At 44.1% G+C, this 135620-nt stretch overlaps 2 protein-coding genes across 4 annotated transcripts; both read right to left on the bottom strand.

The window, feature by feature from the left end:
* Positions 1-12651: 12651 nt before the first annotated feature.
* B3gnt6 (UDP-GlcNAc:betaGal beta-1,3-N-acetylglucosaminyltransferase 6) lies at positions 12652-13956 on the bottom strand. Its single transcript, XM_075952419.1, has one exon. The coding sequence runs from the start codon at positions 13954-13956 to the stop codon at positions 12793-12795; it is 1164 nt and encodes a 387-aa protein (XP_075808534.1). The 3' UTR covers positions 12652-12792.
* A 25054-nt stretch (positions 13957-39010) lies between these two features.
* Positions 39011-105953, bottom strand: Acer3 (alkaline ceramidase 3). 3 transcript variants are annotated; one of them, XM_075952392.1, is made up of 11 exons: positions 105769-105953; positions 78459-78569; positions 72611-72663; positions 70391-70443; positions 66927-67008; positions 61791-61826; positions 56347-56405; positions 47480-47581; positions 45261-45365; positions 42956-43001; positions 39011-42326 (listed from the first exon to the last, which is right to left on the bottom strand). In XM_075952392.1, exons 1-11 carry the CDS (start codon positions 105869-105871, stop codon positions 42273-42275), a joined length of 804 nt encoding a protein of 267 aa, XP_075808507.1. In that variant the 5' UTR covers positions 105872-105953; the 3' UTR covers positions 39011-42272. The 3 variants fall into 3 exon arrangements, with proteins under 3 accessions (XP_075808507.1, XP_075808508.1, XP_075808509.1); XM_075952393.1 differs by lacking the exon at positions 61791-61826; XM_075952394.1 differs by lacking the exons at positions 70391-70443; positions 105769-105953 and having other exon boundaries at positions 78459-78555.
* Between the last annotated feature and the right edge of the window lie 29667 nt (positions 105954-135620).

Here is a 135620-nt window from a genome sequence, read left to right on the forward strand (position 1 = left end):
CCACGTGCACATTCACACACGGAGTTCCCAGTCAGCCACACTGGAGTGATGTGGGAGTGTCATATGTCAATCTGTTGATTTCATTGGCTAAGCAATAAAGAAACTGCTAGGCCCATTGGATAGGCCCACCCTTAGGTGGGTGGAGTAAACAGAACAGAACGCTGGGAGGAAGAGGAAGTGAGGTCAGACTCCGCAGCTCTCCTCTCCGGAGCAGACACCTCAGAGAGACGCCATGCTACCTGCTCCAGGGAAGACGCACGCTATGAAGCTCAGACCCAGGATGGACATAGGCTAGAATCTTCCCGGTAAGACCGGTGCTCACAGATTGTTAGAGATGGGTTGATTGGGATATCAGAATTAGCCAGTAAGGGCCAGAGCTAAGGGCCAAGCAGTGATGAAAAGAATACAGTGTCTGTGTAATTATTTCAGGGCATAAACTAGCCGGGCAGGGCAGGCGGCTGGGGTTTTGGGGATGTAGCCCCGCCGCCGCTCATATTACTACAAATGACGCCCAGACGTGTGGCTAACTAAACCTACTTAAAAAACCTGAGAAGGCTTAAAAATAAGGAAGAGAGCGTTTAACACAGATTTTTGCTGTTTGTTGGTTGCGTGCTGTAGAGAGATTTCCTGATTCAGCGACAGCAGCAGAAAAAAAGCTGCGTTATTTTAAAGCGCGGCTTCCTGGGGCTTTGCTGCCAGTGCAAACTCTGGCTTTATGTTTGTGTTCCCGCTTGGGATCGGAAGGAGAGTGCTCTGAGACGGTGCGATGACTCAGAGCTCCCCGCCTGCTCCTGGGCAGAAGGCAGAATCAGGCTTAGGCAGGCGGAAGAGCATGGTGGATTCCTGCTGCCATACAGAGACGTGTTTTCAGACTGCGTAGTGCTCTGCATGTCAGATTTGGATGTAACTTGGATGAAAAGAATTTCTGTGCTGCACGCTCAGTCTCAGAATTAAAGTGCTGAGTGCCGCTCCTACCTGGTGGCCCCAGAGCTAGCCCAAAATGGTATGTCCTCCATTTTGAAATTTTCCTGACTCAGCAGCAGGAACAAACCTGTGTTGTTTAAAAATGCCAGCTTTCTGGGCTGTCCTGCCAGGGCAAACTCTGACTGTTTGAGGCAGGAGGGCTGGCTACGGAGAGAGGACTTGAGTGTTGTCTGTTGTAGCTCGCTGGCTGGCAGGGACCTTGAAATGCCAGTTATGGCAGTAAACATGGCTGCAGCCTGTAATCAGCCATGAGGCTGGAAAGCTAAGGAATGGGCTGGATCCAGCCGGCAAAGCCACGCCTTTAGTCCTACTGAGATTACTTGGTAAATTAAAGATTCATGTGGTCAGAAAAAGAGAGATATACAGTAAAGAGAGATTCAAAGACAGAGAAAATTACTGAATGGTTTACTGTGTGTTAAAAATATATGCAGACTAAAAGTTAAAATTCTTAAAGTAAACCTCTGTGACTTCAAGGTGTGGTAGCACACGCCTTTAATCCCAGTGCCTAAAAGGCAGAGACAAACAGATGTCTGTGAGTTCAAGTAGTAGCAAACGCCTTTAATCCCAATGCCTGGGAGGCAGAGACAGGCGAATCTCTGAGAGTTCAAAGACAGCCTGGTCTACAGGGTTATTCCAGGTCAAAGATATATGCTCAAAAAGCAAAAAGTTAACCTAGGAATGTCACAGCTTAGATTCTTAAGCGCCTAGTGATTTAAAGGCGCAAATCAAAAGTGCTCCTGGATAGTAAAAAATTGCAGATTCACAATAGGACAGATTCAGACCGCTAAATGAGTCACACTGTTGGATGAATGTACGTAGGCTTGAGGGAGAGAGAAGAAAAGGAATATAGAGAATAAAGTTAATGGTTTAAAAAGAAAAAAGTAAAAGTAAAGTCTTTAAAGAGACAGAGTACAGATAGTTATAGATATAAATAAAAATAAGCCGCGTAAAGATGGAAAATTCACAGAGAGTCTGGATTATGTACATTGTGTTTTCTTTAAAATTTTTTGACTGTGAAGGAGCTAAGTACAGAGAGATATTTCATTACATGGGCTGCCAAGCTAAACCAGAATGGATATAAGGGTATTATGATTACAGAATTTGGGTCTAAGGATATGATGCTTTGGAGAGAGTCTTCTTTTGTTTTCACAGAGGATGAGACTCTGTTCATTTCTTCTATTCCAATTTGGTATGATGGACCACGTCCTCCTGAAGGGTTGCTGTGAACATCTTCAGAAAATTGCTTTGCTCAACTGCCAACTGAGATGACCCTGGCACACAGGTTATACCATGGAAGACCTCATTAACGACGCCCCCATTCAGCAGGAAGCAGTTTGGAGAGAAAAAACTGCGCCCATGTTCCCAAATATGGTTTATAAGTTCTTTTACATTTAAAGGGGGAAATGATATAGATATGAATAATTTGCATTAGTATAGATTTTGCTTTATTGATAGAGATTTAAGGTCAATTTTGTTATATGTATATGCATATTTCTGCTATTGATTAAGATATTCTGATTGTGTAGTTCATTTAAAAATGTAATGTATAATTAAGAAATATAGATTAGTGGATAATCATCAGTAATAGTCAAGCTTGTAGTCATGTTAGATTTTCTAGATATATAGAGATATATTTAGATAGACATTCTTCATGCCTTTCAACGAATACAGAATAGGACATTTAATGTTTTAATATCTGAGGACTTTTCATGACAATGAGACACTCTGCTCCTGGCAGCACCAATCTACTTCAAGAGGAAGATGGGCATCGAAGAGGCACCTTATGGAGTTTGATAGCCATTTGGACAAGAAACTGCTCTTGCCTGGACTATTGCATAAACTGGACACAGAGAACCCGCAGAGAGAGGACTACTGAACTTGCCTAAGGTGAGATGATCTTTCGGGGTTCCTGATTCATGAAAGAGTCTGTGAGACATTCTGCAGGACACAACAGATAGTGACTGAACTGACTTTGAATTTTCCTGCTTTATGGAAATGTCTCTGGATACCATGGGCCTGAAGGCTGAAGATGGATGCCCCAACGGTACAGAGGAACTTTGGGTGACTGTCCAGGCAGCGAGATGTCTCTGTCATTTCTAGAGTTTTAAAAGTTGCTTTTTTTCTTGTTTGCTTAGGTAGTAATGTATCTTTTTGGAGTCTTTGATGGAGTTAAAAATAGTTAGTTATAGTTATAGTTTTCCTTAGTTATGATAAAGATTATTGTAACTTTTACTTGATAACTGTTTTGTTATATGTAATTTTGCTATGTTAAGGTTAAAGCCTTCCTTTTTTTTTGTTTAAACAGAAAAAGGGGAAGTGATGTGGGAGTGTCATATGTCAATCTGTTGATTTCATTGGCTAAGCAATAAAGAAACTGCTAGGCCCATTGGATAGGCCCACCCTTAGGTGGGTGGAGTAAACAGAACAGAACGCTGGGAGGAAGAGGAAGTGAGGTCAGACTCCGCAGCTCTCCTCTCCGGAGCAGACACCTCAGAGAGACGCCATGCTACCTGCTCCAGGGAAGACGCACGCTATGAAGCTCAGACCCAGGATGGACATAGGCTAGAATCTTCCCGGTAAGACCGGTGCTCACAGATTGTTAGAGATGGGTTGATTGGGATATCAGAATTAGCCAGTAAGGGCCAGAGCTAAGGGCCAAGCAGTGATGAAAAGAATACAGTGTCTGTGTAATTATTTCAGGGCATAAACTAGCCGGGCAGGGCAGGCGGCTGGGGTTTTGGGGATGTAGCCCCGCCGCCGCTCTTATTACTACACTGGAGCACACACGGAGACTCTGTTTCAGAAACAATTGGCTTCTATTTGGGAATCGCTGCTAATGGCACTCCACAGAAGAGGAAAACTCAGCTTGCACTCCATGGAGTCAGATGCCGTGCAAAAGCCAGTGCAGAAGACAAAATGGCCTTTGGGTTGCCCTTAATTCTTTCCTTTTCTGAAATACTGTTTATATTGTGTATGGATATCATCTGGATATTGGAAGCTAGCTGAGACCAGAGATGGGACTCAGTGGTACAGAACTTGCTTGGCATACACAGGCCTTAACTTCTAGTCCTAGGGAAAAAAAGGCTAAAAATAAGATGTCTAAGATAGGTGTCTCAGTTACGTTTCTACCGCCGTGAAGAGACTCTATGACCAAGGCAACTTAGAGAGTTTATTGGAGGCTTACAGTTTCAGAGGGTTAGGGCCCCTGACCATCATGGTGGGGAGTGTGGGAGGGAGCAGTAGCTGAGAATTTACGTGCTTATGCACAAGTAGGAGGGAGGGGGAGTGGGTGGAAGAGAGAGAGAGAGAGAGAGAGAGAGAGAGAGAGAGAGAGAGAGAGAGAGAGAGAGAGAGAGAGACTGACTGCAGGTACTGAGAAGACTTTGGAAACCTCACCCCCCAGTGACCCACCTCCCTCAACAAAGCCACGCCTCCTGCAGCAAAGCCACGCCCCCTAATCCTTCCAAACAGCTCTGGCAGCCAAGGACCAGATATTCAAATCCGTGAATCTCTGAGGTCTGTTCTCATTGCAAACATCACAGTGATATGGTGGTGCTTTCCCTATCATCCCAGCTGAGGCAGGAGAATCACATCAAGTTTAAGTCCAGCCTGAGATATGCTGTGAAACTCTGGCTCAAAAAAGTCAATAAATAAAAAGCCCTGCCTTTTATGCCTAAAAACAATGTGGCTCGCCTGTGCTGAGGAAGTCAGGACAGACAGCTGCAAACAAAGATTGATTGATTCCCTTCCGGCAGGTGGAGAAGTGTGCGCCACCAACACCCAGCAATAATTCTTTAAAGTATAAAACTCAGTGGTTTAATATCCTTAAATTGACAGCCGTCACTGTTAGTGAACCTCAGGACATGTTCATCAGCCCAAGAGTGTAGTAATAGGGGCGATGGGCTATTTTCCCGGCACCCGGCCACCTGCCCTGCCCGGCTAGCTTTACCCGAAATAATTACACAGACACTGTATTCTTTTAAACACTGCTTGGCCCTTAGCTCTAGCCCTTACTGGCTAATTGTCACATATTAATTTAGCCCATTTCTAATCATCTGTGTAGCGCCCCTAGGTGCGCTTACCGGGAGGATTCTAGCCTAAGTCCATCCTGGGTTGGAGCTTCATAGCGTGCGTCTTCCCTGGAGCAGGTAGCATGGCGTCTCTCTTGCGTCTGCTCCGGAGAGCGGAGCTGTGGAGTCTGACCTCACTTCCTCTTCCTCCCAGCCTTCCCTTCTGTTTACTCCACCCACCTAAGGGTGGGCCTATCAAATGGGCCTAGCAGTTTCTTTATTGCTTAAACAATGAAATCAACAGATTGATATATGACACTCCCACATCACTTCCCCTTTTTCTGTTTAAACAAAAAAAGGAAGGCTTTAACCTTAACATAGCAAAATTACATATAACAAAACAGTTATCAAGTAAAAGTTACATCAGAAACATTTATACATATAACAAAATTGACCGTAAATCTCTATCAATAAAGCAAAATCTATACTAATGCAAATTATTCATGTCTATATCATATCCCCCTTTAAATGTAAAAGAACATTTATAAACTATATTTGGGAACATGGGCGCAGTTTTTTCTCTCCAAACTGCTTCCTGCTGAATGGGGGCGTCGTTAATTAGGTCTTTCATGGTATAACCTGTGTGCCAGGGTCAGGTTGGCAGTTGAGTGAAGTAATTTTCTGAAGATGTTCACAGCAACCCTTCAGGAGGACGTGGTCCATCATACCAAATCGGAATAGAAGAAATGAACAGGGTCTCATCCTCTGTGAAAACAAAACAAGAAACTCCTTTCCAAAGCATCATGTCCTTAGATCCAAATTTCGAAATCGTAATACCCTTATATCCATTCTGGTTTAGCTTGGCAGCCCATATAATGAAATGTCTCTCTGTACTTAGCTCCTTCACAGTCAAAATTTTTAAAGAAAACACAATAATACAAAGAATCCAGACTCTCTGTGAATTTTTCATCTTTACGCGGCTTATTTTTATTTATATCTATAACTATCTGTACTCTGTCTCTTTAAAGACTTTACTTTTACTTTTTTCTTTTTAAACCATTAACTTTATTCTCTGTATTCCTTTTCTTCTCTCTCTCTCAAGCCTACGTACATTCATCCAACAGTGTGACTCGTTTAGCGGTCTGAATCTGTCCTATTGTGAATCTGCAATTTTTTACTATCCAGGAGCACTTTTGATTTGCGCCTTTAAATCACTAGGCGCTTAAGAATCTAAGCTGTGACATTTCTAGGTTAACTTTTTGCTTTTTGAGCGTATATCTTTGACCTGGAATAACCCTGTAGACCAGGCTGTCTTTGAACTCTCAGAGATCCGCCTGTCTCTGCCTCCCAGGCATTGGGATTAAAGGCGTGTGCTACCACACCTTGAACTCACAGAGATCTGTTCGTCTCTGCCTTCTAGGCACTGGGATTAAAGGCGTGTGCTACCACACCTTGAAGTCACAGAGGTTTACTTTAAGAATTTTAACTTTTAGTCTTTATATATTTTTAACAACTTTAAACCATTTAGAAATTTTCTTTGTCTTTGAATCTCTCTTTTTACTGTATCTCTCTCTCTTTTTCTGACCACATGAGGCTTTAATTTACCAAGCAATATCAGTAGGACTAAAGGCGTGGCTTTGACGGCTGGATCCAGCCCATTCCTTAGCTTTCCAGCCTCATGGCTGAGGTACTGGCTGCAAGGTCCCTGCCAGCTAGCAAGCTACAACAGACAACACTCAAGTCCTCTCTCAGTAGCCGGCCCTCCTGCCTCAAACAGTCAGAGTTTGCCCTGGCAGGATGGCCCAAAAGCTGGCATTTTTAAACGGCACAGCTTTTTTCCTGCTATGGCTTAAAACCGAAAAGCATGCGTTCAGCTTTTCGTCAACACCGTTTAAGTGTTTCGTGGCAGGACCTCTTAATGAGCTGCAGGCTTTGCAGCTAAAGCTGAGTCAGGAAGCCTCTTGGGGCTACCAGGTAGGAGCGGCACTCAGCACTTTAATTCTGAGACTGAGCGTGCAGCACAGAAATTCTTTTCATCCAAGTTACGTCCAAATCTGACACACAGACGTCTCTGTATGGCGGCAGGAATCCGCCATGCTCTTCCGCCTGCCTAAGTCTGATTCTGCCTTCTGCCCAGGAGCAGGCGGGGAGCTCTGAGTCATCGTCAAGGTCTCAGAGCACTCTCCTTCGGATCCCAAGCGGGAACACAAACATAAAGCCAGAGTTTGCACTGGCGGCACAGCCCCAGGAAGCCATGCTTTGAAATGACACAGCGTTTTTTCTGTTGCTGTTGCCGAATCAGGAAATCTCTCTACAGCACGCCACCAACAAACAGCAAAAATCTGTGTTAAATGCTCTCTCCCTTATTTTTAAGCCTTCTCAGGTTTTTTAAGTGGGTTTAGTTAGCCACACGTCTGGGCGTCATTTGTAGTAATAGGGGCGATGGGCTATTTTCCCGGCACCCGGCCACCTGCCCTGCCCGGCTAGCTTTACCCGAAATAATTACACAGACACTGTATTCTTTTAAACACTGCTTGGCCCTTAGCTCTAGCCCTTACTGGCTAATTGTCACATATTAATTTAGCCCATTTCTAATCATCTGTGTAGCGCCCCTAGGTGCGCTTACCGGGAGGATTCTAGCCTAAGTCCATCCTGGGTTGGAGCTTCATAGCGTGCGTCTTCCCTGGAGCAGGTAGCATGGCGTCTCTCTTGCGTCTGCTCCGGAGAGCGGAGCTGTGGAGTCTGACCTCACTTCCTCTTCCTCCCAGCCTTCCCTTCTGTTTACTCCACCCACCTAAGGGTGGGCCTATCAAATGGGCCTAGCAGTTTCTTTATTGCTTAAACAATGAAATCAACAGATTGATATATGACACTCCCACATCACAAGAGAACCTTAGTGCTCACCCTCAGCCATGTCCCATCCCTCCTGGAGTTGCCCTGGGCAACAGCTAATCCACTCTGTCTCTTTGGGCTTGATAGATGTTTCCTATAATGGAATCATGTGTGTGGCCTTTCGTTTCTGCAGTCTTTCACCAAGCATACTGTTGTGGTGTTGCAGCATGAATCAGGGCTTTTTTCCTGTTTATGGCTGGATAACAGTTCATGTACAGATATGCAGATTTTATTTATCCTTTCATCCGTCAGTGGGCATCTTGGCCTCACTCATTCTTTTTGGCTGCTGCAAGGAATGATGCCATGAGAGTTTTCAGCTCTCACAGGAACGTCTAGGCAGGATTGTGATTCTGGAGTAACTCCTGGGGGTTTGCCTGTCCGTGTTTGTTTGGTGTTTGAAGTGGGACTCTGGATCTCTAGCCTGGCCAGCACACACTCTCACACGGACTGCACATGCTCTCACATGGACTGCACACGCTCTCACATGGACTACAACGCTCTCACATGGACTGCACACGCTCTCACATGGACTGCACACACTCTCACATGGACTACACACGCTCTCACACGGACTGCACACGCTCTCACATGGACTGCACACGCTCTCACATGGACTGCACATGCTCTCACATGGACTGCACACACTCTCACATGGACTGCACACGCTCTCACATGGACTACACACGCTCTCACATGGACTGCACACGCTCTCACACGGACTGCACATGCTCTCACATGGACTGCACACGCTCTCACATGGACTGCACACGCTCTCACACGGACTACACACGCTCTCACATGGACTGCACACGCTCTCACATGGACTGCACACGCTCTCACACGGACTGCACATGCTCTCACATGGACTACACACGCTCTCACATGGACTGCACATGCTTTCACATGGACTGCACACACTCTCACACGGACTGCACACGCTCTCACACAGACTAACACACGCTCTCACATGGACTGCACACGCTCTCACATGGACTGCACATGCTCTCACATGGACTGCACACGCTCTCACATGGACTACACATGCTCTTACATGGACTGCACACGCTCTCACATGGACTGCACAAGCTCTCACATGGACTGCACATGCTCTCACATGGACTACAACGCTCTCACATGGACTGCACACGCTCTCACATGGACTGCACATGCTCTCACATGGACTGCACACGCTCTCACATGGACTGCACACGCTCTCACATGGACTGCACACGCTCTCACATGGACTGCACACGCTCTCACATGGACTGCACACACTCTCACACGGACTGCACATGCTCTCACACGGACTGCAGCCCCACGGTGCAGTTTGACTTTCACTTTTATTCATCTGTTTTTATTATTACCTTATGTGCATGGGTGTTTTGCCCACACGTGTATGTCTGCAAACAGGCATGCCTTGTGCCTTTGGAGGCCAGGAGAGGGCGTTGGAGCCCCTGGGGTTACAGATGGCTTTGAGTCACCAAGTGGGTGCTGATAATGGAACCCAAGTCTCTGGAAGAGCAGGCAGTGCTCTTGATGGCTGAGCCAGGTTAGTCTCGCCTTAAATAGAGTAGCTGAGGGTGACCTTGAACTTCTGATCCCTCGGATTTCAGGCTCGCCCTGCCACACCTGCTAGGATTTTATTTGTTGTTGTTTTAAGGGTAGGCGTGGCACAGTCTGACGACCTTGAAGTCTGTCTCCTGCCTCCTCCTCAAGTGTGGGCCCAGCAGGTTTGTGGGCACACAGGTGTGTACCAGGTCAGTACCACCACACCCTGGTAACGACGCTAACTTCTGAAGGGCTGCCATACTGCTTTTCAAAGCACTGCACAGCTACACTAGGGTGGGGACACCCATCCGTGCCCCTGTCTTTGGCAGGTAGAAGTGTCCACAGTTCTCTCTCCAGCCTGGGCTCTGACTCTGCTCTGTGTGAGTGGCTCAGGAAGGACGAGGTAAGTGGCTGCGTAGGGTGTCGAGGGGATCTGAGCCCCACGGAAGCTTCTAGAGTGTCCCAGAACCCCTCACTGTCCAACACAGGTGTTCGACATTCTCTAAGCTCTAACTCATAGGCCCTGCTTGCTGGATCCCACATCCTTAGTCATAACCCCCAAAGCCTAGCCAGCCAGCCTTTGTCTCTGGCCTGTCAACACCTGCTCACTGTACCCCCACTCCACCCTGTCCCCCCCCCCCCAGGATTCAACCTCACCTACTTGAAACCCAAGGACCCTTCCGCCCCATTCATCCTGACCAGACCCCAGGTCCCTTCCAATTCTGTCATGTTCTTCTTCCCTCAGGTGGGGCTCCCTGGTCACCTCTCCCCACTACTGTCCCCTGTCCTTCCGTCTACTGCTCAGTCTGCTCAGCCCCCTGCCCCAGCAGCCAAGGCCCACACAGGCCATGCATGAATCTCAACTCAGTCTTTACCCTGTGTCGAACTGTTGAGGAGGAGAATAAAGAACAAGGGTGGCATTTTAAAAGTGTGTCTGTGTTCTTCTCAGCGGTGGGGTTAATCTGCCCTCGTGCTGAGGGAACACTGAGGGAGGTTCTCAGGCAGGTGCAGGCTGGGGGTGGGGGTGGGGAGGAGCTTCCGGCGCCTACCAGGATTAGTCTGAAGTGACCTTCCCGGTTGGAGAGGACCTTTCTCTCAGAAGACATTGTTAGGATGTTGATTTAATGCCGAGAGGTTGGCAGTTCTCCCAGCACTATAACACAAAGGCAGGGCCAGGCCAGTAGCAGTTCAGACCCTATAAAGACAACAGATAACCAAATTGCTGTCTGCTTCCTCTCTGAAGCTCCCGGCTGGACTCTGCTCTCGGCAGCAGCTCTCAGCTCAGGGGGTGTCTGGCAGACAGCAAGTATGGGAGCTGGGGGGTTGGTTAGAGCCCAGGAACAGGCAGGAAGCAGGTACTTAGTCCCTAGTGCCCTGTAGACCCTTGTAATCTTGAAGAAGTCTCCTCCCTACCTGGGCGTCGGTCCTCACCTCTGCCTCTCTGGAACTGGAAGCAGAGATGCACCGTGTGGCAGGCGCGCCCCCTGGCGGCACACTGACCTGGAGGACGCACGCGGCTCGCCTGATCCTCCAGGTGACTTGGGTGGTGCCCCGGGCCCGAGCACAGGCCTTTCCTGTTCTTGGATAGCAGAGCAAGCAAACCTCAGCAATGTGTAGTCAGGCCCCAGGGTCACACAGTGGATCCAGATCTGCGACTTCCCCACCTTTCTAAGCTAAGAAATGCCAGAATCTTAAAAAAAAAAAACTTTTTAAAAATTTTAAGTAATTTTATGTGCATTTGTTTTAATAATTTATTTTACGTGCATTGGTGTTTTGCCTGCATGTATGTCTGTGTGAGAGTATCAGATCTTGGAGTATCAGATAGTTGTTAGCTGCCACATGGATGCTGGGAATCAAACTCTCAGTGGTTTTCGAGACAGGTAGTTTTCTCTGTAGGCTTTTTTTTTTTTTTTTTTTTTTGCCTGTCCTGGAACTAGCTCTTGTAGACTAGTCTGGCCTCGAACTCACAGAGATACACCTGCCTCTGCCTCTGCCTCTGCCTCCCAAGTGCTGGAATTAAAGGTGTGAGCCACCACCGCCCAGCGAACTCAGTGCTCTTAACAGCTGAGCTATTTCTCTAGTCCTATAATGCCAGAATCTTAATATCCTCACCCCAAAAATGGAGACAACTTTCTTCCCGGGAACTGAGAACATGGCTCCAGAGCAGGAACTTTGGGATTGGTGATGCCCCGTTGTCCACCGTGAGAGTGGGCATTGGGACCGTTTGTTGAGAAGAAGCACATCTGTCCTGTGTTCATTTCCTTCTTTTATTATTAAATAGCATCGTGGTAGACAGAGCCGCTGGTCCTCCAAGGATGTCCACACCCTAATCCCTGGAATCTGTGACTAAAATAGGTTACGTGTGAACAAGATGAACTATGGAATTGCTGGTGAGCTGGCTTTAAAACATGAAGATATTACCTGGGTGTGGAGACAAACCTGTAATCCACCCTGAATTAAAGCTCATGCTTGACCTACCTCATGACAAGTTTCGGGGCAGCCTGGGAGTTTGTCTTAAGCAAATAGACACAAGCTAAGCCTGGGTTAGCCCGGTGAACCCGGGTTTTAGCTCCAGGGAAGGAGAGCAGAGAAAGACTAGTCAGAGAGAAGTTTGGCTGTAGAGAAATGTAACATGGTTGGTTTTGAAGATGGAGGGCCTCTTCTAGAAGCGAGGGAATATAGTGGGGTATGTGGATACCCAGGAAGGAAGGAGGTTTTACCAACACCTTGGCTTTAACCTAATGAGAAGGGCCTGTGTTGTCGGAGAACTACAGGATAAGTGGGCTTGTTCCTAGGCTTGGAGCCTTGGTGAGAATTTGTTAGAGCAGCAACAGAAAACCAAGACAGGGTTCTCACAGATAACGCTCCACACCATTGGGACAGATAGCATTTCCAAAAGCGTTGGAGAAGCAAATCGGACGCTACTAGGAGTTCACAGTCAGGGCTGCACAAAGGTGGCTGCGACGCTGACTCCTCCAGGAGCTGCCCTCCAGGAGCTTCGCTTTGACCTCCAAGATTCCTGGAGCGTCGCGGAAGCAAGGCTGCCAGACACGGCTTCGTTCCGAGTGTAAACTGCCTTCTGGGAGCTCCCCTCAGCTAACATTGATCTTGGCAGTCATGCCTCTCTTGCTGCCCACAATGAATGGATACAGGTTCTCTGGGAAGGCTGGTATGTGAGGATAAACAGGTATTCCCAGCCCAGTTTAAAATAAGAAAAACACACCTACGCATCTGAAGACCAATAGGGTCAGAATCCCTGACGTGGAGGCCAGGAACACAGGCTAGGATATAGTGATTTCCAGATCTACCCTCAGGGTGATATCAGTGTGCATCGGGGTTCAGATCGGAAGACGCACTCTCAGCTCCCCAGCTTTCTGTTCTCGGGAGGCCCTGCCTGGTGCCTGCGGCTGCAGTGCAACTGCGGGTTGTGCAGCGCCTTCCACATGAGCAACATCTCATAGGGCGCAAAACGGTGCACCAGCAACAGCTCGCGGTACACGCAGGGGTCGAAGGATGAGCGCTCCGCGCCCGGCATCCGCACGCCGAAGGGCCGGATGCCCTCATGGGGGCTGGGCGCCAGGCCGGCCTGCTTCAGACACATGCCCATGTAAGCGTCGTCGATGGGAAAAAGCGGGACCTGGCGCGCCGCACTGAGCAGGTCGCGGGCTGTGCGGCTGGACAGGAGGAAGCCGCCGCCGCTGCAGTACACTGGATAGGCCTTGCCTGGGAAGAGCTGCGGGGGCACGAAGTACTTGCTCCAGCTTTCGCGGATAGGCACAGAACCGTCCATGAGCTGCCCGGTAAAGAGGTGGCTCTCGGGCGACTGCACCTCCAGGAAATGCACCACGTTGGCCGTGTGCACGAAGACGTCGTCGTCGCAGCTGAGCAGGAAGCTCGCACTCGGGCAGCGCTCGGCTGTCCACTCCAGCAGGTGCACGTGCTTGAGCGAGAGGTTGAGGAAGGTGTCCGCGAAGTCCCACTGCAGCACGTCGCCATGCTCGCGCGCCTCCAGGTCCAGCAGGCTGGCCAGCTGAGGCTCGCGCGCCGCCTCGTCGGGAGGGGAGGTCCCCAGCAGGAAGAGGCGACGCACCTGCCGCCCGCCGTAGCTGCGCTCCTGGCCCCACGTGCGCCGGATCAGTTCCCGCCGCTCGTAATGCGCGGGCGAAGACTTCACGGCCAGCAGCAGGAAGACGCCGCGATGGCCCGCGCACTTGTGGGGCGCGTCCAACAGCTGCGGGAAGCGGCGGCAGTGGCGGTAGCGTAGGAAGTCTTGGATCCGGGCAGGCAGCTCCTGGAAGCCTTCCGTGAGGTTCACAGAGGCGTTGGCCACGCAAGGGGGCGCCTGGAGGTGTGGCGACAGCTGCACCGCAGCCTCGGAAGACCAGGGAGCAGCGGTGGGGACTTCAGTGTACTTCTGCGTGGGCTCCTGGAGAAACCACTGGTGCAGTACCACGAAAGTCATACCCACTAGAAGGAAAGCCAGTGTCTTGGGGTTCTTGGACCTGCGGCCGGGCAAAGCCATCTAGGGAAGGGGGAGGGGCAAGTCACAGATGAGCCAGGAATTTTTGGTACCAGTGGGATGCCTCTCTATCCACATCGGATCTCTCCCAGAATCCGGCTCAGCCCTTTCTCAACTCTGCTAAGAGGTTAAAGGAAGCCGGGGGCCGTCATGGTGCGTGCCTTTAGTCTCCCAGCATAGAGTAGGAGGAGCAGGAGGATCCAGAGATGAGGTCATCCTCAGCTACAGAATGAGTTAAGGCCAAGCTGGGCTCTGTGAGACCTTGTTTCAAAAATCAAAACAACCAACTAACCAATTCAAACAAACAAACACCAAAAGGGCCCCATGCAGTTGGTACAACGAACGTTGTCTAGCATGAAGGAGGTCCTGGTTTGGGTAGCCAACTCTACATAAACCGGGTATGGTGGCTCACACCTGTAATTTTGGCATTCAGAGAGGCTAAGGCAGGAGAATCACTGAATTGAGACCAGACAAGGCACACAGGTGGGCTGAGGCCCAAATCCCTGCACTGTAGGTCTCCTGTAGTCAAGAGTGAACTCATCGTCACAGCTGTGTTTATCATGGTCGATGCACACTCCTGGATGCCACCCAGGATGGCAGACACATGTTCAAAGTCAGCCTCCGTCTTGCTCTGAGTTGCCATCCAGCCCTTTCTCTGCCAGTGGTACCCCATCCACCCATTTGCTCAACCAGAGGCTCCACATCTCTCCCCTGCCCTCCTCAGGGTGTGTCTCCTCCCCGCACTCCTCTGATTCTGCATTCTGCATTTCTCTCGGGTTGATCCCTTCCTCTCCATCTCTGCCCAGCTGGATCCCGCACTGGCTAGAACAACACAGTGGAGTAAATACCACTTGCTTGGGCTTACATTCAGCTTCTGTTAAGCAAGCTCAGGGCAGCTGATCAAAGGGGCACGAGGCCAGGGCACGAATGTTTGTTGGTCACTGCTAGGAAGTGCACCTCAAGCAAGCCAGTCAGATCTCTGGCCCTAGAGAGAACTCGGTAACGTCGGATTATATTACATTCTCCACGAGCGTGGTGAGAATTAAGGATCCTGTGGCCACTGAATGCTATCCGATTAGGACTTTGGCGTCCTTCATGCTTCTGTCTCTGCCTGTTGGTATTTGTTATCAAGATCAGGCCCTTTCTTGCATGGAGCCTGCTCATGTATATGTCCTCCAGCACTGCAAGGAAAATTCCACATCTTTAACCTTTCCCCTGCTTAACTGTGCACGCTGGCACCGGCACACAACACTGTCATTGTGTGTGTGTATTTCTTTGTATACAAGGATCTTTTTTTTGTTTTTTTGTTTTTCGAGACAGGGTTTCTCTGTGGCTTTGGAGCCTGTCCTGGAACTAGCTCTGTAGACCAGGCTGGTCTCCAACTCACAGAGATCCGCCTGCCTCTGCCTCCCGAGTGCTGGGATTAAAGGCGTGCGCCACCATCGTCTGGCTTTGTATACAAGGATCTTATATAGACCGTGGTAGCTTCAAACTCCATATGCAGTCAAGGATGACGACCTTTAACTTCTGATTCTCTTCTGTCCTGGCTAGTTTTATGTCAACTTGACACAAGCTAGAGTCATCTGAGAAGAGGGAGCCTCGACTGAGAAAAAGCCTCCATAGGATCAGCTGCAAGACATTTTCTTAGTAATCAATGGGGGAGGGCCCAGCCCGTTGATGGTGGGGCCATCCCTGGGCTGGTGGTCCTGAGTTCTATAAGAAAGCAGACTGAGCAAGCCACAAGGAACAAGCCAGTATAAGCAGCACTCTTCATGGCTTCTGCATCAGCTCCTGTCTCCAGGATCTTGCCCTTTAAGTTCCTGCCTTGGCCTTCCTCAGAAAGCCATGAAGGATATGGAAATCAAACAAACCCTTTCCTCCCCAAGTTGCTTTGGTTATGGTGTTTAATCAAAGCAATAATAACGCCAGCTAAGACATCTTCTTTCACCTTTTACAGGAATGGCCAGCTGCCCTTTACCCGGAGTAAACTTTAAACAGCGAGCGTACACACATCATTCCGCTCGCTCTCTCTCACCAGTCACCTGGCCTGGCCATCTGCTATGCCTCTTTCTGCCCTGAAATTTTGTCCTGTGCCAATTGCTAACTGCACAAATCTCGCCTACCTTAGTCATCCATCATCATGTGGTACATTTGAAGCTGTAGAACCGTTGAGAAGGCCTCAGTGGAGGCCAAAGGAGAGCAGGCACACTGCCGGTCATGCCCCTATACCTCCCTCCTGCTAGCCCATCAGCACCTCTGGGGCAGGGATGGAATCTTTGTTCCTCACCATTGTAGGATGAGGGAATGGCATGCTGTGGCTAATGCTGCTTACCAGGGTTCAAATCCTGTTTCTGCTACTTTCTGGTTGCATGGTTAAGCAAGCAGACATGGGTTTGTCTCACACCTAGCCCTCAAACATTCGTTTGTTAATTTTTGTTTGAGACATGGTCTCACTCCGTAGTCTATGCTAGTTTCAAACTCTGGATCTTCTTGCCTCAGCCTTCTAAGTTTTGAAATTATGGGTATACGCTACCACACCTTGTTTTTTCTTTTCTTTTTTGGGGTGTCCGGTGTTGGGGAGTCAACGTGAAGGCCTTGTGAGCAAGTGCAATGCCACCGAGTTATGGACCTGGTCCTCTCAGTGACAAGGAAGGAGCTATGTGTATAAAGAATTCAGTACAGAAGCCAGGGAAGGGAGTTCACACCTATCAGACCAGACTCGGGGAGCTAACAGGGTGATCACGAGCTCAGAGGCAGCCTGGGCTATAGAGAGAGGCTCCCTGGAATCCGCATGATGGAAAGAGAGAAATGACTCCCAGAGACTGCCCACTGACCTCAACACCCCTGCATGTACATCACAAATAACCTTATACAATAATGATGGGAATAAATGGCTTTTGAAAGCCAAAGGGAAAGCAATAACTTGGTTCAGTACTTATATTTGCAAATGGTAAGTGTTAGGTAAATGTTAGCTGGTATGATTGCCAAGTGCGAAAGGCTGCTTTAGAACACACGCTCACCGCGTGTTCTCAGGCAGTAGCTTGCGATGCGAGGTGTTTGTTGTGGAACAATCGTTTTGTACACTGTGAAGATGTGTCGCTCGGATTGGCTTCATAAAAACCTGAATGGCCGATAGCTAGCTAGGCAGGATTTTCCGGGCCCAGAGGATTCTAGGAAGAAGGACAGAGCCGCTAGCCAGATGGAGAGGAAACACGGCGTGTAGGAGATGCGGTAACAAGCCATGAGCAGTGTGGAAGCGCGTCCATTAGTATAAATGGGTTCACGTAAGCTGTAAGAACTAGTTAGAGACACGCCCAAGCTATCAGCTGAGCATCATGATTGATAATAAGTCTCCGTGTGGTGATTTGGGAGAAAGACTCGCGACAGGTGTCACTGGAACGGCCCTGCTCCAGCACTTAGGTATCACAGACCATCCAGTGTCTAGCTCGGAGAGAACACAGAGCAGGTGCTCAGGGCAGAGGGGAGCTGTCAGCTAGGTGCAAGCATAGAACAGTGCACACACAAACGGCACTGCTGGGCACGGTTAGGAAGGCCAGCTGTAGATTTCCGCTGTTTTGCTCACGGCCCTGCCTCGGTGCGGGCACACCCGAGGAGGGATGGCGACAAGCTGTGCCCATGTGACTGTCAGTGCATACTCTATGTCTGGAGAATTTGAGTCAGTGATTTTCTCTTTCTCCCTTTCTCTCCCCACCCTTCTTCCTCCCCGCCCTCCTTTTCTTCTGACAAGGTCTTATATGCTCCAGTCCCGCCTTCCAACCCATTTATGCGTCCAAGGATAATCTTGAACTTCTGGTCCCTCTTGCCTCTTATCTCACCTTCAAAGGCTGGAATTACAGGCGTGTGCCACAATGCCCAGAGAATGTGGTACTGGGAATGGAGCCCACAGCTTCATACAGGCTGGGCAAGTGCTCTACCAACTGAACTACACCTTTGCCCTACCGACTGGCTGTAAGGACTTTTTTCCATGAACAAAGGAATGAGATAGGAATGAACACAGGCTTTGGAGTCTAAATAACTGGGCGTGAGTCTCAGCCCTTTCTCTGGGTTAACCTTCAAGGTTTGAGTTTCCTCCCTGAAAAATTAATCGTATCTCTCAGTGAAATAAAATAATCATATACATGCTAAAATGCCTTACAAATGCTAAACTAATGGGTGGTGGTGGTGCACGCCTTTAATCCCAACACTCGGGAGGCAGAGACAAGTGGATCTCTGTGAGTTCGAGGCCAGCTTGGTCTACAGAGCAAGTTTCAGGACAACCAGGGCTATTACACAGAGAAACCTTGTCTTGAAACCCCCCCCAAAAGTTAAACTGTTATATTTTACATTTACTTTTATTTTTTGAGACTTGCTGGCCTGAAACTCCCTATGTAGATGAAGCTGGCCTTAAACTCACAAAGACTGGGAATTTAAGGCATGCACTGGCAGGCTCAGGCTGGTATTTTTGAGAGAAGGTTTTACATGGCTTAGGCTAGCTTTGAAGTTCTGATCTCCCTGTCTTCATCTCCCTGGTACTGGGGTTACAGGCATTTGCTACCATTCTCTCCTTAAAACATAATTTAAAAACATTTCATGCCTATAACCCAGCATTCAGAAGACTGAGATAGTCTGGGCTATACATAGCAAGACTGGTTCTTGGGTGGGTTTTTTTTTTTTCATGTTTTCACCTCTTTGCGTTGAGTCATTTCTAGAAAGAAAAAAATTCTCAGTCTTAATGCATCAGTGAATCTGGTTACAAAAAAAGAGTGTAATTTCCTCTGCTAAGTCCAAAGGACTTGGAGTGTAGCATTCACGGTAAAGAGGGACAACGGTGTGCCTGGAAGGGCAGGCCCTTTCTGAGGGCGGAGCTGGCTTTGTGCTGGGATATACAGTCTCTGACTTGGCTCTGACTAGACACCAAGTGTCCTCTCTTTAGGTCCTTTTAGCTGGACCTCCCTTTCTCAAGCTGCTCCTCCAGTGCTGGGAACCTCTCCACCTAAAGCTCAACTGGTCCCCACCTACCCTGCTCCCTGCCTCAGCTTGGACTCAGCTCCAGTACCAGCTCCTCGAGGTCACTTTCTGGTAAGCCCAGGTCAACAGATCTGTCTCCTTGGTGCTGTGGCTACTGAGCTTGCCTGAAAGGATGATCTCTCTCTTGAGCCGTATCTGTGGGATTGGGCAGGTTGTCTCGGTAGCCCATGCTATGGGTTGATGCCACGGTAACCTTAGCGTCACTAGGGGCACCCTCATGGAGCCAGGCTAGCCACCCTGGCATTTTGTGGTCCTCTGGCCACAGCTCACTGCTTTCTGTTCTACACTTGTAATAAGGTCCTCTCTGCTAGGAATCCACCCTTTTCTTTCCCAAGAACGAGTTAGGCTATTTCCTGCCCAGATGTCAGGGTCACCATCCAGTCCCCCAGAGGCACTCTGGGAGGGGGTATCTGAACAGAAGACATGGCAAGCAAAGGGACTTCTGCTATCTCTGGCCCTCCCCAGTACCCATGAAGACCTAACCCCTTGGGACTGCATGGGCTGTACAGTTTTCTTATCTAAGAAGGAAGAGATAAGGGTGCAGTTAATTCCCAAAAATAATGACTCCAAGGTTGGGCAAGATGGGTCAGGAGATGGTCCTGCTGCGAAGCTTGACAACCAAAGTTTGATCCATACATGGTAGGAGAGAACAAACTCTTCAAGCTGTCCTCTGATTCCATGTGAATGTTCTCTCTCACTCTCTCCCCCCTCGCTCTCCACCTCTCTCTCCCCCTCTTCTACCCCTCTCTCTCCCTCCTCTCTCCCCCTCCTCTCTTGCTCTCCCCCTCTCTCCCCCCTCCTCTTCCCCTCTCTCCCTTTCTCTCCCTCCCTCCCTCTCTCCCTCCCTCCCTTTCTCTCTCTTCCTCCCCCTCCCTCTCTCTGTCTCACACAAATGCAAATAATAAATAAATACACTCCTTCTCAATGAGAGGATCCCACCCCACCCCATCTTACCTTGTGTGTTTGAGCGAGGAGAATCAGTCCTGTGCCACCCCAGACTGAGACACCTTTGCTGCACACTGGGTTCCACCCCTCATCCCCACCCCATGACGATGGTTTAGTTTAGTCTTCTTGCATCCAACCAATCCAGGCCCTCACTCCTCCTACTCAGGGGTAGGGTGAAGGTCGCCACAAGGTTCTTTAGGCCCTGCAGCCATCTGCTTACTCTTTCAGGTCAAGCTTGGATGTTGCCTCCTTTTAGGAGACTCTTCTTTGAGTCCTCTACCCAACCTTTTCTGTATATTCTTTGAGGGATTACAGAGAGGCTGAACAACCATCGCAATCCAGGTTTCCTGCTAGATTAGAACCACTCCAGGTATGGGACCTGCTGTTAACAGAATATTCTTTAAAATCTTTATTGGAGAATTTTCTTGGGGTTTGGGAGATAGGTAAAGTGCTTGCCAATGTACACATGCATACACACACATTAAACTGTTCATATATATGCTTTTAAACATACAAAGGACATTAGAGTATACTGATTTTGAGAGTATGAGAATTGGAACCCAGGGCCTCTGCATACCAAAATTGTGGTAAACCACTGAGTTACCACCTTCTCCTTTTCCCCCTGGGGTTTTAACTTAATCTTTGAAAAGTTTCACCCAGCCTCCAAGTACTCTGAACTTGCCAGGTGGTCAAGAGTCCATCTCATGACTTCTGAGAGCGCTCAGGACAGAGCTGAAAGTGTGTAGACATACCCTCAGCCCTTAAGGAACTAACTCATCATGTCTTATGAGACAGAAGCTATCTAGAAAAGGAAAAGGAAATTATAAGACGTGAGCAGAAAGGCAGAGAAAGCTCGGGGAGAGCACTGGAGTGAGCCCAGCAGGCGTCACATTTGAGCTGCTTTCTGACTTAACGCAGACTCCGTGAAGAACCTACCTGATGCAGACAGCCACAGCAAGTACGCCTCAATGCTCTGCGGTTGGTTTGACTCAAGTTTCTTATGCGTGGCCCACCAGTCTCTTCCTGCGGCCATCTGTATTCAGTGAGTGGTAAGCCAAGGGCTGGCTCAGCTGGGACTGCTGAATTTCATGACACGGTGGCCTCAGGGCTCTGGAACTTGCATGAAGTCGATCCAAGTAGCTTATTGATCAGAGTCATAAGAGTGCCCCAGATGAACGGGGGTCGAGAGTTCCGGAAACTGATGGTGATATTTAACCAGTCCCATTGAGGGCTGAAGATGGTCAGGGGTTCCCACAGCAGGCAAGGAGGGGTGTAGAAGGGGAGGAGGCACTGGGAAGGGGATCATGCCTGTGAGGCACTCAAGATATACTGTGGAGAGAGGAGCGTTAGGCCTGAAGACACAAAGGAAGTAGGGAGGGCTGGGGAGAAGGTTTTTTTTTTTTTCTCGTTTTTTCGAGACAGAGTTTCTCTGTGGTTTTGGAGCCTGTCCTGGAACTAGCTCTGTAGACCAGGCTGGTCTCGAACTCACAGAGATCCGCCTGCCTCTGCCTCCTGAGTGCTGGGATTAAAGGCATGCGCCACCATCGCCCAGCTGAGAAGGGTCTTGAATATCATCTTTCTCCCGATTATTGGAAAATTTTCACAAGTTGTTATTCATGCTCATGAGTCTACTATATCAGCCTACTCTGGAAGCAAGGTTAACAGAGGGAAGATAATCCCGAAGGAGGAGTAGTGCCTAGGGCTGAGGCCTAAGTAGGTAGGGGCTCTCAGGGTAGAGGGGTGAGCATCTTCATGGCTTGGGTACTTACCTGAGGGTCTGCATGAGACGAGTGAGGGGCGGGAGCTGGGGGAGTGGAGGAAGGTAGTCATGGATGAGAGAGAGCAAAGGTTTCTAACGGGCTGTGTCTGGAAGAGCAGGGCAGTCTACAGACTCACCAGAAACTCCACGGAAGGGCAGGTTCTGAAGGAGCGGCTTGAGCACTGGTCAGATCTGGGCAGGAGCAGTCCCAGGAAGGGATTCTACCACATTTCTCTCCAGGCCTGGGGCCCACCATTTTTGAGGTGATTACTGGTTGGCTGACTGGATTTAAACCTGTTTTCTTTAAGCCCCCCTAAAACCTCTCCTTCACAGAAATGTCTTCTGTAAAATTTGAGAGTAAGTTGAGGTGGAGAGAAGGATTCCTGGGGGTAAGGTTATTAGAATAAAATGAGGACTTGAAGACAAACATTTATGGCCTCTGTAGGGAGTCTCTGGAGTGACCAAAACTGATATAGGCAAGGATGTGGGGGAAATGGCTTTGAAAACATATGCTCAATTCAGAGGGGGAATTAAAGCAAGCCTAACCCAGTTCTTTCTTTATCTTCTCCCTTATAGCAGGTGGTGTAAAAAGTCTTGGTCGGCCGACTGTTCTGCCACACCTTTAGTATGAAAGACAGGTGTGTAATAAGAGCTTTGCTTCTTACCACTTCCAACACAAACAGGTGTTGTGGGCACAGGCCAGCCCCTGATGTTTGTTCTAGGCAACGCGGATCAGTGAGAGGGATTTGGGACAGGAGTTGACTCTGTCTGCCCAGAAGTTATGAGGTCCTCAACAGTCTTGGGCCAGGTAATCTATGACAGGGACACACGGAAGTCACTCAACAGTCCCAGGCCAGGTAATCTATGACAGGGACACACGGAAGCCACCAGTTGGATTTAGGCTACAAAGTGCCAATTCTACATTTCACAAATACAGAATCTAAATATTAGTTAAGTAACTTGGCCACAGTTACACAGCTCTTTGGTGGAGGTCCAGGATCCTAGTCCAGGTTTTCACGTGCACGGCAGGGAAATGATGTATCTAAAGAGGATAACTCAAAAGGATTCACGTCTGTGGCTCCAGCCGTGTGCTGAGCCCCTCTTCATGTCAACCCTGTAGTTAGCTCTGCTGACAGCCGCTGGGCCTCTCCAGGCTTTCCTCTAAGTGGCTGGTGTCTCTTAAAATTGAGGGTCTGTTACCTTCACAGACTTAGGCAGGACCTGAAAGAACAGGCTGACTACAGTCTAACTAATGCTGTATATAGGCTCGCTTAAGCGTTGTTTTGTTTTTATACAGGAAGGTAACAAAGAAAGCAATGATCCAAGGAAGGTTGTTTGAATTCATAAATACGTGATCAGAAAAACATGTAAATAAATACCATCAAGCACCTGCTAAATATTAGCCAAGAGAGCAACCCTTCCCCAGAACTTTCTCAGGACAGACCACTTTAGATGCAGTTGCCTGTCACGAACTATACATCACATCTGGGAAAGCACCAAAGCAAGGCAGAAGGCCATATGCAGATTCAGAGGAGAGAGGATGGCCCTCAGCATATCTTTTCACATTTGGGGTTGGATTCTGTAGCTATGCTTCGATATCCAATAAGAATAAATGCATCTAATAAATTGTTGTAGGGAGGCTGCTAGTTTGTCTCCCGGCCACCCAGCAGCTCAGACCCCGAATAATCACACAGAAACCATATTAAATCACTGCTTGGCCCATTAACTCTAATTTCTTATTGACTAACTCTAACATTTTAATTTAACCAATTTCTAGTAATCTGTGTATCACCACATGGCAGTGGCTTACCAGGTAAAGTTCCCAGTGTTGTCTCTGGTGGGGCTATATGGCTTCTCTCTAACTCCTCCTCCTTTCTCCCAGCATTCAGTTTAATTTTCCCTGCCTAGCTCTGTTTCCTGTGCAGGCCCAAGACAATTTCTTTATTAACCAATGGTATTCACAGCATACAGAGGAAACTCCCACATCACCTCCCCTTTTCTGTTTAAAAAAAAAAGGAAAGTTTTAACTTTACCACAGTAAAATTACATATGACAAAACAGTTATCAAGAAAAAATTACAGTTACAATACTTATATCTACTTCATCTTCTATCATAACTAAGGAAAACTATAACTAGAACTATCTACTCTTCAACTCCATCAAAGACTCCAGAAGGTTATAATATTTCCTAAGTAAACAGGAAGTGCATTGTAAGCAACTTCTAAAACTCTATAAATAACAGAGACATCTCTCTGCCTGGACAATCACCCAAAGTTCTTCTGTACCACTGGGGCACCTATCTTCAGTCTACTGGCTCATAGTATCTGGCAGACTTTTCCATGAAGCAGGAAATTTCAAAGACAGTTCCACCTATATTGGCAGTTTGTCAGTCACGTTCTTCTGTGTCCTGCAGAATGTTTAGCAGACTCTTTCATGAAGCAGGAACCCTGAAGGATCATCTCACCCTTAGGCAGGTTCAGCAGTCATTTCTCTGTGGGTCCTACATGTCCAGTTCATCAAGAAGTTCAGGCAAGAGCAGTTTCTTGCCCAAATGGCTAACCAACTCTATAAGGGGCCTCTTTGATGCTCATCATCCTCTTGAAGTAATTGGTGCTGCCAGGAGCAGATGTGTCTCATTGTCATGAAAAGTCCTAAGTTCTTAAACATTTTAAATGCCATACTCTGTAGTCTTTGAAAAGTTTGAAGAATGCCTATCCATCTGAAATATATCTCTGTACATCTAGAAAATCTAACATGGCTATAAGCTTGACTATTACACATGATTATCTATTAACCTATATTTCTTAATTATGCATTACATTTTTAAATAAACTTGACAAACACAATACCTTAATCAAGATCAGAAATGCATATACATAGTATAACAAAACTGACCTTAAAATTGTATCAATAAACCAAGATCCATACCAATGCAAATCTCTATAGCATATCCCCTGTCAGATGTAAACAAACATTTACAAACAATATTTGGGAATTTGGGCATAGTTCTCTCCAAATTACTTCTTGCTGTTTATTGGGTGAAGTAATTTTTTGAGGGGTGTTCAAGGCAACATTTTAGGGGATCTTGGTCCATCAAATCACATTAGTCTGGAAGGATTCCATCCTTTGTGGAAACAAATGAAGAACATCTTTTCCAAAGTAGCATATCCTTAAACCCCAATTTTAAAGACAAGATATCTTTAAAGTATATAGGTTGGTTACTTAGCTCCTTCACAGTCAAAAAATTCAAATAAAACACAATAATATACATAATCTAGACACTCTGTGTATAGTCCATCTTTACGTGGCTTATTTGTTTTCGTGCTATTACTTTTAATATTTATTTTATTATCTTTACTCCTTTAATATATGACTATATCTCTTTAAAGACTTTTTCTCTTTTTAAACCCATTTATTTTTATAACTCTCTATACCCTTTTTCTTCTCTCTCCCAAGCCTACGTACATTTTTAAAACACACTGTGTCTCATTTAGAGGTCTTTTTCATCTGAATTTGTCTTTATTGTGTATCTGTAATTATTTTCTGACCAAAAGTGCTTCTTAGAATGCTAAGCCTTTTTTATGAACTTAAGCGACACCATTGCTAGGGGAAATATAGCGGTACCTGCTTGCCCCACCCAGTCCAGCATGGCAGAGCTGTTCACTACCTCCGAGAACCATGTACATTGCCCTATTTTTAGGCACACAGCCGGTCTATGTTGGCATTAAGCAAGTTGTAGCACATTGTTCACAAATCCCATTTAAATGTGCAGTCTCCTGAAACAGCCAGAGGTTGTGCTGGCAGTATGGTCCAGAAAGCAACATTTCAAAACTGTGGCTTTTTTTCTGCTACTGCTGATCCAGGAAAACCTCTCTTAAAGGAGCCACAGCATGCCACCAGCAAGCAAAGCCCATTCTGGAAAATAACTGTGGCTAAATTTTGTTTTTTGGTGTCTAGGATTTCTTTCCAAGCCCTCTAAGGTTTTATGTGGATTTAGTAAACCATATTGGTGCACCAGCTTGTTGTAGGGAGGCTGCTAGTTTGTTTCCCAGCTGCCCAGCAGCTCAGACCCAAAATAATCACACAGAGACCATACTATTTAAATCACTGCTTGGCCAATTAGCTCTAGGTTCTTTTTTTTTTTAAGATTTATTTATTTATTAAGCATACAATGCTGGCAAGGAAGGCACCAGGTCTCATTACAGATGGTTGTGAGCCACCGTGTGGTTGCTGGGAATTGAACTCGGGACCTCCGGAAGAACAGCCAGTGCTCTTCCCCTCTGAGCCATCTCTCCAGCCCCCTAGCTCTAGGTTCTTATTGGCTAACTTTTACATATTAATTTAACCCATTTCTAGTAATCTGTGTATTGCCATGTGGCAGTGGCTTACCAGGTAAAGTTCCTGGCTGGGCTACTGGCTTCTCTCTAACTCCTCTTCCTTCCCCTCAGCATTCAGTTTAGTTTTCCCTGCCTATGTCTATTCCCTGTGCAGGCCCAAGATAGTCCTTTATTAACCAGTGGTATTCACCACATAGAGAAGGGAATCCCACATCATAAATTGAATGTGAATGTTGTCTCAGGCAGCACAAAATCATGACCAGGAACAGTCCAGCAGGAAAAAGCCCTCTGCTTTTTCTCCCTGGATCCTCTCTTACAGCTCCTCAAGGTACCATTCACCACCTTTGACCCTATTCCCGTAAGGGTTCCTTATCACCATTATTCCACCTCATCCTGAAGTGAAGTGAAGTAACCTCATCCAGGACTTAGCACTTCTGTGAGTTCCATTATCTCTATTAATGTTTTTGTTTCTCGAGTCAATGACTTTAGTCCAAATTTCAGTCACCTGTGTGACCCGCTTATCACTACGATATTCCCAGCATCATGCCCAGATGGTAAGCACAAGGAAGTTGGCTGGGCGTGGTGGCCCATGCCTGTGATTCCCGCACACAGGGGTGAGGCAGGATAATCTAGAATTTACAGTCACTCTGATACTCGGGAAGAGGCTCTGTCTCAGAGTTTCTACTGCTGTGGTAAAGCATCGTGACCAAAAGCAACTTGGGGAAGGAAGGGTTTGCTTCTACAGCTTTCAGGTCACACTCTGTGGGTGAGGGAAGTCAGGGCTGGAGGCAGAAGCTGAAGCAGAGGCACAGAGGAGAGCCTTTCATTGACTTGCTTTCTTAAACAACCCAGGGTCACCTGCTCAAGGTGCTACTGGGTCCTCCCACGTCATTAATCAAGACAATTCTCCACAGAGTTGCCTACAGGTTCACTGGATGGAGGTACTTTCTCAATTAAGAGCTCCTCTTCCAGCCAGGTGGTGGTGGTGCCTGCTTTAATCCCAGCACTTGGGAGGCAGAGGCAGGCAGATCTCTGAGTTCGAGGCCAGCCTGGTCTACGGAGCGAGTTCTAGGATAGCAAGGGCTCGAGCTGGCTTCTGCCCCCCCCCCCCCCCGACATATTTGGCTCCAAATTCTATAGTCTGGCTTTTCACCTCCTCAGTAAGTATTCTCTCTCTGGCTCTTGGAGTCTGCAATGCCCTTTTGGGGTGGCCACCATATTGAGCCTCTCCCTACTATGCCCTTTTGGGGGCACCCACATGTGGGCATCTCCTTTCTACACCCTTCTGGAGCTGCCACCATGTGGACATGCCCTTCTGGGCCCCACCGCATGGATAACTCTGCTTGCTAAGACACATGCATCTCTCCAGCTGTTTTTCTCTCGACCTGTTCTAACCACTTGCCCCTCCCCCTTTCCTGCCTAACCATCATTACCACAGAGCTTCCTTCTTTGTCTTCTTTTACTATGAAAAGCTACACTGGTATGCCGGGACCCACCACATGAAAAGGCATGCCTCGCCTCTGTGATTTGGGACAGTTCCCTCTCACAAGCCTCTCAGTCAGCTCGAGGATGTCCCGGATTGAAATTCTTGTTATCATGACACTATCCTCCTCTGTTCCTTCATGGCGCCTCTCAGCTCCTTCTTGGGACTGCCTCACCTCCACTAGGAGCTGCCTACACTCTCTTGGGTCTGTGACCCTTTCCTTGCCCCCTTCCCACTGGAGCTATCTGCTGTCTCCTTGAGCCCTCCAAGGCAAGACGTTGTGAGTTTGCTTGCCTCCCCCAGGAGCTGTCTAAGAAGTCCCATAGCATTTCTCGGCCCTCATGGCTTCTGGGATACTGGAACTCTCCCTAGGGTGGAGTTCCTGCTTATTCGTCCTTATCTCTTATAGCTAAACTGTTCCCTGTCTATTAGGTGCCTAACCCTCCCTATGGTGGTGTTTTTTCTTTGTGACCTATCTCCCCTTTTCTCATTGGATTTAATTTTTTGATAATAGATAGATAGATAGATAGATAGATAGATAGATAGATAGGTAGATAGATAGATAGATAGATAGATAGATCTATTAAGAAAACAGATGTTTTAAAATAGCAACCATGTGTACCTTGGCTGATGACCACATCTGGATGAAGTAGCCACATGGTTAGCGGCCCTCTTTACTAAGTTTAAAGGGTACATGTCATGTGACTTAACCATGTAAAGTTGACCACGTGGCATAAAGCAGCAATTATAAAACATCTCAGTCCTACTGAGTTTACTTGGTTCTTTTAGACCAAGAAAGCAACAAGACATCTTCAAAATATTTTAGATTAGGGGCTGGAGAGATGGCTCAGTGGTTAAGAGCTTTGTCTGCTCTTCCAAAGGTCCTGAGTTCAATTCCCAGCAAACACATGGTGGCTCACAACCATCTGTAATAAGGTCTGGTGCCCTCTTCTGGCCTGCAGGCATACACACAGACAGAATATTGTATGCATAATAAATAAATATTTTAAAAAAATATTTTAGATTAGTATGGATTTTTGTATGATGATATAGACTTAAAAGTGTTTCTCATTGTGCTAAAAACATCTGTCTAGTCTATATACACCCAATTTTCTGGATAGAAGAAAAGGTAATCACAATTTTAACCCCAAATCATTTTCCATCCCCACGCTTCTATTATCACTCAAAAGTGTGAATCCACAGCCTTTTCTATAATGTGGATTTCAGTACAGATCAAAATCCATGGTAATACTAGCGTATCCAAAACTTATCTCTTTTTGTAATAAAAAATTCTTGTAAGTGTCAGGGAATCAACTTGAATCCAGCTCTCGGGTCAAATGGACTTCAGAGGAGTACAATCACCTGCCTATTCTGTTTATTCCTGAGGGTGGGATCCCCCACCCCCAGCTACCAGGACCCTGGGTCTAAAAGTTTCAAATGTGCATCCTGGATAAATTTCCTCTAAACTCCCAAACCTGCGTCAATATGGCTGGCCTAAGTGGTCCAGCCTCTTTCAGGACTGCAGCCAGCATCCCAGTTTCCTTGGGTCCCCAAGGATGTTCCCCAGACCACAGGAAGCAGTCTCCAGAGCATGGTGCCCCATTCCTGCCTCGCCATCGCCTTTTATAATAAACAACAGGGAGGAATGTTAGAAACCAGGCATTCTCCCCGCCTGCCTTCAGCGACTCAGCACTACAGCTATGTCATCACCACTTGCCAAATGCAACACATGTACCCTTTAAAAAGGTGAACCCTTTAAAAAGTTCCCTGCCAGCACAGCCTGCTCTTTCGTTCTGTCTCCCGCTCTCTTTTCCCCACTCCAAGATGGCCTCTCATCACCCCCCACCCCCATAGCTCTCTTGTATGAGATCTGTTGCACGGTGTGATTTCTGCAGAATTCCCTGGCTGTGATCTGGCGAGGTACTACGCCATGGTAACCCTAACAATGCCTCTTTCACTTCTTCACAGGGTATTGGTGTTTACCCTGGTAAGACACAGACAAAATGCTGTTTGCTCAGTAGGTATTTAACACTCTAGTTAAGAGGAAGTCAAAGGAAGGGGAGGGAGGGTAATAATGTCCAATCCTTGCAATGTCCATGCAGAATCCACAAAGGAAGAACAAAGGCATTGGGATGAAGGTGAATTGGCCATAGCCTGTCAGTCAGCAGAGATCTCTCCTGTGTGAGGCCTGACTGGGGAACTGAAAGCCTCTGGCTTGGCTTTGTCTTCAAAGTCTTTGAAGAAGTGATTACAGTCTTGCCCCTTAGGGGTGTGGATAACCCTCCTATGAGATGCTAGGCAACTTATCCCTGAAATGAACATTAAAAACCCTGCCCTAAAAGCCTATAGCCTCAGGGCATATCGCTTCCTTCTTAATCTGACTTTGATGCTACAGAATCTGAGTCATACATGTAGTAACCTTGTCCACAAGGAATGTGACTATGTTTTTATTATCCATACTTTATGCAGAATAACAGTCAGCTGAACAGTACTCAAATGGAGTAGTGTGAAAGAGAGGCATTCTTTAGAAGTGGCCTCTCATGTCAGGCGCACGTAAACAGCGTCCAAAATCAGAATGGTAAAGCAAAATGCAGTTTCACAGACTGCTTTGGAACTCTTTATTCCCTTCTAAGAGAGGAAGGAGGATAAGGCATAGATAGACATTTAATAAAACCAACAGCAGAGGAAGACAGGGAACCCTTCCAACTATATGCTACACATGACAAAACAGCACACACAATAAAAGTCTGGTGACTTCTTATTGCCAGAGAAGGTAGTGGCTTTGTAAATGCACCCCCACCCCCACCCCTAAGGACTGGACTTTGGACCTTCCCCAGTCCTTGGGGAGGGAGCATGCTCCTATTCTGGGAAGTTACTTTTCTTTTGATAAAATATCTCTATCTCTAGCCATGTGTTCCTGGTGCAATTCTTTGTTCAGGACAGAGAACCTGGAAATCCCACGGGTGCCCTCTGGACTCTGATCTATGCTTATAACAGTTTTGGTAAGCATCAGCCAGGAACACAAATACACACACAAGTGTATCCTCTTAAGAGCCTTAACTCAGGCTGGAGAGATGGCTCAGCAGTGAGGAGTACTTCTTGCTCTTACAAAGGACCAACTTAGGGCCACTCTGTTACATAGAGCCAGGGCCCTTTGTTCTGTCCTGGCTGCCGGCTAGCTTACACCAGAGATAATCACACAGAAACTGTATTCATTTAAGCACTGCCTGGCCCATTAGCTCTAACTTCTTATTGGCTAACTCCTATGTCTTAATTTAACCCATTTCTATTAAATCTGTGTATTGCCACATTGACTGTGGCTTACCAGCAAGATTCTAACCAGCATCCATCTCAGGCAAGAGCTCCATGGTATCTCTCACTCCGCCCTTCTTCCCAGCATTCAGTTCTGTCTTCTCCACCTACCTAAGTTCTGCCCTATCAGGCCAAGCAGTTTCTTTATTGATTAACCAATGAAAGCAACACATAAACAGGAGGACTTCCAACACTACCACTCCCAATTGCCTGTGACTCCAGCTACAGGAGATCCAATGCCCTCTTCTGGCCTGTGTGGGGACCCCTATACACATGGCATCTGAGCACTGCCTGGGTGTCCTAAACATGCCTCTGCAGGGGCATAAAGACACAGGCAGTAGTGTCATTGGGACAGTTCTTATCTGCTTTTTGACCCTGAAAATTCAAGCCCTGTTACTTGCCATTGCCGGAAAATTGCCTTTGTATGTATGTGTGTATAAACTGGAACCCTTACAATACGGGCGAAAGAATAAGAAACACAATTTAAACAGTACGTGTATAAACTCGCTCCGTACTTCTTAGACCAGGAATTGTTTAAGTCCTTTCACTACGCTGAGGCTGCTGACCTAACCCTTGGTAGGGGATCAGTTAGAGCTGGACTCTATTGGCCCCTGCTAATGAAGACTCTCTGATGACAATTGGGGCAGGCACCAAGCTATGCATATAGCAGAATACCATTAGGCCGTCATTGCATTGACTTTTTTTCTTCCCGTAACCATGTTTGGCTGTATTCTAGGTCTTTGGGCCATCTGTCCTCTGGATCCTGAAGGCAGCATCAAGGGTGGGCTTGCTCCCGTGGCGTGGGTTACAGTCGGGACCAGTCATTGTTTGGCCCCTCCCACAATCTCTGCTCCACCCTAACCACAGCACATCCCATAGGTAGGACAGGCTGTATAAAAGGTTATGTGGCTGGGTTGGTGCCCCCATCTTTCCACTGGAAGTCTTGCCTGGCCACGGGAGATGGCCAGTTCAGGCTGAGAATCTGCTCTTGCTAGGAGTCTTAGCTGGGATCATCCTTGTAGACTCCTGGGAGTTTCCCTTGCACCAGGTTTCTGCCTGATATGGAAATGTCCTCCCCCGCTTCCAGTCATCTCTTTTAGTTCTCTCCCCCTCCATCCAAGTCCAATCTGCTCCCTCAAGTTCCTATCCCCAGGCCATCCACAAAATCTCTTCTGTTTGCCCTTCCCAGGGAGATATGAGCTTGCCCTCCTGGAACCTCCTTGTTACCCAAACTCTCTGTATCTGTGGCTTGTAGCATAGTTACCCTTTGTTTTACAGCTGATATCCATTTATAAGTGAGTACAAACCATATTTGTCTTTCTGGGTCTAGGTTACCCCCTCAGGACATTTTTTTATTCAAATTTCATGATGCCATTGTTTTTAACAGCTGAGTAATACTCCACTGTGTAAATGTACCACATTTTCTTTATCCATTCTTCACTTGAGCGGCATCTAGGTTGTTTCATGTTCTGGATATTACGAATAAAGCTGCTATGAACATAGGTGAGCAAGTGTCCTTGTGGTAAAAACCAGTAGCCCTTTTATGTACAAATGATAAACAGGCTGCTGAAAAAGAAATCAGGGAAATAACACCCCTCACAACATCCAGAAAAAAACCATAAAATATCTTGGGGTAACTCTAACCGAGCAAGGGAAAACCTGTGCAACAAGTCTTTGAAGAGGTAAAGTGGAGAAGACTCAGAAGATGGAAAGATGTCTTAGTCAGTGTTCTACTGCTGTGAAGAGACACCATGGCCACAGCAACTCTTATAAAGGAAAATATTTAATTGGGGTGACTTACATATTTGGAGGTTTAGTCCATTGTCATCATGGCGTGACATGGTGGCGTGCAGGCAGACATGGCGCTGGAGAAGTGTCCTACATCTTGACTTGTGGGCAATAGGAAATAGTCTAAGACACTGTGCATATATGAGCATATATGAGACCTATAAGCCCGCCTCCACAATGACACACTTCCTTCAACAAGGTCACACCTCCTAACAGTGCCACTTCCTTTGGAGGTCATTTTCTTTCAAACCACCACATTCTACTCCCTGGCCCCCAAAGGCTTGTAGCCATATCATAGTGCAAAAATGCATTCAGTCCCTCAGCCAGGCGGTGGTGGCACACGCCTTTAATCCCAGCACTCGGGAGGCAGAGGCAGGCGGATCTCTGTGAGTTCGAGGCCAGCCTGGTCTACAACAGCTAGTTCCAGGACAGGAACCAAAAACTACGGAGAAACCCTGTCTCGAAAAATCAAAAAAAACAAAACAAAAACAAAAAAAAAAAAACAAAAAAAACCCCAAAACATTCAGTTCAATCTCAGAAGTCCCCATAGTCTATCACAGTCTCAAATTTATTTCAAAGTCTAAAAGTTCAAAGTCTCTCCTAAGATTCATGCAACCTCTTAACTGTAATCCCCTATAAAATCAAAATCAAAAAGCAGACCACATACTTCTAACATATAACGCAGAGAATGTGCATTAACTTTCTAAAACATAGGGAAGAAAACATAGTGAGGAAATACTGGACCAAAGCAAAGCCGAAAACCAGCTGGACAAACTCCAAACTCTGCACCTGCAGGCCTGACGTCAATACGCTCTTCAGATCTCCAACTCCTTTCAGCTCTGTTGACTGCGACACACTTCTTTCTCTTGGGCTGGTTCCATTCTCTGTGAGCAGCTCACAGCAGGTTCCCACAGCTCTGGCATCTCCAACATCTCAGGATCTCCAAGGTAATTCAAGCTTCCACTTCCCAGTGTCATGTGGCCTCTCCAGCCCTCTACTCAGGGACACCCCAACTCATGCCTGGCTTCGGCAGCTTTCCTTAGCTGTGGAGACAAAGTCCTTAGCCCCTTTCTTCTATCCTTAACCCTAGGACCATGCGGCCAAAGCTGCCAAGCTCCGCTGCCTACTGCAGCTGGAACACAGCCCCCTTGTTGAATTCCATCTTCACCAATTTTCTGCTTTCGATGGTTTCTTTCACTAAGCCTGGCCACACTGCCCCCTCCCATGCTGGCGAAAGAGTTCCCTCTGCCTGCCCTGGGGGCTGCGTGCCTCAACTTCCGGTCAAACCTGACCAAGGTTTGGCTCCGAGGGCCAAGGACTCTGGATGTAGGTGTTGTGCGCTGTAGCCAGACTTCCCTCCACCAGAGCTGCTTTGATCATTCAGATCCAGTGGGTCATAAATATCCATCATCATTTATAGGGGAAGATTACAAATTAATATTAGTTAATGTATAAAAAAACTACTGTTGGTCTCAAATGTTTCATACTGGTACAGGATTTTATGTGATGTAAGTTTAAAGTTATTTTTGTTATAGTATATGCATGTTATAATATTGTAATAAAGTTATTTTTGTTATAGTATATGCATGTTTCTGTTCTTACTTAGAATATTGTAGCCATGCATCATACACCACTGAGGAGAACCACAAGAAAGACTTCGATAAGAGATTTCATATTGTCTAAAAAGCGAGAGAGATTTTGGTATGTTGTCTAAAAAGCGAGGGAGAAAGCAGGAGACTAAAGAAATAAAGAGAAAAAAATGGATTAAATGTATATTAAAAGTTAGAAAAGGTCAAAAGGGGATGTAAACTATGTTTGTTGTGGTTTTTCATACATGCAAATACTAAATATGCTTGTTTTGTTAAAAAGTGTGTCTATGTCAGTTTTTTTACAAGCATGGAGCTGAGACAGAAATGGTCTATTTGTGCTGTTATGGGTCTGACTTCAAAACTTTATCACTGAGCTCTGATTACTAAATTTGGGTTAGCAGAAATTCAGATGACTTTTTGGTATAGATAATGTTAAAACTGCTATATGCTGTTTTTTAAAATTGTATTATGGCTCTTCCTCTGTTAAACCCGTGTTTTATTTACTTAAAATCTATGCATGGGTAATTAAAAAAATCATAAGGCATAATTCCATTTTAAATTTTAAATTGCCATTTTGCTAGAGTTTAAAAAATAGATGCCACATGATTTCACTGCCACATGATTAAAGATGACCACATGGAGTGGGCCTAACAGATCTCCAAGATAGTTTGGATTAAAATACACCTCAATGTTTTTTTCTCTGCAGTTTTAGAGCCAGTCCCGCCAATCCTCGAACTAGCTCTTGTAGACCAGGCTGGCCTCGAACTTACAGAGATCCGCCTGCCTCTGCCTCCCGAGTGCTGGGATTAAAGGCGTGCGCCACCCCCACCTAGCTAACCTCAATGTTTTTATACTCAAAATGTACCTTGTTCGGCCTGCTACACTTTGTTGAGAGTCACCCAGGTGATAATGGTTATAAAGACATAAAGGGATCATAAAAAAAATAAAACAGCTAAGGTTTACAAATGAATAACAGGACTAGAGTCCCAGAGAATATACAGTTGCAACAATGGACCTTAATAGTTTTAGAAGTGCCAGTGCCAGGTGATCGTCACCAGAAGCACCGGGTACAGTGAAATGGAGCAAGCTGAGATCTAAAAGTCAGGCTATGTATGTGCTGCCGAGGGTGGGACCAAGGAAGTACTTTATTTTTGATATTGCACAAAGCCATTTAAGAGATTTTAGGTTTTTAAACAAATTTATAAGGCTGTGAGACACCTGTGCTATAAAATGTATTATATTTTATATCGTTAGGGTTTAAACTACTTGGATAAACTGAGTCATAAATTTCTGTATTAATACTAAGAGGTTTAGACCTCCTCTTCTGGGGAAAGAATGCTGATTCTATGTCAGTCACTCTGGGGTTATTAAGAGATTCAATGGCCTTGCTAATGACAGAAAACAGAACGCTCACACTGAACGTAAAAACTTGTTCAACTGGTCTCCTTGATTAACAACCCCGCTTCCAGCTCCAACAGGCCCTTAATTAGCTGCTTCTTATCAACAGACCAATGGCTTTTGTTCGAGAACAGGTCAATACTGCTCAACTGATGGTACTGAGGTTCCAGTATCACCCCCTTGAGCCCCTGGACAGACAGGACCCATGATTGAGTCCTGTCATTGGTACTTGTGAAGGGGGAAAATGTTGGGCCCAGGGCAGCTTTCTCAGGTCAACTTGGCACACACCTGCTAAGATGGGTTCCATAGATCAGCAGGAAGGTAGGCCTGAGTCTCAGTTTGCCCAAGGGCAATGCCAGCCCTTAGACTCCCTCCTGTTCCCATATCACCCTGGGACCTGTTCCTTGCCTTTGCAGGAGACAGCATTAACAATTAGATATAAACTTGTTCTGGGTTTACCCTTGGAATGACTAATTCAGTTTCTTTATTAGCTTTAATTCAAAGTCATGACAGAGTGTGGAGTTCTAGTCTTGTAAAAGCCGCTAACTTATTATAGACTGTCAGAAAATACAAGTTAGTCAGTCATCTTTAAAGTACCGATATGATTAGTTACAGAAATAAACCTTATTTAGTTCCCTGTATATGTTTTCAAAATCAAACTTGAAACAAAAACAAAGTTTGTCTAATTAGACATAACTAGGCAGCCCTCATACTTCAGAGATCTACAGAATGTGGCATTTAAAATAATAATTAAAAAGCCTATTATATTAGACAGAGACTCTGAGATCCTAGCATCAACCCAAGGTCTCCAGAGAAGATTATAGACACCATGATGTCTCCACCTGGATTATGACGACGCTGACCACTGGACGAGATGTCCCAGTGTAACACCAGCTGCCAGGACCCTGTCCAGACTGTGGACAAACAGCCGGACCTTGGAGAATTGATTGCACCACTTTTGCCTAGACAAAACAAGGTCAGTCTTTTCCATGTCCCTCTTCCACAGAAAAGGAAAAATTCACCTTCTGGGCCTGGCTTAGACAGTTGCTGTTCTGGATATTTCTGTCTCCAATGCTATGGAGACCTGGGCATGACTAACCGTTATCTAGACTTTGGTTCTTGTCATTTTTAATAGATTTAAAAACTATTATTTGGTCTGTACTCAGATATACTTTATTTATCCTTCGGAGATATCTGATAGTATTAACAGCTAGGGCAGTTATAATGTCAGTTTAGCAGCAAAAGGTATCCAGATTCTTTCACCAATCTATAACCAGCTTGTAAGCTCATTAAAAAATGTTTTAAGGCCTGAGGATATAAAAGTTCATAAGCTTTGAGAGTCTAAAAGAAATGACTTAAGATATGAAAAATGTTTCTAATCCTCCCCATGGAGTTCTAATAAGCTGATAGAGCAATGACTACTTGCTATGTGGGTCAGAAGCTCAAGATTTTAGATTTATTCTGGTTGCCATTTAAATATGAACTTAAAGGTGTTTCTCATTGGGCCAAAGGCATCTCTGTCAAACCAGACGTGGTTCTCTGAACAGCAGAAAAATATACATGCTTCTAACCAAAATCTGTAGTTTTTGCTAGGACTCAAAGGTATGAGTCTATTCCTTCTGTTTACAGATACCCGTTATCTGCTCTTTTTCTACAACATGGGTTTTTTCTTTAAGTTAAATTTTAACTCTGTTTCCAGTTTAAACTTATCTCAATCGGCTTCCACTTGGCTGGTAGATGCGTCTAAGTATCAGTTGCTGACTATAACCTGCTCTGAATGGTGGCGAGCCCTGGACTTCCCGAAAGCTGATGTGAACAGTCCAGCTGATATGAACACTCCCTGTTCCTTCAACGAAGTCTGATGAGTGTCCCATTGCCTGAATGTCCCCCGCCTACACAGGATTTCTGTGTAGCCCTGACTGTCCTGGAACTTACTCTGCTTCCAGGCTGGCCTCGGACTCACAGAGATCCGCCTGACTCTGCCTTCTGAGTGCTGGGATTAAAGGCGTGCGCCACTGCCACCAGGCCTAACTGAACATTTAAAACATCTAAAGAAAAGACTGAAATTTTAATTTACAGTTAATAAGAGTTTTTTTTTGTTTTTTTTTGTTTTTTGTTTTTCGAGACAGGGTTTCTCTGTGGTTTTGGAGCCTGTCCTGGAACTAGCTCTTGTAGACCAGGCTGGTCTCGAACTCACAGAGATCCGCCTGCCTCTGCCTCCCGAATGCTGGGATTAAAGGCGTGCGCCACCACCGCCCGGCTAGTTAATAAGAGTTTTAAATCTACATCTAAGATAAAGAAATGTTAAAAACGAGTAAGAAATTAACAAAAAGTTGAAAGATTGTATAAGAACTAAAGATAAATTCTAAAAAAAAAAAAGAATTTAGGCATTCTCCGGCTGTGTTTTCTGCTGACTTTTTCTTCTTTACCTTCAAACAGAACGAAATTTTCTATGAAAAAAAAAAGAATTGTAGCCGGGCGATGGTGGCGCACGCCTTTAATCCCAGCACTCGGGAGGCAGAGGCAGGCGGATCTCTGTGAGTTCGAGACCAGCCTGGTCTACAGAGCTAGTTCCAGGACAGGCTCCAAAGCCACAGAGAAACCCTCTCTCGAAAAAGCAAAAAAAAAAAAAAAAAAAAAAAAAAAGAATTGTGCAGCCTAGAAGAGATCCCATTCTAAAAATTTCCCATCGTGAAGGTGATCTCTCTTGATTATTAACTATTAAACAAGAAAGGAAAATAAACTAATCCTACCTTACAGCTTTACCTTGGAACTGTCTCCTCTCACTAAATCTATTCTGTGTCATGGTAACTGTCTTCATTCAATTCCTTTGTCATTTTTCATTCTGAGGAAGAACTTACGCCTGTGAGCATCTCATTAATCATTTAAAAACCTTTATTTTGTGCTTCTCTTAGTATGACTAATTTTGTTTTTAAGATTTATGCTATGTGTACAAGTGTTTGGCCAGCATGTACGTATGTGTACCACATGTATGGCTGTCACCTCAGAAGAGCCATTGGATCCCCTGGAACTGGAGCTATGAATGGTCATGAGCACCCGTGGGTACTGGGAATTGAACCCAGGTCCTCTGCAGGGGCAACAAGTGCCCTCAGCCGTTGAACTATCTACCACTCCAGCCTCAATGCCAGGCCGGATTTAAATGTGGGTAAACATGAATGTGTGAGAGACATATTAAAAGACCTGATAAATACATACTGCCTTATGATAAATACAGGTACTCCTAACTCCCTACTAACCTACTAAAATTGTATTTTTTTGCCTATCAAATGTTTCATGAACCCTTCAAGTGCTATTTGTGTCTATGAAATGAACACCATCCACACATCACAGCATGGAAGCCCGATTAAGTCATCACATGGGACGTACCGATTTTAATAAGGACTGTCTTCCAAACTGGTACTGGAAAAAATTAAAACTTTATTTTATTTTTTAAAAAAGGTCAAGGATAACAAAAATAAAACAGCATCAAAATGCTTTATTTTGACCCAATTCTTTGGACGCTGTGTTGAGAATTCTGTTGGACTGGCTCCTCCTATAAAAGTGCTCCTACTGTACAGTGATGGATGTAAGACTTCCAAGTGAGGCTGAGATACATCTAGAATGACGCACAAATTTGCCAAAGAGCTTTAACTTGAACTTCCTTTCCATAACGAAAATTATAGAAGTTACAATATCACCAAGCAGTAACATCAGACTGGGTATACTTACTCTGCGTAATAAAAAGGACATATTATTAAGTCTTACCAAAACAGTCTCCCTTATTGTGGTTAGAACTCAGTGCACTGCCGCAGTCTTACTTCTCTGGCGACCCTGCACCTGATAGGGCATTAAAGCTCTTAAAGACGGGCACTAGATGTGTGGAGACCGGATACAGCCTGTGGGGGTCATTCTAAGGAAGCAGCATCAGTGTCTCCACAGCCTCAAGAACACCTTGAAGACAAGCACCTACTCCTAGCTATGAAAAGGCTGAAGGACTTAAAGGATCTCTTCAGACAACAAACGGGATGCTTTCACTTCTTAAAGGCAAAGATAAACTCTATTACAAATCTATCAGTAATTACAACCGTATGCTTTGCTTTTTTTCATTATTTTTCTTTTGGCACTGTTGGTACTCTGGTTACAACCCATAGTATCTTTCCTTTAATCCATTCTACTACTGGATTTTTTCCTAAATTTTTTTTTTGTATTTTACCATGATCTCAATATATAACCATCAGTTGGGATTTTTTGTTTGTTTGTGTGTGTATATGATTTTGTTTTGCTTTGTTTTTTTAGCAGTCTAAAGGACCATACCCAGAACAATTTACACAAGCATAGCTTTGGTTTTCCTGACTCAGGTCCTTCCTGGGGCCACTTCTGGTATAATCATATTGCTCTTGCACTGACAACTTTTCAGAGATTTATTACTTTAGGTGTATGGATGTTCTGCTTGTATGTGTACCATGTGTGTGTCTGGGGCTTGCAGATGCCAGAAGAGGTCGCTAGAGCCGTAGGAACTGCAGTGATGGAAGGTTGTGAGCTACCATGTGGGTGCTGAGAATCAGACCCAGGTCCCCTGCAAGAGCAATTAGTGCTCTCAACTGCTACACCATCTCTTCAGCTCAAATTCTTGCATTTTTAATCATGTACAATTTGTGTCTTCTAGGATATGACAGTTTCAAACTTAGCTCATTATGATAAAGGGATTCAAGTCAACCCCCACAACAAAAACTCCAAAGCCTCCTCTCCAACCAACAGAAACAACAGGAAGAGAGCTTTGTGGTCTCTCTTTGGCAAGGATTACACTCTTCATCAGCACAGATTTACACAAAATAGACTATTATCCTTTAGCCCCTCGGAAAGTGTTTTGGGACCACAGCTCTGAGGATGGGGTAAAGTGAGGTAGGCGAACAGGAAGTTCTAGAGGCAAACAAACAAAAAGCAACCCCAAGGAAGACTGGAAACCTCTCCAAATTTGGTATAAGCATAACAAAATAGCGTGCTTTAAAATAAGCCCTACCTCTCTAATTGCCAAGAAAGATGGAGGCTCTGCTGGCCAAGGACCTTTGCCAGTCCCATTCCTAGTGAAAGATCTCTATTTCCATCACTATCCATGTACACAGGAACCTGGGCATCTCAGCGGGTGCACTCTGGACTCTGACCCATGCCTACAGCGACAGTACAACTGAGGTTCTCTTAGATTATGTTTTGGCATGTCTTGCTTTTATAAAAGGTGTGTTTGTTTAATGTTGGTCTTTAAAATGTACCAAGACTACCTAATGAACCAAATACTTTTTGTTTGTTTGTTTGAGATCTCACCTTGAAGGTGTTCTGGAACTATGTAGGCCAGGCTGGCCTTAAACTCACAGAGATTCGCCTGCCTCTGCCTCCCGAGTGCTGGGGTTAATGGCGCGCATCACCCTGCCAGGCTAAGGCTTCTTAATGACTATTGGAAAGATGGGAAAGTTGTTTTTATCAATTTTGCATGAGAAAAAACCCCTACTTTTCCTTTGAAGCCTTAGCTCAGGATGCAATCAATAGATACATGACCTTTCATTTATTTTTGTGACAATCAATGCAATTTCCTGACACTCAGATTAGACCTATCTGCCTCCCCATGAGACTTGACTGCTATTACTGACTTTTAAATTTTTAGATGCTGCAGAAGTTACAAGTCAGTACTGTTTTAATACTTGTATTTCTTCTCCTCAAAAAATGAAGGAGCAAATACTTTAATAAGCTTTATGCAAAACAGGGTTAACCTGACACAGGTGTCTGGGTATAGCCATGACCTCTCTGAGAACTGGAAAATACTGCACAATGCAAGAAGTAAAAAACGTCCAACTTTCCCTGGTAACTTCATTTAAACTATGCTGGCATACAGAATATAGGTAGGCCAGATCACCAGTTAAATTTGCTAGATGCAAAAATAATAATAACTTGAAAATCAAAGAAAGCAAAACAACAGACTTTAACTGGTGAAAGACAGGAGCCCTGAAAGAACTCCCAGCCGGATGACAGACAGCTGGCCCCTTGACTGACTGTGGGCCAGAGCCCGAAACAAACTGGTGGAGGTGAGAACAGAGCCCACGCACTGGCAGGTCGGAGTCTGCTTATGGCGGTCCAGCTAGCACCAAGGCAGATAGTGAGGGGCTACCCAGACAGTTACAGCCAGGGCTTTCTTTTCCTTTTTAACATTAAAAAACCACGTGAGGTTAATATAATAATATAAATCAAAGCTGACACAGCTAAGTACTGGCTCACAGTCAACCATCTGGAAATGGGATTTTGTCAGTCCTTAATGACTTTGTTCAATATTTAATCAACAATTAGGAAAGGTATAATTAACATGCAACTCTTGTAAAAAAAAGAAAATAAAAAATATTAGCTTTTTCCATGAATGACCAGCACAGACCGTTAACCTGTTAAGAAACGCCCAACTTCTCCCACTCCAGAATATAAATATACACCCATCAGTTTCTCTGTAAGCATCTTAGGTTACAGACAAATGAGATAAAGCCAGGAGCTAAACAGTCAACAAACCGATGCTCATTCTGTGCGGCTGAGTCATCCAGCTCTTGTGACGGGCATGGTGTCTGAGTGTGCACGTCTTTGGGGACTTCTGGACCATCTTGCCAGAACTACAGCAGGTGCTTTTATTTCCTTGATAGAAGAATTCATCAGTGCTTCCTCTGAGGTTCAAACATGACCATGGGCCAGATCCCAAAGAGAAACTGTGGAGACAGGTGAGGACAGGATGAGAGGAGAGACTGCTCTATGCCTGAAGAGGAAGGAGGATTAACATGTCCTGGGGTCTGCACGGTAACACGTATTAGGCTGTTAGTATGAGCAGCCTGAGCACAGCAAGGGCCTTCCTGACATCAGCTCTCAAAATCTACTTTCAGTTCATCTATGCAAATGAAGTAGGCATGTAATCTGTAACTCCTAAAGGAACTGGGGGGCAGACGTACGCACACACACACGTGAACACAGTGCTTATGCAAGTCAGAAGAGGGCACTGGGTCCCCAAAGCTGGAGTTAGAGGTGGTTGTGAGGCATCTGACATGGGTGCTGGGAATGGAACTTGGGTCCTTTGAAAGAACAGGACATGCTTAACTGCTGAGCCATCTCCCCAGCTCCTTAATCTTCAAGTCTTAAAATAGTGCTGTAATGTAGCTACCAAGAGCTCCATTCTGTTGAGGTAACTCGGGTTTAAAGAAGCTGCTTCTCTAAGATCACAGAGTAGGAGATGGAGAGCCAACACTTCAGAACTGATGTCTGCTGCCCTCTACTGCTCCACAGCTCTGTTGTCTCTCACATCCACTTCATCTCTACCACCACCCTGCCTTACAACAAGACTTACCTTCACTTTTGGCCTGTATCTCAGGTAAAGTGTTCTTGTATATAAACTGAAAGAAAAGTGGAAAAATTTCTTAGACAAATCAACTCATAGACTTTAACTTCAGGTGTCTGTAGTTTAGACCAAGCATCGCATTATAATGCCCCATGTGGTTGGTATCACAAGTCCACCTTTGCAAACGCAGCTGGAAGCATTAATTAAATAAAGGCATGAGAAACCCAGAGAGTAACAGTTTCGTTGGTGTCTGTCTTTAAAGTGAGTCACTGCTGGAGCTGAGGTTAGACCAGCAAAGCAGAGCACACGGCAGACCCTGGGCTGTCAGGAATACACCACAGTTTTATGTACACTACACTATTTAAATGCATTGGAATAGTGACAAATGTATCATGACCACAATACAAAACATAATTTTCTAGTATTTCTAATAAGAATGTAAACGTTGCAAGAACCTACTTGTTAAATTTGTAAAACTTAGTGTGACTGTGCTACATTTTCCTGTACACACGAGTCCCTCAGTTTTGTTTCTCACACACCTTCTGGTCTTTTTTTTTTTTTTTTTTTTTTTTGGTTTTTCGAGACAGGGTTTCTCTGTGGTTTTGGAGCCTGTCCTGGAACTAGCTCTTGTAGAACAGGCTGGTCTCGAACTCACAGAGATCCGCCTGCCTCTGCCTCCCAAGTGCTGGGATTAAAGGCGTGCGCCACCACCGCCCGGCCTGGTCTTTTTTTTTTTATATATATATATTTATTTATTATGTATACAATACTCTGTTGGCGTGTATGCCTGAAGGCCAGAAGTGGGTACCAGACCTCATTACAGATGGTTGTAAGCCACCATGTGGTTGCTGGGAATTGAACTCAGGACCTTTGGAAGAGCAGGCAACGCTCTTAACCGCTGAGCCATCTCTCCAGCCCCGCACCTTCTGGTCTTAAAGAATACACGATTACACGATTTCCATTCTATAGTCTGACCTTCAACCTCCATCACTTGTCCCTCATGATCAGACCCAAGCCACCATGAATTTCTGGTTCAAAAAAGTTTTTTTTTTTCTTTCTTTCTTCTTTTTTTTTTTTTTGGAAAGTTCTGGCTGTCCTGGAACTCATTCTGTAGACCAGGCTGGCCTTGAACTCAGAGATCTGTCGGCCTTTGCCTCCTGAGTGCTGGAGTTAAAGGTGTGTGCTGCCACCGCCGAGCTTCTTTTTCCTATAAACATTTCACTTTGTTCCCACAAAGATTCTGAGTCTAACTTGCCATTGGTGAAGACATGACCACGTATACATCCATTCATTAAAGACATACACTGGTTGCTGACTACATATTAGGCGTTATTCTCACATCTGAAAGGTGGCAAAGAATAGGTAAGTCCCTGCTCGGATGAGCTTATACCCGGCGGGGAGGAAAATGAATAAATACAAATGTAACTCATCATAAACAGTTTAAGGGGTAACAGAGACAGCTCAGCACTGGTGGCTCATAACCATCTGCAGCTCCAGTTCCAGGGAACCCGATGGCCTCTGCTGGCCTTTGCAGGCACCAGGCACACACGTGGCACACAGAAATGTGTGCCAGTAAAACATAGTAAAATAAGCTAAAAATATATGTGCAGGCAAAGCAAAATAAAAGTAAGGTTTTTTTTAAATCAATCACAAATAGATGATTTGAAGGAAGATAAGGCCTAATAACTGGGAAAAGGATGCTATGGAGGTATGACTTGCCCATTTTTGCCAAAAGTGTCTAATCATAAACAGTCTCAAAGAGAACAAAGTGATAACCAAGTTATTTCTGGAAAAGGAGCCTTCCACCCCCGAGAAGGTCTGGACTGAGCACTCTAAGAACACACACCCTCACACCCTCTTGTGAGACTTGGGTGTGAATGGGTCAAATGGAACTAGTCAGCTGTCAGCCATCTACTTCTGGAGTACACGTGAGGGAATCCCCAGCTCCAGCTGCTCCTGATCTCATGCACATGACACACACGACATAATGTGAGAAGGGAAGGAACTCTTTTTTCAAGGATTTCTCTGTAGCTTTGGAGCCTGTCCTGGAATTAGCTCCTGTAGACCAGGCTGGCCTCAAACTCACAGAAATTGGCCGCCTTCTGCCGCCCGAGCGCTGGGATTAAAGGCGTGCGCCACCAGCATCTGGCTGGGAAGGGAATTCTTATGGTCACCCAGTGGCAAAGGCAGTGCTGAAATGCTGATTCTGTCTCCAACATTTTATATTTACACCTTCATTCTTGAAGCATAAAGTCAAAAAAGAAAAAAAGGCAAAACTCTTCCAATACTACATCAAAAAGCCTTTATTTCCTACCTGAAAAGGATGTGAAGATAAGAGCCCAGGCCAGTTAAAATATGCCACCATGCATGAAACTGTGTCGTGACACCAAGGATAGGGGGCGCTCTCTTTCGAAAGTTCCTGTTTGGAGAAGGGGAGGGCACTTTTATAACTGAAGATATGTTACACTTTGAAATATTGTAAAATATGGAAATTATTTAAGTTCTGTACACTCACTGTATTGTTTTCTAAAAGTGTATTGTGGAACAAACAATACTTCCAAAAGGTTCATGAAGAAATGACTCAAATTAATGTAGAAGACAATTTACTGACCTCTTATTAACTTTACTGTATTTAATTAATTAAAGGTTTTGAATAGTCTTACCCAGAATGCATCATTCTGTTCCAGGTAACCACTAAGCCATGGAAACTGTTTTTAAGTAGTGCTTTATTAATACTTAGGAACAGCTACTTTCTGGAACTCACTTTGAGAAACACAAATACAGTTAGCTATCTGCTCAGGAAAAGGAAAGAACACACACGCACTTCCTTTCATCTCAGTATACCACTATATAGCTTATAGATTCTTTTAATATCTACGGTTTCACATCTAAGTGCTTCTTTGAGGAAGTGGGCATTAGCAAAACTGTATGTGGCAGAAACTTAAAATTTGTAGATTAACATAGTTCCCCAAGTAAGTAACCTGAGTCTGGGTGGGTCTCAAACTCTTTTGATTAAATAAGTATATATCATACTAATATTCACTAGAAAAGAATACCAATGTGGAAAGCCAACTTGAGGCCACCATACGGAGTTAGTGGGTCACACCCAGGGATGGCTACCCGCTCAGCTCTCCTAGGCATTTTGCTGGATGTTTCTAGTTCAGAAGCATGCATCTAGATCTTAGTTTCCCAGGGTTTCAAGTAGTCTAGGCTAGCTTTCATGTCTTGAACTTCCTACCTAGAGTGCTGGGATTATGGGCCACCATATCCAGCTTGATCTTAGTATTTAGTATATATTTATTTGTCTATATTCACATAACTTTTTAGTATAGGGATCTAAGCAAAGTATATACTTATCTACATTTAGAGTTCCACATGTACATATACAACATATGTGGCGGTGGCATCTGCTTGTGATTCTAACATTGGGAGATGGAGACAGGATGTAAGGAATTCAAGACCACCCTTGGTTACTTAGTGATCTCAAGGCCAACCTGGGCTGTATGAGACCCTGACTCGAAAAAAACAAATCACCCTCCTCAAAAGTAAGCTAAATAATAATCCTTACAACCGAACTTCAATAATTATCCAATTATGCTAAATCCAAGTCATCTGAACCTTCATTATGTCTCTCTCCCACGTTACTTTAAGGAAAAGTCTAGACATATTTTATCACTAGATATTTCAGTATATGTCACTAGAAAAACTTCTTTAAAACATGGCTACAATACTATTTTCATATCTAAGATATTAGTAATAACCCTCTAGTATAAAAACTTAATTATTAATCAAGTCCAATACTTGTGTTCATGTCTTCACAGTGAACCAAGACCACAAAGGCTAATAATGACATTGTTAACCACTGGCTTTGGTTTTTGGTGCTGGTGACAAGTGCTCGACCATCTGAGCTGATGTTAGCATGCATAATATCTCTCTCAAGTCCTTTAATCTTAGGCTATACCTCCCTCCTTCTCCTTTCCTGTAATAAATCTGCAGAGACCAGGCCACACAACTTCCAGGTTTCTAACAGTCTAAGGCCTTGCTGACTGATGCCGTCCTTGGCGAGGTTAACCTGCATTCCAATGCTTATGTTTCATGAAGCAGATTAGGTCATTTCTTTTCTTTTTTTCTTTTTTTTTTAAAGACAGGGTTTCCTTGTGCAATAGTCCTGGCTATCCTGAAATTCACTTTGTAGACCAGGCTGGCCTCGAACTCACAGAGATCTGAATGCCTCTGCCTCTCAAGTGCTGGGATTGAAGGCTTGTACCACCACACCAGTTTTCAAAGATACAGTAAATCTGTGATTAACTGTATAGTTTTTGATACACACATACAAAATAACCCAAGATTATAAAATATTCTGAGGTTTGAACTTTCAGGCAATGTAAATAGGTATTCCCAGTGGTTAATTTTACTGTGCTATACAGTGTCAACACTGGTAAAATTCATTTTAGGACACTAAAATGCCTACAAAATTCTCTGCTTAATATAACGCTTCCAAAATTATTTTCTAGGAATGAAAATATATCTTACCTCAGTGAATCACAGAAGATGTTATCTACATTCCACAATAAAAATCCCAACAAAAAGACAGTCAAGGACGTATAGCCCAGGCCTCTAAGCCATGGATAAACCCTGCAGGGAAAAGAAAAGCAAAATGACAAGTCTTCAAGCCCAGATCATGTGACAGCTGGAAATCATCATTTTTATGAGAAAGAAGAGTCCTCAGGAGACGAAGAGCAAATACATTTATTAATTTAATGTCTTTGTCAAACATGTATTACATACTTTAAACAGATTTTTTGAGGAGGGTCTTGCTATGTTCAGGCTGGTCTCAAATGTCTGGGCTCCTGCAGTTCTCTTGCCTCAACCGCCAGGAGCAGCGACTACAGCAGGTTCACCACTGTGCCTAGATAGTTGCTGAACGCTTAGCTATTTAAAGGCACTGGAGAGAATGGCCCATCAAGACTGTTAAGTATATGAAGGAGATAGCCCGATATACTTGCCCAACAATTTTTCAGTGATGGGAGAACTACTAACATTGAATCACATTCTCTGCCAGGCACTGAACACACACACACACCTACATCACAGAATATACTAATACACCTGGAACTGGTTATGCCCAACAAATACCACATTTTTTACCAAAAGCCTGAAAATATTTTGATTGTGATTTTTTTAACCTGTAGACAAAGCTGGAAAACTGACACCTTAATGATACTAACTTTTCTAACCTGTAAGGGAGCATCTTTCTCAAACGGAGTATCTCTCTCCATTTACTTAGAACTTTAGTTCTCAGGAAAATACTGTTGTTTCTAATGCACAAATCTGGAACACTGTCCAAGAATGGAGTTGTGTGACAAGAATTCTGAGTACTTCCGAGAAAACAAGACAAGGGTCTTACGAGCTCAGTTTCTTCAAAAGCACACTGTTCTCGGGATGTGTTTCTGCAGCCCTCCCTGGTAGTGGATGGGAGTGAGTTTCCTCCAGAGCACTCATCACCACTGGCTACTGCTGTCTGTTTACATGTCTTTGCCATGGGAGGCTTCTCCTGTGACTGTACACTTTACTATGTGACTCTTGTACACGCTGTGCTAGCCTCAAACACCATGTTAGACAGGACTCCTATCAGCACAATTCTGAGTAAAATGGTGATACTATAATAACCTTATTTTATTTTAGCTACTACAGGAATTGAAAAAAAACCCACATTTTAGGTGTGCTATATGCTACAGAATTTATAGGCTAAAAGAATTCCTTTTTACTACTAATTGGTAAGGTCTTTTTAGATTGCGAACATGTGTCGAATTTTACAGGACACTTTCTGTAAATCTACAGTTACGTAGTTTTTACCTTTTATTTTTTAAATATGGTAAATAGTAAGAACAGATTTTTTAAAAAGATTTTTTGTTTTGGCTGTAAATATTTACATGTAAATAGTGATTTATTTTTATGTATTTATCTATGTTTTGAGTTTTTTGAGGCAGGGCAGCCATGTAGCTAAGGTTACCCTGGAACTTATATAGTGGATGACTTTGAACTCTTGGTCCTCCTGTCTCTGTCTACCAAGTGCTAGGGTTAAAGGTATGTGCTACCATCCCTGAATCAACGGTGTTTTTCTAAACTTACCATAGCCAATCAGCAGCTCTCATGAGTAGTACAAAGCAAAATTCTTCAGTGGGGTGAAATGAATGTCATTGGTTATCCAGGCAGCAGGGCGTGAGGAGAGAGCAAGAACTCCATCAACATATGATCCATGACCACTTGGTACAGACAAGATTCTGGAGGTACACTACCCATACACTCAGGGTATGAGGATAAAATACATAAAGTTCCCAGAGTATCTGTGTCTGATGTCAAGGCTTTACATTCAGCCTGCCTGCCTGTGTAAGCTATCATCTGAGAATGGCTTTCTCTTCTCCCTCCCTTAGGAACTGCCATCAGCTCTCCCCTGGGTTGTTCTGTCTTGAATCCCACGCTTTCTTCCTTTTTCTACTGTTCTCTTTTTGGTGAAACAAATTTTCTAGTAGGAGAGTGTTCCTGGCCAACAGTTTACTGGATCTAAATTTCTTTTGGAAACTTCAATATATGAAAACTTTTCTCCACACCTTACTGATAGTTTGATTGACTGTAGAATTCTAGGTTAGAAATTTTTCTTCAGAAAGTCAATGGCACTAGTCTACTGTCTTCAAATTTCCAATGTGGCTTTTGGAAATTCAAAACCACTCTGATTTATAGTTATGTTTCTCAAATATTTCCTAGACTGTGTGTTCCTGCTACTTGTCTGATAATGAAAATATGCTGTCACACACGGTGAGCTTCTTGGCTTAGGATGTTTCTTTCTAGGTCAATTTAATGATGTTAGTAGAAATCTATTTACCTTCCAGTTTTGAAGATTTTACTGAATCTTTTCCTTGTGCCTTTATGCTTTTAAAATAAAGGTTTCTATTGAAGTCTTAGTGCCAGGTAGAAGCAAAGTAGATGTCAATACCTTTAAATACCATGTGCTTTGGTATTTCTACCATTAATTTCCCTTCGGGTTTACTATAATCATGATTTCTAGTTTGTTGTTTTGAAGCAGGGTCTCATGTAGCCCAGGCTGGTCTTGAACTTGCTATGCAGCCAAGGATAACACTGGACTCCGGATCCACCTCCCAAGTGCAGGGGTTCCAGGCGAGTGCCACCACATTGGGCCTTTGATTTCTAATTCTTGACATTGAAAGATTAGTTCAGTACTTCTAACTGCCCCATGCCATCCTTTCTGAGCTGGGTTCTCACTACACAGCCTTGTCTGGCCTTGAACTCATAGATACTCTTGCCTCTGCCTCCCAACAACAGGGATTAAAGGCGTGTGCTGCCAAACCTGGCTTCCCTTCTTTTTCATTTTGAGAGAGGGTACTGTTAGTAGCCCAAGCTAGCTTCAAACCTGTGGTCTTCTTGCCTCAATAGAGGAAACTTTTGGTACCTTCTTATTTCATGTAGAGAGATTCTGATCAGCTCCTTTAATGCACACCCTTCACTGTGTAAGTAAGCATTACAGACTGACAGAGATCTACCGATGGTACCGTTCATTTCCCAGGAGAATTCTGATCACAGGTACTACAGACCTGGCTTCCTAAGGCACTTCGACCTCGACTCCATTTTGTCTTTTCTTCCACATTTTGTTAAGGAGGGGAAGGCAGTTCTTGAAAAATCACTTAAATTTCTACCTTCTAAACTGCACAGTAAAGCGGAAATTCCAGATGAACAGTGAGTACCCTCTGCACAAAACTGGACAGTGTCTACCCCACTTGGTATTGTGGTATGGGAGCAAACATGAACAACTAGCCTCACTACATTTCTTCACAAATTCTCAAAGCAGTCGTGTGTGTGTGTGTGTGTAAAACCCAAAACATTAGACTGAAGTTACCATCTTATTTTACTGGAGGGCATTTGCTTTTAGTATCTTTCTGGTTCTAGTTCATATGACATGGTGATGAAAAAGAATTCAAATTATCCAGGTTTTTAAAAAATCATTGTATATGTATTTATTTTGTGTGTGCATGCATACAGGTGTACACCTGCAGTGAGTACCAGGGTATACATGTGGAGGTCAGAGGCCAACTCAAAGGATTTGGCTCTCCTTTTCCACCATGTGAGATGGGGATTGAACTCAAGTAATCAGGTTTGGCAGCACCTTTACTCGCCGAGCAATCTTTTAATCCCTCAACTAGAAATCTTTGTTTTCTGTTTATTCTGAGGCTCTTGATACTAAAAATATCAGTGTGCTAGCATCTTCCAGGGCCTTCAAGCCAACTATTATACATACTCATTTATCTCTACAGCTTCTTCTTTGAGCTTGATGCTCTGGAATTCTTATGCCTTTTTAAACTAGCTAAGTTTATTGTGTTTTATTCAGAATTTTTTAGTGTTTTGTTAATGAAGGAATTTTAAGATCTCAGTCACATTTGAAAACAAAATTTGAGGATTTCTATTTGACATTAAGAACCTTTACACAGAAGCATTTTCCTGGGTTCTAGGGATTATCAAGTTAACTAAGTCTTAAGAAGCTCACAATGAGCTCAGAGGAGGGGGTACACTCCTTTAAATGCCCTTAATCCCAGCACTTGGGACCCAGGCTGGCAGATCTCTGAGTTCAAAGCCAGCCTGGTCTACAGAGTGAGTGACTACCAGGACAGTTTTGGCTGATGGAGAAACCTTATCACGAAAAACAAACAAACAAACAAAACCCACCACCAACAACAAAAAACCTCACAGTGTAGTTAGGGACAGACGAGGAGAAAGTGAATAACACTAAACTAAGTCACCACTAAACAGAGACACAAGAAAGAATACTTGCAAGGCAGATAAAAGATGATTTTATTTCATGAAAATTGTTACAAGTAAATACTTAAAAATCTTTTTATTATACAAAGGGGGTGGTAACTCTCTCTCTTTGTGTGTGTGTTTTGTCGGCACCTTGTTGCTTTTGGTGGTTGGTTCTCCCCTTTTAACTGTTAAAAGTTTAGGTCCTGGGGACTGAACTCAGATCATCAGGCTTAGAGGGAAGAGCCTTTACCTACTTACCAAGCCCATCTGGCAAGTCCTTTTCTAAAGGTATCTGTGTTTCTCAGCATGCCTATTCTATCCGGTCAGACTGAAGCTGTTTCATGTCTTGACATCTCCCTAAGGCACTCAGATTACAAACAGAATAAAGTAGAGACTTGTGCTTATGCAAAAATGGAATAAACTGAGTTTTTCCTATTCTTTCCACTAAATTCTGCAAAACTGTGTATATTACATGTAATATTAAACAGACATCAGAAGACTTTGACAGGTAAAGAGAAGGAAGTAAGCTAGGTATAGGGTCTGAGACCTGGAAGATGACAGTGGTAAGCTCCCTATGCTTTCTTTTAAAATTAATATTTTAATTGACACATTACAACAAATTATGATTATATATACTTATGGGACACACCCTCGTGTTCTATGTATACAATGTGGAATGACTAAATCAGGCTAATTAACGTCTCTATCTCATTTGCCATTTTCTGTGGTAACATATTTGACATTTACTCTTTTGAGCTGTTTTGAATGCACATAACTAACCACTGCAAACTTGCACAACAGAACTCAAGAACCTATTCCTCTGGTCTGACACTTTGCACCCTCTCACTAAGATTTCCCCCAATTGCCTTGCTGCCCCACTCCAGCCTCTCACAACCACCATTTATTCCACACTTTCAAGAGTTCAGCACTTTCAGTTTCTGTATGTAAAAAAGACTGTGTGGTATACTTGGATTTTGATGTTTTTTGTTTGGTTGGTTTTTCAAGACAGGGTTTTTCTGTATCCCTGGCTGTCCTGAAACTCACTCTGTAGACCAGGCTGGCCTCAAACTAACGTCTGCCTCTGCTTCTCGAGTGCTGGGATTAAAGACATGCTCCACCACTGTCAGGCTAAAACTGATTTCTTAAAAATCACATTTATTATTTACTTATTTATTGTGGTGTGTGCACGCAGGTACCATGGGGCCCATATGAAGGGCAGCTCACAGGAGTCGGTTCTCTCCTCCCACCATGTGGCCCCACAGATGAAGCGTAGATGTCAGTCTCGGTGGCATTTACCTTTTACTTGCTAAACTATCTCATTAGCTTGAGTGGTATTTCTACGTAGGCCAGGCTTATTTTATTTAGCACAATACTCTTCAGATTTACCTACCATATGCATTCTTTTTTTGTTTGTTTGTTTGGTTTTTTGAGACAGGGTTTCTTTGTGTAGCCCTGGATACCAGGTACTAGCTATGTAGACCAGGCTGGCCTCGAACTCACAGAGACCCGCCTGCCTCTGCCTCCCAAATGCTGGGATTAAAAGTGTGGATGACTACTACCCAGTACCATATGCTTTCTTTTGGGCTAGCATACTCTGGACTTGGAAGGGAACTAGCCAGCATGTGAAGTCTAGGCACAGACAGAAAAGTTCCCAACAAAATCTACTTCCTACAGTCAATGAATCATGAAAAGGGCCAGCCAGAAATCATGAATCAGAATCATGAAAAGGACAAGACAGAAAACTTAAAATAATAACCACCTTTTATAGTCATACATCACACACACACACACACACACACACACACACACACACACACTGTAGTTCCTTCCCCGAGCCATTTAGCAAATTGGAAGTTCAGATTTCCATCCATATTAGATATCCAGGAAGAAGAGAAGGATCACAAGTTCAGGGCCAGTCTGAGCAATATAACAAAACTATCTTGTCTCAAGTGACAGAACCAGAAGACATATTTCCCTTTCCTTGAGTTTTTAAAGAAAATGTACTACAACTGAGGCAAAAATCTTAATGTTATCTGATGTGGTTCTAAATTTATGTAGAGAAAATATTTTAGGCAATTATATTTTAAATGGAACAAGACATGTTAAATTATTCTCTTCTCCACCTCCAAAATACACTGAATCCCTACCCCTAGTACTTCAGAATTCGACTTTATTTCTAACTAGGTCACTGCCGATATCCCAGACGAGGCTAGACTGGAACAGGTCTGTATTTTGAGAAGACTGGTGTCCTTACAAGAACATGGCCATGTGAAGATACAAGGGGAAGACCAAATGACAGCAAAGGCAGAAACTGAAGACAGGGTGCAGTGGAATGCACGGAGATGCCTGCAGTTGTAGTCACAGGCTCCAGACCCGAGAGGCAGCGGATCCCAAATGTCCCCAGAAAACTACACGGCACAGAAAGACAGGTAAGGTTTCTGCACCACACTAGAAATGGACAACATTAGACCTTAGTGGTTGTATACACACATGGAGAGCAAACAGAGCACACTACAGAGATGATGGAATGGAATCTAAAAATGGCCAGGCTTTTTAGAGCCAAATCCCTATGGTGGGATACCTTGCTCAGCCTTGATATAGTGAGAGGGGTTTGGTCCTGACTTAACTTGGTATGCCAGACTTTGTTGACTTCCAAAGGGAGGCCTTATCCTCTCACAGAAGTAAAAGGGTGGGGGAGGGTGGAATGGGGAGGAGTGAGGGAAAACTAGGGCTGGTATATAAAGTGAAAATAAATAAATAAATAAATAAATATTCCCAGCACTTGGGAGACAGTAGGAGGAGGATCTCTGTGAGTACGAGACTAGCCTGATCTACACAGTGAGTTCCAGATCAGCCAAGGATATAGAGTAAGAATCCATCTCAGAACAAACAAATAACAACAAAAGGAAATCTAAAAATATAACATCAAAATTATGAATATTTGGTTGCTAAAAAGATTCTGGGGGCTGGAGAAATGGCTCAGCAGTTAAAGCACTGGCTGTTCTTCCAGAGGACTCAGGTTCAATTCCCAGCACCGACATGACAGCTTACACCTGTCTGTAACTCCAGTCCAGGGCTTCTGACACCCTGACAGAGACACACATGCAGGCAAAATGCCAATGAACATAAAGTAAAAATAAATTATGTATTTAAAAAAGGTTCTGAAAAGAATATGTAAGACAAAGTCAGATTGTGGGAAAATATTTATAAATTATATATTTGACAAAAATTAAAATCTTAAAACTTGTAAACACAAAAAAATACTCTTGTTAATTCTTGTAAATCCAAGAGAAAATGAGCAAAGGCACAACAAACATTTCACTAAAGAGAACACACTAATGGCAAAAGAAAGAATATAGGAAAATACATTTAACATGATTAACTATTAGGAAATGCAAATTAAAAGATACTAGTGTGTACCTTCATACCTTCATGAGATAAAAATTGTTGATGAGGAAGCAGAGAAATTGAATCACTCATACATTATGGGCAAAAATGTAAAAACCATGCTGGAAAATATTTTTTTCAGTTTTAAAAAAAACTAAACATACAATTACCACACGGCCCAGCAATTCCACTTTCTACAAAAACACAGATGCTCACAGTAGCTTTACAACAGCCCCAACCTGTAAGTTACTCAACTGGGGCACATCTACACCATGGACTACGCAGCAAGAGAAGTCCACACTACCATCCAGAGGATTATACTGAGGGTCAGAACAATCTCTATGCTACACGCTGTATGCTTTTATCTATCAAACTTTCTTGGACTGACGAAACTATAAGAAAGGACTAGTAACTGCCGGGGGTGTGCACAGGGAGAAGTAGGAGAGGGTAAGGGCCCAGCACGCACCCTTCTGCTGCTGTGCTCTGCATCTCAGCTGTGCCGGCGTCAGCTCCTGGCTGGGATACTATGTTATACATGCATTTCTACATGTTCTCAAAATAAAAGGCCTATTTTAAAAACAAAAACAGGAAAACTGCACAAAACGAACCACTTACAGAGCTGCGCGTGGACTGTATGGTTAGGACTGATTTAAAGTCATCTCATGAGTATTATTTAATTTTAATATATATATGCTCTTAACCTCTGAGCCATTTCTCCAGCCCTACAAACACATTCCTTTAATGCAGCACTTTTCAAGTCTTTAACATCCTAGTCAATGGTATACATATTCAAGTCTTTAACATCCTAGTCAATGGTATACATATTCAAGTCTTTAACATCCTAGTCAATAGTATACATATTCAAGTCTTTAACATCCTAGTCAATGGTATACATATTCAAGTCTTTAACATCCTAGTCAATAGTATACATATTCAAGTCTTTAACATCCTAGTCAATAGTATACATATTCAAGCAGATGTCTCATACATAGTTTCCTTCAAATTTCTTTAATTTTAGAACTCTTGTTTTTATATGATGCACATTAGTAAGTATATGTCATAAATAAATGTTGGGTTACAGTTTCCTAGCACTGTTCTGCTAGAGTTAGATTTTACTGTATTCCAATTTAGGCTATAGATTTACTGTTATAAGCCTGAATATATTTTTATCAGAATGTTGGTGGTAGTCCCAAACTACTTACCATGTGACAATATAAATAGAACGGAGTACTAATGTAAAGACCAACATTCCATACATGACCTGAATAGGAGAGAAAGAGAAAGTGGTCAATACAACTCTTCCTGCCTACCTACCCATCCATTCCATCCATTGTCCGTCTGTCCATCCGTCCATCCATCCATCATTTGTCCATCCATCATCCATCCACCCATCCATCCATCCATCCATCCATCCATCCATCCACCCACCCATCCACCCATCCACCCATCCAGTGGTGAGAAAGCCTGGACCAGAGCCTCACACATACTAGGGAAGTGTTCTGCCACTGAGCTACTACAGCCTCAGCTCCCATTTTCTTTTATTTCACACAAAGTCTTACTGTGTAAATTAGACTGGCCTGGAATTCTGGATCCTCCTGCCTTAGTCTCACAGGTGCTGGGATTATAGCTGTGTGCTACCATGTTCAATTTGAAGTCAGCTTAAAAAGACGAAGAGTCAGATGCGGTGGCACCCACTTCCATTACTGAGTACTCCCATCATGCAGGAGGCGCAGGCAGGAGGTCATTAGTTAGAGGGTAGCCTGGACTACATTGCTAGACCCTACCTCGAAGTCAGTCACCAACACACAACACTGATCTTTCTCATAATAAAAGATTCCAAAGTAACTGGACACCAGAGTATCACATAATAACATAGGCTGTGAAATAAAAAAACACTTTTTTTTCTAGATTTGCCAATAACCAGATGAGGAAAAGCAGACCAATCATTTATCCTTTCAAACTCTCACTTATTTCATTTATAAAGAAAGTTTCATTTAGTATGATACTGGTCAATCCAATCTGTATAATATGCATGAACAGATAGCCATATTACATGTGTGTATATTTATATACAATGTAGCATATAATAGATCAAAATTACTAGTTATATTTCCAAATGTGCTTATCTTCCTTACAGTCCTAATTAGTAATAAAATGTATAAAGAAGCATAATAGAAAAAATTTAACTCAAAATGCTTAGTCTTGCTTTACACAATGTTTACACAGTGTGTTTTTTACAAAGCCTGAGGGTCAAATGAGAAAAGAAAAATTCCGTGCACTGACGTATGTACTACACCTGGGAGTCATCTGTGGTGGAAACCTGTCAGGAAACGTAGTCACCGGGCTCCTCGAGACAGCAGAAGGTCTCTCTCAGAGATAGCAATTTGCTGCTAGAAGGCTTCACTGGTCTCTTAGGCTTTCTTTTTTTATCTACTCTTATATATGCTTTTCTCCTTGTTCCCTTGCTTTAAGCTATGTTGGTATATCTAATGTGGCAGTTATGTAATTAGGGTATTACCTTATTTTGAAAGTCCATCAAATGTGGGCTCTCATTTGGAGATTTCTGGGTCACCTTGGACTTAATAGTGAGTGGGAGTTGTTATCTGTACTCTCCTTCTCAGGAAACTCAATCTGTCTAGCAGACACCTTTCGTGTTTATCAACCCTTTCCTTTTAGTTTTATTGTGTTACTTATCTCTAAAGCTAAGTTAAATATCTTTTAAAAGGTTTTCACCAACTATCATGGGCAGGAATTTGTATGTCATTTGACATATTAATACATAGTTTGTAACACATTCCTTTATATTTATGCATGCACATGGTTTCCTTGTATGCGTGTGTATTATGTGCATGCCTGGTGCCCGCACAGCCAGAAGAGGGCATCAGATTGCCTGGCACTGGAGTCACAGACGGTTGGTTCTGACTGCCATGTGGGTGCTGGGAACTGCACCCAGTTCTCCATCAGAGCAGCCATTGTTCTCACCCACTGAGCTTTCTCTCTAGCCCTGTGCATGGCTAGCATCATTCTGACTATTAAGCTTGCTGAATACAACTACATCGTTTTCACGTGACACTTATAAAAATGATACATTTGCTTCTTTTCAACACTTTAAAATGCTTGTAATTTATTGTTGTTGGGTGTTTGTGTGTGAGACATGCAGGCGAGCAGAGGTGCCCCCTCATCATGAGAACCAGGGACTGAATTCAGTAGTCAGGCTTGCACCGCAACAGTGTTTACCTGCTGAACCATTTTGCTGGCCCATTTTCACTATTTTTATAAATCAAGAAATTAAAAGATTAAAGACTGAAGAGATTTCTGTATGACTTATCAAGTGTCAAGAAACCAAGACTCTTAAATTTCCAAGCTGGTGAGTGTTTGTTTAGCTAAGACTTCTGTTTTCAAATAATGGATAGTGTGTCACCATCAAGAGACCAGACAACTCGTTCATTGTTCTCTGTTTCTTCATGTGCTAGGGACTGAACCCAAGGCCTTCTGACTGCTAGGCAGATATTCTCACCGAACTCTCACTCCAGCCCCATTAACCATTCATCTTAAAATTCAGACATCAGATTCACCAGAAGATACCATTAGAAGAATGAAAACAGGCGGGTGTGGTGTACACATCTACTCCCTACATCTGGAAGGTTGAGCTAGAAGCTTCTCCAGTTTGAAGACAACTTGAGCTATACAGTGAGACCCTCTCTAAATAGAGCACAACCCAGAACAGACAGTGAGAACAAATGCTGCAGAACAGAGGAGGATCAATACCACTTAGCACAGCTGTTCCCAGACTCGAGAACAGCCAACACTCTGCCTCATTATCTCTCTCTGTGTCTCCCTTCCTCACTACTCCCCTCTCTAATTACTTACCTATAACTAAACATTAAAGACATTTTATTATATTTCCAAAGTACAAACACAGGGAACTACAATAACCGTGGTATGACACTAAACAACCTTAATCAAAAGTTACAGTTGCCTTAATATTTGTAATAGGCAAAACCAAACACAAATAAGCCAGGCATGGCTGCTGATGCCTTTAATGCCAGCACTCAGGAGGCAGAGGCCAGCCTGGTCTACACAGTGAGTTCCAGGTGAGCTAGCACTGCATTATAAGACAAGACCTCGTCTCAAACAAAACAAAACAAACAAAATATTACACGGGACATTAAAGATGCATTCAGTTATCACGCCTCTCAATTGTGCTGGCCAGTTTTTTGTCAACTTGACATAAGCTGGAGTCATCTGGGAAGGCAGAACCTCAATTGAGAAAATGCCTCCATAAGATTGACCTGTAGGCAAGCCTGGAGGGCATTTTCTTGATTGAAGATTGATGTGGGAGAGCCTAGCCCACTGTGGGTGGTGCAACCCTTGAGCAGATGGTCCTGAGTTATATTAAAAAGCAAACCGAGGTTTTCTGTAGTAGTCTCCATCTGTTGCAAAGAGAAGGTTCTTTGATGAGGGCTGAATACTACACTTATTTGTGAGTATAAAAATAAATGTTCATAGATTGCCGTTAGGGATTAGGCTGTGATTAAGGCAGTGGGTGTAGATTCTCCTCCAATAACCACAGCCAATCAAAAAGGCAGAGTTGTGGATCCTAGTCCCAATGGATACATCTACGAAACAATTCCTGCCCCTAAGGCTCAGGAAATATTGCATACGAGATGGAAAGACTGTAAGAGTCAGAAAGCCAGGGATTTACTGTGAGACTGTCTCTCCTAGTAATATCAGAAGCTACACCCATAAAGTCTCACCAACATGACTGTCCAAATATGAGCTAGACCAGGATGGCAGCAATGCACATGCCAAACTGGACGGGAAAAAGCCCATGAGGCCTCAAGCTTACACAAAGAACACAGGCAACCGAGGGAAGCTGGGAATGGGAGAAGCAGCGTGCCCAAGGAAGAGCTTGTCGGGTGCCAACTGATCACTCTGAAAACATATATACAGGGAGCAATATACAGACCGAATATGTTATATTTAGGAATATAATTGTATACACATATGCGTATATGCATGCAGTAACAATTAGTCTCTCTCTCTCTTTTGGTAAAAAGAGGCCATAAATTTGAAGGAGAGTGGGAGGAGTATATGAGAGAGTTTGGAGGGAGGAAAGGGAATTAAATTATAATTGCTCTCTTTTTTTGTTTATTGTGACTGGGTTTCTCTGTAGTCCTGGCTGTCCTGGAACTTGCTCTGTAGACCACGCTGACCTCAAACGCAAAGATTTGTCTGCCTCTGCCTCCTAAGAGCTGGGATTAAAGGTGTGCATCACCACTGCCTGCCTTAGAAAAAAAAAAAGCAAGCTGAGCAATCCATGAGGAGGAAGCTAGTAAATCTTACACTCTCAGCTTAAGCACCTATCTCCAGGTTCCTGTTTGAGATCCTACCTTGACTTCCCTAAATGATAGACTATAAATGCTAAGATGAAATAAACCTTTTCTCTTAAGTTTCTTATTGCAGTGACAGAATCAAGCTAGGATATTCTCTGAAGTCTTTTTTTCCAGACTAGCTCCTCACTCTTTACTTGTGTTTGATGAATTTAGCTTTTGTGGCCCACAGAATCTTGTTACATGGCCTAGGTTGGCTTGAATTTGCAATCCTCTTGCCTTAGCCTCCCAAATTCTGGGATTATAGGCACATACTCTCTGACCTATGACTTTGATAATTTTAAAGGTTATAGTCAACTTACTTTGGGGAATTTCCTTAACTTTGGGTTTGTGTAAATCACATGTCTTCGTGATTTACTAAAATGTTGCAGTGCCCTCAGTGAGTTATGACAGGAGCTAGCGTGACAACTATCACTGGGGACACTAAATTCATTGTAGACTTTTCTAAATATGGCATCTAAGCCATGAGCTCATATTAATATTGACCTCAAGTTCTTTTTTAATTATTATTGCTCCAAAGCTCTTTAAGTTAACTTTATTTTACATCCTGACCACAGCCCCCCCCCATCCTCCTCTGTTCTGAAATGGGCAGGCCTCCCAAGGGTATCAACAAAGATGGCATATCAAGTTGCAGTAGAACTAAGCACCTCCCCTTGTATTATGGCTCTGCAAGGCAATCCAGTAAGAGGAATATGACCTCGAATTCTAAAACCTCCTCTTGCTCCAGACTCCTGAGTGCTAGGATTAGAGGTGTGCACCACCAAGCCCAACTATCTCTTTCTATATTTGTAACTAACTCCAACAGCGAGAAACAGCTTGCTTGTTCAACTGTATGGTAGTTTATTATAAAAAAAAAACAGTACAAAGGATGCAGATGAGAACGAGGAGGTATGGCAGAAGGCACACACACTTTCCATGCCCAGCTGAGCACGCCACTGTTCCAATCTCTTGAAGCATTTATCTTGTCTTTGTGTGTCTGCATGTGTGCACACTAGTGTGGCACAACCTGAGGACACCGAGCTTCCCTGATTGTTAACCTCTGGGCCGAGGGTGTGAACCACCATGGACACGGGTAGTCCAGCCTACTCCCTCTTTTATCAGTACACATTATTGTTGTATGTGGGGAAGAAAACCATAACTTCATAACCTCCTGATCTTCACAGGCCACAAGCAAGCATATGGTACACAGACATACATGCAAGCAAAACACTCATATAAATAACATGAAATAAATAAATCTTTTTAAAAATTACCTGATGGAATATAGGCTCTTTTACTTTTAGGTAAATCTGAAAAATATTATTAGAAACGTAAGTGAAGGAAGGGATATAAATCTATTCCAACCACTCTTCAGACCCCAGCCCTCTCCTTCCCCAAGTTATCCCAACCAGACCCCAGCTACATAAAACCAATCAGGAAGGCGAGCGCCGACAGACAGCTTCTCCCAAGCCAGCCTAGCCACGGCCAAGGAAATAACTATTCAGGCAGAGGTGGACTACGTCAGCACTGGTCTTTAGGTCACCACCAAGGAGGGTGGAGGATACAAGGTTATTCATGAAGGGTAAACAAATTATGTCGACAGTCTCTGTACCAGCAGAAAGAATACTGTAGTCAGGGATCAGAGTCAAATTTCCAGCTCTTCACTTACTTGCTCCAGGGTCTCAGCAACCGTCACCTAACTTAGAAGACTTGGAGCTTACCTGCAGAATGGAGGACGCAGCATGGAGAATACCAGGCTACGTGAAAGGATCTAGACACACTAGATTATCAGGCAGGGAGCCACTTAAACACATTCCTTGTACCCATTTCTGCCTCCCAACTATTCACTACCTAGATACACCTTTAGTTACACAAACCCAAGTTTCAGGCTCCCAAGTCTTGTGGGTGTTAAGTTCAATGCCTTTGCAAGATTTAATATGCACATATTGTCTACAGAAGCACACTTTTAAATGACATAGCACAAAGGAATCAAAACTCAAACAACCCTTCAATGACTCTTGCCCCACCACAACCAAGTTCAGGCTCCTGTCTCCCTGTCGGGCCTCCCTCTGGTCTCCAGAGCAGAGCTGCTTTGACGCGTTGTCACCTTCAGCCTTCTGCATCTGAAACACTGCTCGTCACTGTTCAGAAATCCTCCACAACTCACAAGTACTGTTGAAAATTCAACACAGACTATTCCTCCTTCGAGTCTTTTCTGATCTCTTCCATTTCCAACAGAAGCCACCACTCACCACCTACCTATAAGCTCTACGGCAGTGACCTTCTAACGCTGTGACCCTCAACACAGTTCCTCATGCTGTGGGGACCACCAACATAAAACTCTTTAGTTGCTACTCCATAACTGCAATTTTGGTACTGATATAAAATGTAATATAAGTATCTAATATGCAGGCTATCAGATATGTGGGGGTGACGACCCACAAGCTGAGAACTGCTACCTATGGCATTCTACTGGTTTGCTGCTTTCCTGTAAGCTGGTAATCTCCTTGCTGTCCAGAACTGAGCTTAGATATCTTTACATCTTCATTTAATGTAATCATCTAATGAAACTTCATATAGTTTTAAAACTTAGCTAAAAATTTATTTCTGAAATGTTTTTTTTACTATAAAAAGACAATTATTTCCTGTAAGTAGTCAAAGGGTTTTGACTGAAACATTTCTTGTTAACTATAAATTTAATAAAGAGAATGTGTCTAATTTGTGTCTTTCCTTCAAAATACTAACTGGAACTCATTATGTGTCTTAGGTTAGCCTTGGACTCACAATCCTCCTGCCTCTCTATCTCTTGAGTGCAGGGATTATAGGTGATCACCAACAGGCCAGGCTTAAGGATATGTCTCTTCAACACTCTCTTTTCTAGGCCAAGAATTATGGAGTCCTTATTATGTGCCAGATATTAATATTATAACTAGTATAAAAATGTTCTATTTTATCTTTATTTTTATCATAAGAAAAACTAAAGCTGAGAGAGCACTAAGTAAAAATATTAGATCCAAACTCATATCCAACTGATTCCAAAGCTTGCTTGATTCGCTTCTTAGCTTACAAATGGGTCTAATCTTGATTTTGATGCCAACTTGCTAGATAAACTTAGCTAGCATTCTTGACTTATTCCCTCTGTTAGAACAAGGGCATGCCTTCTTTTAATTTCTGTAGTTGTAGGATTCTTCCATTATTAACCAGTACAGAGTTTAGGCAAAGGAACACAGGACTCGGGAAACAGTGAATATTGTTTACCATCTTAACATCTGACAGTTTCCTTTAGTAGGTTGTTATGCTTCCCTTTTCTTATCTACTCAGAGACAACCAATAGCTGCTTTTGTTTTTACATTTCTTCATTGTATGCATATGACATCACGAGGTGAGATCAGAGTGCAGCTTATGAGGGTGAATTCTCTCCTTCCATCCCATGGGTTCTGGGAGTTGAACTCAAGTAGTCAGGTCTCAAGGCAAGCACCTCTACTTGCTAAGCCATCTTGCCATCCTCCCTGTTTACTGTTCACATCTAGTTTGTACTCTGTGACATGAGGCTTTCTTGTCTTTCCTGTGTCTCTGGTGTCTGTTTTCAGTCTCCTTGGCTGGCTATAGTTCTCCATGGTCCTCAAATGTCTGCATTCCATAGGGTTGTATCTTTTTAGTCTGAACGGTGTGTTTTACTTTGGTACCAGTTCACAGGTCTCCGTATTTCTGATACAACCTACACCCCAAACAACTCCCAGATCTGTACCTTTAGTCCACCTACCTACCTGTTAAGCCTCCAGTATCGCTAATACTGGATACTTCAACTCAACATATCATAAACCAAGTTTATTCCTTCCTACATCACAGCATACGCTTACTATCTTTTCTGAACAAGATGTTCGTAGTTCAATCTGCAAAGCAGAGGACACCTTGCAGCTGTCAGTTCTTTCCCCACAATAGACCAGGCTGGCCCTGAACTCAGAGATTTGCCTGCCTCTGTCTCCTGAGTGCTGGGATTAAAGTTGTGTGCCACCACCATCCAGAAATTTAATTTTTATATTTTAAGACTCATGTAGCCTGGCCCTGAATTTGCTATGTAGAAAAAAAATGGCCTTTAACTCATGATCCTCTTGCCCTTGCCTTCTGAGTTCTGGGATTATAGACTGTTCCAACATGCTGGCTCTATGTTTTAATTTTAAAAGAAGGTCTTGCTGTGTAGTCTATGTTAGCTTCAAACTTGGGATGCCATGCCTTGGGACTACAGGCATGCACATGACTTACATGGCTACAGGTTCTGTCTTTGTTCCCCTTCTACCCTCTCTAGTCAATAGGCCACACATCCCAGACTGGGCACAGCTGCTTCTTTACATCCTCACCACAGTTACAGTACTTCAATCTTAGTCCCAAATTTTATGAAGTATGAAAGGTTCCTGTATTTAATCTCCAGACTCCTTTAATCTATCTTCTGTAACACATAATTTTTCTAAAACTTGTCTGATTACATTTTTCTACTTTATGGATCAATACTACTTAGAGAACAAATTTAATCTTTTAAGCACAGCACATATGGGACGTTATCACCTGACAGACTGTCTCATTCACTAGATCCATTTACTACTTCCCCTACCATAGGGCAATTACATACATAAAACCTCTCTCAATTGTCCCCTTGATAACTTAATTGGACAATCAAGGCAAAGCATTCAGTAAACACCTGGCACATGGTAATGTTCAAAAAAGAGCAATTCACTTTGCTATTCTAAGGTCTGTGTGTACGGAAATACAAAAGACTAAAAATGCTTGTCACACTGTTGCCCAGAGGCCTGAAAACCCGCTCATAGTTAACATCTAACTTAGAGACTCCCCTGAAGCTTCCCTGACCGACTCAAACAGTATTTTTCTCTGGTTCTGTTTTCCTTCCTCAGACACAGTCTTTTGACGTAGCCCAGGACAGCCTCAAGCCTTCATGCCTGGTTCAGGCAGGAATCTTTGTTTTTGTTTTTAAAGTTCTAAGCTCAGAACAAAACATTACGTAGCCCAGGATGGCCTCAAACCCATGTGTGATCCTCATCAAGCAGTATTTTTTTAATTAAAGTTATGAAGGAAGTGGGGGCATGCTGAGACAAGTCAGAGCGGACGCTGGCCTAGAACACACGATGTGGCTCAGGATGGCCTCAAAGTTCTTATCCTCGTTTTAGGCGCCAGGTGTTGGGATAACAAGCACACACCATCATCTTGGCTTCAAGAGTAAATTAAATTTTAAAGCAATTTGTTTTTATAATGCTTAATTATTTGTCTGCATGTGCACACATGTGAACATGCCTGCACACGAGTGCAGGTGCTGTGAAGGCAACAGATCCATCTACCGTTAGAGAAACGGGTCTGTGAGCCCCTGACAGCGGTGTGCACGCTAACCACTGAGTCGTCCCTCCAGTCCCACAGTTAGCGTTTAAAGATGGCTCCTAAAGACAAAAGATACACACATGTATGATGTCCTAACTGATCCTCTTCTCACATCACTATAGGACGGGCTCCCCCTTTATTCTCGCAGTCATTATCTTTGATCCCTAGTAGAATGAGTTCCCTCATGGATACCAAGGGGTTCTTAGTCACTTGTATTTCTAGTACCTGACACAGATTTCCAAAGAAAAGTCATAGTATGGCCAACGGGGAAAACCTCACTTCTTGTTTTTAACAAGAAAGAGGGAGTAAGTTCATCCTTGAGAAAAACAATTTTCCCCCATCGCTATTAAGGATTTACTTTTTCAACCTTTTCTTTATCTAAACACACACACACACACACACACACACACACACACACACACACTAAACAGTTAATTTGGGGACTGCAGAGACGGCTCATTGATTAAGAGCACTTGCTGCTCTTACAGAGGACCCAGATTCAGTTCCCAGCACCTACACGGTGGCTCATGACCACCTGAAACTCCAGGGGATCTAATATCTTCTGACCTCTGCAGGCATCAGTCATTCAGATGGTGCACATACATATAGACAGAGCACTCAAATACACACAAAAAATAGAATCTAAAAACAAACTTTTCAAAGCTTTTTTTAATTAAAAGTAATTTTTGGCCTGGCGGTGGTGGCGCACGCCTTTAATCCCAGCACTCGGGAGGCAGAGGCAGGCGGATCTCTGTGAGTTCAAGGCCAGCCTGGTCTACAAAGGGAGTTCCAGGACAGGCTCCAAAGCTACAGAGAAACCCTGTCTCGAAAAACAAAACAAAAAATAAATAAATAAATAAATATAAAAGTAATTTTTGAAAAGGAAATAAAGGTGCAAAGACTAAAAATAAGACATCCCAATTGCATAAAAACATCTCAGTCTGCACAGCTTGACACCCACACTGGAAGCTAACTACTCCAATCTCCTACACGGTACAGTTTACTGGAGACTAAGTATGACTTACCGTGGTTACTATTAGACTGAATAGGACTAGGGTAAAAAGCAGATGGTAGTTTATTGAGCTCTTTGTCTTGAAACATTCAAACCTTTAAAATAAGAGAGAAAGAAATTTACTTTACAATGCATAACCAGGAACAACTCTTGTGATCCAACAGTACTCTCTGTCTCTACGTCCCACCCTTTGGGTTAGAAACACTGAACTGGACACAGACTACAAGAGGCTGTCGGGATGAGTAGGAGTAACGTAACTTCGGCTGAGACAATAAATTTCTCTCCTGCATGTATGAAGTTGGAGAGACAACAAAGTCAATTAAGTAAATGGAGTCAAATATGGTATCAGATAGTCTACGGCTGATATCTGGAGGCAGCGAGGTGAGCAAACAAGGGAATGAATGAGCGGAGGAATAACCTGAATGAAAAGAAAAATAAAGTAGGTAGAAAGACTTGGAGCCATGCGGAGAGACAGGATAAAGAAGACAGAGGCACAAAGACAGTCCTTTCCAGGTCTAGGGAGCCAAGGCTGGACTCCCTCTATAGGGTCAGCTTCCTCGTGTCCTGACAAAAGGGAAGTCTCTTTAACTCCAGTAGCTTTGTGCATTTGTTATCCTACAACAATGCTCTCTCTGAATGCAGCTACTGAGATCACTGTGCTGCTAGGCATGGTAGCTCATGCTTGCTACCCAGCACTCAGGAGGCCAGGACTGGAAGACAGCCCTGGGCTGCAGAGTGAAATTCTGTTGAGAAGAGGAGAAAGAGAAAAAGGCATTACATTATACTTAGTTTTCCTATGTGTCTCCCCAACTAGACTGTGAATTCTTTATGTACAGTGATGAAATCTTACTATATTTGCAGACAACTACTAGGTCAGTGCCCAACGCACAGGAGATAGCATGAGGGGGCAGCGGGCCGCCAGTAAGCACTCAACCTTTGAGGACTGCATTAGAGCAGACAGCTAGCAGTGCATTCTCACTTTACTCACTGAACTACATGCTTATCTCCTCCGTAAAGAAAGGAGACTGGAACAGGTCTCTATGCTCCTTCACCTTTAAATTCTATGGTTTTATGTCTCTGAAGATGATACAAATATCTTACTTTTAAATTATATGATTTTATAATTGGATAGAAAAGTTAGTGTATTTATGAATTATAGTTTCATTTTTGCTTTGTCTACAGCTGAGAAACTTATATCGAATGTTCTCAAAGGCATCAGACGGCAGCTCACAATTGTCTACAATTTCAGTTCCGGGGATACAATGCCTTCTCGGTCCTCTACAGGCACACACGAGGTGCACACGTCATACATATAGGCAAATCACCCATATGCACAAATGTTACCACTTTATTTTATGCATTGACTTTTTTATATATATCCAAGATTTACTGGATGGTTTCCACTTGTCTTAAATCAAGGTGCTTTCAGAACTACTTTGATGTGGGATTCCCCTCTGTGTGCTGTGATTACCACTGATTAATAAAGAAACTACTTTGGACCTATAGCAAGGCAGAACTTAAGTGGGGAAAACTAAACTGAATGCTGGGAGAAAGAAGGCAAATGCCGAAACTTTACCCGGTAAGCCACAGCCTTGTGGCAAAACATAGATTAATAGAAATGGGTTAAATTATTATGTAAGAGTTAGCCAATAAGAATTAGCTAGAGCTAATGGGCCAAGCAGTGATTTAACTAATACAGTTTCTGTGTGGTTATTTCAGGGCCTCCTACAGCACTACTTCCTCCAGAAGGAGCACCCAACTTTTTGTAAGCTGTGTTGTCCCGGCTGCTGGCTGTCAGGACAGTGGAGCAGCAAACACACAGACTGAGTATAACTGAAGGTCACAGTGATTTTATAGCCTCCTGCGTATTTCACATCCGTGATGTGGGAACTGGGGCTCTTCCTCTTTTCCTCTTCTGGAGAGGGATGAAGGAGAGCTTTACAAGAGGCATGTCTTACATCACCACCAGGAAGGCTATCACTGCTTTCTGATCCTGGCCCTGTCCACACAGGGTTAGTACTGGACTCTTTTGCCTTCTCCTTCCATGTTTACCACGAAGGCTTTCCAGCACATGCTTCACAGATGCAAGCACACAAGGCAAGCAGGTTTAGAAACAGCTGGAGGTCTAGACTGCTTTGAGTACTTGATATGGTCAAAGAACATCCTAAAACCAATCCAAAACAAAACAAAAACCATTCAGGGTCAGAGAGATTATGACCCTTGTAATTTTCTATCATGGGCTCTTTCCAGGGATATTTTAGTGTCCTTCAGAGACTGTGAACCTGTATAATATAATGTATGCCTGACATGGTTATTAATGAAGATACACTCAAATCCTTGAGCAGGTTGCTGAATTTCTCGTGCTTTACTTTCTTGTGTATAAAGCCAGCTCAGCACCTACTGTCGTCATTAGTGGAAATCTGGAGACAGTCTGTGTGTGTGTGGGGGGGGGGGTGTCACAAAGCCCCATCACGGCTGAGGAGCTGCTGGGAAAGAGACAGTCTGGATTCTGTAATGGTATGGCCACTGGTACGTCACCTGCACTGTCTTAGAGAAAGCCCCACTTCCAAGAGCAGCTGATCAACACAAGTGGACCTGATAGGTTAAAATAATAATAATAATAACAATAATAATAATAAAAATAGAACATGAAATTGGGTAGTTAGGGAGATAGGAATAGATCTAGAAGAGTTCAGGGAAGGGGCAACAGATGATCAAAATGCAGTGTATGAAATTCTCAAACAACTAATAACTATGAGTTACTTCACTTTTCGGGTAAGCTTTTATCAAGAAACAGTTCATGAGCTAATGAAATGGTTCAGCCTGAAGACAACGTTCAGTCTCAGTTTACCAGGCTGGGAGGAGAACCCACTTCTGACCCCGGCATGTACACTGTGGTACACACACATGCGCACACACATGCACACACGCAAGCATGCACACACTAATCAACAAGAACAATAAAGGAAACTGGTGCTGGCTCAGCCACTAAGAGTGCTCGTTACTCCTGTAGAAAACCTGGATCCAGTTCCTAGCACATGCGTGCTGGCTTACAACCCTCCATAGCTCCAGTTCCAGAGGATTCAATCCCCTCTTCTGGCCTTCTCATACTAGGCATGCACATGGCGCACAGACATACATGCAGGCAAAATGCTCACACACATAAAATAAAACTAATATTTTTTAAACGCAGTAACTAAAAAAGAAACCACTCATACTACAGTATAGAGAAACTGCTCCAAAACTTTTATGGCACAATTTGGACACATTCTTCACTCAAGAGAAGTCACAATGCCTATTTAAGTCAAATTAGGATACTATCTAAACTGGCATTTAGGGTTCTGAGATTACTGTAGCTTCCCAGAAACTAAACTCTCCACTAATGTCACAATTTTTTTAATCTTTTACATTACGTATCCTAGTAATGTAATTAGATCAAAACCCACAAGGAATTGAATTTCAAATGTCAGTACTCACATGCAGTACACAAATACACAGCAGCTGTAAATCATGGGGAGCTCATCCAACAGCTACATGAAGCAGAGAGACAAAGTGTGAGCATAGTACAGCTAGTTATGGACGTCAAAATAAAATTCCTAGTGCTCAGTACCGATTATTAATTCTTATTTAATTTCTTTTGCTAATTATTTAATATATGCACCACCATCTAACTTACTTGTTAGTTGTTTTTGAACCATCAAAGTTATCTTTCATCCCTTCTAAGACAGACATCGAAGTCTGACTGACTTATCCCAGAGAGCAGAGTCCAGGCCAAGAAAACCATAAATTATAACTGTGCAGATTTGGTAACTATTTAGAAAGTAAAATAAATAGATATTTGTTATTAATTTTTTTTTTTGGTTTTTTCGAGACGGGGTTTCTCTGTGGTTTTGGAGCCTGTCCTGGAACTAGCTCTTGTAGACCAGGCTGGTCTCAAACTCACAGAGATCCACCTGCCTCTGCCTCCCGAGTGCTGGGATTAAAGGTGTGCGCCACCACCACCCGGCTGTTATTAATTTTATAGAAAGGTAAGGAGAAAGAAGCTAAAAATGATACATCAAGCTTCTTGCCTAACAATTCAGGATACAGTAGTGCAGGTGAAGGAGGTTGTGAACCATTTCAGCGTTCTCAGATATTAGAAATGCCCATCAGGTAATGAGACGTACAGATCTGCAGCTCAGGAGAAAGGCATGGACTCCAGATGTCTGTGGCTTATTTAAAAGGACTACATTTACAGAAATATAAGTATTCGCTCATTTGGTGTGCGCGTGTGTGTGTGTGCACACTCGTGGAGGCAAGTGGTCACCCTTTAAGTGTTTTTCCTCAGGCACTCAAATCTTGTTTCTGACTGAGCTGGAGCTGGTTGAATGGGGCAAACCTGATGGCCACAAAGCACCAGATCTGCCTGCTGCCTGGGACGGCAAGCATAAGCTACCATTCTTGGCACTTTTGTGTGGACTTTGGGACTCAAACCCAGGTCCTCACACTTGCAAGGCAAGTGCTTTACTGACTGAAACATTGTACCAGCACCTACTTACTTATTACAGAGCAGAGAGAGGGCACTGTTGGGCATGCATGTAACTGCACACATGTGGAGCTGGAGGACAATGTCTGGAAGTTGGCTCTCTCCTTCCACCAAAAGGATCATAAGCATAAACGCAGGTGGCTGGGCTTGGCGGCAAGCACCTTTCTTTGTCCTGTCTCACCAGTCTGCATCTTATCACTTATTGATGGAGGAAGGTCATTGGTTAAATAAAGAAACTGCCTTGGCCCTGATAGGTTAAAATTTAGATAGGTGGAGTAAACAGAACAGAATGCTGGGAGGAAGAGGAAGTGAGCTCAGACGCCATGCAGCTCTCTCCAGGGCAGACGCGATGCAGCCAGCCACCAGGTCAGACATGCTGAATCTTTCCTGGTAAGCGCACCTCATGGTGCTACATAGATTATTAGAAATGGGTTAAGAGGCTGAAACTAATGGGCCAGGCAGTGTTTAAAAGAATACAATTTGTGTGTTGTTATTTTGGGGTATAAGCTAGCCAAGCGGCCAGGAGCTGGGCTGTGGGAAGAGGCCCGCAGCTCCCTACAACAGAATGGCGCCCCCAAAAAAATCTTTTTGTCCAGTTTTTAAAAAACATTTATTTTATTTGTGTAAGCATTTTGGTTTCATGTACTTAGTACCATGTGTATGTTTTGAAAGAGTTTTTGGATCCCCGGAACTAGAGTTACAGATGGCTGTTGAGCTGCCATGTGAGTGCCGAGAACCAAACCTGGGTCCTCTGTAGTTGGCATACAAAATAACCAGGTCTGAATTTCAGAACGGCCAGTCTACACTAACCTGTAGTGTAACCCTGTCTCGTTAGAGATGATAAGCCAACAGGTTCAAATGACTAGCTAGATAAACTCTTCACACCAAAGACTGGAGGCACCGAAGAATATGTTTTCGTGAATAGCTTACTACTTTTTAGAACACCTCCATGTAACAGCTAATGCTGTTTTAAAGTTATATGTGTCTGCCCAGAATTGGCATATACAGAAAGCCATACTACTTCTTTATACGGTCAATTTGAGTCCTTTGACCTGAAGGGAAAAACTTCAAGAAGACAAGCCTCCCCCCCATCATCCTTTACTTATGTGTTCTTTTCTCAATTTGGAGGTGTCTCTAAACTGAAACAACCACTTTCTTTTGCCATTACTCACCTGCATTTCATACTTCAGAGTCATGTGGAAACACCAGGAGCCCATCCCCACCACTGAAATTAAGACAGGCAAATAAAAGGATTAGCAAGAAATTATTTGGGGGCCAGAGTGACTTCAGAAGACAGTAAGACATTAAGTACTAAGTCCTGAGGAAAACTAAGTCTATAAGTTCTTGTGATACAGGACACAGACGATGCTGAGTTAGTGCTTTGACTGAGGATTTTGGCATTGAAAAAACAAAAGTAAGCACAGTATAATTTTTCTAAAATTCTCCCTACTAAGTAGTTTACTAGATTAACAATACTCTATTTTTCTATAAAGTTTACTGGGTACTCAGGACCAGCTTTCATGTGCATAGTTGGTCAGCTTCCTTTAGCACTCTCTTGTACTCCTCTGATCCACAAAACCTAGCCATATAATTTAAAGAGCCACAATATCATATATCTAAAACTACTGTCAGACACCTGAATGTTCTCTTTTGAGAACTTTTTTGAGGAAGTGTACTGCAGTCTCTATGTGTAAATAATTAATAACTAACGCTGCTTCTTTCTGACTCAGTCTAATTCTTTCTGTGGTCTACAGTCTACAGATCTAATGATCCAAAGGAGCACCTCAGACGCTGGTGGCCGCTTTGGGCTGTCTCTCCTACAATAAATAGTTCTATGCACTGAAGTTTTATGCTATGCTAAGTATGCTGACCACTACAAATGCTCTAGGCCCTTTCGTCTTCACAGAACCATTATCAGTTACCATCTGGACTTCATGCAGTTCACTGACAATGAAGGTTCACAAATGTCATAGCACTATTAAGTAATAAGGAAGGAATTCGAACTCAGGTTCCTTTATAAAATATTTTATATACAATTTATATATCTAGGAAACAATTACAGAGCTATGTACAGAAAGGCACAGAAGACATTTTCAATGTTCTGGCTCAAAAGTGGACTTTGTAAGCCTAGCTAATAAAATTTTGTAGTTACGTAGGACTTTTATAACAAATATTGTGTCAATAGTCCATATATTTTATTTCATGCTAACTGAAAGTCCCTCTTTTGGTAGTGCTGGGGATTGATGCAAAGGCTATGTTTATGCTAGGTAGATGCTCTACCCCTGAGCATCCCAAGCCAAAAGAAACTGTAGCTCAAGACAGAGCCTAAATTGTGAAGGTTTACTTCACACTCTGTATTCAGGCAAGCTCTCAAGTGGCTGGAATTACATGTGTGCCCCACTGCACCTGGCCAGATGTGTAGCTCAATTTGTCCATCTTTCCTTACACCTGTATTTAAATCACAGAAAGCCTTTCCAAAATGCTGGACATAAATTCACACATTTTCTTTCAGCATTTGTAATATTTTGGTTTTTATGTTTATTATTTTGATCAACTGAGAATTTATTTTTGTGTATGATGCAAGGTACATAGTCAATTATTTTATCAATTATTTTTCTAGCATCAATTATAAAAATATTTTACCTTCGCCCTAATGACTGGAGATGCCATTTTAACAATAAGCTATGTGTCCAGAAATTTGTGTATTTCTATTTTATCCCCTCTGTTGGAACATAACTATTCATAACAGTTCCTTATGACCAGGTGATGGGCACGTCTTTTTCCCAGCACTCGGGAGGCAGAGACAGGTGGTTCTCTGAGTTCAAGGCTAGCCTGGTCTACAGATGGAGTTCCAGAACAGTCAAGGTTACAGGGGGAAACCCTGTCTCAAAACCCAAAAACAACCAGAAAAGTTCCTTATGATTCTTTGTATCACTGTGTCAGTTGTAATTCATCTTCATTTAACTGATCATATGCATTTGTCTCTATTCCATTGTTTCTGCTCTGGTCTTTATTATCTCCTTATGTTCATTATTTTTAGGGTCTATTGTTTTTCTTTTTTAGGATGCAGTGTTAGGGTTACTTGAGCTCATCTTTTCTGAATGGCTTTGCTGTTCCCTCTAGGTTTTCATATGCTGTGTTTCTATTTTATTTTCATTAATTCACTCTTTATTTATTAGCATATACCTTAGCTTCTGCATATCTGTAGAATTCCTAACATTTTTCCTGTTATTTATTTGTAGTTTTACACCATTCTTATCAGAAATATACTTAAAATCATTTCAGTCTTGAATTGTTAAGGCTTGTTTTGTGGGCCAACATGTGCTCTGTCCTGGAGAATGTTCCATGTGCGGCGAGGAACATAATGTGTTCTGTAGCTGTTGGGTGTACTGTTTTGTAAGTGTCTGTTAGGTTCATTTGGTCTATTCTGCAATTTAGATCTGCTCGGTTTTGTTTTTTTTTTTGTTTTTGTTTTTTTTTTTCCTGGATAGTCTGACAATTGCTAAAAGTAGCTGCATTATAGTCTGACTTGTATATGCATTCGTGACTGTTGAATTGCCCTGCTTATTATTATGTAATGAGCATCTTTGCCTCGTCTTATAATTTTGACTCAAGTATTCTGGCTGAGCTTAGTGCAGCTACTCCTTTCAGGATCCATGTCCACAGACTGGCTCAGCTGGAGGCAACATACAATTCCCAGTTTTGTTTCGTAATCATTTAGCTATTCTGTGCTTTTTAATTGGAGAGATTAATCAATTTACATTCAAGATAACTATTGATAAATAAGTACTTGTTACTATATTTTAATTCTTTTATAGTAGTTTTGTATATATTTTTCTTCAAGTATTCTCTTTCTTTGGGGTAGTGACTTGTCTCTGGTATATTCCAACTCCATGTATTTTATTTTTAGTGTATTAATTAAGATTTTTTTTTTTTTTTGCTCTATGGCTACTATGAAACTACCAAGAATGTCTTACAACTATAATAGCTTGTGTAAACAGATTAAAAACCCAGTTTGGCCACATAGAAGAAAGCAAAAAAAAATCATTTTGATTTTTAATTTTGTAGACAGGGTTTCTCTGTGTATCCCTGGCTGTCCTAGAACTCACTCTGTAGACCACAGTGGCCTCGGACTCTACTGTCTCTGTCTTCCAAGTGCCAGGATTAAAGGCATACACCACCACTGCCCAGCTAAAAAAAAACTTCATATTTTAACTTTTTCCCTTCCTAAATTTTAAATTTCTGATGTCACAATTTATATTTTATTATCCACATAATTATTATAATTACCATTACTTTAATAGCTTTGTCTTTTATCCTTCATACTAGACCTAATTAACTTATACTTATAGCTCACTATATATCACAGGGAAATCCTAAATTTAACTGTATACTGTATTTGTGACTTGTATACCTTCAGACGTTTAAGTTACTCACTGATGTCCTTTTCTGCTGTTTATATAGACTCTCCTAGCACTTCTTGTAAGACAGGCAAATTCTTCAGCTTTTATTAGTTCTTACTATTGCCCCATTTTTGTAAGATTGCTTTTCTTGATTGGTAGGTATTTTTTTTAAAAAAAAACATTCTAATCTATTACCTTATTCTCTGGCTTATAAGGTTTCTGTTGAAGTTCACTGAGGTATATTAAGAGTCCACTTTATGCTACTTACTTCTTTTAAGATATTTTGTCTGTTGACAATTAGATTATGTGTAGTAGAGGCCGTTTGTTTGTTTCCCAGCAACCCAGACCCTCAAATAACCACACAGAAACTGTATTAATTAAATCACTGTGTGGCCTATTAGCTCTAGCTTCTTATTGGCTAGCTCTTACATATTAGTTTAACCCATCTCCATTAATCTATGTATCACCACATGGCAGTAGCTTACTGGCAAAGTTCTGTCCAGTGTCTGTCTCTGGCAGGGCTACATGGCTTCTCTCTCACTCTGCCCTTCTTTCTCCCAGCATTCAGTTTAGTTTTCCCCACCTAGCTTTGTTCTACCCTATCAGGTCAAGCCAGTTTCTTTATTAATCAACGGTATTCACAGCATACAGAGGGGAATCCCACATCAATTACATGTCTTTTGATATTTAAATTTGGACTGAATCTGATTTGTGATCTCCTACTTTAATATTCTCTCTACAGATTTAGGAAGTTTTCTGCTATAATTTCTTCTCTCCCTTCTCCTCCTCTGTGTGTGTGTGTGTGTTGCTAAAGACTGATCATTAACTTGTGATCGTTAACTTGTGAAAGTTAAGTGCCCTACCTCAAAGCTACATATCCAGCCCTGCTATATATTTTTTTCTTTCTCTTTTGACAGTCTCATATGGCCTAGGAAGCCTCAAACTTGCTATGTAGCAAAGGTGATCTTGAAATTTTGATCCTCTTACCTGCTGAGATTGTAGGCATGAGTCAGCATATCCGCTTTACACAGTGCCTGGGATAAAAGTCAAAGTTTGGGGCATGCTAAGCAAGCATTCTACCAGCTGAGTTATATCTCCACCCCTATAATTTCTTACCTTTTATTCCCTGTCTTCTTCTATTCTTTCATGAACTCAAATAACTCATTTAACTTTTTTTTTTAACTCAAATAACTTTTTGATGTTATTCTACAAATCCCTTAAACCTCTTTCATTCCTCTTTAGTTTCCTCTCCTGACTGACTATGTATGTTTAAATAAGCTGTCTGATTCACTGCTGGTGTTCTCTACTAGAGGTTTCATTTCATTCGTTATATTTTTAGCTGCATAATTTTTGTTTGATTTTTAAAGTAGTATTTCCATCTTTCCTTTAAAATTTTCTAATAGATTTCTGAATTGTTTTTACTAAGGCTAGTTAAGCTTCCTTTAAAAAAAATTGTTTAAGATATATTTATGTATATGAGTGTTCTGCCTGCATGTGTGTCTGTGCACCACATACATGCCTAGTGTCTGCAGAGGTCAGAAAAGGGTGTCAGATCCCCTGAAACTGGGGCTATGGATAGTTGAGAGCTACCATGTGGGTGCTCGGAACTGAAGCCAGGTCCTCTGCAAGAGCAACAAGTGTTCTATACCATGGAACCATCTCTCTAGGCCCCGTGTGAAGATTTCTTAAACTACTTTGAAATTTTTTGACAGAGTCTTCCATTCTTCTGGGGTCTATCACTGACAACTTACTTTGTCTGTTTGGTGAGGTCATATTTCACTGCTTGTTTCTGATGCTTTGAGACGTGAGATGTTGTCTTCTCATTGAAGAATTAGGTGTTATTTCAGTCTCTGTCAGTATGGCTTTCTTTGTGCTACCCTTCTTCCCTTAACCTGTTCAGAAATTCTAAGCAGGCAGATGTGTATTTCCTAAGTCTGTGACCACTGCAGACATTTCAGTACTCAGGGGCGCTCTTAGACTGAGGTGTTGCTCCAAGACTGATGGGGGAGCCTAGCTCTATAGATCTGCAGAGGACGCAGGGAAAGTTTCAGAGGGACTCAAAAAACCTGTTGTGGTCGAGAAGTCCCCACAGCTGGAGCTGGAGCTGACAGGGATCCCTTTGAGTAGCAGGTGAAAATGCTGGTGCCCAGATGTGCACGCACCTCCCACCAGCTCCTCACAGAGTCTGGGCAGTCCCCAACTACAACGAGATCTACATCAGAGTTTTGAGCCAAGCAAAATATAAATTTCAGGTTCACTGTCAGGACCAATGTCAGAAGGCAGATAAACGTCTCTGCCACTGCTCTAATAGATGTGATTCCTTCTGAACACTCTGGCATATCAAACAAGCCTGAACTCAGGAGCACAGCTGGGTGTGGGTGTGCACTCTCCAAACAATCTCAGGCTCCACTACAGTCGCTCACCTTCTTACCAACGCCTGAGGCTTTCAGAGAGACTCTTCTGTGGACAGGTGTTATGAGACCTCTTATTACACTTATGGACATTACCTCTCATACACTACAGCTTTTGGTGTGTATTTATTCACCTGAGACTGTTCTCTAGCGTACAGAAGACTATTACAGCACACCACTGTTCTTAGATGATGCCGTCTACGTACCCGTGAGCGCTAAGTAAGCAGCAGTGTACCGCTTCTCCAGTCCATCTCTGATGCTCTGAACTGCGCCAAAGATCGGAGGTATGATCATAATCAGGTTGCTCACTGTATTCCCTACATGGGGAAACACAAGAAAATATTAGTTAACCAGCGACCTTAAGAATACATTCATTTTGTCTTTAGCAATAGTTAAATAAGGAACTCACTGGAAAGACTGTGATAAGATATCATCAAGGTACTACAAAAAAGTCTTTATTCAATACAAATTTCTCAAAACAATCAAATAAAACAAAGATACTTCCTGAAAAATGAACCTAAGGATGTTTTAGAGTATACCCACTTAAGGCAAATTTCTAAATTCTAAAAGCAAGCAAAGAAAGGATCTCAGAAAAACCTCGGAGATACAACAGTAAGTTAGGTAAAGCTGGAAGTCTATACTCAAAGTGTGGTTCTCTGTAAGTGGATGATAATATAAATTCTGATATTATAACATCACATAATATAAATAATGATAATATAAATAATTGGGTTATTTACTTTGGCCGTGGAATTGAAAAGCAATGAACTGAAAGTTTACATTTTATGTGTTTTTGTAATATTTCATTTTCCTTGTAGTGCTTCCAGGACGTGAGACAATAGATTTTTAAATTTTAATTTTTCTGTAATGTAGTGGATCTTATAAAATTTTTGTTCTCGTTTTTATTTTTTAAAAAAGTTCTCAGTGGGCAAAGGTGTGTCCCCAAGCCTGATGACATCACTCTAATGTCTGGGGTCCATACATATGGTGGAAAAGCAATTCCTTCACACTGTTTCTGATTTCCATGTGTGTTCTGGGATGCATGTGTATGTGCACACATGTAGATAAAAAAATAAAATGTAATGAAAATAAAGTTCAAACATGAATAGCAAAAGAATAAAACCAAGTTGCCAAAGTTGTTAGTAAAACTAGGAAAGAAATGATAAACAATATAGTGTTACGATAGGCAGAGATGAGTAGCATATTTTCATGTTTCAAGTGAATGATTTTCAACATCAAGATAAATCATCAGCAAAGTGAAAAAGTAGAATGGAGATATTTTCTCAAACAATCCAGAACTGAAAAAGTATATTTGCAACAGGTCTTTTCTCTGGATCAAACTAGATAATGTAAGAAGCCAAAACAAGGACATTACTTATGAGAAAAGATGAGATAAAAATCTAAGAAACAGGGGCTGCAACACAGAAAAGTAAAAGACCAAGAGTTCAAGATATCAGTGATGACGCAGCTGGAAATAAAGCAGGAAAGGCAAAAACTGCAGGAAGTTTTCAAGGAAAAATAGATAATTAATAAGTCAAAATGTTGGTAGGATATCTGATAAAAGTATTGAAAATCTGTACTAAGTTCAGTCAACCTGGTCTCAACTGAACCAGGCATCTGTTGCTGAATATTAGGCTACTTCAATTGTATTACTGTAAAGTATAACCACATACTGTTGGTCCTCCATATCTGTGAACTCTGTATTATTCTGGAAATACTGGAAATATTTTTAAATGTGTATATTAATCACAGATTTTTTTCTTGCCATTATTCCCTCAACAATAAATTACAGTAACTACTTACACAATATGTGCATTGTATTAGGTATTGTAAGTAATCAAGGGATCATGGTGCATATTGAAGGATGCGCACAGATTATATGATTATATTATGCCATTTTATATAAGGGACGAGCATCTGAAGATGTTTGGAAGAAGGCACAGGTCCCCTGGAACTAGTGAGGCCCCATGCGGTGCTGGGCCCTGTGCAAGAGTAACAAGTGCTCTTAGCCTCTGAGACAACTTTCCAGACATATGTTTTAGAAAGCCGATTTAGGAGCTAGGAATTCAACTCGGTGGTTCAGTGCTTGCCTAGCAAGACCTGGTTCGGGACTCAGCTCCAGCGTGGGGAGGGAGTAATGGAACAAAAGAAAATGAAAAAGTTGATTTAAAAATAGATATAAAATTTCCCTTTAAATGGGAAATTATATAAATGATAGCAAAATAATATACATGATTGCAGACTTAAAACTTTTTTAAACTGCTATTGATCAGGTTCTAACCAGAATCGGTAAGCCATGGAGCAATTTGAGCAAGAAAAGTTCACAAGAATTGCTGAAGAGAGTGAGATGTACCTCAGTTGGGAGAGTTCTTGTCTATCATGCATGAGAGAGACACTAGATGTTAGGAATTGATTTCCAATATCACACTAACCAAGTGGTGCGTGTCTGTAATTCCAGCACTCAGCAGCATGAAGATCAGACGTTTAAGGTTATCCTTAGCTACATAGTGAATTGAAGGCCAGCCTGGGCTACATGAGACTCAGTCTCAAAAATAAAAAATATTGGTGCTAAGTCACCTGCTATACCTTGGGAGGCAGAGATAGAAGGATCTCAAGTTCAAGGACAGATTACTAATTAAAAGAAGGAAGTGGAGTAGCCAGTAGCTAAGAAGCAAAGAGAACTCTGCAGAATAAAGGAATAGCAGGTGCAAGGAGACCTCCCTACTCACTGGGGTAGAGCGGTGAGTCAATCTCTCTCTCTCCTCTCTCTCTCTCTCTCTCTCTCTCTCTCTCTCTCTCTCTCTCTCTCTCTCTCTCTCACACACACACACACACACACACACACACACACACACACACACACCTCACCCATCAAAAAGAAAGCTGTCTTCTAAGATGCCAGCAAAAGCTGACCGCCCTGCGAGGGTGGGGAAAAGTTCCTGGTACTATGTGCTTTGAACTAACTTCAGGACCTGGGTATTAGAGAAGCTTCCTGAGCTTGCAGGAGCACATGGTACAAGTTTCACCTGGACTTCAAGAACCGGCACCAAGTCGTTGCCTGGCCAAGATACCAACACCAGGAAGGAAAAGTCCTTCCTCCTGTGATGTATCTCTAGTGCCCTCCACTGACACAGTTTAACTCCTGCTGGCTGTCAAAGAAAGAGTTGAAGATAGTATAGAACGGAATCCTGAATTTGGAGTACAGAACAGGCAATAAGTGACTGTGGTGGTTAAACTTTCATCGGCTGTGTCTGAACTCGGCTGTGGCTGCTGAGGGGCCCTAACAACCACATAAAAATAGGAGATGAGGTGAAATAATGATTTTCCTTTTCTTCTCCATATAATTTTATGTAGTTACGGTGTTTTGTAATTTAAAGTGTTAAAAGGATGAATGATACATAAATAAAGGTAAATTACTTCTGCTAAAAATTTAATTTGGCTTGGAATCAATTCCTTGAAAATTATATAAAAAACAGCTTAGTTTCTGGAAATAAAATACATTCATACACCACACAATATTTATTAAATAAAAAAATTCTTCTTGGATGTATATTTAAATGAATTTAAACAATCTTTTCAAGAAGGCTAGAGAGACGGCTCAGTAAGTAAAGTGTTGTCTGTGTAGCCACGGGGACATGAGCCATCCAAGGGCTGAGTGTGGTAGCGTGTACCTGGAACCCTAGCTACTGGGGCTGGAGTTGACACTGCGGATCCCAGGGGCTCTCGAGCTAGCCAGGCGGACAGTAAGGTGGAGAGCGACTGAGGACAACCCTGGCACTAACCTCTGGCCTGCACACCCACGAGTGTAGGTGAGTGAACCCTCTTACACAATGCACACACACAAAAGGAAAAACACATTTTAAAGAGCTGAAATGTTTAACCAGTCCCTGTATATGATGCCATTTATAGGCCAGGCTGGCAACATTCTGGTACCTTCAGAATTGCTTAACAAAGTCATTTTTTTTCTCAAGAAAGACTCATATATTAAAGTACGGTGCTATGATGAGAAGTTGAAATAGTTCCCCGACAAGCTCATGATTTGACCACTTGTTCCCCTGCTGGTGATGTTATTTTGGAAGGCTCTGGAATGTGTAGAAGATGGGGCCTAGCTGGTAGAAAGGAGTCATGAAGGGCAAGTCCTTGAAGGTTATGCCTAGCCCCTTGTTTCTGTCACAAACTCTGCTTCTTGGCCCACAATGTGAAGAGCCCCCACCACACTCAGGCTTCCAGCCGACCCTGCCAGGGTGAGCTGAAGCTAGGATACATCTTCAGATTATGTCTGTCAAGCATTGCCGTCACAATGACCACAAAGCAACTAATAATACACAAGGGAAAAGAGAAAGACAGGAGGAAAGTCAACAGCAAAGGTAAGTTTAGAAGGGAACTCCGACAGTAGGTGGAGCCAGAGTGCTGGCAGGCTGACAGGAGCAGGCCCTGAGGGGACTAGATGCTACTGCAGTTTAGAGTTTAGATGAATCTGCAACTACATAACCATCTCTAAGAGCTAAGAATCAAATATAGACACATTAAAAGCTGCAGAAACAAACCCACTGTGCTTTACTGGTGCTTCTAAGAACTCCTACTGTCAGCAGATGAGCTACGTGAACACGGTAAAGTAACCCTGAACTCTCCCCAAATTTCATTTTGCCTAATATTTTCATGAAATGTCTAAATAATGCTAAAAACTCCTAGGACTTCAAAGCTGGAAAAGGACAGGGAGATCTGGGAATAATCTCTCCAGTTTATAGTAGGCAACACACTATTCTATGGGGGCAATTTATTAACTAACACCTGAATTTAAAAATGCATAAATAAAAATATTTAAACAATTATATATTTAAGAAATACAATCAGATAATATGTATTCAGTCTCAGCATATCCAGTATCTTCTAGACCATACATGGTGGTGCACACCTTTACTACCAGCATTTCGGAGGCAGAAGTAAGTGGATCTCTGTGAGTTCAAGGCCAGCCTGGGTCAGCAGGACCTATCTATGGAGAGAGACCCTATCCCAAACCAAACCAAACCAAGGCCTTCTGACCTCTAAGGTACCTCACTCATGCACATATCCACACGGGGACACAAACAAAAACACACAGTTAAAAATGAAAAAATTAAACAAACAAAATAGTGCACCATGGCTTATGAAAAGTATTTTTCACATTTTTAAAAAGTTAAAGCCATACACTATAAAAATGAAATATACAATGGAAGCAGAGTTTAGGCTTGTGAAAAAATACAAGATGATGTTCAGTGGTTAAGAGCACTTGCTGCTCTTCCAGAGAACTTGGTTCAATTCTCTCAGCACCTCCACAGTGGCTCAAAACTGGTCTGTAATGCCAACTCAAGGGGAGCCAGTGCCCTCTATTGGCCTACAGGACATGAGTCACAGTGGTGCACAGATATGTATGCAGGCAAAACATCCACGCCTATAAAACAATACGATAAAAATTAAAAAATAAAATTTGAAAAAAACAGCCATTATTTTAAATTTGTCCAATTAAAATTAACGAAGTCATTCTTTTCTCCAAATTTCTTTGGTGTAACAATTCCATACTTTAACTTTGTCTGAAGTTTTCATTTACTCTTCATTATTTGCAAGAGGTGGGCAGTGGTGGAGAGAGCTGACTGCTCTCCCAGCACCCACAGCGGTTAGGTACTCACTTCAGACTGCTCCTCTTCTGGATTCCTTAAGAACTTGCACGCACATTTAAATATGTACACAAAAATGATAATGCATTTTAAGTTTAAGTTATAAGATGGGACCACTTTGGTTATGAGAGCCCTGGAACTGGAGTCACAGACAGTTGTCAGCTGCCATGTGGGTGCTGAAACCGAACCTAGGTCTGTGGAAGAGCAGCCAGTACTCTTAACTACCGAGTCATTTCTCCAGCCCTGACACCATTTATACTTTTATGATTTATTTTCACTAAAGTTTTTACTTTGTAATGATTTCTTATATTGTCCTAAAATATGCAAAATAGTTTTGTTTTTAAAATTTTGTTACCCTGACTTATTTGTGTAGGGAGCAGACAGGGCCTGAATGCCAAAGGCACACAGATATTTGCAGGACTCAGTTCTCTCCTCCCACCATGTAGGTCCAACATCAAACTCGGGTTGTCAGGCTTACAACAAGTGCGTTTACCCACCCTCTAAACCATCTAGCCGACCCCAAAAAATTTAAAAATAATCTTAAAGTAGTCACAAGAGGGAAAATATTTTCCTTTATTCTTCAAGACTGTAAGGATTCCCAAAGATTAGTAGTTAGGTTCCATAACTTAAAAATAAAAGTACCATTATTATTTTTAATATGTAATAGTGATGTCACTACTTTTTAAAGATATATTTTTAAATTATATGTGTGTGTGTGGGTCTGCACGTGGGTATGTGTATATGTGTGTTAATTACTGTGAAGATGCCATAAACTCTTATAAAGGAAAATATTTAATTGGGGCTGGCTGACAGTCTCAGAGGTTTAGTCCATTGTCATCATGGTGAGAAGCATGGTGACACACAGGCAGACACAGTGCTGGAGAAGGAGCTTGAGAGTTCTACACTCAGATGGGCAGGCAGGCAGGCAGGCAGCATCAAGAGAACTGGCTTGAGCTTCTGAGACCTCCAAGCCCTCCCCCTAGTAATGCACCTCCTCCAACAAAGCCACACCTCCTAATAGTACTGCTCACTATGGGCAGCCAGAGTCAGATATCTCTGGAGCTAGTGACAGGGGGCTGAAATACAGATTCTAGAAATGAAAGTTATGCCCTCTTGCAAGAGTACACATTCTTATCTACTCTGTAGCTGGGTTCCATCTCTCTAGCACCCTACTACTGCTCTTAAAAATAATTGCAGAGTCTCACACTGTATGTGATATTATACACACACACACACACACACACACACACACACACACGCACAAATGCTAATAGCTTCTTATTTAAAGAGGTTTAAAAATACTGTGAATATCTGTTGTCTCCTCGGGCTGCCGTAACAAACGACCATAGCGGGCTGGAGAGATGGCTCAGAGGTTAAGAGCACTGGCAGCTCTTCCAGAGGTCCTGAGTTCAATTCCCAGCAACCACATGGTGGCTCACAACCATCTGTAATGAGATCTGGTGCCGTCTTTTGGTGTTCGGGCATACATGGAGGCAGAATGCTGTATACAAAATAAATAAATAAATCTTAAAAAAAAAAAGAAAAAACGACCATAGCCTGGTGTCTTTATGAACTTACTGGTTAGACGTCTTAAGTCAAGGTGTCAGCAGAGCTTTTTCCCTGAGGAGCTCGCTCCTCTGAGCTTTGGTGGCTGCTGGCATTCTCTGGCACGCTGGTTGTAATGCATCATCTCGGTCTCTACCTCCACTTTTGCCCACTTCCTTCTTCCTGTGTCACTGTGATGTCGTGTTCTTACAAAGATTCCAGTCACTGGATCTACAACACCCTAGCTCCGGTATAATTTAATCCCAGGATTTCCATAACATCTGCCAACACCCTATATTCAGATAGAGTCACACTCTGAGGTGCCAAATGGACTTGAACTTCTGATGAACGTTATTTACCCCCACAATATCACTGAACAAATTTTTTTTTTTTTTTGGTTTTTCGAGACAGGGTTTCTCTGTGGCTTTGGAGCCTGTCCTGGAAATAGCTCTGTAGACCAGGCTGGTCTCGAACTCACAGAGATCCACCTGCCTCTGCCTCCCGAGTGCTGGGATTAAAGGCGTGCGCCACCACCGCCCGGCGTGAACAAATTTTTAAAAGAAAAAACATAACATATTTTAAAGCAGCAATTCTTTTTGTTGTTGTTGATTTTTCCAGACAGGCTTTTTCTGTGTCACCTGGCTGTCCTGGAACTCGCTCTGTAGACCAGGCTGGCCTTCAACTCAAGAGATTTTCCTGTCTCTAACTCCTGAGTGCTGGGGTTTAAGGTGTGTGCCACCACTGTCCAGCTAAATCAGCAATTCTTTTTCAAACTATAATTTTTTAAACTAAAATATAATACTCAAATGGTTTATCAAAAAGTGAAACAGGCCAGGTGGTGGTAGTGCACACCTTTAATCTCAGTACTCAGGAGGTAGAGGCAAGTGGATCTCTGTGAGTTTGAGGTCAGCCTGGGCAACAGAGCGAGTTCCAGGACAGGCGCCAAAGCTACAGATAAACCCTGTCTTAAAAAAAAAAAAGTGAAATAATAACAAGGAAATTTTCCTTAAGAATTCCTTAATCACCATATATAATATAGTAAACATGGTTTTTAGAAAAGATTTCTTTTGAAATTTATTTTCATTTTATGTATATGAGTGTTTTGTCTATGGATATGAATGTTTTGTGCAACTGTGTGTGTTGTGCACCACACAGATGCAGTTCCCAAAGAGGCCACAAGAGGGAGCGAGGAGTTACACATGGTTGTGAGCAGCTATGTGGGTGCTGGGAAGCGAACTCTGATCCTCTGCAATAGCAGCAAGTGCTTTTAACTGCTGAGCCATTCTCCATATTATTAGAACATATTTATCTATACATTTTATTATCCCACAGGTTTAATTCCTGAGTATAATCTCCTCATGAAGAAATACTGCCCAGCATTTCTTTTTAAGAGTGGGAAGACTGCAAGCTATAAGAGCGTCTGCATTCCTATACTCCCTGGCCAATTCTCACAGCAATCTAAGACTCTCTGCTGCGGAAATCAGAATCAGCTGCAATAAAAACAACACTCTTTTGGACATTTACAGGAAGTTGGTCTAGTTAATGCCTGGGCATCCATATTTCAACCAAGTGTGCTGTATAAAATAGTAAAATCAGAAAAATGCCCTATGAAACACCGCATGGCAACAGGGATTGAAGAAAGCATTCTCAGCAATGAACTGGCACTGGGAGCTCCTTCCTATCTGAAGCTCTGGTTTAGACTGGGTTTGAACTCCAGGAGGTCTCTGATCACCCAGGAGGCTGGGGTGGCTACAGGCAGGTTGGTAAGTAAACTGGGTTCAGGTAAACCTCAAGTTCTGCGTGTTTTTAAGAGTCGCACTCCCAGCTCTTGAGTATACATCTATTTAATGCTCTGCCATGGAATTATCATGAAATAAAATTTACATAGACAACTACTACACACCCAAGTTTGTAGTCATCAGATTCACAAGGCTGCTCTCTAGGAGAAGCATATATGAGACTGTTTTAAGATTGAGTTTAACTACCTGATTTTTTTCATGAGCACCATTTTAACTTGAAAGAATTGACAGGTAAATTATGACTATTTATTCTTGGGAATATAGAAGTTCTTTCAGGAAATAAGCAAAGTGAATGTTCCTTTGAGATAAACAATTTTGTGGTTTTTTCCTAATGACAAAATATTAGCTTTTCAAGCAAAACTCAGTTTTGAAAATCCTGTAACTACCTCTGTGAGACTGACAGCTTGACAATATTTACAGGCTTATCTGGCAATGCCAAGGTGTTATATTAACAAATGTGATTTTTAAAAATATTAAATAAGTACCTTATATCTAAAAGTCCTATATCAATAGTGAACCTTTTTTTCCCAAATGGCTGAGGCATAATCCTTATAAAATCATACGGATTTGGTAAAAGATCATTTGAAATGCAAGTAGAACTGGTGTATTTGCAGTGACACACTAAAGCCGGGTCAATGACACAGTCAAGGTCTACGTTTTAACTTATCATAAGTCTACAACAACTTGTTAAATTTTAGTATAGTATCAAAGAACACCCACAATTTTTGAGGAAAGCTAACAAAATACTTTTTTTTCCAACTAACTGTCTGTGTTTAAAGCCTAATATTTTTATACACTTGATCCAAAACATTATTATAGACTAAATGCAAAGGAAAAAGGGAGAGTCCAGTTGACTTTTATGAAGTCTAAAAATGTAAAGAAATAGCACTCTTACTGATTTAATTGTTACTGTGTGTGCACATGTGCATGAGGCGTGTGGTAGGGCACCTGTGCCACAGCCTACATGGGAGGTCAGTCTTACAGGTTCCAGAGCTGCACCTTAGCTCATCAGATTCGCAAGGCAAGCACCTTCACCCACTGACCCAGCTCATCAGCCCTCTCAGTAACTTTTTTTTTTAATCAAGCAAGAATTTTAGTTATAATACTTAGCCCATTTACATTTGGCAAATTAAGGAAAATACTCTATAATTTATCCTATCTTTGTGAGTCTAAAGTTTTATGTCTATCTTTTATCATAACTAAGAAAAAGTATAACCATAACTATCTGTTCTTCAACTCCTTCAAAGACCCCAGAAGGATATAACAGTACATAAGTTAACTGGAAGTACATTGTAAGCAACTTCCAAAACTCTAGAATTGACAGAGATATCTCACTGCCTAGACAGTCACCCAAACTTCTTCTGTAACATGGGGCAAACTTTTAAGAGCAGGAAGAGGAAAGATTTCCATTAGTGGTGGAGGTCAGTGACAGAATCTTGCCCAGTATGGAGGTCACAGGTTCAATCCTTAGCATTTGAAAGAAAAGAACACTCAGTTGGAACAGTAGCAGGGGTACCATAAGTCTTTTACAGGTCATTAATCATAATATAAGAGAAAACAACAACAACAAAAAACCCAAGTTTTGAAACCCCTGGTGTTGCTCTGGAGGCTGGAGCTTTAGATGACAATAGACGACGCAAGTATAAAAACGTTCCGAGAACGCAAACCCTTGAAAACAATCATTTCTTTGCAAAGTTCCTTTCATTCTCCAGCAACAAAGAAGCTTTCATATGCTAACCACCAGAGATTTAAAGCAGTGGAATTAAAAATAAGTGGTAGAATAAAGGGACAAATAGCTCTAGATACAAGAGCTTTTTGTATTACACAACTCAAGAGTTCTTCATATCTCAGTTGATGACTGTGTTTGTTTAGTGATAGGAAAAAAATGCAAATATAAAGATGGACCTGAGCCAAAGCCCTGATCATGTTTTCAATATCTGAAATAATTTCATTTCATTTTACTGGCTTATAATATTTTAGTATAAAGCTACATAATATTTTATTCACATACTTTTCTAGCAATCAATATTTAGCTTTTTTCCATTTTTTACTATAATGGTCAATGATATAATCACCAAAGCAAGTGTGCACGCACATATACAAAATCCTTTTATAAGTATTAAAAAATTTATGGCATGCTGTGCACAGTTACAATTTCAGACACAGGCATTTGTTTTCACTTCTCTCTACCTCTATGAATGCTTCAACAAAAAACTTAAGGAGCATTAACCTAATAGACTTTCCTTTGTTACAAATGAGGGGCTAGAATTTCCTACATTTATACAGGAAGCAAAAAAGCCATCTCGAACTAGTGTCCCGAGTAAATGTCCCTTTCTTTAGCCCCATTCTACTTTTCTTCCTGTCTTAAGATATGTTTTGCAATAACAAAACACCAGGGACTGGACAGCTTATTTACGTCACTGTTCTGGAGGCAGAAATTAGCGAGGGCTTCATGCTGCATCATAACCTGGTGGATGAAAGAAGAGCGGTGTACACAAGAATTAGGGAGACGTCAGGCTCACTCTAAGACAAATCATCTGTGCTCGGAATACCCATGACCTAATGACTTCCAAAAAGTCTCAACTCACAATAATGGTACATTGCAAATTTAATTTCCACATAAATTTTAGTGGGCATAAACTATATTTAGACTGTATCATTCTCATTTTTCCCTTCCTGGTTCCAAAAAGTATCCAATAAAATTACGTTCTCTTACTGTTGGCCCTAAACAATAATACAAAGACCTATTATCTACCAGCACTGTTTTTTTTTCTTCTGGTGACAGGGAACATGGGTACAGATACTGAAAGTAGAACCACAATTGAAGCAATTAAGAAGTTATATAAAAATTAATTAAAACAGGGCAGCAGACACAGTTCAGTGGTAAAACATTTGTATGGCATGCATATGATCCTAAGCCTAAGACAATATAAATGCACACACATGTGAGTGCACACTCGAACACACAAATCATCCAGATGATGTGATGCTGGAACAAGAGAGCTCACCACGACCGACTGGAAGGTCCAGACAGACCCACGCATATTTAAAATGGAGCATAGAGGAAGGAGCAGAAATCTTTAATAAATAAATAAATTTAAAAAAATGGAGCATACAATAACGCTGGTTTCCAAGTTGTTGGAAGAATTTAGCAAATGGTGAAAAGTAGCTGAAGTAAAATCCATCTTAAGAAAACTTAAGGTTAATCTTTCTTCCCATATCTTATATTAGGTAAGCCAAATATAGTTTTGAATATGTAGGAGTAAAGTATTAAGAGTACCAGGACATGAATTTTAAAAAAATCACTACATACTACTTGAGTAGCAACACAATATGACCCACTGTGAATCTCAACCTTGAGTTCTCCTGAAATCTAAATTTATAGCCGAGATCCTACTGGTTCAGTGCAGAGACAAGCTAACGGACGCACACACTAAGACCCTGTGATGTCTCTCCATGGTTCAGTGCAGAGAGAGACAAGCTAACAACAGGTCAGCTCTTCTTGCTGCCCAAGTGAGATGTAGGTCCTGCTCTCCCCAGCGCTGCAGCTGGTAAGAGGCAGGGGAGAGGGCAGAAAGCATCACAGGCAGTGAGGGGCATCCCTCACCCACACCACCTTATGACAGATGAGAGGAGGGGCCAGGTCTTTCTTGCTTACATCTTCATGGCCAGCTCACCCCAGCTATTTACCTTTTTTTACATTTTTTTAAAGTTCAAAGTTCAATGAGATAACATTGCAAAGGAATATACATAAACTAAGTATAGGAACCAGCAAAACAGGCTGGAGAGATGCTCAGCTGTTAAGAACACTGCTGCTCTTGCAAAGGACCCGATTTTGATTCCCACCACCCACACTGGGTGGCTCACAACTGTGTGTAACTCCAGATCCATGGGTCCAACAGACACCAGTACTCACGTGCCATACATTCACACTAACATACAAACACACACGCATACACACGCATGCATGCATGCTGGCACACAGTGAAAAGACAGTCTTTAAAAGGGGGCATTAACAAAAAAATCAAGAATCACACAAAGATGAAAAAATTCAAAATATGGGTATTTCTTTTAATGTTTAAAGAAATAAAAGGTAACCACAAAAAACAAGCACAAAAGGAAAAGAGACACTGAGACATATTTAGAAAAAAATTAATCCTCTAGAAATGAAAACTTAATAAAAAAAACTAAAATAAGTTGTAAATTTAGAAAACAATCAAACTAAGGCTGAATTAATCAGGTAGAGGGGCCGGGCAGGACATGGCAGAACTGGGCAGGACATTACCAATGGAAAGGCCCATCTTTCCAAGACATGAAGCAACGACGCTATGTGAATCTAAGGACATCAGCAGTACAAGGCACAGGGCACAAGATGAGGTCACGTCAGAGGACGCAAAGGCCGGTTATGAAAGCCTTCCTAGGCTAGACTCTCAACATGGCATTCCTGGGATGCTGATACTGCTTAAATTATTATTTTTTTTTCAGATTAAGAACAATTTCATTAGGGCTTAAACGAAAAGCCTGCAAAGCAGGCAACCTGTAAATGTCAGAGGCTGCAAGAAGACTGGAGATGAGAAGAGAAAGGAAACCATGGAAGAAGACGCATGACAGGAAGGACAGCTTTACAGAGAGTAACAAGCCCAAAGTGTTAGGGGAGTCGTGCTTAGAAAAGAAAGAAGAAAACAAAACAAAACATGCTTTTCTGAATAATTTAGAAGAAAGGACAGACTTACAAAGCTAGCTGTGACCGAGTAAACTACTACCTAGATGACTTTCTTATATCTATCCACAGACCTACATACAATAAAACTGCCAGTTTATAAATATATAAATCCTGGCTAAGAGAAATAAATAGCTATCTATAAATATGCAGACAGTCTTGCACTATAAATAAATATATATGTTGGAAATTTTCAACAAATATATTCTTTGATTTTGTTTCTAAGACAGGGTATAACTATATAGCCCTGGCTAACCTTAAATTCCTTATGTAGACCAGGCTGTCTCAAACTCAGAGATCCACCTGCTTCTGCATCCCCAATGCTGGGCTTAGAGGTATGTGCTACCATCAGCTTAATAAATATATTCTTAAATGCACAGCTTAACTTTAACAGTATTAAAACTCAGGATACTTCTGAGAAATGAGGCACGAAAGGAAATTAGAAAACAATATGATAACCAGGTTATGGCTGCCCCAAGAGAGTAAGGGAAGGGCACTGTTTTGGTACCACAGGAGGGTGAGATTCAGTGCTCACAGTGGAGTAAGACTGAGGCCTTGGACTATTTCAGTAATGGGCACTAGGTCTGAGATTGCCTGCTATGCTTAAGGGGCTAACGACTCACAGCTGTATGAAATAAAAAAGAGCCGGTTGTGGTGGCGCACGCCGATAGGATTTGCTGAAGGAGGCAGAGGCAGGAGGATCATGAGTTTGAGGCCAGCCTGGGCTACACATCTTGGGGCTGGAGAGATGGCTCAGTGGTTAAGAGCATTGCCTGCTCTTCCAAAGGTCCTGAGTTCAATTCCCAGCAACCACATGGTGGCTCACAACCATCTGTAATGAGGTCTGGTGCCCTCTTCTGGCCTGCAGGCATACACACAGACAGAATATTGTATACATAATAAATAAATAAATATTAAAAAAAGAAATAAAAAAGAGTAACCATTCACAAGTATTGACAAGCAATAGAGCTGATTCATACTGATCCTGTTACAGGTAAAATAATAAAAACACAATGGGAACAATAATTATTTCACTTGGGAAAATAAAAACAATGTACGTATGTATTAGGGTTTGAGATGTAGTCTTGTAACCTCAACTACTTGGGCACCTAAGATAGGAGAGTAGAAAATTCAAGACCTGCCTAGCTGACAAAGCAAACTCAAGGCTAGTCTGGGCAACTTAGGGAGCCAGACCATGTGTGGAGGAGCTCAGTGGTTAGGAATGTGCCCAACAGGTACCCCAGGGCAACCATGAACTCAGTCCAACCACAACAAAACCATAAGCTTGTTTAAAACATTATGAAGGTTTTAAAATATTTATTGTGTGTGTGTGTGTGTGTGTGTGTGTGGTGGTGTGTATAACGGACGGTATGTGAATGCCATAACACATGTATGAGGCCAGAGGATGAAGGCAGATGTCCACAAAATAATCCCCACCAGTTCAGAATTATGAATAAATAAATTATGTTTAAATAAGAGAGTTCCAAACCCAATACAAAACTATATACACTAGGAACAGATATCAAGTTCTATCTAAGGAGTCTAAGTCTTGTATAGGAAATGGCTTGGCTAGATCATAAGAGGACGGTAACTATGACTATTTAATCTTCAACACTATTGAAGGCCTGAGAAGGGAGATAATATTACTTGAGCAGGCAAGAAGTACAACCAAGCAGCTTCCAAAGGGAGCAATAAATGACGGAGACAATTAGCTACCTGAGCAATCACCCAAAGTCTCATTTGAAGCGCTGAAGCCATCAACTCTGGCTAGGGCCTAGCATAACTGACTGACCATTTTCAGAGGCAGGAAACTTTTCTTATCCTGTCTTGGCAAGATTTGACAGTCTGGGTACCATTTATTTTGTCAGTGGTAGAGGTATGGGCGGTTCCTTGACCAAAGGCCATTTGTGCCAAGAAGAAAACAAACTCCGAGTGGAGTGTCTTCGGTGCTCAACATTCTCTTGGGAATAGATGGGTGCTGTCAGGAGCAATCAAGAGCAGAAGGAGTTCCCACAGCAAGAGGACAAGTCTGTGGAGGCAGCGGATTGTATCCACGCTTCCAGGCTCGCACAACTTCTACTTCATGAGCCGTATTACAGACTTACAAAGGGTTTGTTTGTTTGCTTTTTAAATGTGTCTTAGTTAGGGTTTCTGCTGCTGTGAAGAGATGCCATGACCAAGGCAAGTCTCTTTTGATTTTTTGAGACAGTTTCTCTGTGTAGCTTTGGAGCCTGTCCTGGAATTCACTCTGTAGATCAGGCTGGCTTCAAACTCACAGACATGCACCTGCCTCTGCCTCCCGAGCACTGGATTTAAAGGAGTATGCCACCACTTATTAAGAAAACAAGGGTGACTTACAGTTTCAGTTTAGTCCATTATCATCACGGCAGACGGCATGCAGGCAGACATGGTGCTGGAGAGGAGCTGAGAGTTCTATATTTTGATTCTTGGGCAGCAAAAGCAACTGTGTGCCCTACTGGACATAGCTTGAGCAAATATGAGGCCTCAAAGCCTGCCCCCATAGTGACACACTTCCTCCAACAAGGCCATACCTCCTAATAGTGCCACTCCTTAAGAGCCAAGCACTCAAACACATGTTTGATACCTATTCAAACAACCACAGGTTTGGTTTGGTTTTATACTTTTAATTCTTTTTTTTTTATTTTGGTAACAACATTGTGAACTTATGGGATGCCATGTCTTGTCAAAAGGTTGAACAAAAGAGGGAAATCAGTGAACCTACTAGACTAGCTAAAATACCAGATGTAGAAACACATGGCTTAATTAATTAAAAAGACAACAAGAATGTTTTAAAAAAGCAAAGAACAAATGCAAAATAGTAAAAAAAAATGATAACCAAATCACACAAATACTGACAATAGCTATAAACAGACAACATCTGCCAATGAAAAAGCAGGGATTTAAACCAGGTGTGGTGGCTCATGCTTATAATTGCAGTACACAAGGGCTGAGACAAGAAAGCTCTGAGTTCAAAGCCTACCTGAACTATAAAGTAAGAAGTTATGTCAAGAACAAAAAAATAAAAAATAGAGACATTGTTAAAATAACTGTGGTGGTTTGGATAATACAGCCTGCAGTGGGATATTTGTTTACACTGCATGCCTCATCTGCCTAAGGCACTGGTCAGTTTAACAGCGAACTGACCAATAGATGGCAGGAGAAGACAGGCAGGACTTCCAGGAAAAGAAAGAAACCAGGCCCGTGAGACACAGAACGGAGGAAAGGCTAAAAAGCTATGGCAGAATGTAGATTAATAGAAGCTGGTTAATTGAAGTTATAGGAGCTGGTTGGGAATGAGCCTAAGCTAAGGCCAAGCTTTCATAATTAATAGTAAGTCTCCATATTTGGGGGCTTTCTGTCCAAAATAAAATAAAATAAAATAAAATAAAAAACCGACAAGAAAGTCCTACTACATACAATGGCCCCCATAGACTCACATGTTTGAATGCTTAGACCATAGGAAGTGGCACTATTAAGAGACATGACCTTAACCCAGACCCAGAAAGACAATTATCACATATATTCACTCATAAGTGGTTTTTAAACATAAAGCAAAGAAAACCAGCCTACAAATAACAATCTCAGAGAACCTAGACAACAATGAGGACCCTAAGAGAGACATATGGACCTAATCTACATAGGAAGTAGAAAAAGACAAGATCTCCTGAGTAAATTAGGAGCATAGGAACCATGGGAGAGGGTTGAAGAGGGGAGGGGAGAGGCAGGGAGGGGAACAGAGAAAAATGTAGAGCTCAATAAAATAGCGAGAGAGAGAGAGAGAGAGAGAGAGAGAGAGAGAGGGAGGGAGGGAGGGAGGGAGGGAGGGAGGGAGGGAGGGAGGGAGGGAGGGAGGGAGAGAGAGAGAGAGAGAGAGAGAGAGAGAGAGAGAGAGAGAGAGAGAAAGAGAGGTGAATTTGTTGGAATAGGTGTGGCCTTGTTGGGGGAAGTGTGTCACTGTGGGGGTGGGCTTTGAGGTCTCATATGCTAAAGATATGCCCAGTGTGGTACACAGTCTCCCTCTGCTGCCTGCAGATCAAGATGCAGAACCCTGAGCTCCTTCCCTAGCACATGTCTGCCTGCACACTGCCATGCTTCTCGCCATGTTAATGGACTGAACCGCTGAGCTGTAAACCATAAACCCTCATAAATGTGTTCCTTTATAAGAGCTGTCATAGTCATGGTGTCTCTGCACAACAACAGAAACCCTAACTAAGACACTGACAAAAATGAATATGAGTCTATTATAAATCCTATAGAAAATGTGCTTTCAATGTAAAAATATAAGATAGGCTAACATTTAAAAGCTAGGAAAGAAGAGTCATCCAACACGAACTATAAAAAGTTAGGTGATGCACTGGTACCACGGAAAGCAGAGTCCAGGATTTAGCTATTACGGTAAAGGGTCAATAGCGCAAGTGTATCAATGTGCACACGGTCAGTACCAATAACAAACTTTACTACGTATAATCAGAGTTCTGCTTGCTCTTCTAACTGTTAAAAGCAGTCTGTCTTGAGAAATCCGAGGACATATCTAAGCGCTAAGACCACATATCTAGAATGAGTCAACAATTATTCCCAGTTCTGCAAACAAACTATTTCAACTTTGGGCTACACTTTCATTGGGTGAAATACCTCTTGATTATTATTCATACATTAAAGGGATCAATAAAAGGATGCTTATAAAATTCTAGGAAGATAAAACAGCTTTCAAAAGCACAAAACTTAGTTCTTATTTTTTTTTAGTCTCGACATCTAAGATTTTTAAAAAAGTATGATACAATTTGGCATACCAAGTTTACGTAATAGGAAATCAAAATTGCTCAAAACTCAACTTCAAACACTGTTTTCAGTTACTTATTGCTTAAAAAAAAAAATCCATCCAAACTGCAAAATTTCCTAAGACAAGTGACTCTCTCTCATAGAACAACGTGAACAATGGAAGGGCATGGGCGTGTAACACACACGCGAAGAGCCAGAGGTGGGGTGGAAAAAGACTGACCACCTAAGAATAAACAAACCAGATATCGTGACATATGGGTATGCATTCACCAGAACGGTTAAAGTGAAAATAACTGAAGCAAAACACTGACAAGAATGTGGACCAAGCTGTATGTGTGAGGCAAGCATGGTAGGTAGCACAGGGCTCTATTCCCAGCAGTCAGGAGGGCCAATGTTTAAGGCTAGCCTGGGCTACATAGCCAGATGCTGTCTCAAAACAAAACCAAAACACTATCACTGTAAAATGGAGAAAAGCCTTGTAGTTTCTAATGCAACAAATATATATATATATACACTCTATGCCCCAAATATTCCAACTATAGGGATCTGCCTACAAAAAATAAGATGGCTCTACTAGGCAGGTGTGGTGACACAAGCCTGCGACCCCAGCACTTAGGACTGCCACAAAAGTCAAGGTCAGCGAGGGCTAAAGAGCAGGTCAGCTAGGACTGTACAGCAAGACAGCCAAAACACTAAACAAGCAAACAGGTTGAAAATAACAAAAAAGCATATGTCCATAAAACACTTGTCCAATAATGTTCGTAACAGTTCTATTGATAATCATCAAAGTCCAAAAATAGTCAGACGGACACCCCAGCCAGAAAATGGATTCTGTGTTTCATTCATAGTAAATGACCACTACACAGCAGCACAGATGAATCTCAGAAACATTCTACTGAACAAAAGAAACCTGACATCAAACAGTAAATACTGGATGATTCACTCCACTTACATGCAGCTCCAAAACAGGCCACTCTACTTTATGGGAGGAGGAAAACATAAGAACAATGGTGGCGGGGAGAGGAAGGAGGAGATGACTATGGACACAGAGGGGCATGAGGTGCATGGCAGAGCCTCCATCTTCTCTCCCCTTCTCCCCACACTTGCTGGAGAGAACAGAAGGCTTCTAGGGCTTCAGGTATGCTAAGCACTCAGTGTGCCATAAAGCGACATCCGCAACCCACAGCTGTGTATCTCAAAAGCAGTTCTGTTATACAGGTGTGCTTATTTTTCAGCAAATATAAGTTTGATGTCTATGCATTCCATTGAATGAAGACTTTATACCAAAAGGAAAACACACAAAAATTGAGCTTTATATAATCAAACAAATGTGAAAGGTTTTTTAGGGGAAGTATACTGTGTCAAAAAAAAATAATAAGATGATAGGCCAAGCAAAGAACCAGTAAACGACCAGATGTGTGAAACTGTTAGAGGAGAGGAGGCAGGGGAATGGCCATCCACCATGGGGTTCCTCCAAGTCTGCTGTAGGTTTCAAATTTTCACCTAGGGAAAAAAAACAACATTAAGCTGGGATGCCGAAGAGATGGCTCAGTTGTTAAGAGTACTGGCTGCTCTTCCAGAGGACCCAAGTTCAAATTCCAGCACCCAACTGAGGCTTACAACTGTCTGTAAGATAGTCTAGTTACAGAGGATCAAGTCCTCTTCTGGCCTCATTGCATATTAAACATGCAAGTGGTACACAGACATACATGCAGGAAAGCACCCACACACATAAAATAAAAAATAAACAAGATACAACAATTAAGATATAAAGTGCAGTGGTGGTGTACATCTTTAATCGCACCACTCACAAGCAGAGGCAGGTGGATCTCGGTGAGTTCAAGTCCAGCCTGGTCTACAGAGTGAGTTCCAGGATAGCCAGGGCTGCACAGAGAAACCCCGCCTCAAAAAACCAAAAACAAACACGGATATAAAGTGCTTATTTCACGTGGCTGAGATCCTGCATTTTATAAAAAGTAAAATGATACAGAGAATAAATGATTTACCCAAAGATACAAGCCTGAACTGGAGCACAGTGCAGACTCTAGTACATAGTAAAATGCCCGGGATTCTCATGTTACCATAACTGTCCTTACTGCCTCTTTCTGGCTCTGTCATCTTGCTGAGTTCCAAACATGTCTGTAGCCCAACACAAAATTGTAAACTTATTGAAAAACTGAGGGGTTTGGGGTGTGTGTATGTGTGTGTGTGTGTGTGTGTGTGTATACTTGTAGATGACAGTGCAGTGTTGGGGTGTTACAGTATCAAAAGTCTGGCACATCTATAAGTCTTTCTAACTCTGTTTCATGTTTTTATTAAGTATCATTTCATTCTGTTCTAATGTACCCATAAATACATCCACCACAACAACCAAAACCATTTACTTGCAGTCTCTGAGCTGGATATATTAAACCTAAATCTTTTTTACACTAAATTTGATCTTTCATTTGTCCTTCCTTCTTCGGCTGACTTTTATGCTGCACATTGGATGCAGTGCCTTCCTGTCCACTTTTCCTTAGGAAAGGAATTCTCTAGGGACAAGGGAAATGGCTCAGTGGACAAAGGTACCTGCCATCAAGTCTGAGGACCTAAGCTCAATCCCGATGACCCAGATGGTAGAAAATGAACTGACTCTTGAAGGTGTCCTCTAATAGCCAAAAGCACAAGCATTCATATACACTAAATAAATAGAATATAGATGTAATAAAAATTCTAATGAAAGAGCTATCTTCCTGAAGATGCCAGCCCACAGAGACCAGGACTAAGACTCCTGATGTGTACTCACATATATCAAGAAAAATGGAAGGAGCCTGAGAAAAGGAAAGAAAAAGAAAGGAAGCCAAAGAGACTAGATACCCCTAGTGACATGTGTACGAAAGACAACTGGTTAAAGCCTTTCATCATAAGCTACAGAGAAGAAACAAACTCCTTTCTCCCATCTGCGTGAATCTTATAAAAAGTCATAAAGACCGAGGGCACTGAGGGCTGCCTACTTCCCTCTGCCTGGATCCTACAGATAAGACTGGAGAGTGGCAGCAAACCCATGAGGAGGGAGAAACAATACTTAGCTCAAACCATCTCAACTCCAAAATAAAAGGAAGATGGCAAGCTGGTCATATTGTCAGCGGCCAATCATGTTACCTCCTCTGGCGGAATTTCCAAATATTCTTTAGCTTTTTTATAAATAACTCCTATAAAATGTAAATTCTCGGACATTCTTCTACCAAATACATTTTAAAATGAATCTCACTTGAAAGGAGCAATGTAAACAGGCCTGGTATCTAAAGTCTGCAACACAGCTGCGCTGAAGGCTGACACAGTAAGTTCAAGGCCTGTCTAAACTACAAGCGGTGATTTCAAGGCTACCTTGGACAAATCAGTGAGATTCTATCTTAGAATAAAAAACAGAGAGTTGAGCTTAGCTCAGAGGTATAGACAGAGTCAGAGAGATAGATTCAGACAGATATGTAGGCATACAGGCATGGATAAGGATATATAGATATATATTTAGCCCACATGCAGCCCTAGGTTCAGTCTCTAATCTGGGGAGGAAAGTATGCCTATTGATATCCTACTAGCCTTCCCAATACCATGGATAGAGAGGCCGCCTATACATTACAGTTTTACAGTCTGAGGTAATTGACAAAATAGCTCAATGAATAAATGAAATATTCAGAAAAAAATTAAAGGCAGGGTCTCTTAATACCTAGGGTGGACTTAAACTAACACTGTAGCCAAGAACAGCCCTGAGCTTCTGACTCACCTGTCTCTACCTCCCAAGTCCTGGAACTATAGGCATGAGCCACCACACCCAAGTCTTTAAATAATTTTTAACTGAGTAATTTCTTCTCTGAGGCGATAACAATAGCTTAGGACGCTCCTCTCCTTAGGCACTGTTTCTTCCACTAAACTACTAGCACTTGGAATGCCACCTCCTGCATCTGTGTGCCACGGCAGAAAGTGTCGGACCTACGTTTGAACACTGTTTCTGCCACTATTAGTGGTACAGATATATGCCACTGAGGAGGTAACTTCTTTCTCTTTTTTAAAACGAGACAGCATCGCCTACTTAGTAAAATGCTTTGAGGATTATTAATATATAGGCATCTTCACTCAGCAGAGTTCCAATATGTATATATCTTAGTTTGCCAGAATTGAATGAAATAATACTAATCCAAATAAATAAACTACAAACTTCACTGTTAGATCTTTAACCCATACATAATCACATAAATTTTTTTTAGTGACCAACTTAGTTAATTCTTTCAAAGCTGGTTATTTTCAAAGTCATTTAATATCTGTTATTCAGTCCATGTACAGAGAGCAAAGCATATGATTGAGTTTTATCTTTTTCTCCTGGTGACAAGAGGGAACTGGTCAACAGTGGGGAAAGGGCAGCAGAGAAACAAACTCCAGTCAACAGAAGTTGCAAACCAGTGTAAGCAGAGTTATGAAACAGAAAACCATGGAGATGTGCTACGGGATGTCTGTATATGGTGTGGAGGTGCATTGCTGAACGGCCAGTAGCTAGGCAGGAGGTACAGGCGGGACTTCCAGGCAGAGGGAGGAGGAGGAATCTGGGCACACAAGAGAGATGCGAAGAGACACAGAGGAAACAGCATGGGTGGTACATGACAGAACGTAGATTAATGGGCTAATTTAAGCTATAAGAGCTAGTTAGGAACAAGCCTAAGCTACAGGCCAGGCTTCCATAACCAGTAAGAAGTCTCCGGTGGCTGGCAGCACAGAAAGACGCATTACAGAAACGCTTATGCCGCTGTCACTGAAGAGGCTTTAGAGTTACTGCCTGAGGAACTCAGTTAAGGCAAACTTATCAACACATTGAACACAACAGTTGTGGGGAAAACAAAGGAAGATAACCCAGAAGAATAGCAGCCAACAAAGAACAAAACTAAGTCAATTCTAATTAAAGGAACTTTGGGAGCTATTTCACAATATAAAAAGTGCAAAGAATAAAATGCTAAAAGACTGTCCAAACTCAGAGAGGACTTGTCAAAGCATTGGGAATGCATTCACTCCAAGTTGATGAGAAAGCAAGTGTTGTTTGCGCTACACTTGATAATAAGTTATTTCACAGAGAAACAAAACACGCTTGTGTATGTGGTGGCAGGAGGGCACGGGAAAGGTCAGACTACTTGTGGGAGTGAGTTCTCCCTACCGTCTAGGTTAGGGAACTGAACTCGGGTCACCAAGGTTGGCTAAGTACTAGGTAAGTGAGCCATCTTGCTAGCCCTGTTTGATGAAAGCTTTTAAAGTTCACAGAACAACTCTGACTTTTCTACTATTAATTACAAGACTGAATTGAGTTTGGTCCCTGGAGCCCACATGGTGGAAGGGAAGAACTAGCTTCCGCAAGTCATCCTCTGACCGCCATACAATGCAGAGTGTATACACCCCCTCCGCCACATAAACACCCAAACAAATAAAATATCATTAGCCCAGTTTCAGCTTGCGCTGTTATCTGTATAGTCCATATAAAACAGGAACCACTTATCCCTATAACTTCTAGTACATCAAGGGGCTTGCTATTTCTTATCTAAAGAGACTCTCTTTCCTTCCCCCTGGTCCTTCCAATCTTTTCAAATAAAAAGAAGTTTGAATCAATATGGGCTGATGGCTTTTAGCCTGGCAGTGTTTGCAGACGTCTTTAATCCCAGAACTCAGGACACGGAGGCAGGTGGAGCCCTGAGTTCAAGGCCGACCTGGACTATACATCAAGTTCCAAGACAGCCAGGGCTACCTAGAGAACCCTGCCTTGAAAAACAAAATAGACAGGTAGGTAGATAGGAAGATAGAGAGACAGATGGATAGATAGGTCGGTGAGTAGATAAAAAGAAGAATTAATTAATTAAAAAAGAAGATAGCTTTGCAGGACTGACAGTTACCACAGCTACAACGGTGGTTCCCCAAATTCAATTATTATCCAAAACACATACTGTAATCCTGAAAGATGGCTGAATAACTTGAATGGTCATTCAGTTTGTCTTTTGTGACGACATAGGATTTCATGTCTGTTCCCCCTTGAAGGCAAGAGCAAAACAGTAAGGGTAATAAAAGCAATGACGGAGAAGAAAAGCTGCACAAGACTACACCCTCAACCTGAATACTGTTACAGTACTCGTTACTACTTTAGATAAATTACTTCTTAAAAACAGACGTTCCTGGGCCGGAAAGATGGTTCAGTCGTTAAGGCCTAGGCTCACAATCAAAAACACCGGAAACTGTGAGTTCGAGACCAGCCTGGTCTACAGAGCGAGTTCCAGGACAGGCTCCAAAGCTACAGAGAAACCCTGTCTCGAAAAACCAAAAAAAAAAAAAAAAAAATAGCAAAAAAAAAAAATAGCAAAAACACCGGAAATACATGCTCCTTCCAGGACTGGGGCTCACTCCTGTGATCCTAGCACTTGGGATGCTAAACCTGGAAGAGTGCCAAGAGTTTGAAGTCAGCCCAGCATACATGCACACTGAACATCTGGGTGGAGTGTCTGGGCTACAGAAACCTCTTCGCAAAATGAAACAAACTAAAAGTTAAAAGGATATGAACGCTTCGTGTTATTAATCTGTGAAATGGGCATAATGATACCTTCAGCGAATGACTGTAAAACTCAAGAGAGAAAACATATTAAAGGCTTAGCAAATTGTGGCACACAGATAATAACACTTATTTTCCTTGATAAAACTATCATTAAAGCTCATTAATATAAATATGATAGAGCTACAATGTCAGGAGTAGTACACAGTACATAGTTTAGATGTATTTATATAGCTGTTACTTATTTGGTTGGTTTGATTTCGTTGTTGTTTTGTTTTTGAGAAAGTGTTTCATGTGGCAAAGTCTGGACTTGAACTCTTGATTTTCCTGCTCCTACCTCCCAGGCGCTGGAATTAGAGGCATGTGCCAACACATTCAGCTTTTTAAATCTGCATATTATTCAAAGGCCAAATCCTCGCACTCCAAATTACGATATTATGTTATATATGGTCAGACAATCTGACTTAGCCTCCCTCGGGTCATTTTCTCCCAAGGTTTGTACACAACGGGCGGCCAACACACTCCCTGACCCTCTTCACGCAACCCTTTTGATTGCTGCGTCCAAACCGTCCCTCAGTCTACTCCGTTTCCTCTTCTGAGCACATGAAGAAGTAGAACCATTTCCCATTTCTCGGAGCTATTTGCCAAAATACAGTATCTTCCTCTCTCACAGTCCGCATGACTCAACGGCCAGTTTTCTCTTTTGATTCTAATCTAAAACCTTGGTTCTGAACCAAAAGTCTTTATTGCCTATATATAAAAAAAACAAAAAACAAAAAAGTGAATAGAGCTAGGTCCTTTACAATTCCTCTTAAAATACATGACTTGGGTGAGCAATGCCTATTTTAGCACTTTCTGTGACAACCTGTTCAGAGGCGGCATCGCTGGTTAGGACGCCTTCCCTTGTGCCGAAGCAAAAACCTTTCCCCTTCCAGTGATTTTCTTCCACCCACTGCACCTAATTCTACATTCTAGAGAAAGTGTGTAAACTTCCAGTTCAGAGAAGCATGATTTTAAGTCTCCCTGGTGGTCATGAGCCTCTGGTAGTCTTGCCAAAGTGATCTAAAAACGAACTGGCCAAACGCTCGCTTTGTCGATGTTTGGATTGCCAAGTAATTAGCCTATAAATAATGACTCTGCCCATCTTTTCCTTTACTGTACAAAAACTATTCATTTAAACTAGTCATTCAGAGAAAGTGATGCTCCATCTCCATCATGGCCTCAAGGGCATGGGACTAACATCCTGAAAACGGCAAGCCTCGCTGCAGGATCATCTCACATGAAACTCGCCCTCGAGAAGGACTCGAGAATGGGAATGTGAGCTAAGAAGAGTTTTCCCTCGTGGCCTAGTAAAGTGGGTCCCGTTCAAAAGAAGACAGTAGCAACCAAAGACGGTTCTCTGCTGCTTGCCAAAAACAAACAAGAAAAAAGAATGACCAAACACCGTGCTCGCAAAAGCTGACCAAACTGGACAGAAGAAGTGGCAGATTTCTTTCTAGCATGCTAGAAATAATCATCTAGGAAATACACACACACACACACAGAGAGAGAGAGAGAGAGAGAGAGAGAGAGAGAGAGAGAGAGAGAGAGAGAGAGAGAGAGAGAGATTCCCCAAACCGGGCCAGCAATGCTGGTCTAGCAGCAGCAAATCGCGGTCTCTGAAGGTGCATTCATGGAAATGAGTGTCCTCGGATGACCATTAACCCCTAGAAAGCCCGATGCGCTAGACACAGAAGGTAGCAAGGAGACTTAAGTCTCTCGTGCTTTAGCGAGAGTGGCTGGAGCAGGAAGGTAGTGATTAACTGCTCCGGCTTTCACTTTGGGGGCAAGATGAACAGCGATCCCCTGCACTTGCAGACACCGGGGTGAGGGTGAAGGGGGGCGGGGGGCGGAGGCTTCGGCTCGGAGAAACGGTAACTGTTCCCTGGAGGTGAGCGAGGTCTAACGAGAACCGGAGAGAGGACGGGAAGGGCCCTGAAGAGTTTCCCAAGCTCGGGGAGGACGAAGCCCGTCAGCGTCCCCCAGGGGTGCCCTCCCGGATGGCTGAGGAGGATGGCAGCAGTCGGGCCGGCTTCAGGGCCCTCACGGCAGAGACCTCGGGACCGGCAGCGCCCGGCCTGGCCGCAGCCGCGCTCAGGGCTCAGGTAGGAACTCCCGTTCCCAGCCGCGCGCCTCGCTCTCTCCTCTGAGGTCCAGGCGCGGCTCCCACGTCCCTTCCGTCCCCGACCCGAAGGCCCCCCTTGAAACCAGTCCGGGCATACCGGGCAGGCCTCGTCGGCTCCCCGGCTTCCCCCCTTCGATCTCGCACGCCCAGCCGCCGCCGCTCCCGGGCCAGGCCTGGAGCCTTTCGTGGGGCGGCGGCCAGGTTCGCCCTCCACGTTCCTCACTCGCCGCGTCTTCGCCCCTCGGCGCGCGCCCTCTCTCCGTCCCCGGGCCCCGACTCACAGAACTCGGCGACGAACAGGGTCACCGCATAGTTCTCCTCACACCAGTCCAACGTGGAGGTCGTGGGGCCCCAGTAGCCTTCGCGGTCCCCAGCCGGAGCCATCGCGCCGACGCCCAGCACACTCGGCTCGGCCGCTCCCGGGCCGGCTCAGGCAACGCGCGCTCTCCGGCGCCCTCCTCCCGACCCAGAAGGGCAGGGGCGGGGCTAGAGCCGTCACGGGACCCGCCCCGCGGCAGGCCCCGCCCACCACGCCTCCGGGCCGCCCCCTTTCTACACGGCCCCGCCCACCGCGTCCAGGGAAAGCGCCCAGGGCCCATTCAGATGGCGCCTGGTGAGTGACCCTGTCGCTCCTGGGCCCCGGTGAGTAGTGATCCACGGGAGGAGTTGGGAAAGTGGGGAGTCCGGCCGATCTTGACACGCCCTTGTGTATGGGTGACGGCGTCTAGCACCCACTTTTCGGTCTGGACGCGACCAAGCCTCTATTAGTGTGTGGGCGGTCTGGTTTCATTGGGGCAAGAAGGAGATGAAATCTTTCTCTGTCAAGCCCGGGGCTAGATTAAACTTGCACAGTGAGGCACCTCAGTGTCTGGACTCTGGCCACAAGCTTAAAAAGGAGGAGACCAAAAAGAGCACCTACCTAGCCAGCTCCGGCGATTACTGGGAAGTCACTCTGAGGGTCCTGTAGAGAAAAAAGGAAGGGGGCAACTACTCAGAATGGACAGAATAAAAAATAGGTGTTGGCATTCTTTAAAAGTAAATACTGGATAAAGCACTAGAAGTGTGTGGCTTCCCTTTGGGCGTCTATGCGTGTTGTTTCCTGCCTTCTTAAGTGAGCCTGACTCCCTGACTCCCTTGTCGACCACCTAGCCTCCCTCTGTTCCAACATCAGGATTGGAATATACATACGTACCTCAGTCTTCAAATTGGACTATTAAGAATGAAAACACAGGGGAGCTGGAGAGATGGCTCAGAGGTTAAGAGCATTGCCTGCTCTTCCAAAGGTCCTGAGTTCAATTCCCAGCAACCACATGGTGGCTCACAACCATCTGCAATGAGGTCTGGTGCCCTCTTCTGGCCTTCCGGCATACACACAGACAGAACATTGTATACATAATAAATAAATAAATATTTTTTTAAAAAAAAGAATGAAAACACAGGCCTGTGACATGGCTCAGTGGGTTGACTAAAGACATTTACCATGTGAGCCTGGTAGGCTGTCTTATCTCAGGAACCATGTAAAAATGCAAAGAGGGAACAGACTTAACAAAGTTGTCCTCTGACCTCCTCCATGCAAGCAACATGGCACACATGTCTGTCATGTGTGCACACACACACACACAGTAATAATAGGTAAAAATTTAAAAATAATAGGCACATTCTGTTGCCTTTTGTGTTCAGTTTCAGTGAACTCTCCCCAGGTCAGGAAGATGCTGCTCAGCTTCCATGGTCCTTCCTTTGCTTCTGAATTTGGCCAGCTCCCCGCCATTCCTTTAAAACCCAGCTCCCTGAAGACCTCCCTAACTCTCACACCCAAGAGCCCCTTTGCCCTTCATTCTTGTTCTATAGTCATGATGCTGCAAATAGAGGCCTTGCTTTCCATACTTTGAGCTCCAGCCTGCAAGAGTCTGCCAGGCCACACTGTACGAAACGAAGAGCAGAGATCAAGGATTATACAGTTGTTGTTTTCTAAGGAAAGCAGATGAGCCACAACCAAAGGGAAAAGAAAAAACGGAGAGATCATTAGTCACAAGGGTTTATCATTCACGTGGGTTTATCAGAGGTCATCCATTGTAAGTCAGGGTACATCTGTATCTTCCTTTATTTGTGAAGCCAGGTGGTGGTGGCACACAGCTTTAATCCCAGCACTCAGAAGGCAGAGGCAGGCAGATCTCTGAGTTCGAGGACAGTCTGGTCTACAGAACTAGTTCCAGGAGAGCCAGGGCTACACAGAGAAACCCTGTCTCAAGAAAGGAAGGGAGGGAGGAAGGGAGGGAGGGAGGGAGGAAGATTTTCCATAGTCCATTTTTCCTCCATATGAAATATGAATGGCACCTGAAGTTTACCGTTGGTCTGCATACACACACTTATTCACACATGCAAGCCATACACTCACACAAGATCATGTTATATGGGACCTGGCAAAAATGAATTGAACCTCTACTAGAAACCAAGGCTTCAGCTCAGGGGTGGGGGATGCGGAGTGGAATCGCAAAGGTCCCGAATTTCAGCCTGAGACTAATTTAACTGCCAAAGTGGAATCTGACAAGACACCCTGCCCAAGTGAGCTAGCAAATTCACTTTGCAATAAACGCTTAATAAGCATCTACCGGTGTCAGATGGTGTTGTAGGCAATTGAAGAAGACAGAACAGATATACGTACCCAGTGGGGCCAAATGGCTGTAGCCAGCATAGCCCCTAATACTTACAATCACATGCTCGGAGAGTTTTGAGATCTAACAGTCCTACAAAGCACTGCCTTGATCCGTATAGTGAAACTGACCTGGTGAGTTAGACATTTCTCCCTAGGACACCCAGATAACAAGCACCTGAGCTAAGGCTGGGACCTAGGTGGTCTAGTGTGAGGGCCACATTTGGATCTCCTGTGCCCAGCTGTTCTTCTAGGGGCTGAGCTGACAAGAAGACCACGGGCTCTCTAAGGGCCAGCACGGGGTTGGGTTCCACTCCCCACCTGGTATGGGGAAACAAGGCCTGGCATTCCTGCAGGAGCAATTCCGTTTGGAGCCCAATGGGTTTTGAGCAAGAGCTTGATGTAGCTAGCTATATCGATCAAGGGAGGGCAGATAACATTAATGTGGCTTACGTCTGCCGAAGGAAGGGCAGATCAACACGACTGGGCAAGACCCAGAGCTCCTGGACGCGTGAACAGCGCTGCGGATGAAGAGGGGGCGCAGTTTCCAGATTGTTCACACACAGAAATCAACAGGGTTCGTAAGGAACTCGAAGGAAGGGTTAAGCGAGAAGGACAAGATGGGGAGTTGGGCTCTAGCCATTCCCAGCTGCTGGAAAAAAGCAGAAAATAAATCTGGCTGCTCTGCGTTGGGCAGTCTGTGAGAGAATGTGTGGAGAGACATTTCTGGGCAAGAACACAGCCTGCGAGGGCTTGAAAGGGCAGGAGAAAGGGGAGCAGAATGAGGCATTTAGAGCATTGCGTTTGTGTGTAAGAACAACTATTAGCCTGAGGATTGAAAGCCCTGGCCTAATATACTGTAATGAGATCCTTGCTATGTATCCTAACAAGAGCAGAAGGGGGGGGGAATGGCCAAATCTGTGGGTTAGGCAGAATAGGTTTCCAGGTCTGTGGTGGGCAGGGGCGGAGGGAGTCTTACAGTGGGGCAAGATGGGGAGAAGAGAAGAACCAGGCAAGTCAAGGGGCCGTGACAATAATCTTCACAAACGTTGGCCACTTTGTTAGGATGCAGCCCTGGGGAATTCTTGCACCATCTTTCAGGGACAGACCTCCAGGGCTCACTGATTTGTGAGAAGGGGAGACGAGCAGAGGTTCCCAGATCAGCTCCTGAGCCCCCAATGTGCCACCCTGGGAGATAATAGCTACACAGGACCAGAGCTCGCAAACCTTTGGTTAAGCACCTTGAGCAGGATAACAAAATAATGTCACCGGGGGTTGAGTAATCACTAAATAACCCACAAGGATTGTTTCATTTTGAATGAGATCATAGAAATGTCAGCAATGTGAAAACAACCTAAGAATCTGTGCTCTACGAACTGGAATGCGTCCTCTCAACGTCACCTAGGAGCCAGCCTTCTCAAAGGCCCAGGTGCATGTGTGTGCAGTTAGGAGCCTGTTATCCACACCCTCCTCAGAGCTGTCAGTTTTCGCCCCTATGCCGGCCTGAATCTCAATCTCCTACCCACATCTGTCTCCAGGGCCTCAGCTCTTGAATCAATTAAGATCATTTTTTTTGCTACGAATGACAGAAAAATAGTTCCAGCACCCTAACGGGGAAAAAAAAAGCTTTTTAGCTGGCTGTGGTGGCACATGCCTTTAATCCCAGCCATCAGGAGGCAGAGGCAGGTGGCTTCTCTGTGAGTTCAAGGCCATTCTGGTCTACAGAGCTAGTATATAAGACAACGTGGGTGGTTATACAGTAAAACCCAAAGCAAACAAAGAAAAAGGATTTTTTTTCCCTCAAGTAGTAGACAGCCCAAGTTTCTACCTCAGCTGCCCAATGTAAAGCGTCTGCTTGGTCTTCAGCCCCATGGTCAGAAGGTCACTGCTGCTTGTGCAAGCATCTAACTGTGATCAGGCAGGAGGAAGGAAGGCAGGGCAAGGACAGGGGCAAAAGGCACATACCAACCCGGGCCTGTTCTTTGTTATCAGGAAAACAATATCCCTTCCAGAACCTCCACTCGGGGATATCCATTTAGAAATACTTGGCCAGAAGCAACTGTGGGAGACCAGAGACAATGATGGCGTTTGGGGAAACTGGCAGGAGAGCCTAGGAGAGAGTTCGAACTGGACTGTTACCCCAAACAAAACCGACACCTGTTAGGGAAGAACTCATCCAGATGACCTTCTGAGCAGGTCCGTCAGTCATTTCACAAGGCTCTCAGATTCCGTGTGTTTTAAGACTGACCCGCCACTTCCCCCCACATGTTGGCTTCCCTCTCTGTGGTTTCTTTTCTATGGTGTTGCAATACAGAGTCATTGACCCAGTCTGCTGAAGAAAGAAGCTATAACTGACAGCCAGTTCTCCCATCCGGTCACCTCCAATCAGTGACCAGCTTCTGTGGGTTCCTTCTCCGTCCATTTCCCTCCTCCCTCAGCCGTACGTACCTCAGGGCAGGCCAAAGAAAGTCTTGTCTTATCCCATCTCACAGCTTCTTCCTGCCGAAGGATCTGTTCTTAAACTCAAAATTATCAACATCCTCCAAGTACTAACGCTCCGGGATTTTTCCAGACCTTCTGACGTGATCCACAGAGCTCTCTGTCACCTGGTCCCTGCTGACCTCTTAGGCCTTAAATCACAATTCTAAAATGTCCCCTCTCCCTCTAGAAAGGATTCTTGGTTTCCCCTTACTCCTGGGCATGTGAGCATATTGTCCCTTAACCTCCAACCTCCCTTTTCTTTCTTTATCCTGCACCTTCATGGCTAGCTTCTTCTGAATTCGACGTCTCTGCTTAGACCTGGCTTCTTGAAGAGACTCTCCCGATCCTTCTGTAACTTCTCTCCCTGCATCTGTCTCCTCTGTTCCTCAAACTTCCCAGCAAACCTGAAGAAGCAGACTGCCTCGTGGACTGTACACCTTGAACAGCATGTCTTCAGAAACCCAGAGCCAGGCCCCAGGACAAAAAAAAAGTGTCTTAGTCCCTAGCATGATCCCAGTGCGCCAGCACAGTCCTGGCTGCAAAGTTGACCTCCTGTCTACCCCCCAACGATTGGCCTTACTCTCCTCTGTACTGTCTCACCTACATAAAATAATGCCAGCTAGTGTCAGGGCCCAGACTGATATCAGACTTACCAGCTGCTCAACCAGCCAAGCTCTTCCTATAGTCCTTGTGATCTTCCTGCCTCTACATCCCAAGTGCTGGGATTACAGCCAACTGTTATTTGCTTGGCCTGTTTTAATTCATCCTGGGGCTTGAACCCAGGGTCTTGTGCATGCTGGACAAGCACTCTGTCAGCGTGCTACAGCCCCCAGCAGTGCCTTTCATTATCGCTGAGGCTTTCCCAGCTCTAGTCTTCAGCCCCTTCACCTAAGATTCATGGCTATTAGCAGCAGCCTATTAGGATTGCTGTTAGGAGTAAATAGGATAATGGACTTCAAGCACTGAAGAAAACATTTTATCCAATAGCAAGAATTTAATATACATTGACCCATATCATCATTTCTACTGTTATGACTATTGTTCACAGAGTACTTGTTGTTGAATTCCAGCTAGGCATTTGATTGAACATATGTAGATACATAACTTCATTTCATTCTCCAAGGAAATATAAGTATCACTATTCTCATTTTTTTAAGATTTTATTTATTTGTGTGTGTGTGTGTGTGTGTGTGTGCATTAGATCCCCTGGAACTGGAGTCACAAGATGGTGGTGAGCCACCTGACATGGTTGCAGGAAGCTGAACTCAGGTCCTGTACTCTTTAACCACTGAGCCACTCTTCATTTTACAAATAAGAAAATCAAGACACAGCGAGCAAAGTAATTCATACTGGGCTAGCAGAGAGGAGCAGGTAGAAAAGACCATGAGCAGCAGGGGGGTTAGGGCGCCTTTGGAGTCTCTCCAGAGGACTTCACTGCAATAAATGATCTCAGAGAAGTGCAAGGCTGAGTTTGAGTTTAAATACTTGCAAGGGAGGCATTAACACACAAAAAAACAGGAAGATGTTAACAGGGTAACAGGAAGATGTCTGGGGAAAGGCCAAGACACACCTAAGGAAGGGTCCCAGTCAAGTGTCTTAGCAGCTGCGGTTTGGAGGATCTTGGAGGCTGTGGAATGACGTTGTTCAAAGAGTTTCTAAGGGACCTTCTTTCTTTTTTTGATAAATGAGATTACTGACTGGTTCTAATACCTTGATAGGAATACAACATGATATAGTTTTTTAAAAAAAGACACAAAGAGTCAGGCGGTGGTGGTGCACGCCTTTAATCCCAGCACTCAGGAGGCAGAGGCTGGTGAGACCAGCTTGGACTACAGAGTGAGTTCCAGGACAGCCAGGACAACACAGAGAAACCATCTTAAAAACCACAAAAACAAAATATAGCAATGCTTCAGGGTCCAGAACTGTCCCAAGTCTCTCTTGAGCCATCCCCGCCTCCTGCTGCCTGTTACCACCCGCCTCTGCAGCTTCTTTGACTGCATGAGATCCAGCCTTTCGGGGACTTTTGACCTGCACCGTCTTCTGACTCAGAGTCTAGCATGCTGTAATTCCTCCCACTCCCATTCTGGGCACACTAGCTCCCAAGTGCAACTGAGCCCCAACCTGAGCCTTGCTGAGCCAGAATCTACGTCTGACCCGCACTGCCCATCCAACTCTGGTCAGAGTGGAGGCCTGGGCTATGAGAAGGCAGAGGTCAGCAGCCCATGTACCAATCTTGCCAGCTGGGCCTGCCAGCTCTGTGTCTGCTTCAGGAGCCATGCATGCCCTGTGGTGAGTTGTGCAACCTCAGCCTTGCTGTTGCAAACTTCAGGCAATAACAAGGTGTTCACAGGACACCACAAATTCCCACTTATAAAAGGGTAGGAGAGACGGCTCATTGAACTTCCCACCAAGCTGACAACCTAACCCCTGGAACCCACAGAGTAGAAGGAGAAGCCCCATTTGTGAGTTGTGGTACACGCACGTACACATGTAATTTTAAAAAATGGGGGGTGGTTCAAGATAGGGTTTCTCTGTGTAGCCCTGGTTGTTCTGGAACTCTGTGTAGACCAGGTTGGCCTTGAACTCAGAGATCCACCTGCCTCTGCCTCCTAAGTGCTGGGGTTAAAGGCGTGTGCCACCACTGCCCAGCCCCCCTCAAAAAAATTAATGAAAAAAAAACTCATTTCAGCTTTTTTTTTTCTCATTGGCTGCGATCAAACCCAGAGCCTAATGGAATAAGGCCAGCCACATTTATGAGGTTACACTTAATCTCAATGTCCCTGCCCTCAGTCACCTCCTCTGCCCAGAGATAACTGTGTAGAGATGTCGTCTGGAAAAGAGGAAAGAGGAAAAAATAGTTACCATAGTCCAAAGGCCAGAAATGGAACAGGGAAAACAGGTGGAACACACCTGCCATTGCAGCTGGTTCAGGAGGTTGAAATGCGGCTGCAAATTTGAGGTCGGAGTCAGCTTGCATTACGTACGGAGACCCTAACTCACTTCTGCAAAGGAAGGGAACAGTATGGGCTGTTTGACATTAGAAGTAGCTCAGGAGATGTTTGATGGAGTGGTTGAGTGGAAAGTCAAAATCAGATCCAAGAGGAGTGTGGCAGAAGCTTCGTGTGTGGCAATGGGGTACTTGTGCAAGGCCGGTGGGTGGAGGAGGAAAGCCTGGTTGAAGGCTGTTGACAGAAGCCCACATACAAGATGATATGAGGTTGATCTCAGCAGCAGCAGCAGCAGCAGCAACCTGGGAGGCAGGAGACTCTTTCAGGACAGAGACTAGTGCCTCATCTATTAAAAGTGCAGTACACTTGGGTGTGTTCAGGAAAACACGTAGAAGTGTGTGTGTGTGTGTGTGTGTGTGAGAGAGAGAGAGAGAGAGAGAGAGAGAGAGAGAGAGAGAGAGAGAGAGAGAGAGAGAAGGGAGGAAAAGAGGTGCAGGAGGCCTGGGGAAGTAAAAGCAGGTTCCTGACTGCTTGATCCTTTGTGTTTTTTGAGTGCCCACTTGATTGACAAATGAAGATAAACACAGCACAGGTGTCTCACGGCTGAGAAGTGTTGCAGTGAAGTGCTCTGAGAATTTGGGAAAGGACCTCGGAGTCTTAGGGTGCACCAGGAAGGCCATCCTGGCAAGAAAACACTGTGGGCAAGGGCACAGAGATGTCCAAGTCCAAGGAGTTGCTGTGTGTGGAGCAGAAGGTTACAAAGGGAGCAGAAAGAAGACCTGGCCCAGACAGTGAGGAAATGTCATTCCGAGGAGCAGAGGTGGCAGGGGCCATAGAGGTGCAGAGAGGCATCTGAACAGGCAGGGGCATTATCTGAGTTGTGACAGGGTCTCCTACGATGTTGCACACAGCCAGAGGACAAACCCTTCCTGAGCAGAGACAGCAGGCAATGAACAGGGATGCCGTGACAGACGACTATGCTCTCGAGGGGGCTTCCGGCAGAAGGAACACTGGAGGGGGGCAGTGATGTGGAAAACAGCAAGGGCAGCTTCCACTGCACCACACTCCTGCCATTTGTTAACCAGGCCCCGCTGGAGTCAAGGGTGTGGGCACATGGGGGCATAGTGAAGGTGCTGTGCCCGGCAAGCTCACAGCCCACTGGGGAAAAGTCAGAAAGGAAGCCACTTTATTTGCCTTTGAATAGGTTCTGGGGCCCATGCCAAACACTGACACACCATATGGGTGGTCCCCTTCATCAAGAGTGTTGCAGTCAAATTTCAAAGGGTTGTTGTCTTCACCTTGGGTTGGGAAGATAGACTCTCAGGGGCCAACGTAATATGGGCCGTTCAGGCAAGCCCTCCAGAGATAGTGTTTTATCTCCTATGCCAGGTATCTTCACGGAAGGCACCCAGATCTTTCTCCCGTTCCTTATTACAGATGCAGTTGTCAGTAATGACATAACTGGGTAATAATTCACAGGTCGTGGCAACCGTTTCAGGTACTTTTTTCCATATTTTATGTACAGTAGCTTAGTATCTACAATAAATCTACAACTTAGATACCATACTATCTTCATTTTAATGAGGAACCAAGGTACAGAGAGGGCAAATAATTAAAAATATTTAAATTATGTGTATATGTATGTGTGTGCACATGTTAGTACACATGCTCTTGAAGTCCAAAAGAGTCTAAATCCCACGGAGGTCAAGTTACAGGCAGCTGCCAGTCAATTGACTTGGGTGCTGGGAGCCGGGTTGGTTAGTTTTGTTGTGACACAAAGCTAAAGTACCTCAGAAGAGGAAATCTCTACTGAGAAAATACCTGCTTCAGATTGGCCTGCAGGCCAGCCTGTGGGGCATTTTCTTAATTGAAGATTGATGTGGAAGGGTCCAGCCCATCTGGGCAATGCTATCTCTGGGCAGGTATAAGAAAGGGGTGTATAAAAAAACAAACTGTATGAAAAAAAGCAAGCAGTGGAGGGAGCAAGCTGGCAAGCATCATTCCTCCACGGTCTCTGCTTCAGTTCCTGCCCTCCAGGTTCCCTGCCCTGATTACCCTTCATGAAGGACTGTAAGAAGAAATAAGCCCTTCCCCTCCAAGTTGTTTGCAGTTGTGGTACCATAAATTATATATTTACCATAGCAATGGAAAGCAAATTAAGACAGGAATCAAACCCAGGTCCCCTGGAGGAGCAATGTGTACTCTTCACATGTCGCCTAACCCCTCTCCTCACAACAGCCTGGTGAGGCCAAGGAGGGTCCAGCTTTTCAGGAGAGGAACATGGGGGGAGGGGGAGCCCTCTGAGATGTTGAAGGTCCCCTTGGTGAGAGGAGACAGGGACCAATGGGAAGATAAGGTCAGGGAGGTGAGCCGGCACAACACAGAAGGAGGCTTCCTGCTTCTGAGCAGTTCTGGCGAGCTCTGCCCAGCAGCAGGACCTTGTCGAAGGATGACAGACTGCCATGACCTGAACGTTTATCCTAAGGTAGGCGTTTCTTAGACGGCGTCCTAAGGCTGTTGCACCAAACTCTTATCAAGCAGCAATGAAAGGGGATTTTGAAATACAGTATACAGATAAGAGGTTGCCGGCACCTATAACCCAGTGCTTGGAGGTGCTGGCGGGACGACTAGGAGTTAGTTCATGGCCATCCTTAGCTGAGTAAATCTGAGGCAGTCTGAGCTCTGTGAACTCTGTCTCAAAAACCAACTAACAACAAAAGAAATTCAACAGCCGAGTAGGAACCTGAGGCCAAGGGAGCCTTGGTCAAGGTCATAGGACTTATGAAACAAGGACTGGCATTTAAATCCATCTCTGGTTTTCTTCGATGCTAAGCGTACAGTCACCAGTCTCATGGCGCCCACAGAGGTGCTGAAGCTGAAGAACAAGACAGCTGCCCCAGGGGCTGGAATCCACCATGAAGGTGTTCAGAAAGTGGAGGCACTGGAGAATAGTGAAGGTCACACAAGGGTCCCACAGGGAGTGAACAATGCTGTCCATCTCTGCCCCTGCTGGCACTCTGTCCTTACTCCACCAAGAAAGGCATGTGCTCCTTACTTAGACCAACAGAACAGGCCTTCAAGGGAGCCATCTGGAGAATGTGGCTGTGCACCTTGGTATTTAGGGGGTGCAGGGGCTGGGCCCTAATCCACACTTGAGCGTGGCTATGGTTGAGAGGATAAGAGAGTCATTATACAGATTGATCTAAGAACTCTTGCTGGGCAAGGATGCTCGGAATGTTCACATCCCAGATGTGCCACACTGCAAGGTGCTGGGTTAAAAGGCTCAAGAAGCCTTTCTAGATGACCCCTGGGGAGGGATGGACAAGAGCTGGGCTGAGGGAAGAGGCACAGAATCCAGCAAAGAACAGAGACAAGCCAGAGTGCTGGGGTAGGAGAGGTGGGAGGGTGTGGGGGCCCTCACAAGACAAACCCTAGCAATTGCACAGCTGTCTGGAAGACCCCAGTGTCAAGGTGTGTTTACAGCAGTGGCCTTGAACTGGGGAGAAGGTTTAGGGAATAAATGCCCCTGTACCAAGCCTGCTGATCTGAGGTCAGTTCACAGAACCACATTGTGGAAGGAAAGAACCAGTTTAGGCAGGCTGTGCTCTGATCTACACAGAATGTATCAGGGTGCTTGCAATGTGTACATGTGTACACCATACACACACATCACACACATATACACCACACACATACCACACACACACACCACATGCACACACCACATATACCACACACACATCACACACACCCCACACACATACCACACACACCATACACAGACACCACACACACACACACGCATCACACATACACATCACATAAACACACCACACACATACCACACACAACACATACATCACATACACATTACACACACACACCACATGCACACACCACATACACCACACACACCACACACACATCACACACACATACCACTCATACCATACACAGACACCACGCACACACACCAAGGGAAAACGTTTAGAACGTAGGCTTCACCAGCCCCTTGTCTCTTCCATCCACCTTCCCTTCTGCACGGGGCAGTGGGAGAAGGCAGACGGGACGGTACACCAGACACCAGGGTCCAGCCAGTTCTTATTCTGCTCAGAGTCTGCTTAGCTTCATCCTTCTGAGGCCAAAACACAATTATTCAAACAGTTAATTATCACATAGTGAAAAAGTATCGTTGTATTTGCTAGGTTCAGCAATATCCCTTGAAATTTTGGCCTTCCCCTACCCTGGGATAGGATACGGGAGGCGTCTGGGGTGGCTGCAGCTTAGTGCTTGGCTTAGTCCCCACCATCTGTGAGCCCAGGGGCTCCGTGAAGAACTCTCCACGACAGATAGGAGAAGGGGTTCCTGATGACACCCTAACATCACCATCAACTTTGTCCTGGGAACCTCCTCACGCTCCCAGATGTACAGAGCTTCGGGGAAATGCCTGCCCTGTTTGGTGGGGCTCCTGGGTCACAGCCCCAAGTTATTGTGACCCAAGTCCCCTGCAAATACCCAGAGCTGCTTATAGCTTCACATTCTTATTTGGTGACTCACTGGGGTTAACTTACTGAGGGTTGATTGTGTTCTTGGGGAATTGTGCCAGACTAGCCATGGACAAAGGAAACCCCCAATCAAACACCACTTGGGGTAATGGCTGTGTCTTGGAACTGAGATGTTGGGACCACTTGGGGGAGGGGACAGCAGTGCTGCCATGCTGGGCTCTGAACCTGGTTCCCTGACCTAGGCCAGGGTCTGGTTTCACTGCTGTCTGCATCTGGGGAACCAAATACTCAGAACCCTACAGAGACTGCCTGGCAAGGCCTGGGTGGCAGAACAGACTGGCCCTGCCTCTCCTGACATCTGCTCTGGGTGCCTGATTCTGGAATCAGTTGTGAAATTTCTTCACTGACACCTCAGGCCAGGCTACTAGGAGGTCATAGTATTTGAAGGGACTGAGAAATTCAAGATGGATAATATGGCATGGTGGCACACCCTTATAACCCCAGCACTAGGGAGGCAGAAGGGTCAGGAGTTCAAAGTCAGCCTTGGCTATATATCTAGTTCCATGATGACCATGGTTGTATGAGATTCTGTCTCAGATAAATAAACAAGCACAGTATAAGGCAATGGAATACACTGGACGCCTTGTTAAAATTCCTCTTTTTATTAAGTAAGTCACGTGTATTCCTGGTAATGGAAACACAGATTAGGCCAAAGAAAAGTGTTTTGACCCTTCGTTTTGGTCTGTGGTATTAAAAAAAAAGTCTACCATTCTATCTAGTCACGGGATTCCCAACACACACACACACACACGCACACACACGCACACACACACACACACACACACACACACACACATGCACACACACACACACACACACACACACACACATATGCACACACTCCCTAACCTCAGACCCCATAAAGAAACTGACTGAAATCTTTGCTAGAATGTCCAAGCTAAGTTCTCCCTTTATCTGAGAGAGAGAACCGAGGGGCAGAAGTTCCCAATCCTCCTAACTCACAGCCTCTGGGAACCGAGGTAAAACCCAGATTTGCAGGCCTCACCCCAGGACGCCGAGTCAGTAAACCTAGGCTGAGGTTCGAGCTTTTCAGCAAGCACCTAGATGGCACTAACGCAGCTGCCAGGGCGCCTCACCCCAGGGGACACTGTAGAGAAAGGTGGCAGAACACTATTGTTCCTCTGGAGCCTGCAGACAGCAGACCACAAACAAACCCCTCTCAGGGGTTCATCAGACACCTGCCCTGCAGCCGAAATAAAAACCCTCTCTTCCTGGGAGTGTTTAGGCTGTGCTGACTTACTGTCTACTTAGTACTTACTGTGTCTACTCAGAAAGTTGTTGGGAGATATAAGTGACTACCAAGGAGGAAATTCTCCCTTTCCGCGTTTGCACATGGGGCCACGTCAATATCCGAACGAGGGTCCCAGATTTCTGTGGTCGTTTCTTCTGGGCTGTTCCTAGGGACATGGTCTTTAATAAATCATAGCTGACAGGGCTGGCACTTTGAGCTGTGTGGTTCCTGCACGCAGGGATTTAAATATCCGTGCCACCCCCCCGTAGACTTCATGTTGAAAAATTTCCATCTATAAGTGTCTCCTGGTGGGCCTCTATGAAGGGATTAGGCCAATGCATCTCTTCAGATGCCACCCAGGAGGCTGAGGGGTTGCCAGCTCTGTGCCTCAGAGCCTAGCAAAACGACACTCGGATGGAAATGAAGTTGTACAATGAAGTTGTACGTAAGCCTAAGTTACACACTTTCCCAGACACCTCAGGCTCTGACTAGGACTCATGCACTCATGAGTAAGTTGTGTGTGTGTGTATAAGTCAGAGGTCAATGTCAATTGTGTTCCTCAATCACTCTATTTTATTTGTTTGTTTGTTCGAGACAGGGTCTCTTGCTAACTAACCCTGCCTGGAAGTCACTGATCCAGCTAGACTGGCTGGCCAGCAAGTCCCAGGGTACCTCCGAGTCCTGCTCGCTCTGCTGAGATTACAGGCACACAGAGCCAAGCCTGGCTTTTTTTTACACGGTGCTGGGACCCTAACTCAGGTTCTCATACTTAGCAGGCAAGCACCTGAACTGACTGAGCAATCTCCCCAGCGCCAGTGATTCAATTTAAATCCTTATCTCTCAGGCGAGGCCCAGGCCGGGAGCTGAAGCCGCAGTGGTGTGGAGCAGAAGGAAACAGGACGAAGGGCAACGGCTCAGAGACGCAGAGAGACGCCGGCTCAAATATCAGGATGACTAGACAAGAGTTGGTCCGGAAACTGTGAAGCACCAGCAAATCAAACTCTGCGGGGTGGCTAGCAGTTCCCAGGGCCGGCAGCTAGAGAGGCCCCCACACTGAGACCAGATAACACGAAGTAGGCAGACTTCTGGGAAAGGAAGAACATTATTAATAAAGCTTCTACCGGGAAGAGGGCTGGCGCTTTTCACCAATTTCAATTAAGGTCAGAATAAATGCATAGACTTTCCCTAGGTCGGTGTGAGAGTGCGCTCTGGGTCCGCAGACTGGGTAAGAAAGAAAGGACCCCCTCGGTCGCAGAACTTGGCTGACTCTCAAGTAGCCTGTGTGCATCTTACCCAACGGACCCGGTCCGAACCGAGCACCACTGATCTGGGGCAGTGATAACCACGACAAGGCATGGATCTCAGTAATTTGTTGGTTTTTCAAGAAAGAGTTTCTCTGTGTACCCTTGGAGCCTGTCCTGGAACTCGCACGATAGACCAGGCTGGCCTCGAGCCCACGGAGATCAGCCTGCCTCTGCCTCCCGAGTGCTGGGATTAAAGGCGTGCGCCACCACCACCCAGCTAGTAATTTCTTTCTGATTCTGTTTTAGTTTAAAACTGTTTGAACAAAGTCCCAGTGTATTCAAAAGATTCTCAAAATCATTTCCCATCTTGATTAGGAAACTCAACCACCCAGCGGGTCTTTCTGTTTGTTGGCGACAGAGGTGTGAAACGGGGTCTCATGGCCCAGGTGGGCCTTGAACTCCTGGTCTTCCCATCTCTACTTCTTAAGTGCTGGGGTTACAGGCATGCACCCCCCATGCCTGGTTTCAGCAGGTTTACCGTGAGTAGCTACTGTGTGGTCCCATGCCAGCTCAGATTACCTCAATTTAATCTTTCCTTCTCTGGACTTTCGGCCTTTGCCAGTCATCTTTATCCCGCCTGGAGTAAGTTTGTGAGCCCTTCTAGGTCAGAGGTCATGATGCAATTTATTTCTGGCTTTTGTCCCAGCTGGGCCAGGGCACGAGAATCCAGAGGAGTAGATTATCCGTGAGCCCACAGGGCTATCTCCCCGGTGGCTGTACACCCAGAGTGTAGGCATCTTCTTGGACACTTGTTCAGACCCTGCTATGAGAGACTGTCCGTTCAGATTCCAAACCTTTACAAGTCTGCTACGTCAACTTCCCATTGGGGCATATGCTTTTTTGTTGTTATTTTGTTCATCTGTTTGTTTGTAGACAGGGTTTCTCTGTGTAGCCCTGGCTGTCCTGGAACTCGCTCTGTAGACCAGGCTGGCCTCGAACTCAGAGATCCACCTGTTTCTGCCTCCCAACTGCTGGGGTCATAGGCGTGCGCCACCACCTGGCCGAGAGGTACATTCTTAATCTTTCTTCAAATCCCATCCCGAAACCACTTCCTCCATCAGGCAGAACTTGTGCTGTGCGGGCAGGATTGATTCCGTTTCTCCCCACTCCCAGCTTCATCGCCACTGTCATGAGTGCTCCTGGGAGCCAGGCCCTGGCTGACTTAGCTCTCTGACCTCTAGCCAAAAAAGAAGGAAGGAAAGAAGGGGAAAGAGAGGAAGGGAAGAAGGAGGGGAAATTGAGGGAAGGAAGGGTGATCATTTTACGGAACAGTAGCCTCTGTCTTGCTCTCTGCTTTTTGTCAAGGGCCTCATTTTCTCCTGAGTCCTTTCCCACCCCTGATCCCTGCATCAGCTATGAAGTGGTTTAGGGTAGAGACTCGTCACCCTGCCAAGGAGGAAGCTGAGGTCCCAAGAGGAGAAGTGACTTGCACCAAGTTGCCTCTGGACTCCCACTGGGACCTTCTCCTTCCTTCTCTCCCCCTCCTCCCCAGCTCCTCCGCACTGGCTTCTTTCCATCATGACCTTCTCTAACATGCCATGATTGTGGTATAACATGCCACAATCATGGTGTATCATGCCATGATCATGGTGTAATGTGCCATGGTCATGGTGTGACATGCCATGATCATGGTGTGACATGCCATGATCATCATGTCACAGAAATAGACACAGGGCTTGGGCGTGTAGTCAAGACTAGTCTGGAATTAGAAATCATCTCATATCTACCTCTTGAGTGTTGGAATTAGATCCATTAGTCACCATACCTGTATTATAGCCTGCTTTCATTTCCAATGAAAATACGTACAAACATTCTAAGACCCTTACATACTTTTCTGCAGGTCTAACACTTTAAAACACCCTCTGAGGCTAATGAGATGCCTTCATGAGAAAAGGTGCTTGCTACCAAGCCTTGTGATCCCACATGCTGGAAGGAAAGAGTGGAATCCCACCAATTTTCCTCTCCTATCCACATGGGGTCATGACACATGTGTATGAGGGGACACACACACGCACGCACGCACACACACTTGGAATTATAAATGTTAAAAAAAATTCACCTTTTATTGAAGCATAAAAGAGTCATTAAGAAGGCTCATGTAAATATTGAGCCTGGTTGGACACACGTGTAATCAATCTCGGCACTCAGGAGGTGAAGGCAGGAGGCCCTAAGTTCAAGGTCAGGGTTTGTGAGGCGGTTCAGCAGCTAAAAGCATCTGCCACCAACCTTGATGACCTGAGCTTGACTTCTGGGACTCGCCTGATAGAAGAAGAGACAAAAGAGAACACAAAAGTTGTTCTCTCACCTCCCCACACGTATGTGCACGCACACACACACACACACACAAATGTAACTTTAAAAAAGGTTCAAGTCATTCAGAGCTACATACTGCTTGGGCTATATAGACCTTATGTCAAACAACAGCAATAACTAAACAAAAACACAAAGGGCTGAAGAGACGGTTCAGACATTAAAGGCTACGTTCACCTCCAAATGACAAAAACAAGCAAAGCCCAGCTCATGCGTCCTAAGTGTACAGCTCATCGCATCTTCATGAATGGTGTGACCAGCCCCTAGTTCATCATCGCCGCTATCTTGGCTCACAGTCTCAGAGACATCAGCCCATCATGACATGGCCCTGTCTCTGGGGCCTGTTGTGAGACAGAATATCATGGTAGCAATCCCGGCGAGAGAAAACTCTCCACCCTTAACAATCACAAAACAAAAAGAAAAAAGAAAGGGACTCGTACTCCCTTCAAGTATGCACCCCCCTCTTAGTAACCTAGCTTCCTTTGAAGAATCTGCCCCTCTCCACAGCACCACGAAATGGCGACTGAACCTTCAACACAGAACACCTGGGGGGGGGGCGGTACTTCAGCTCCAAATTAACATGGTTTTGATAAGGTCTAGTTACATTTTTTAAAATGATCCATGTGACAATTAGGTTTAATTGTCAGCCTGACACAACCTATCACCTGGGAGGGAAGATTTAATTAAAGATTGTGGTGCAATCTGCACCACAGGTCTGTGAGCATATTAATGTGGATCGTCTTAATTAAGTTAACTGATGTGGGAAGACCCTGCCTGTCGTGGGCAGCACCATTCCCTAGGCAAGGGGTCCTGAGCTGTATGAATGGAGAAACCAGGTTGGGTTTGAGCAAGCAGGCACGTATATTGTGTCTTCATTTCTCTCTGCTCTTGACTGTGTCTGTGACGGACTAGAGGTCTGAAGTCCCTGCCTTGATGTCCCCACAGTGATGAACTATAACACACAATTGTAAGCAAACCGTGATAACTTCCGACTCCTCAAGCTGCCTTTGGTCAGAGCGTCTTCATCACAGCAACAGAAACAAAACCAGGACAGGCTGTCCTTCCAATATGAAGTCTAAAAGGCTATTCTTGCCCAACCCTTGATCTTAAAAACTTTTTCCATATTTTTTCCCTAAGAGTTGTATTTTTATATAAGGTATGAGGTGTGGATCAAGGGGAGTTGTTTGGTTTTGCCTATAGGAAGCTAATTGTTATGGTTAGGCAATATCCTATCTCTATTGCTCTGTAAGTTACTTAAACAGTTATGCTACTGGTAAGTATTTAGATCATTTTTAATATTTTTGTAAATAATGGAAATAAATATTCTTGCCACTAGATTTTTTTTATCTAGCTGTGATGGTTTCATAAGAAGAGGGTTTTGCTGTTTTTCTTTACCTTTTCTTTTCTTTTTTCTTTTTTTTTGGATTTTTTAGAGACAGATCTTACTAAGTTGCGCAGGCTGCTTCAAACACCTGGGCTCTCAACATCAACCAACTCATCTTTCCCAGTAATTGAATAGCTGGGACAGCAGGCACGTGTGTACCATGCACACGTGTGGAGGTCCGAGGACAACATGTTAGAAGTGGCAATACCGTTGTCATTTGGGGACCACGGGTTCCAGTTTTGGAACTGCTCTTCAGCAGAGCTGTGCCAGTCCATGCTCCTGCTATCTGGGTCTGGAATCACCTGCTCTCACCTCCATGTGCAGGGTGTTTCCTAGAAATGCAGGGAAACGCTGCAGATGGGGAACCCAGACTCCCAGCATCCCTCCGAGACCCCATCTCCTTCCTTTTTCCTGGTGTCTTTCCACCCACCGCTCTCAGAAGGCTAAGTTCAGGGCCCAGACCTGTGCTTTCTGCTCTCCTGTCTCTCCTGGTGTGTAACCCTAGACCACCAAGTTCCCTTTCAGACCATGGCTGGCCTCATCTACAGGGAGCTAGCAGAGCCAACAATGCTACTTCCTCACACGGCTTTTAGGGAAAATCAAAACCTATCATGGACGTGCAATTACTCTGCAGGAAACATGCCAGCACCACGGGTTTCCTCTTATATATGGAAACGAGATTTAAAATGGCTTCTGCGTGTGTGTGTATTTATACACATGTATTGTTTATGTGTATGGACGGGTCATGAAACTAGAAAAGGATCACAAGAGAAGAGGAAGAACTCTGGAGGGAGATGGGAAGTTCAGGGGGTAATGGGGTACGTGTCATAAGAAAGGAGAAGGGGGACCAACTTGGGGGAGGAAGGGAATGAGTTGGAGGGCGGAGGAAGATGCCCATGGTGGGCTGTGGGGGAGGGGAACCGAGAACAGTCTAATGACACAGATGTAGAGGAGGCTGTGGCAAAGCACGCGGCTTTTTGTGCTCACCTAAAACATTAAACAAAAGAAACAAGGTGGGCCAGGCCTATCCTAGCCCTTGGGAGGCAGATGCTGGATTTCTGTGAGTTCAAGGCCAGGTTGGGATACATAGTGAGTTCCAAGCCAACCAAGGATACCTAGAGACCCTGTTTCAAAAGAAAGAAGTGGGGCAGGGGAGGGGAGAGGAAGGAAGGGAAAGAAAGACACCATTAACTGGAGTTACTTTTCATGCATTTTCCTTGCTCAGTTTCTTCCTGCATTTGGGGTAAAGGGTACTTGGTATTGGCACCCCCGCTGACTGTCCACAAAATAATGGCCAATCCTAACGAATCAGGGTGGGATATGGCTCCGTGTGTAGGATGAGGTCACTGCATCTGAGTTTCCTTCTCCAGGAAGTGTCCCTGCGGGGTTGGCTTGGCTTCCATCCAGACCTCAGCCCAGATGTGAGAGCCCCAAGCCCCGATTCAGTCCTACGGGCATCCCTTATGGGCCTCTGTACCGTTCTGGCAGCATTTATTGCGGTCTTGTTGACATGTCCAGCCAGGGGACTACGGTGTAGCCCTTCCCCATTGGATGCCAACCTCTAGGACATCGGGTACTTTTGGTCACTCCTCTCTCCCCAGGACCCATCCCTGGGTCTGGGCACAGAAAACACAGAAAAAAACCAACTATGTATTAGGAGAAGCTGGATTAATGTTTCCAGTTCTGTGAGACAGAGAGCGAAAGTTCTTGCAATACAGGGGATAATGTGACGGCAATGGAGTCCCTGGTAACTGTAAGCTGCTCATCAAACACGCGCGCGCTTCTGAGTTTGCCCTCTGCTCTGGACCTGTGGCCTCCTCCACCTCACCTCTTGCTTCCACCAAGTCCGAGAGGAGAGCAGGATGGAGGTCAGGATCTACCACCAGAGTAGGAATCACAGCGCCACCTGCCGGGCATCCGCTCCCAGTCCCGCCCTCTGGAACTGAAGTCCAGGTCCTCTGGCTTCTTCACGAGCCAGGGAGCCTCGAGCCAGGGCTGAGACCGGCCTCTTCCTGGGTATCCCGAGACTAGCTGTGGGGTCTCTGCTATATGCAAGACTTTGAAGGCCGGTAGGGGAGGCATCCAAACCCACAGAGGGCTGAGCCCACCGCATCCCCCACCCTTCTGCCTTAAGCCATGAGTCACTCTTAGAAGCCTGTCTCCTTTGTCCTGGAGTTTTATTATCCTTGTCCTCTCTCACAGGTCCACTAGAGAAAGGGTTTACCCTAAAGAGTTGGCTTCCTGAAGGCTGAAAAGAGAGCTTCTGGTCGACTGTCAGCTACATCATCTTAGCGTCCTCTATCTCCTCTCCCTTTTCTCTTCTTTCATCTTTCCTTCTTTCCTCCCTCCCTCCCTCCCTCCCTCCCTCCCTCCCTCTCTCCCTCCCTCCCTCCCTCCCTCCTTCCCTCCCTCCCTCCTTCTTTCCTTCATTCCTTCCTTCCTTTCTTCTTGCCACGGCACTCAAATCACTCTAAGGAGAGAAGAGGGAATTTTGGGTGGGAGCTGACGAGTCCCTACCCTGCCTTCCTCACTAAAAGTTGTGTATGAGCTGTGCAAACTCCAACTTCAACCACCCAATAGAATCCTCTGGATCTGTTTGTTTTAAGACCCAAACCCCGCCCTGCTCCCACCCCATCCCACTCCCTCCCAATCCCGACCCATGGGAAAGTTTAAAGATTATGTAATTCTGCAGTTAAACTGCGAGGCTCCTGGGAAAATACGGTGGTTTCTGGGGCCTTCTGGTGACCGGTGATGGCAATTGCTCTGGATTTGTTCCCTGTGCCTCTGCTACAGACAGCCTGGAGCTGGGGGATTAACCATCCGAGCAGGAACAAAGATATTCTACCCTGTGCCCCCTCCCAGCTAGCAGATGATTGAAAGGATGGATTCCAAGAAACTAGAATTTCCCCCAAGAGTCTCATGCCAGGAAAAGGAAAAGGCAGGAGCCCTGATACTAGACACAGGAAGAACTTGTCCCCAAGAAGAGGCTTCCTCCAGTTTTTACAACTTGTCTGGTGATGTGGGATTCCCCTCTGTATGCTGTGAATGTGTTTTGATAATGAATAAAGTGGCTTTGGTCCCATAGGAGGGCAGAATAGAGCTAGGAGGACTAAGCTGAATGCTGGGAGAAAGTAGGCAGAGTCAGGGAGATGCCGTGTAGCCTCTGAAGGAGAAAGACATGAGCTACCAACCGTAACTTTACCTGTAGGCCACGAACCTCGTGGTAAAATACAAAATAATAGAAACGGGTTAATTTAAGATATAAGAGCTAGCTAGCTAGCTTAAGTGATTGGCCAAGCAGTGTTGTAATTAATACAGTTTCTGTGTGATTACTTTGTGTCTGGGTGGCCAGGAAACAAATGAGCAGTCTCCGCCTAGAAATTGGAGGGGCAACATGGGCCAACTACATCCACATAAAGCCTGAGAGAGCTTGATAAGGAATTCTAGACACACACACACACACACACACACACACACACACACACACACACAAGTTAAGCGCAGCTTCTTAGTAGCCCTATTTTTTTTTTCAGATGGGCTGTTTGCTGGTGGGGAGTGTGGGTTCTGTGTCTCCTTTAAGAGAGATCCTCCAGGGGCTGGAGAGATGGCTCAGAGGTTAAGAGCACTGACTGTTCTTCCAGAGGTTCTGAGTTCAATTCCTAGCAACCACATGGTGGCTCACAACCATCTGTAATGAGATCTGGTGCCCTCTTCTGGCCTACAGGGATATGTGCAGGAAGAACCCTGTATACCTAATTAATAAATAAATCTTTTATTTATTTATTAAAAAAAGATCTTTTTTATTTATTTATTAAAAAAAAGATCTTTTTAAAAAAAGAAAAGAAAAAAAAAAGAGGTCTTCCTTCCAGGGGATTGTGGTGCAACATTGTATTGGTCTGCATTACAGGTCCACCTGTAATGAGATCTGATGCCCTCTTCTGGCCAGCAAGCATACAGATAGACAGAACACTGTATACATAATAAATAAATAAATAAATCTAAAAAAAGAGAGGGGGGGTCTTCCTGATTCAGCATTAGCAGAAAAAAAAAAAACCCTGCATGGTTTCAAAACAGTGGCTTCCTGGTTTATGCTGCCAGCATGAACCCTGGCTCTTTTAGGAGGCTCAGCATTTGAACGGGGTTTGTAAGCAGAGGGCTACAACTTGCTTACTGGCAACATAGACCTGCTGTGTGCCTGGAAATGGGGCTGTGGGCATGGCTCGCAGAGCTGGCACTGAACAGACCTCCACCATGTTGGACTGGGCAGAACCAAAAGGCAAAACTGCCTTAGTCCTAGCCATGCTGCTTAGCATTTTAAGAAGCGGTCCTGATCAGAAAAGGATTACAGATATGCAATAGAACAGATTCAGACATAAAAAAAAACCCTGAATGAGACACCATGTGTTAAAAAAATATATACATAGGTTTGGGACAGAGAAGAAAAAGAGTATAGAGAGTTATAAAAAGAAGTAAAGCCTTTAAAGAGACAGAGAGTCATAGATTAAAGGAGTAAAGAAAAAATAAACCATACAAAGATAGAATATACACAAAGGGCCTGGATTATGTTTATTATTGTGTTTTCTTTACATTTTTGACTGTGAATGAGCTAAGTAGAGAGACATTTTATCATACGGGCTGCTACTCTAAACCTATGTAATCTTGACTTCGAAATTTGGGTCTAAGGATATTTTGCTTTGGAAAAGAGGTTCTGTTTTTGTTTCCACAGAGGATAAAACCTGCAGATTTCTTACTGGCTAATATAGGCTGATGGAACAAGACCCCCTGAAAAGTCTCTGCGAACCCCCAAAATTATTTCACCCAACAAAAAGCAGAAAGCAGTTTGGAGAGAACTATTCCCTAAACAATTGTTTATAAATGTATAAATGTCTGTTTACATTTAAAGGGGGATATGCTTTAGAAATGAATACTTTGCATTGGTATGGATCTTGGTTTATCGATATAAATTTAAGGTCAATTTTGTTATATGTATATTTCTGCTCTTGATTAAGGTATCATGTTTCTGCAGCTCATTTAAAGTTGTATTGTATAATTAAGAAATACAGGTTAATAGAGTCATATATAATAGTCCAGCTTTGTAGTCATGTTAGTTAGGTTTTCTAGATGTACAGAGATATATTTCAGATAGATAGGAACTCTTCAAACCTTTCAAATACCAACAGAATATGGCATTTAAAATGTTTTAAGAACTTAGGACTTTTCATGACAGTGAGACACATCTCCTGTCAGCACCAATCTACTTCAAGAGCAAGATGGGCACCGAAGAGGCTTCTTATGGAGATTTTAGCCATTTGGGCAAGAAACTGCCCTTGCCTGGACTGCTTGATGGTATGCTGCTTGAACTGGACACGCAGGACCCACAGAAAAGTGACTGCTGGACTTTCCAAAAGATGAGTTGATCCTTCAGGGTTCCTGCTTTACAGAGGAAACTGCCAGACATTCTGCAGGACACAGAAGAAAGCAGCTGATGAACTCTGCCAGGATATGGCCTAAGAGATCTTCAGAGTTCCTGCTTCATACAATCGCCTGGAACTGGAGTTAGGGGAGACTGCGAACCACCATATAGATGCTGGGAATCCCTGGTCCTCTGCGAGAGCAACAAGTACTCTAAACCGCTGGACCATCCCTTTGGTCCCTCTTGCTTTCACTTTTTTTTTAAGATTTATTTATTTATTATGTATACAACATTCTGCCTCGATGTAAGCCCGCACACCAGAGGAGGGCGCCAGATCTCAGTACAGATGGTTGTGAGCCACCATGTGGTTGCTGGGAATTGAACTCAGGACCTTTGGAAGAGTAGCCAGTGCTCTTAACCTCTGGGCCATCTCTCCAGCCTCTCACTTTTTAGATTTCTTTTTATTTGTGTGTCAGCCAGAAGAAGACAGAGGACCCCCTGGATCTGAAGCTATAGATGGTTGTGAGGCACCTGACGTGGGTGCTGAAAACCAAACTCTGCAAGAGTAGGAAGCACCCTCAACCACTGAGTCATCTCTCCAGTCCTGCAAAGACTGGTTTCTGCCCCAAGCTTACAGTTCAGTTTTGGGAAAGCCACTAAACCTCTCTCGACCCCCACCTAACCACCAGCAACTGATGTGTTTATTAATTCACCAGATTTGTATGCCACCACCTGCCTATGTATCAGGCATGAGTGTTAAGGGTCCTTTAGGGACTGACAGCCGCTGTCTTCAGTATATGGAGGAAGCTGGACAAATAACCACAGAGTAAGTGTGAGGAACACCACCCTGCTGGGAGGAGGCGGCCAGGAGGCTGAAGCAGGAAAGGAAGGAACTAATCTGGCTGGAAACTTGTAAACAGTGAAGCACTCACTACCCCTGCACCCCAGACCTCACAGGGCTGTCTTCCTTCACAACATACCAGCGAAGTGAAGGTCTGTGTAGACGCCACCCCTGAACATACTCAGAGTGCAGAGCCCTTCCTCCAGCCGCACAGGTCACCCTCATGATTCTGGAGTGTGAGACAAACTGAGTGACCACAGGATATTCAGAGCTTGAGCTAAGTATGACTTTGATCCTATCTGTGGGAAGCAGAGAGGCTTTGACTTTGCCAGGGTGCTCTGGGAATGGCTCTGGGTTCTGACGAGCACCCCTCCTCCCCCGTGCTCACTTGCTCTTTGTCCTGTCTGACCCCCACGAGTCCCTCAGAAAGTCCCTGGGTGTGAGAAAATCTCTGGGCAGGGTGAAGACAGCCAAACAGAACAATGGACTCTGGTCAGCCTGGCAGGGAGAGGAGACAGATAGGGCGGGGCGAGGGTAACAGGTGCTCCGTCTGGAGCAGGGGTGGGGAAGGGCTGAGCTTGCAGGGTGGTTGTGATGTATGCAGGCAGAGGTGAGCCTCCAGCTGAGCTGGCCCCTGAGACACTTTAAGCCGTCATCCAGGTATGGCTCTTGACGATGGCAATGTTCCAAGAGCATGTCCTTTTCACCTAGAACTTTCTCTGTATCTTCAATCACCCCCTTTCCCATGGCTACATCAACAGGAGGGCAGGAATGTGGCAGCAGGCTGGGGGTCTCCAGGGAGGGGGGGCTGTGACGTGGGCTGAATTCATTATGGGCTATGCTAATTCAGCATCAGCCTAGAACAACAGCCACGTTATCTGCTTTTGATTCTGGTTGGCCCTTCGGTTTTTGCTGCCATGGGCATGAATTCAGCTGGGGCCTTCCACTTGCTTGGAGAGAAACTGAAGTTTCTCTTTCCCTTCACGTAGTTTTGGGGCCTTTCTATATGTTCTCAGTAGAATTTGCAAATGGCAGTCCAGGGCTGCCAAGGTAGCAAAGTCGGATCCTTTTAATATTTAGGTCTTATGCTAAGAATACACACACACACACACACAAGCACACATACACACCACACACACACACACACCACACACACACACACACGTATCAGTGGTGGGAAATTTGCATGTTCCAAGCTCCAGCTTCAATTCCCACAAAATTAAAAGTTAAAGATAAATAAGTAAGTAAGAAAAGACTTAGGTTTAACATATACCTGCTTCTACAGCATCCTGCATTTAAAGTACATTACCCAAGGTGTCATATGCCTATACTCTCAGCACTCAGGAGGCTGAGGCAAGAGGCTGGTAAACTCCAGGCCAGTATGGGCGAGATCAAGTAATGAAACACGGGCCAACACAAAACTCAGTAGGGAAAGGTGGTTGCCACTTGACGCCCTGAACTCCATCCCCAGGACCCACATGGATGGAGAGAACCAGCTCTTGCAAACTGTCCTCTGATGTGTATGAACCGCCCCCCACACACACACACGTGAAAATAAATTTAATTTTTTGCAAAAAAGAAACAAAATGAAAATACACTGTCCTAATCAAAGCCATAGGCTCAGCCCAGATTCAAGATGAGTGTGAAGGCCCAGCTGTGAGCCCCAGGCACCGGGGTTTCCTGGGACCACTGGTTGGATGAGGATATCTCATTGATAGGAGAGAGGCCATACGGGACATGGCCCTGTCATCCCACCACCTTCTCTGCGGGCCTGGCCCTCTCACCTCCTGTGTTTCAGTCTTCACCTTAGAAAGCATCTCTAGGAGCCGGGCGATGGTGGAGCACGCCTTTAATCCCAGCACTTGGGAGGCAGAGGCAGGCGGATCTCTGTGAGTTCGAGACCAGCCTGGTCTACAGAGCTAGTTCCAGGACAGGCTCCAAAGCCACAGAGAAACCCTGTCTCAAAAAACCAAAAAAAAAAAAAAAAAAAAGAAAAGAAAGAAAGAAAGAAAAGAAAGCATCTCTAGGGACCACACACTTTGACAGTGGGGCAGACACCTTTTTGAGGCCTTTTGAAAGGGAGGACAGGGTTTCCCACTTTTCTCAAGTCTAGCGCATAAGCTCGAACTCCTGTGCCCAACCAGAGAAGTCCCCATGTCTGGGGCTGCTTCCCATGTTGTCTCCCCTGGGCATTGACAGTCCCAAGAAAACACAAAGAAGGTGGAAGAGGAGGAGGAGGAGGAGGAAGAGGAGGAGGAGGAGGAGGAAGAGGAGGAGGAGGAGGAGGAGGAGGAGGAGGAGGAGGAGGAGGAGGAAGAGAAGAAGAAAGAAGGCTTATAGATTTGGCCAAGGTGTGTGGGGATTCAAAAGAAAAGATAATACTTCACGGATATAGCATCTAACCGTACTGAGGCAGATATAGCATCTAACTGTACTGCGGCAGCATGCTAAAGTTTGCCAACACGACCTCCCTAGCAGGAGCCACCATCACTTTTACAGAGAAGAGACTGGCTAAAAGACAGGGTGGACGAATTTCCCCAGGACTCAGAAGTGCCAGGCTTTGAGGCCAGGTGACCTGCTTCTGGATCCCAGGAGCTACCCAGGTCCCCTGAGTCACTATCCTTGCTTCATTGGGGAACCCAGCTTTTCTTTCCTCCTCTTTTTTTTTTAAGCCGTAAGTGGGGCTTTCCACCCTCTGTCTTAGCAGGAGAGTCAAGCCTCCCTGTTTGTCATTCTGCTTAGTAACTGCTTCTAAGAATCAGTTAATTAGAAAATCATCCTTAACTTGATCCTTCAAGTCTTCAACCAGTATCTCTTCTGAGTCTTCCTGTATCAATGTACACAATCACCACACACGTGGTACACACACACACACACACCAAGAAGCGTGGCATATGCTTGTCTTCCCAGTTTGGAACATTTTGCCTAATGAGTATGTGACCTAAAAAGACAAACAGTGCTGGGAATCAGAGACTAAACACAGGAGGAATTTCCCCTCCAAGCTCCTGCTGCGACATGGAACCCTGGCACCTGCTGAGACACAGAACCCGGCTCCTGAGACTGCACTTAAGAGCCTTCAGTCTCACATCTGTGAAAAGGGGCCGGGGGGAAAATGTCTGTAACTTTGACCTTGACCTTTTCTGCTCTAATATGGGACCCACTGAGAGCTGTATGATCTCCCCGATTCATTTGCAACAGAGAAACAGCTTCAATCTAGTGGCTTTGGGTGTTTCTCCTCTTGGACTCTCGGAGTGCAGTGGTCCCCCTCAGGAGCAGTGACAGACAAGGAGGGAATGGTGGTACCCGACAGAGGAAGCCAGTCCTGGGTTGGTTTCCTCGTTTATGTGGTGATAAAAGTACTCGGTGTGGTAAGGAGAGAAGAAACGGCACTTCCGGGGCATCTTATTTTGTGACCGGCACAGTTTTTGATCCTACACAAATGTGACTTGATTCCCTCTTGTGGACAGAGGCATTTTCATTCTCGTTTCTCAGGCTCAGGTGAGTCACACAGTTGGTTTGTGATGAATCCTAAGAATTCAAAACAGAATCTTGGCATGAAACTGGAGAGCGAATATTTTGAAGCCCTCCTCCTAGGTGCCAGGATCTCTGGAGGGAGAGTAGGACCCTGTGAGTGTTTCTGAATGGCGGAGAGCAAAAAACAGCCTTCCCGGACCTGTTCTGCCCGCCAGCTCCGACCTGGGGTGTATGGCCACCAGGTGGCGCTGTGGGCCAGATGCCGCGCCAGAAGCACTACCCGTGACGCTTTGGGTCTAAGGCAGGCAAGAGGCTATATAGAGAAAGTTCTGATGTCTCAGGTCACAGGGCAAGGCCGCCCCCTCTGTGTCCCCATCCTCACCCCAGAGCCTCCATCCCTGGCCCGTTTTTTGATTTTTATTTTGTCTAACGCATCGCAGGCTCACCTCCAACCTGGCTGCCCCAGACCATCACGACAGCCATGATCCTGGCTCTGCCTCAGGAGTGCCGGCATCACCGGTGTGCACCACCAGCTTCCCTGCTCCAGTGCTGAGATCTTTCCCTACCCCCCAACCCAACCCCACATCTAGGCTTGGTCACTATCTTTAATTTTTTTTATGTGGCTTTTTTTTTTTTTTTTTTTTTTTTTGGTTTTTCGAGACAGGGTTTCTCTGTGGTTTTGGAGTCTGTCCTGGAACTAGCTCTTGTAGACCAGGCTGGTCTCGAACTCACAGAGATCCGTCTGCCTCTGCCTCCCAAGTGCTGGGATTAAAGGCATGCGCCACCACTGCCCAGCTTTTTATGTGGCTTTTTAAAAAAAATTTTTTATGAGGCTTTCCTCTTCCCCACCTGACCAGGACCCTTCCTTCTCAGCTCTTTCTGCACAGAGTCCAGAACAACAACGGGCATCCATCCAGGGAGTTAGATAGATATTCTTGCCAACGCAGTCACCATGGGAGATTTATTAACAAGAAACCCAGGACTCTGGGCCATTGACCCCTCACCCATGACCTTTCCTAAGTTCCGGTCTACCTCTCGTGAGGTGTTCTGATCCTCCACACAGTTTAAACTTTTCTTTAGCTAGGGATCCTGTGTGACCCCTGGGTCAGAGACCCCAGGGGTTATACTCCGCAGCTCAGCGCACTGCCTGGCATTGCAGGCATCAGCAACAGACGGCTGTCCGTGGAGATGACAGTGGTGGAGACCTCTCTAGACTGGCCAGTCTCAAGAACCAACCTGCCGACAACCCAAAGCCCTAAGGAGCCAGAAGTGAGCTGTCACTCAAGTGTGAGGTCACTGGAGGTGTGCAAACAGGAGTTAGAGACCACAGCAGCTCAAGGCCCGTGATGGCCAAAGCTGACAAGAGGGAGCTGAGGGAGACTTTGGAAAAGCTTCTAAGGCACGTTAGGAACTGGATGTCCTAGATGAGAGAGAGTTGAGGGACAGGATAAGGACAGAGTTCCACAGCTACAGCCGGAACCGAGACAAGGGTGTGTGCCAGGGCCTCACGG

This window comes from Microtus pennsylvanicus, chromosome 18, assembly GCF_037038515.1.
Source record: "Microtus pennsylvanicus isolate mMicPen1 chromosome 18, mMicPen1.hap1, whole genome shotgun sequence".
NCBI lineage: Eukaryota > Metazoa > Chordata > Mammalia > Rodentia > Cricetidae > Microtus > Microtus pennsylvanicus.

Coding starts and splice junctions, on each gene's coding strand:
- B3gnt6 (XM_075952419.1), bottom strand. CDS start 13,956: ATGGCTTTGCCCGGCCGCAGGTCCAAGAACCCCAAGACACTGGCTTTC.
- Acer3 (XM_075952392.1), bottom strand. CDS start 105,871: ATGGCTCCGGCTGGGGACCGCGAAGGCTACTGGGGCCCCACGACCTCC. Junction 45,366..47,479: donor ATCTTCTGTGATTCACTGAG/GTAAGATATATT, acceptor TTCTCCAAACAG/GAACTTTCGAAAGAGAGCGC. Junction 43,002..45,260: donor TATCTTCACATCCTTTTCAG/GTAGGAAATAAA, acceptor CTTTTCTTTCAG/TTTATATACAAGAACACTTT.